Source organism: Scyliorhinus torazame, chromosome 4 (genome assembly GCF_047496885.1).
Source record: "Scyliorhinus torazame isolate Kashiwa2021f chromosome 4, sScyTor2.1, whole genome shotgun sequence".
Lineage (NCBI taxonomy): Eukaryota > Metazoa > Chordata > Chondrichthyes > Carcharhiniformes > Scyliorhinidae > Scyliorhinus > Scyliorhinus torazame.
This window is the reverse complement of record NC_092710.1, coordinates 59,942,897-60,064,792: the sequence shown is the minus strand read 5'-3', so window position 1 is coordinate 60,064,792 and position 121,896 is coordinate 59,942,897. Positions and strand designations below refer to the sequence as shown.

The 121,896-nt window shown below is 52.1% G+C and overlaps 1 pseudogene; it reads right to left on the bottom strand.

Annotated features, from left to right (window-relative positions):
- Window positions 1-1,281: 1,281 nt before the first annotated feature.
- On the bottom strand, window positions 1,282-109,681 carry LOC140410252 (NACHT, LRR and PYD domains-containing protein 3-like; annotated as a pseudogene).
- Between the last annotated feature and the right edge of the window lie 12,215 nt (window positions 109,682-121,896).

Here is a 121,896-nt window from a genome sequence, read left to right as displayed (position 1 = left end):
TGCCAGAACTTAGGATCCCCGTACCTGCCTCATTCGCAACCACACCCTCCTGTCCCTGACCACTAGCCAAATTCAAGGCCTAGGGATGTGACTGCCTCCTCAAACACAGTATCCAGGTACCTCTCCTCCTCCCTGATGTATCGCGTCTGAAGTTCAGACTCTAGCTCATCAACTCTGAGCCAAGTTCCTCGAGCAACCAACACTTAACACAGGTGTGGTCACTAGGAACCACAATGGGGTTCACCAGCTCCCTCATTGTGCATGAACAATACATCGCATGACTCTCCATCTCTATTTTAATTAGTTTTTTATATCTTCCCTTTTACCTCAATCTGAACACAATTTATAACCAGTAATTTCAAATGGATTTTCAAATTTGCAGATTCCTTATTATCCAATCAAATCACAGCCTTCTTGTGATGGGTTCAATTTCCGTACCGGCTGAGAATTCTGAATTCTCCCTCTGTATACCCGAACAGGCGCCAGAATGTGGCGACTAGAGGCTTTTCACAGTAACTTCATTGCAGTGTTAATGTAAGCCTACTTGTGACAATAAAAGATGATTATTATTATGCCACATTTCAGTTTCTCCCCCCGTTAGAACACTCAGTCAGTGAAACCACTTACCATCCCAGGCTGCTGTTCAAAAATCTCTCGCTCAGCTCTGCTCCCAATGTTTCGGTTTCACCTTCTCCCAGTTTTAACTAATTCCCTGTTTTTCACCCAACTCCAAAGCACTCTTGCCCAGACAGGTAACACTGAGAGTATTGTCAGACAGGGTTTGTGTGTGAGAGAGGAAATATCAGACAGATCCTGGGTACTTTATCCCCAAACCCAGGAATACGGAGTGTAATTGTCACTGTCCCCTGAAATCTAGTGGAAGCTGGGTCCTTCCTGTCTGTACATTTCCCCAGTGCCCCATTGGAGAACATTCAGCCCCGGATCTCCTGCAGAAGCAGCGCTGTGGGGCCGGGAGGCGGAGTCTGGTGACCCTGTTGCTGGGCCTCTGACATCACAATGGGAGATGACACTCACTCAGCTCGAGGTGGGAACTGGGAATATATCGACCAGTTGTGGGACAGTCATTGAATAATGAAACTGTACATTACAAAGTGTGGAGATAGAATTCATAAATACTAAAACTGGAGGCCGTGCTTCTTGTATGTACCGTAGTTACACATGTTGTACCTGTAAAACCTCAGGTACTTTTGACCAGTTTACGTATTCAAAGGTTTTACCTCGGGTGTCTTTATTTACGAGGAAACAAACCACAAACACAAGTTCAAAGTTCAACAATATTTATTAACACAATTAACCCATAAAGTACCCACAAAATACGAGAGGTACCCAAGATCAGTGTATACTACCCGTAACGATGACTTGGTGGGCTATGGATCTAATTGCTGGAATTCTTTTGGCCCATCTTCACAAAGGTGATTCTCGCTGGAGGTCTCTTCTGGTCTGGTCAAGGTCACCTCGCGCAGATTCTTTGCTTCCGAGGGATCCCGAGTGCCTGTTTCTATCCTCCTTCCTTCACACCCGTTTGCCATTTCCTCTGGCCTTCTGCCAATGATGCCTCGGGAGGGGGGTCTGAGCAGCCAATGGTCCGGTTGATGACCGTTTGACAGGCCACCTGAGCCCACCCCAGGGGTCCCATCTCTGGTGGTGTGGGCTGCACATAACCTGTTCCCATATAAGGTAACAGTAGAAACTCTGGATGACGGAAAGTCTGGCTCGATCTGGGCTGACAATAGACGTGTGCATATCAATAGGGTGCAATGATCTCCTTGATGGGTGATTAACGGGGCAGGTCCAGACATATTCGGGCAGCTTGTGTGTTGGTTGTGTATTTGACTTTGGTCAAGTCTGAATCTGAACAGCGTGCCTGAGGTTTGACTGCAGTATGATTTTAAAATGCCCAATTATTTACTTTAGGATATGCAACTGAATCGGGCGAATTCTTTAATTTCAAATACCCAATTTTAATCGGGCCTAAATCTAGGCCTTGCTCGGTTACTACACACAGAAGTTGGGGTCACAGACAAGGCGGACGCTCCATTAGTCTGATCCGGAACCTGTCCTCAATCCAGTGAGACTGCAACAGGAGCGGAACCTGGTCATGTGATCCTGTATTACTACAAATGGGAGGAGCTTGCTCTGGCTGCTTTGTGATTGGTCGATGGCTCTTTTTGTGATGTCACCTGGAAACAAGTCTTGTCCTGATTACAATTAATTAATTTCAGTTACTATGGGCGGGAGCTGGGGTTACCAGCTGTGAGTGAGTTTGACCATATAAATAGGAAAGACGTGGAGAAAGGTACATTTTAATGTTAAAATAATTGAATCAGCATTTCTTTTTATTGTTATGCAGGTGCAGACTCTAGACTCTGAACCATCTGCCAGCAGTTGTAGGTCCAGGATCTATCAGCCTGAGAAGGTTCCCTACCTTGGCTGAGCACCTTAACATCGCAGCTTCCCCTTTGATCAGGGTGGGAGTGAACCCAACACTTGCCAGCGCACGGCATGGAGCAGATTACAGTTTGTGGTATTACAGCAATCTACAATTTAGCCACACCCCACAATGGAAATTTTGACCCCCCCACTGACAAGGATAGCATCTCCAACCAATCAGCAAAGAGGGACATCCTCCCCCACACCACCGAAGTGACCCCTTCCCCCACTATCCCTGTGACACGCACGCGTGAGAATGACCTGACCTCCTCCTCAGCCCCCGTCCCTTGGCATTGCCAACGGTACACTGCCCCCTGCAATGATCGGCAGCTTCAAAGTTTTCACTGTACACAGACAAGGATGATGATTTTGGTCAGAGAGCTGTCTGAAGTCAACATGCCAAGGTTTCCCAGGGTTCAAAGGGTCAGGCGAGACACGGGACCGCATCTCGGGGGAGAGTCTCCCAGCTCGTGCCCACCCAATCCTCAGGACCCTCCGTCTGCAGCCTGGCAGCGGCACATGGACAATGGAGTTACCTCCTTGGACCGCTCCCTCGGGGTCCATCGCGCCAGATCAGCGCTTGTCAAGACCTGTTCTGGCTGGGAAGCCTGTTTAGGTCAGTGGGGCCAGACTGGAGACTTGCGACGGGTCAGCTGCCTGGCGCCGATCCTGATTTTGGGCTGCCGCAGGAGTTACAGGGCATGGAGACTCCTGGCCATTGTTTTAACAACTGATTTCTTTCTTAGGGAAGGGAGAAAAACATTAATACTTGCAGTCCAATTCCCCAGTTACACAATTCGCTTAAATCTCCCCAACGGGATACCGTCGCTGGGTCACCCCATGCAGTGGGTGTTTTTCCCTATTGGATGGTGGGATCTATTCCAGTTGAACAGGCGTTGTGGCAATCCTGAACCTACACAGATTCACTTCCCAGCAGGGTCACGAGCATGGATACTGAGCAGGAATCCTGCGTACTATACCCCCAAACCCAAGAATCACTGCAGCCCAGACTGAGCTCCACCCTGGGTCCTTCCTGTCTGTACATTTCCCCAGTGCCCCATTGGGGAACATTCAGCCCCGGATCTCCTGCAGAAGCAGCACTGTGGGGCTGGGAGGCGGAGTCTCATGGGAGTCACAATGGGAGATGACACTCACTCAGCTCGAGTGGAAACGACCAATAGGATTTCAAGCTGGAGCCCGGCCGGTTAAAGAGGTGGGACAGGAAATCAGAGTGAGAGCAGGAATGTTTATCAATTGAAATATTCACGTTGTCACATTCACACGGGGTCCCCGCAGCAACTCCAACTGTCTCTTTCCATTTGGACTGAACTGATTGTCCCACAGCCTGAAACAGATTAAACCGGAAATAAACAGATTGAACAGCAGAGTAAAATACAGGGAGACTGGAATTTAATATTTCAAAAACATTTACAGACAAATAACAACCAGGGGCGAAATTCTCCGGTATCGGCGCAATGTCCGCCGACCGGCGCCAAAAACGGCGCAAATCAGTCCGGCATCGTGCCGCCCCAAAGGTGCGGAATCCTCCGCATCTTGGGGGGGCCGAGCCCTAACCTTGAGGGGCTAGGCGCGCGCCGGACTAATTTCTGCCCCGCCAGCTGGCGGAAAAGGCTTTTGGTGGCCTGCCAGCTGGCGCGGAAATTACATTGCCGGGCGGCGCATGTGCAGGAGCGTTAGCGGCCGCTCACGGCATCCCCGCGCATGCACTGTGGAGGGAGTCTCTTCCGCCTCCGCCGTGGTGGAGACCGTGGCGAAGGCGGAAGGAAAAGAGTGCCCCCACGGCACTGGCCCGCCCGCGGATCAGTGGGCCCCGATCGCGGGCCAGATCGCCCCGCGCCCCCCCCAGGACCCCGGAGCCCGCCCGCGCCGCCTTGTCCCGCCGGTAAGGTAGGTGGTTTATTCCACGCCGGCGGGACAGGCATCCCAGCAGCGGGACTTTGGCCCACCCGGGCCGGAGAATCGCGGGGGGGGGCGCCAACCGGCGCGGCGCGATTCCCGCCCCCGCAGAATCTCCGGTGCCGGAGAATTCGGCAACCGGCGTGGGCGGGATTCACGCCAGCCCCCTGCGATTCTCCGACCCGGCGGGGGGTCAGAGAATCTCGCCCCAGAACTGTGACTGAATCCCTTTCATATGAAATCAAAAAGTAACACAAACACTCACATGATCCGCTGCAAACTCCCGCAGTCCTCGATGAAGCGGCAGAGAGCGGGGACAGATTGGTCTGTGAGGGAGTTTGACTGCAGGTTCAGAAACATCAGTGAGTGGCTGGTACTGAGAGCGGAGGTGAAATCCTCAGTACAAGAATCTGTGAGGCCGTTCTTTCCAAGGCTGGAGACCCGAAATAATAATAATCAGATTAAATAACTCACAAGGGTAAATGCCCAGTGTTTATTAATAACGCTATTACTGATCCTACGAATATATAGTGCCAGACATCCAGCCATTATAAACACAGGGCATGATTTAAAGGCCACGCTGCGCTCGTAAAGCAGCTTGCGGCGCAGCATGGCTGATAAAAGCCGAGAGATCCCGGTCCTGGGATCTACCCAGTTTGCAACGCCGATCTCATGAGATGTTGCGATGTAAATCCCGCACATTGTGGGTGGGATTACTTTTTAGCAAATCTGCATATTAAAGCGGGACAGCTGGTCTCACTTTAATGTGCAGATTCCTGAGTTACCCGAGGCGTGGGATCAATCTCCCTCGCCTTGGAGACCTCGTGCTAGGGCCTTTCAGTACCGGTCTTCACAAATGAGAACCAGACGCAACAGAACTTGTGGGGGTCTATCAAGGGATCAGAGGCCCCCTCAGGTGCATACCCTTTAGGCAGGACTGTACCCTGGCATGGCTGGTGCCACCTGGACACACTGGCACTGCCACCTGGGCACTCTAGCAGTGCCACCTAGGTGCCAGAGGAGTACTGCCATGGTGCCAGGTTTGCATTTTTTTTGCACGTGTGCGATTGGGCCGTGAGATGCCCTGTGCGGGTGTTGGCTGGTTGCAGGGGGGCCAGGAACCCTCCCATAGTGGGTTGGGGCTTGGAAGGGGGGGGGAGGGCCTTGGAGATCTGCACACCATTTTAAAAACGGCATCCCAATCTCTCGCTATACTGAGGAGTTCCGACGAGTGGAGTACCTCAGTGTACAAAACAGGGCTTTGTGCAGTGTCGGCTGTGCGTTCCCTGTTGCGGCCCGTTATCAAACGCGAGTCACGTTTTATAGCTTTGTGTTTCTTGGCACTGCGAGCGCTGGTTATGGGACTTTGTTCCCATTTAGTTAAATCACACCCAAAATCTGACAAAGTCTGATACTTACTCCAGTTCCTGTATTTTACAGTCCAGATTCCTCAGAGCCACAGACAGTAGTTTCACTCCGGAATCTCCCAGTTCATTATGACCCAGGATCAGAGCCGTCAGTGACCGGTTTGTACTGAGAGCGGAGGTGAGATCTGCGATGCATGAATCTGTGATAGCATTATTAGCCAGCCTGGGAATTGGAGGGAAATAAGTACAGGGATCAGGGTAAATGCCCAGTGTTTTTAAGAACACTAAGAATGAAAATAAGAACGTGCAGTGTCAGACATTAATGTCCATAGAAAGCTAAAATACTATTGATGCCGCAAAAGATGCTGAACATTGTGCAATCGTCTGTGAACATTCCCACTTCAGAGTTATGATGGAAGTTAGGTCATTGATGAAGCAGATGAAGATGGTTGGCCCTACGACATTATCCTGAGGAACTCCTGCAGTGATGTCCCGGAGCCGAGATGATAGATATCCAACCATCACAACCATCATCCTCTGTGCCAGGTATGACTGCAACCAGTATAGGGTTTTTCCCTGATTCTCACTAACTCCAGTTTTGCTGGGCTTCTTGATGCCATACTTGTCAAATGCTACATTGATATCAAGGGTAGTCACCCTCACCTGGCATTCAGATTTTTTATTCATGATTGAACCAAGGTTGTAATGAGATCTGGAGCTGAGTGACCCTGGCGGAACCCAAACTGAGTATCCGTGCGCAGGATATCGCTGAATAAGTTCAGCTTGATAGCGCTGTTGATGACCCCTTCCATCACTTAGCTGATAATCAAGAGTAGACTGATTGGCCGTAATTGGCCGGGTTGGATTTGTCCTGTTTCTCATGTATGGGGCATGCCTGGGCAATTTTCCACTTTGCAGGTAGATGCCTTCCTGGAGGTGCTCCCCCAGGCTGCTTGGGTTTGGACGAAGGTCCTGCTCCTTTAGGATGGGAGGTGATCAGCCTCGTCAATCCAAGAGTGTGTAGACGGAGATTGTCGATGAGGTGAGCAGGCATGCGGTTCTGGCGCAGTGAATGTAGCGCACAATGTTACGTTCATTGTGAATAAGGATAGGAGTGAAATTGGTAGAAAGGGCAAATCCACCCAGCTACTGGCAATGTGCAGGAAGCAGTATTGGCTGTTAGAAGCATGTCAGTCTCTCTGTGGAGGACCCCGGTCAGTCAGAGTTGAGTCTAGTACTGCCATAGGAGGAGTGGCCACATGCAGGAGGCATCCTTGTTTGGCACCATGATGGACAGCCAGGCTGACACCAGCATAGACCAGCACCTGTCTTTGATGGGCAAATAACAATGGAAATGATCAAACTGGGTGGCAGTGTCTCGATCTCGCCATCCTTATACCAGGGGGCGTTGAAGCACTGGAGCTGGAAGACTCAGAGGCTGGGCTGACACTAACAATAACGTACAGTTTTTATTTATTATACAAACAACAGTGCTCAGAATGCATTGTTAAATGTACTGAAATTGTTAAATATTCTGTAATTATCAACACAATCTCACAGGGTTTGCTACTTACCCCAGTTTCTGTATTTTACAGTCTGGATTCATCAGGGCCACAGATAGGAGCTTCACTCCTGAAAATTCCAGTTTATTATAACCCAGGTCCAGACTGGTCAGTGACTGGTTTGTAGTGAGAGCAGAGGCGAGATCCTCAGCACAAGAACTTGTGAGAGCGTTGGCACACAGACTGGGAATTGGAGGGAAAAAACAGGAATCAAGGTAAATCCACAATGTTTTTAGGAATATGTAATGTCAATAATAACGTAATGCCAGGCATTCAAGGAACACAACGTCCATTTATCTGGAAACAAAATAATATTGATGCTGTAAATCTGAAATATAAATTGAAAATGCTGGAAATACTCAGCAGGTCAGGCAGTATCTGTGCAGAAAGAAACAGATTTAACATTTCACTTGGATGAGCTTACATTAGAGCTGAGCGGGACACACACACACCGAATTAACAGGTTTGAAGCAACAGTGAAATTGGGGCAGGGCAGAGGCAAGGAAAGAACAAAATGGATGTGCAAGAATAATAAAATGGCAAAGGGATGATGTGTAAAACAAAAGCACGGCATTCCCATGTCCTTTGGTGCAAGAGGGAGGGATTCAAATTCCTGGGACATTGGGACCGGTTCTGGGGGAGATGGGACCAGTACAAACCGGACGGTCTGCACCTGGGCAGCACTGGAACCGATGTCCTAGAGGTGTTTGCTAGAGCTGTTGGGGAGAGTTTAAACTAATGTGGCAGGGGGATGGGAACCGATGGAGGAAGTTGGAAGGTAGTAAAACAGGGACAGAAACAAACGGCAGTAAGGGGGAAAGTGTAAGGCAGAGAAGCCATAGTCAAAAATCAAAAAGGGCGACAGTACAAGGTACAGTGACTGAGGGTACTCAGTGAATAGGACCAGGAATACTAAAAGGAATAAAACGGGAAGTGAAAACATTAATGGTAAGCGACGCGGCAGGTTGTTACATGAAGATATGGGTTCAACGACAAGGAAAATTAGGAGAAAGGTTAAGAGGAAATATAACTTAGGAGAGGTTACTGATCGAGGTGTTAAGATTCAGAACAGAGGTAAAAAAGCCAACATAAGTGTATTTTACCTGAATGCTCGTAGTATTCGGAATAAGGTAAATGAGTTGATGGCGCAAATCATCGTGAATGACTATGATTTAGTGGCCATTACTGAAACATGGTTAAAGGATGGTCACGACTGGGAGTTAAATATCCGAGGGTATCAAACTATTCGGAAGGACAGAGTGGATGGTAAGGGAGGTGGTGTAGCTCTGTTATTTAAGGATGACATTCGGGCAACAGTAAGGGATGACATCGGTGCTATGGAGGAATCCATTTGGGTGGAAATCAGGAATAGTAAGGCGAAAAAGTCACGGATAGGAGTAGTCTATAGGCCACCAAATAGTAACATTGTGGTGGGGCAGGCAATAAACAAAGAAATAACTGATGCATGTAGAAATGGTACAGCGGTTATTATGGGGGATTTTAATCGACATGTCGATTGGTTTAACCAGGTCGGTCAAGGCAGCCTTGAGGAGGAGTTTATAGAATGTATCCGGAATAGTTTCCTAGAACAGTATGTAATGGAACCTACGAGGGAACAAGCGGTCCTAGATCTGGTCCTGTGAAATGAGACAGGATTGATTCAGGATCTCATAGTTAGGGATCCTCTCGGAAGGAGCGATCACAATATGGTGGAATTTAAAATACAGATGGAGGGTGAGAAGGTAAAATCAAGCACTCGTGTTTTGTGCTTACACAAAGGAGATTACAATGGGATGAGAGAAGAACTAGCTAAGGTAGTCTGGGAGCAAAGACTTTATGGTGAAACAGTTGAGGACCAGTGGAGAACCTTCCAAGTGATGTTTCACAGTGCTCAACAAAGGTTTATACCAACAAAAAGGAAGGACGGTAAAAAGAGGGAAAATCGACCGTGGATTTCTAATGAAATAAGGGAGAGTATCAAATTGAAGGAAAAAACATACAAAGTAGCAAAGATCAGTGGGAGACTAGAGGACTGGGAAATCTTTAGGGGGCAACAGAAAGCTACTAAAAAAGCTATAAAGTCTAAGATAGATTATGAGAGTAAACGTGCTCAGAATATAAAAACAGATAGTAAAAGTTTCTACTAATATATAAAACAAAAAAGAGTGGCTAAGTTAAATATTGGTCCTTTAGAGGATGAGAAGGGAAATTTAATAATGGGAGATGAGGAAATGGCTGAGGAACTGAACAGGTTTTTTGGGTCGGTCTTCACAGTGGAAGACACAAATAACATGCCAGTGACTGATGGAAATGAGGCTATGACAGGTGAGGACCTTGAGAGGATTGTTATCACCAAGGAGGTAGTGATGGGCAAGGTAATGGGGCTAAAGGTAGACAAGTCTCCTGGAACTGATGGAATGCATCCCAGAGTGCTAAAAGAGATGGCTAGGGAAATTGCAAATGCACTAGTGATAATTTACCAAAATTCACTAGACTCTGGGGTGGTCCCGGCGGATTGGAAATTAGCAAACGTGACACCACTGTTTAAAAAAGGAGGTAGGCAGAAAGTGGGTAATTATAGGCCAGTGAGCTTAACTTCGGTAGTAGGGAAGATGCTGGAATCTATCATCAAGGAAGAAATAGCGAGGCATCTGGATGGAAATTGTCCCATTGGGCAGACGCAGCATGGGTTCATAATGGGCAGGCTATGCCTAACTAATTTAGTGGAATTTTTTGAGGACATTAATAGTGCGGTAGATAACGGGGAGCCAATGGATGTAGTATATCTGGATTTCCAGAAAGCCTTTGACAAGGTGCCACACAAAAGGTTACTGCATAAGATAAAAATGCATGGCATTAAGGGGAAAGTAGTAGCATGAATAGAGGATTGGTTAATTAATAGAAAGCAAAGAGTGGGGATTAATGGGTGTTTCTCTGGTTGGCAATCAGTAGCTAGTGGTGTCCCTCAGGGATCAGTGTTGGGCCCACAGCTGTTCACAATTTACAGAGATGATTTGGAGTTGGGGACCAAGGGCAATGTGTCCAAGTTTGGAGACGACACTCAGATAAGTGGTGAAGCAAAAAGTGCAGAGGATACTGGAAGTCTGCAGAGGGATTTGGATAGGCTAAGTGAATGGGCTAGGGTCTGGCAGATGGAATACAATGTTGACAAATGTGAGGTTATCCATTTTGGTAGAATAACAGCAAAAGGGATTATTATTTAAATGATAAAATATTAAAACATGCTGCTGTGCAGAGAGACCTGTGTGTGCTAGTGCATGAGTCGCAAAAAGTTGGTTTACAGGTGCAACAGGTGATTAAGAAGGCAAATGGAATGTTGTCCTTCATTGCTAGAGGGGTGGAGTTTAAGACTAGGGAGGTTATGCTGCAATTGTATAAGGTGTTAGTGAGGTCACACCTGGAGTATTGTGTTCAGTTTTGATCTCCTGACTTGAGAAAAGATGTACTGTCACTGGAGGGTGTGCAGAGGAGATTCACTAGGTTAATCCCAGAGCTGAAGGGGTTGGATTACGAGGAGAGGTTGAGTAGACTGGGACTGTACTCGTTGGAATTTAGAAGGATGAGGGGGGATCTTATAGAAACATATAAGATTATGAAGGGAATAGATAGGATAGATGTGGGCAGGTTGTTTCCACTGGCGGGTGAAAGCAGAACTAGGGGGCATAGCCTCAAAATAAGGGGAAGTAAATTTAGGACTGAGTTTAGGAGGAACTTCTTCACCCAAAGGGTTGTGAATCTATGGAATTCCTTGCCCAGTGAAGCAGTAGAGGCTCCTTCATTAAATGTTTTTAAGATAAAGATAGATAGTTTTTTGAAGAATAAAGGCATTAAGGGTTATGGTGTTCGGGCCGGAAAGTGGAGCTGAGTCCACAAAAGATCAGCCATGATCTCATTGAATGGTGGAGCAGGCTCGAGGGGCCAGATGGCCTACTCCTGCTCCTAGTTCTTATGTTATGTTCTTTCTGAGTCACGAGGTAGTGGCAAGATTGGATACAGAACTGGCTAGGCCATAGAAGGCAGAGGGTAGCAATGGAGGGATGCTTTTCTAATTGGAGGGCTGTGACCAGTGGTGTTCCACAGGGATCAGTGCTGGGACCTTTGCTCTTTGTAGTATATATAAATGATTTGGAGGAAAATGTAACTGGTCTGATTAGTAAGTTTGCAGACGACACAAAGGTTGGTGGAATTGCGGATAGCGATGAGGACTGTCTGAGGATACAGCAGGATTTAGATTGTCTGGAGACTTGGGCGGAGAGATGGCAGATGGAGTTTAACCTGGACAAATGTGAGGTAATGCATTTTGGAAGGGCTAATGCAGGTAGGGAATATACAGTGAATGGTAGAACCCTCAAGAGTATTGAAAGTCAAAGAGATCTAGGAGTACAGGTCCACAGATCACTGAAAGGGGCTACACAGGTGGAGAAGGTAGTCAAGAAGGCATACGGCATGCTTGCCTTCATTGGCCGGGGCATTGAGTATAAGAATTGGCAAGTCATGTTGCAGCTGTATAGAACCTTAGTTAGGCCACACTTGGAGTATAGTGTTCAATTCTGGTCGCCACACTACCAGAAGGATGTGGAGGCTTTAGAGAGGGTGCAGAAGAGATTTACCAGAATGTTGCCTGGTATGGAGGGCATAAGCTATGAGGAGCGATTGAATAAACTCGGTTTGTTCTCACTGGAACGAAGGAGGTTGAGGGGCGACCTGATAGAGGTATACAAAATTATGAGGGGCATAGACAGAGTGGATAGTCAGAGGCTTTTCCCCAGGGTAGAGGGGTCAATTACTAGGGGGCATAGGTTTAAGGTGAGAGGGGCAAAGTTTAGAGTAGATGTACGAGGCAAGTTTTTTACGCAGAGGGTAGTGGGTGCCTGGAACTCACTACCGGAGGAGGTAGTGGAGGCAGGGACGATAGGGACATTTAAGGGGCATCTTGACAAATATATGAATAGGATGGGAATAGAAGGATACGGACCCAGGAAGTGTAGAAGATTGTAGTTTAGTCGGGCAGTATGGTCGGCACGGGCTTGGAGGGCCGAAGGGCCTGTTCCTGTGCTGTACATTTCTTTGTTCTTTGTTCTTTGTTCTTAAGATGTAGTCAGTGTATTTTATTGGAACTTTTCTTTCATTCATTCATGGGATGCAGGCATCGCTGGTTATGCCAGCATTTATTGCTCACCTCTATTTGCTGTTGAGAAGGTGGTGGTGAGCTGCCTTCTTGAACCACTACAGTCCATATGTTATAGGAACCCCCACAGTCCTGTCAGGGACTGAGATCACCAATTTTGACCCTGTGACAGTGCAGGAATGGAAATATAGTTCCAAGTTAGAATAGTGTGAGACTTGGGGGGTGTTATGTAACCAATGCATCTCTGCGTAGTGTGTACTTGGGAGATTTTCCCTCTCTTCCATCTTAAACCACGATGAAGCAACACCTATCTCAATGGACTCTGACTGGTTGGTTAAGCAACTCATGGTGTGCGACAACCTATTCTCTTGCTCTTTGCTGTCTACGATGTAAGGTACCCAAAAACATAACAGTAAAGAACAGCGCTGGCGACAAGGAGGTCTTTCAGAAGGATTGTAACAAGTCCAGTTTTATACAAAACTGGCGACGAAGGACATTCTCCAGAAGGAACATCTGTTTTTAAACAAAATTGGTGAGGAGGTGTCGTTTGCCAACAGAAAAGTCAGAAAAAAGAATTTATCTGGACTTCGAGTCAAGAGTAGATTCTCAGGGTGTTCGGATACCAGACCCAAACTTTTCTGAGGAAACTGGACGGTCTGTAAAACTATGAGGAAAGGATACTTCACCCCAGGGGTGATGACTCTGATCAATAGGCATCTTTTGTGTTAAAATAAATTTTAAACACAGAATTAACCACATTAACGTCAAAGAAATATCGTGACAATTAACAGGTTTTAAAAAATAATTTAGAGTACACGATGATTTTTTCCAATTAAGGGGCAATATAGCGTGACCAATCCACCTGCCCTGCACCTCTTTGGGGCGTGGGGGTGGGAGAACAGTGCCTTAGCACCATAGGCAGCAATGCTAACCACTGCACCACCATGCCACCCCTACAATTAGCAGTTAAACAGTTGTTAAAGAAAATAAAAAAACTAACCCACTATCTACACCTGCCACTATATAGATTCCAACAAAGAAACCCAGTACAGTTCAAAATGAACTCAAAAATAAAGTTAGCATCCCGGGTTATCTGCAGTTCTCCGTTGAAGAGAGACTCTTTCAGGAACAACTTGAAAATCCTTCTGTCTTGTCAGGATCAAATCCTTTAGCAAAACTGCTGCTCAACTTAAAACTCCTAGCAGACTGCCAAACCTATATCAAACTTCAAAACTATCGACAGACCAGGCTTCTCCCATTAATTACATCATCCGCATTCTATTAAGTTGTCCCATGACGTGCGCAACTAGGACTAAACACAATCCCTCAAATTATCTGCATCTCCAGCAATCAAAACAATGTTCCATTGTAGACAAGGAAAGAGTCTACAATGAGAATTGCAAAAAAAAATTGTAATAAAAAGTCTACGACACTTTAATTACAGCTTTAGTAGACACACTGCCTGTATGTATTTTAAACTAGGATTTCTAATAACAATGCCACAAATATGAAATGAGGTATATAACAATTTAATTCTTTCAGCACAAGAAGACCATCAAAAAGTGTGGTAAATTGAGCTGTGGTTTTTCGCATTTGCTGTGGTTGAATATTAACTTTCAAGCTGATAAAAGCACTCTGGATTATTCCCCTATTTCTTCTTTTAAATCAACACGACCTCGAGGCAGCTCAAAGAATCAGAGCACAGGAAAAGTAATTGGTTAAAATAGCGGCAATACTGCTTAATTTAAGGAATCAGTGAGTTGAAAATCCCTTAAAAAACGTATTTAAAACGGGAGTAAAACAAAAGAAAAATATATACTTTTACTTATTGAGTTGAAGAGTCTCCTCCAGCTGTGACTGAGTGAGACAATAGAAATGCAACAAAAGATAAATCAGGATTTAAATATTCTGATGTAAAGGAAGATTGGTACTTGCTATAAAAATATGTTTTATTTCTCCCCAAATCACAGTCCCAAAATAAGTTAAAGAAACAAAATAAATAACACAAATTACATTTAGAAGAGGAAAAGGAATAAGAATGGAGGAAGTGAAAGGAAGTACTTAATATCCAGGAATCAGTATGGTAATGACGGACAAAGGCGGCGCTGTAGGGGCGTTTGAAGAGAATATGGAAATATGGAATGCTTATGAAGAGAGATTTCAATGTTATCTGGCTCGCCAACAAGATACTGGATGAACTTTCCCAAGCGTAGCAGTGCGTAAGATCTTTACATTATGACGGTCTCTGTCTCCACCAACCTTTCAGGCAGTGAATTCCAGGCTCCCACTGATGTGTTAGGCAGGTTGGTTCGATGTGGACTGCACTCGATGCAGGGAAGCTAGAAACAGACGTCTAACACTGAGAAGATCCAACACTGTTTTATTGAACGATAGGTACTGATATACATATTCAGCTGTGGGTCGACACTATACTGAACTGACTGGAGACCTTGTAGTAGCCTGACCAGACTTACTAGCTACCGCATGGTGTTCGCACTTGTTAGCTAGTGGACTCTTGACTGTCTCAGTGGCTGGGTCCCGAGAGAGCGGGAAACCTAGTACCCTCTGGCTTTATAGTGGTAGTGTCCTGTCTGGTGATTGGCTGCACTATGTTGTGTGCTTACTGGTCATCCTGTGTGTCAATAACTGCCTGTCTGCATCTCATTATATACATGAGTGGAGATTATGACATCTCCCCCCCCCCCTTTTTTTTTAGATAAATAAATACTAAGGTGTGGGTGCGTGTATATATGCCTGACTATATACAAAAGGTGTCTAAATGAACGTATATACATAGGAAGGTGTCGATAGTGCAGATACATGGCAAACAAAACAATATTTACAGAGGTTAAATCGAAGTCACAAAATGTACAAAAGTTCAGTCTACAGATTCAGTCTTTGTGGTGGGCGACGAATTCTTGTCGATCGCTGCAGAGGTGGATCAGGAGCCGCCTGCACGTGGATAGGCGGGATCGCTGCCATCGTGGTGGTCGCATGGGCCGGCAGGATTGGTGGGCTCGTGGCAGGGTACGTCCGGAGGAAGCATCGTAGGCGGCGGGGCACTTCGGTCAGGTAGCGGGCGTGGAACCCTTCGCACTGCCTGTCTGTTGCGCCATAGCAGGGAGCCATCAGCCATGCGGACAAGGAACGATCTTGGGGCCACTTGTTTGATCACAACAGCTGAGGCTGACCAGCCGCCCTCAGGCAACTGGACACGAACATGATCAATTGGGGACAGCTCGGGTAGATCCATGGCATGAGCGTCGTATGTGGCCTTCTGTTGGGCCCTTGACTGCTGCATTTTCTGTAAGACCATGAGGTGGCAAGGTCTGGAACATGGATGGCTGGAACTGTGGTCCTCAGAGTGCAATTCATGAGCATCTGCGGTGGAGACAACCCAGTGGACAGTGGGGTTGCCCTGTATGCCAGCATCGCCAGGTTGAAGTCGGAGCCTGAGTCTGCAGCTTTGCATAGCAACCGCTTTACAATATGGACCCCTTTCTCGGCCTTCCCGTTTGACTGTGGGTAGTGGAGACTGGAGGTTACGTGACGGAGGTTGTAGGACTGTGCAAAATCAGACCATTCCTGGCTGTAAAAGCAAGGACCGTGGTCGCTCATTACCGTGAGCGGAATCCCATGCCTGGCGAACGTTTCTTTGCAGGCTTTGATTACCGCTTTCGACGTGAGGTTCGACAGTTTCACCACTTCTGGGTAACTGGAGAAGTAGTCGACCAGGAGTACGTAGTCACGCCCCTTGGCTTGGAAAAGGTCTACACCTACTTTGGACTACGGAGAGGTCACGATCTCGTGCTGTTGCAGCATTTCCTTGGGTTGAGCTGGTTGAAACTTCTGACAGGTAGGGCAGTTGAGGACTGTGTCGGCAATGTCCTGGCTGATGCCCGGCCAATAGACCGCCTCCCGAGCTCTGCGTCGGCATTTCTCTACCCCAAGGTGACCCTCAGGAGCTGGCCCAGCACCATAGCCCGCATGCTCTGAGGAATTACGGTCCTGTCGAGTTTCAGAAGGATTCCCTCCACCACTGTCAGGTCGTCTTTTACATTATAGAACTGGGGACATTGTCCCTTCTGCCAGCCATTGGTAAGGTGATGCATCACACGCTGCAGATCCTTGGCCGTCTCCTCACAAATTTGGACCACCCGTTCGTCAGAGGCCGGAAAGTTGGTGGCACACAACTGCACTTGCGCTTCTATGTGGCAGATGAAGTCACTTTGTTCACACGGTGTGGTAATGGACCTGGATAGGGCATCTGCAACGATCAGCTCTTTGCCTGGCGTGTAGACAAGTTCGAAGTCGTAGCGGCGTAGCTTAAGTAGAATTCGCTGTAACCGAGGTGTCATGTCATTTAAATCCTTCTGGATTATATGTACTAGAGGCCTGTGGTCCGTTTCTACCGTGAATTTTGGCAGGCCATAAACGTAGTTGTGAAACTTGACTATCCCTGTCAGGAGCCGCAGACACTCCTTCTCAATCTGAGCGTACCGTTGCTCAGTGGGCGTCATGGCACTGGAGGCATACGCCACTGGAGCCCAGGACGAGGAGTCATCTTGCTGAAGGAGCACCGCCCCAATGCCGTCCTGGCTTGCATCAGTCGATATCTTGATTTCCTTGGTTGGGTCGAAGAACGCTAGAACCGGGGCTGTGGTGCGCTTTGCTTTCAGCTCACACCATTCCTCTTCATGCGTGGGCAGCCACTGGAATTCCGTCGACTTCTTGACGAGATGGCGGAGGGCCGTGGTGTGGGATGCCATATTGGGTTTGAATTTCCCTAAGAAGTTGACCATCCCGAGGAAGCGGAGGACCGCCTTCTTGTCCTCCGGGGTCTTCACGGCGTTGATCGCCGAGACCTTGTCGGCGTCTGGTCGCACACCCTGCTGCGAGATGTGGTCACCCAGGAACTTAATATCCGATTGACCAAATGAGCACTTGGCCCTGTTGAGATGGAGATCATGTTCATGAATTCTCTGGAATACCTTCTTGAGGCGAGCGATGTGTACCTGGGGCTTTGTGGACCAGATAATTACATCGTCAATGTATACTCGCATCCCCTCCATCATCTGCTCCATGATGCGGTGAATTACTTCGGAGGCAGATATGATCCCAAAAGGCATCCGGTTGTAGCAGTAGCGACCGAACGGGGTGTTGAACAGCTTGCGACTGGACGCGTCCAGCTGTATTTGCCAAAAACCCTTGGAGGCGTCCAGCTTAATAAAGAATTTGGCACGAGCCATCTCACTGGTCAACTCTTCACGTTTTGATATCGGGTAATGCTCCCGCATGTTGCAGTTTAGATCCTTAGGGTAAAGGCAAATGCAAAGATCCCCTGACTGTTTCTTTGCACAGACCATGGAGCTGACCCAATCTGTTGGCTCTGTGACCTTCGATATGATGCCCTGGTCTTGGAGGTCCTGTTATTGCTTCTTCAGACGATCCTTGAGGGGTGCCGGCACCCGGTGTGGTGCATGAATTACAGGGGTGGCGTTCGGCTTGAGCAGGATTTTATATCGGTATGGGAGCATGCCCATTCCGTCAAACACGCTGTGGTACTGCATGATAATGTCATCTATGTCGGCTTGAAGTTTCCATCAGGCAAGGCCGTCGCTGGTAATGATGACATGGTGTGGACTCGCTGAACCAGGTTCAGGAACTTGCAGGCTTGTGCACCGAGCAGATACGCTCTGTCAGGCCTGACGATTTCAAACCGCAATGTTGCCTTGATCGCCTTGTTGGAGACCCCGAGTTGACAGGAGCCACTGGCAGCTATGGCATTACCATTGTAGTCAAGGAGCTGGCAGACCGGTGGAAGAATGCTTGGTCTGGCGCGGATGGTGTCGAGGCCGGATTTTGAGATGAGGTTCGCTGATGCGGCGGTGTCCAGTTTAAATCGGATGCGAGCCTGGTTAACTGTGAGGACAGCACAGCACTCATCATCTGGATCCACACTGAGGATCGAGAGGCGTTTCGCCATTGTGGTGGAAGGCAGCGCATGTGTAGTTATGATGCCCACCCGGTATGGGGACTTGAGGCACTCAGCATCAGGGTCTGTTGGGCTGTCGGGATCGGAATCTGGCATGCCTTTTTGTATTGAGCGGACACTTCTGTGCCGCAGCTGGGATCGCTGGCTGCTGAGCGGTGGAGCAGATCTGCAAAGGGCTGCGTAGTGGCCAAGCTTGCCACACTGTAGACACCGGCGTCCTTTTGCTGGACATTGCCGCTTTAAATGGGCGGAGCCACAATTCGGACAGCGCGTTCCGTGCGCCATCGCGCATGCGCAGTGCGGTCGGTCGACGTACGCACCTGCGCAGTCGAGTTGTCGGGATCGTCGTCCACTCGGTCGCGGCGTGCAAAATGGCCACTCTCCTCGGTGCTCAGGCCCTGCATTTGTGCAATGGCCTGCACACGTTCCGCCTCGTGGGAGGCCAGCTTTGCAGTTTCTGCCGCCCTGATGTGGGAGTAACGATTCTTAGCATGCTCATGGACAACGCACGTCTCGATACCGATAGAGAGGGTCAACTGTTTGACTTTCAGGAGCTGCTGCCGAAGGGAGTCGGAGTGGACCCCGAAAACGATCTGATCCCGGATCATGGAATTAGCCGTCGAGTCATAATTACATGACTGCGCTAGGATGCGGAGATGAGTCACAAAGGACTGAAAAAGTTCATCCTTACCCTGAAGCCTTTGCTGGAAAACGTACCGTTCAAAGCTCTCATTCACCTCAATGTCGCAGTGGCTGTCAAACTTCAGCAGGACTGTTTTGAATTTTGTTTTGTCTTCGCCGTCAGCGAACGTAAGGGAGTTGTAGATGTGGATGGCGTGGTCCCCCGCGGTGGAGAGAAATAGCGCGATCTTCCTGCCATCCGATGCTGCTTCGAGGTCGGAGGCCTTGATGTACAAGAGGAACTTTTGCTTGAAGATTTTCCAATTGGCGCTGAGGTTGCCGGAGATGCGGAGGAGGCTGGATGTTTTCCATTTCACCGGATGGCTGCTTGCTGGTCAATGCTGATTCACTCGAGGTAGGTCCGTCAAGATCAGTATTACCCTGATACCATGATGTGTTAGGCAGGTAGGTTCAATGTGGACTGCACTCGATGCAGGGAAGCTAGAAACACACGTCTAACACTGGAGACGATCCAACACTGTTTTATTCAAGTAGAACTGATATACATATTCAGCTGTGGGTCGACACTATACTGAACTGACTGGAGACCTTGTAGTAGCCTGACCAGACTTACTAGCTACCGCATGGTGTTTGCACTTGCTAGCTCGTGGACTCTGACTGTCTCAGTGGCTGGGTCCCGAGAGAGCGGGAAACCTAGTGCCCTCTGGCTTTATAGTGGTAGTGTCCTGTCTGGTGATTGGCTGCATTGTATTGTGTGTTTACTGGTCATCCTGTGTGTAAATCACTGCCTATCTGCATCTCATTATTATACATGAGTGGATATTATGACACCCACCACTCTCTGTGCGAAAGCGTTTTCCTCACACCCCCTCTAAACCCCTGCCTCTTACCTTAAATCTATGCTCCCTGGTCATTGATTTCACCCCCCCCCCCCCCACCCTTTCACCAAGGGGAAAAGATTCTTCCTGTCTATCTATGCTCTGCTCCAAGGAAAACAACCCCAGTCTATCCAATCTCTCTTCATAGATATGTGAAGAGAAAGAGATTGGTAAAGAGAAATGTAGGCTCCCTACAGACAGAAACAGGGGAATGCATAAAAGAAATGGCTGAGCAATTGAATACATACTTTGGTTCTGTCTTCACAAACAGGACACAAATCAGATACTAGAAATGTTGGAGAATGAAAGGTTTAGTGAGAGGGAAGAACTGAGGGAGATCAACATTAGTAGAGAAACGGTGTTGGGAAAATTGATGGGATTGAAGGCGGATAAATTCCCTGGGCCTGAGAATCTGCATCCCAGAGTGCTTAAGGAGGTGGCTCTGGAAATAGTGGATGCATTGATGGTCATCTTCCAGGATTCTATAGACTCTGGAACCGTCCCTGTAGATTGGAGGGTTACTCATGTCACTCCAATATTCAAAAAGGGAGGTTGGAGAGAAAGCAGGGAATTATAGACCAGTAAGCCTAACATCGGTAGTGGGGAAAATGCTTGAATCCACTATCAAGGACGTTACAGCGGAATATTTAGAAAGCAGTGGCAGGATCAGTCAGAGTCAGCATGGATTTATGAAAGATAATTTCCAGCATGGAAATCATGCTTAACAAATCTATTGGAATTCTTTGCAGATGTAACCTGTACAGTTGACAAGGGGGAGCCAATCGATGTGGTATATTTGGACTTTCAGAAGGCGTTTGACAAAGTCCCGCATAAGAGATTATTGTGCAAAATGAAAGTGCATGGAATTGGGGGAAATGTACTGAGGTGGATAGAAAACTGGTCGGCAGAGAGGAAACAAAGAGTAGGGATTAATGGGTCCTTTTCAAATTGGCAGGCAGTAACTAGCAGGGTACCACAGGGATCGGTGCTGGGACCCCAGTTAGTCACAATATATATTAATGATTTGGATGAGGGAATAAAAAATGTAACATCTCAAAGTTTGCAGATGATACCAAGTTAGGTGGGAGGGTGAAATGTAACGAGGATGCAGGGATCCTACAGCAAGTTCTGGACAGGTTGGGCGAGTTGGCAAATCAATGGCAAATGCAGTATTATTTGGATAAGTGTGAGGTTATTCACTTTGGAATCAAAAGCAGGAAAGCAGATTACTACCTGAATGTTTGTAAATTGGGAGAGGGGAGTGTGCAGTGGGACCTGGGTGTCCTTGTGCACCATTCGCTGAAGGTAAGAATGCAGGTACAGCAGGCGGTAAAGAAGGCCAATGGTATGTTGGCCTTCATTGCGAGAGGTTTCGAGTATAGAAGGAGGGATGTGTTGCTGCAATTATACAGGGCCTTGGTGAGGCCACACCTGGAGTACTGTGCGCAGTTTTGGTCTCCTTCTCTGAGGAAGGATGTTCTTGCTCTTGAGGGAGTGCAGCGAAGGATTACCAGACTGATTCCAGGGATGGCGGGACTGTCATATGAGGAGTGATTGACTAGGTTGGGATTGTTGTCGCTGGAGTTCAGAAGAATGAGGGGGGTCTCATAGAGACTTACAAAATTTTAACAGGACTAGACAGGGTAGATGCAAGTAAGATGCTACCAATGATGGATGTGTCCAGAACCAGGGGTCACAGTCTGAGGATTCGGGGTAAACCATTTCATAGAATTTACAGTGCAGAAGGAGGCCATTCGGCCCATCGAGTCTGCACCGGCTCTTGGAAAGAGCACCCTACCCAAGATCCACACCTCCACCCTATCCCCATAACCCAGTAACCCCACCCTACACAAAGGGCAATTTTGGACACTATGGGCAATTTAGCATGGCCAATCCACCTAATCCGCACATCTTTGGACTGTGGGAGGAAACCGGAGCACCCGGAGGAAACCCACGCACACACGGGGAGGATGTGCAGACTCCGCACAGACAGTGACCCAAGCCGGAATCAAACCTGGGACCCTGGAGCTGTGAAGCATTTATGCTATCCACAATGCTACCGTGCTGCCCCCTTCGACAGATTTCGGACAGATATAAGGAGACATTTCTTCACACAAAGAGTGGTGAGCCTGTGGAATTCATTACCATAGGAAATAGTTGATGCTAAAACATTAAATATATTCAAGAGGCGGCTAGATATAGTACTTGGGGAGAATGGGATCAAAGGGTATGGGGAGAAAGCAGGATTAGGCTATTGAGTTGGATGGTCAGCCATGATCGTGATGAATGGCGGAGCAGGCTCGAAGGGCCAAAAGGCCTCCTCCTGCTCCTATCTTCTATATATCTATGTAAGAAGTCTTACAACACCAGGTTGAAGTCCAACAGGTTTGTTTCAAATCACTAGCTTTCGGAGCACTGCTCCTTCCTCAGATGAATGCAGCTGAGGAAGGAGCAGTGCTCCAAAAGCTAGTGATTTGAAACAAACCTGTTGGACTTTAACCTGGTGTTGTAAGACTTCTTACTTTGCTCACCCCAGTCCAACACCGGCATCTCCACATCATGGCTATGTCTCTACGTACAACTAAACTCTCCAGGCCAGGCAACATCCTGAAAAATCTACTCTGCACATCCCTTCTATAATGTGGATTCCAGAATTGCACACTATCTCTTTTCTTGAATTCATCTTGTGGTCAACTGTTACAAAGCATTGTTACTCTCCTTGACCATATTAACAACATTGCTACTGACAGTAATGAGAATGTACAATGTTTACTTTATTTTAAAATTTAGTGTAGCAATTCATTTTTTTCCAATTAAGGGGCAATTTAGCGTGGCCAATCCACTTAGCCTGCACATCTTTGGGTTGTGGGGGCAAAACCCACGCAAACAGGGGCAGAATGTGCAAAATCCACACGGTCAGTGACCCAGAGCCGGGATCAACTTGGGACCTTGTACAGAGTTTATTAATGACATTATTACTGGTACTGATAATAACATACTGAATGGGCTTGTGGCGCAACGGTAACACATCTGTCTCCAGATCAGAAGGTTTAGTAGGCACGGAACAGAGGCACAGTGGTTTGCACTGCTTACTCACAGCTCCAGGGACCCGGGTTTAGTTCCGGCCTTGGGTGACTGTCTGTTTGGAGTTTGCCCTTTCTCCCAGCGTATGTGTGGGTTTCCTCCCACAGTCCAAAGATGTGCAGGTTAGATGGATTGGCCATGCTAAATTGCCTCATAGTGCCAAAAAGGATAGGTAGGGTTTCTGGGATAGGGTGGAGGCGTGGGCTCAAGTAGGGTGTTCGTTCCAGGGACCATGCAGACTCGATGGGCCGAATGACCTCCTTCTGCACTGTAGGGATTCTATGATTCGAAGAATCCCAATGATTATAAACATTGTCGTAGTCTGGTACTGACCTCAGTTTCTGTATTTTACAGTCTGGATTCTTCAGAGTCATAGACAGTAGTTTCACTCCTGAATCTCCCAGTTTATTATGGCCCAGATCCAGATTTTTCAGAGACTGGTTTTCCCTGAGAGTGAAGGCGAGATCTTCGATACAATTGTCTGTGAGAGCATTATTACCCAGCCTGGGGATCAGAGAGGGGAAACAACAATGGAAATCTGGAGAAAATCAGATCGGGATGGAATTGGACATGGATGGGGTTGCAGAATAGACATTACGGCATTGATCTCCTGGGATAATTAATCTACTTCAATAGACGTCAACATCAGTTGTTTCTAAAGCCAACATCAAATTTGATTTTGCCTGTTTTGCATCCATACCCATGTCCATTTTCACCCCCACTGTTTAATATCAATACATTACTGATCCTCGTAATAATATAGTGTTTATAAATGGCATGATTCCTGACACTAATAATTCACCTTGTAAGGCATCTAGTTATTATAAACAGAATCTGTTACTTACTTCAGCCTCTGTATTTTACAGTCCGGATTCCTCAGAGCCGCAGACAGTAGTTTCACTCCTGAATCTCCCAGATTATTAAGAATCAGTCTAAACATACAGAGCAAGAAACATTAAAATGGACTAAAGTTTCTAAGTGAGAAACAAGAGATAGGTTTATTTTCGAGACAGAAATCAATGGGAACCCGATTTGAGTTATGAATTTCAAACGGAGATATAATTCATTGGTATGGAGTCCAGTTTTCTGTTCACTTAGAACCAGTGGGGGTGGGAATGGAGGTATTAATTTGGCCTCACATGGCAGCCATCACCGAGGCTGCTGTTTGTCCTGAGGGAGAATCTGTGGTTTGTGTCAAAGCCTCCCTAACACCAGAGGGAACTGAGATGTCACAGGGAAGCCAGATGTCTGGCACTTGAAGCAGGGCATCCCTCACTTAATCTATGCATTCATATGATCATAAATAATCAAATGATTTCTACCGGGGAGGGTCCTCTAACCTGAGGGTGGCAGCTTAATGTGCAGCAGAGGTTCCAATTTGTTCGGCGGCATTAGTTACTGAAAATGATATTTATTAGGGATAATTCGATCTTTTGTGGATAATGTATGATAGGTAATATTGGATCATGCTCCCATACTACACCTGACCCCATTGTCTTTTCAATTGAATGGAAAAGAAATTAGTGAGCATTGTAAAAAAAACTTCACCATCATTAGTTTGACTCTACTGGTAAATACCACTCTCGCCCCTCTCAGTATTTATTAGATAGAGTTGTCTGTGTGCAGTCTGTAAACGTCTCTCTGTCCATTCTCATTCTGTGGGCGGCATGGTGACATCGTGGTTAGCACTACTGCCTCACAGCACTGAGGACCTGGGTTCGATCCCGACCCCGGGTCACTCTCTGTGTTTTGACAAAGCTGAATGACCCTGTTCTCCTAAATTATAGGGAATTTATTCTCCATTAAACAGGCTCTACATTTATTGCAAGTACGGCTATTGTTTAATTTCTGGGAGATTTTGACTTCCAGCGGATCTTCACATGAAGGTTGGATTACTGCAAAACGCTGTTCTATATCACTGAGTTTAAAAAAATTAAAAACATTTAGAGTTATTTTTTTCCAATTAAGGGGCAAATCCGCGTGGCCAATCCACCTACCTGCACACCCTCGGGTTGTGGGGGTGAAACCCACGCAGGCACGGGGAGAATGGGAAAACTCCACACAATGACCCAGGGCCGGGATCGAACCTGGGTCCTCAGTGGCGTGAGGCAGCTGTGCTAACCACTGTGCCGCCATATCACTGACAGTTTTACCAGAGAACCAGTCAATGATACAGATTCTTGGAAATTCCTCCCAGGTATTCAGCCATCTAGGGTATAAATGGCTAATGCGGGAATTTGAGCCTTAAACCTGCAGCAAGTTTCCTCATTTAATGAACGTAATTTGGGAGCAATTTTAAATAATTAGATCTGAAAAGGTTGTCTTACATAAAGTCTCAAAGATTTTTCACCTTGTCGGGAGAAACCATTTAATTATTTATTATCATATGTATGTCGAACTTATTTTTCCTCTGATCTGTGCAACTTACAGTTAATGGCCGGGATTCTCCCCTACCCGGCGGGCGGGGGTATCCGGCGTAATTGAGTGGCGGGAACCACTCCGGCGTCGGGCCGCCCCAAAGGTGCGGAATTCTCAATGTGAGGGCTTGGCCCGCGCCGGAGTGATTTCCCCCCCGCCAGCTGGCGGGAAAGGCCTTTGGCGCCACGCCAGCCGGCGCCGAAAGGACTTCGCCGGGCGACGCATGCGCGGGAGCGTCAGCGGACGCTCACGGCATCCCCGCTCATGCGCAGTGGAGGGGGTCTCTCCCGCCTCCGCCATAGTGGAGACCATGGCAAAGGCGGAAGAAAAAGAGTGCCCCCGCGGCACAGGCCCGCCCTCCGATCGGTGGGCCCCGATCACGGGCCAGGCCACCGTGGGGGCACCTCCCGGGGCCAGATCGCCCCGTGCCCCCCCCCAGGATCCCGGCCGCCCACGCCGTCTGCCCCCACCGGTAAGGTAGGTGGTTCAATCCACGCCGGCTGGCGAGGGTCGACAGCGGCGGGACTTCGGCCCATCGCGGGCCGGAGAATCGCCGGGGATGGGCCCGCCGACCGGCGCGATTCCCGCCCCCGCCGAATCTCTGGTGGCGGAGAATTCGGGACATGGCGGGGGCGGGATTCACGCCAGCTCCTGGCGATTCTCCGACCCGGTGGGGGGTCGGAGAATCGCGCCCAATATATTTAGTTATGAGCATTTTAATCTCATTTTGATCTGCACAGATTTTTTTTTAAATACTCATTTAAATATGTTCAGAATATCTATATTTTGTTCTTGCTTTCATCTTAATTCCATGGTCAAATTCTTCGAGTCAACAATAAGTAAACCAACAACATTTCAGCAACAAAATCATTCTTATTTTCCATCTTGGAAATTTATACTTGTCTGCTTATTTTGGGACGTTTTTCTGACTCTGCCTCTCTTTGCATGGACTGGAAGGTATTGTTTTCTTCTAGAACAGATTAAATGGTTAAATGGTTCCTCGACAATTACCATACCAGGTACAGGGCCAAACAAGCAGTTACCTCAACTTCTGGCATTTGTGTAGAACGGGTACCAGCCAGTGTAGTCCTTCACACTGAATGAAGCAGGCAAACAGATCGAGTTGTTTTACTGTATCACAGAGCCCAATGACATGAGACAGGACTGCACAGTCAATTGGGGTCAGACGCAATTCACTACATGCAACTGTTTCCACAGATCCCACTGTGCTCTGAGCCAGTGCTTTATTCTGAGACTCAAACAGGTAGTGGAATGTGTTCATGAGATCACTTTTACATGTTTCACTGCCTCTGTTGGTAATCTGTCCTTTAACCTTCTCCTTCACCCAGTCAATCACTCGACAGGTTGTTTGGTGAAGAAATGGACCCAGAAACTCCTCCAGGGGCTGAGCTGACTGTGGGGAGGAGAGACCAGCAACAAAACGGAGAAATATCTCAAATCGTCCATCTCCCTTGCTGTGGGCTTCACTGAGGAGTTTCCCAATATCCCCAGGATCTGGAGTCAGGAATTGTGCGAGTGCAGCTGCAAACTCCTGGATGGTGAGGTGTGGGAATGTGTAAACCACACTCTGGACAGAATCATCTCTCTCCAAAAGTTCCATCAGGAACCCAGACAGGAACTGGGAAGGTTGCAGATTGTACTTGATCAAATCTCCATTTCTAAACACAATCTTCTTCTCGGAGACTCCTGTGAAGGCCATCTCACCAAGCTTCAGTAACACATCGCGGGGGCTTTCAATCTCTCTCTGATGGTTTTTTAGAATGTTGTACATATAGTAGGAATATAGTTGGGTAATGGTCTTGGGAACTTGCTGCTGTTTCCTGTCTCTTTGTGTAAAGAAGGGACCCAGTGACAGACCGAGGATCCAGCAATAGGAAGGGTTGTAGCACATGGTGTGCAGGATCTCATTCTCCTCCACATGTTTGAAAACAGCTGCTGCCACCGTCTGATCTTCAAAAAACCTGTTGAAATATTCCTTCCGTTCATCACCAACAAATCCCAGGATTTCAGCCCAGACACTGATCTCAGCCTTTTCTAATAAATGTAATGCAGTGGGGCGGCTGGTCACTAGCACTGAACATCCTGGGAGCAGCTTGTGCTGTATTAAACTGTACACAATGTCAGACACTTCACACCAGCATTCCGGATCTGTGCACATGGACTGAGGTTCTGTATTTCTCCGAGTGTCAGCAAAATTAATACTGCCCTTGAATTCATCCAAACTATCAAATATAAACAGCAATCCCTCTGGGTTCTTCCAAAGCTTTGCTAAAACATTCCTAAAGTAAGGATACTGATCCAGTATCAGATTCCTCAGGTTTATTCTACAGTTAATAGTGTTCAAATCCCGGAATTTAAAACTGAAAACAAATTGAAAGTGTGGGTATATTTTCCCAGTGGCCCAGTCATAAACAATCTTTTGTACCATTGTTGTTTTTCCAATTCCCGGGACTCCACTCACTGCTGCTGAACTCCCAGATTTGGATTGGTGGAAAAATCTACTCATCTTGTGGAGTGAACTGTGCCTCTGGGAAAAACTGCTCGGGAACAATTGATCGGTTCAGATTTTCTCCAGTTCTCTCCGGAGATGTTTCTCTCTCCACTCTTCATGGTCTCGTCCTCTTGCCAGCAGTTCATGTTCTACAAGTGTCCGATCTCGGACATTGGAAATGATCGTTAGTTCGGCGTATCGATCAACCAGCTGGACAATCTTAACGTTCTCCTTGATCAGGATAGTGTTCACTCTCAGTGTTTCAGTTTGTACCCGGAGTGTCTCCTTGTGTTTCCGCTGAACATCTTCAATTAGAACAGACAAAGTGGTTCTCATTGTTAGTTGTATTGAATTAATAAGAAATTCTCAAGACCATTTCAATATTGAGAAATATGTTGCAAGATTTAATTCATAACTTTAACAAAAGTGTGTGTAAAATGTTAATCTTTATTGGAAACTTCATTTGCAAGTTAACAATAATGCAGACATCCGATCTGTTGGTTGTGGGATTGCCTAGATCTGTCTAAAGCACACAAATAGTCCCGTGTTGTAGTAGCTTCCCGTAACAGCCTCCCTGAACAGGCGCCGGAATGTGGCGACTAGGGGCTTTTCACAGTAACTTCATTGAAGCCTACTCGTGACAATAAGCGATTTTCATTTCATTTTCATTTCAGGTTGCCACCTCATTTTTATGTATTTCTGATTCTGCTCCTGGCAAGTCCTCCTGCACTCTTCCTTGAACCAGGGTTGATCCCCTGGTTTGATGATAATGGTAGAGTCAGGCCACGAGTTTCAAATTGTGGTCGAGTACAATTCTGTTGCCACTGTTGGCCACATAATGCCTCACTTTCCTCAGTTGAGTTGTGAGACCTTTTCAAAATCTATCTCATTTAGAACAATGGTAGTGCCACAAAGCACAATAGAAGGTATCCTCTGTGTGAAGACGTGACTTTGCCTGTACAAGGACTGTGCGGTGACCACGCGTACCTGTATTGTCATGGACAAATGTAGCCACAACAGGTAGACTGGTGAAGATGAGGACAAGTATGTTTTTTCCCCCTCTTGTTAGCTCCCTCACCACCTGACTCAGATACAGTCTAGTGGCTATGCCCTTTATGACGTGGCCAACTCTGTCAGTGGTGGTGCTTGTTTATCCAATCTGTGGACAGCTCCCTCGATTTTGATTCTGAGAGTGTGACCATATCAGGCGCTTGTTTATCCAGTCTGTGGGACAGCTCGAGCAATTTTGGCACAAACTCCCACATGTGAGTAAGGAGGACTTTGCAGGATTGACAGGGCTGGATGTTGTTTCTGGCACCTAGGTTGATGCCAGGTCCATCCAATTCCTTTCCGACTTTTCTGTCGTGGCTTAATGCAACAGAATTTATTGCACATTTTACATGGCAGCCAACAGTCAGAAATATGGTTGGTGGGGGCGGGAGGAAGGCTCGTCAAGGTAAGGATGGCAGATTTCTTTCCCTAAAGGACATTAGTGAATCAGATGGGCTTTTACGACAATCCACCATGGTTTCATGGTCAGCATTACTGAGACTACATTTGTTCAAAATTCTAGATTTATTGACATTCCATCAGCTGTCAGGCAGAATTTGAACATTGATTGGGCCATTGTATTTACAGAATTGCTACAATGCAGGGGTGGCACAGTGGTTAGCACTGCTGTCTCACAGCTCCAGGGACGCAGGTTCAATTCCAGCCTCGGGTGACTGTCTGCGTGGAGTTTGCACTTTCTCCCCGTGTCTGCGTGGGTTTTCTCCGGGTGCTCCGGTTTCTCCCACAGTCCAAAGATGTGCAGGTTAGATGGATTAGCCACACTAAATTGCTCCTTAGTGTCCAAAAAGGTTTGCTGGGGTTACTGGATTCCGGGGATAGGGTGAAGGCATGGCCTTAGGCAGGGTGCTCTTTCAACAGCCAGTGTGGACCCGATGGGTGGAATGGCCTCCTTCTGCACTGTAAATTCTATGATTCAATTCTATGATGCAGAAGGAAGCCATTCGGCCCATTGAGTCTGCAACGACCCCCTGAAAAAGCACCCGACCCAGGCCCACTACACTCCAACCCCACCTAACAGTTGGACACTAAGGGGCAATTTACCATGGCCCATCCACCTAACCTGCACATCTTTGGACAGTGGGAGGAAACCAGAGCACCCGGAGGAAACCCATGCAGACACAGGGAGAATGTGCAAACTCCACATAGACAGTCACCCAAGGTCGGAATCAAACCCAGGTCCCTGGCGCTATGAGGCAGCAGTCCTAACCACTATGCCGTCTTATAAAGTCTATTTACTTGCCATTACACCACTGCTTCCCCAACTGCAAGATTTGTGCAGGGTTTCACAGTGTATCAGGATCCTGAAAGGTCCTGCCAGGTGGGAATGGGCTTTCACATTACATGAGGTTTGACTAAGAGTGTAGAAGGCTTCACAAGTGATAGCTGGATTCAGTGAAATAATGCAACGTTCCAAATGACAGAAACGATGTTTAATCCTGTCCGGAGAGACTTTGAACTTCCAATTCACAGGGTCGGACAATCTCTAAATTGTAACATTCAAATCTGATTCGCACAAGTGAAATAAACATTTTGAAATCTCTGTATCATCTCTTACCTTTCAGGTGACTAGGTAATTTGGATGAACCTTGTGCAGTGCTCATATAAGCAAATGGATCAGATCCTGCTTAAAACAATTACATTTCACAAAATCAGAACATGTTGTATTAGTCAAGCGTTCGAATCTGAAATTGAATTCACTCTGATTTTAGCATACCGAATTCCTCTATTTCTTCCAGTATTTTGTCCAGCTTTGGCAGCCAACAGCGGACTTTCACAAAGGATTCCCACATCACCCTTCGGGCCCGAGAGTCTTTCTCCATCACCAGATTTAGGAGAAGTTTGGAACTCTCCGTCCGGTTTCCCTTCTCCACGAGCTCAGTGACTTTCTGTAAAGAATAATAATGAACATATTGAGGAGCAAAGTGAAACATAAACACTGAGAATGAGAAGGAAAGGATCTGCTCAGTGATGGTTTTCACAGTTGCTTTGAGCACAGAAAATAGTCACTGAGCCGATTCTAAACATTCTAAACATGGGTAAACATTTTGCAAACATCCTGGGTCTTTCATTAACAGCAAATAAATGTGAATGAACTCCATTTGAAATCACAATACAGTTAGGTTGAATAGAATCCCAATAGTGTAGGAGGCCATTTGGCCCACCAAATCTGCACCGTCCCTCTGAAAGAGCACCCTACCTAGACCCACACCCCTGCCCTATAGCCATAACCCCATCTAACGTGCTACACTTTCGACACTAAGGGGCAATTTTTTTTAGTCTGCCCAATTCATCTAACCTGCACATCTTTGGGCTGTGGGAGGAAACCGGAGCACCCGGAGGAAATCCACGCACACACGGGGAGGATGTGCAGACTCCGCACAGACAGTCCCTCAAGGCCATCATTGAACCCAGGTCTCTGGTTCTATGAGGCAGCAGTGCTGACTTCTGTGCTACCAAGCCGCCCAACGTGCGAAGAATGACTCATAATCATATAAGTGTAATTAGTTTCCTCTATCCTTCAGTGTCCAACATGACATCAGATTACTGACAGACAAGCCTGCTGTCACACTTGCCGATTTACTCAGAAATAAAATAGCAGTGAATCAGAACTCAGGTGACAGTGAAGGGACCTTTCTGAAGTGGGCAAGTAGCAAGAAAACGCAGAGAAATAACCACCGACTGATCAAAACAACATTGTTAATTTCGTGGTCGGTAGAATCGAACAAACAAAAAGTCAGAATTCAATCACATTTCCAATGGTTATTTGAAATATCTTCAGCCGGAGTGAACTCTCATTATCCGTGTTCAGCATTTGGGCTCAGGTTGTCAGTACTTCTTTCATGAACTTATGTTCATACAGATTTTACACTGTAGAAAAACCTCCCACAGCACTTCACAGAGGAGCAATCAGATAATGGACCCAATACAAAGCAGGATACATTAGTAGACATTACCAAATCAGAAATGGTATGTTCTAAGGAGGAGAGGAAGGTGGCGTGAATTTCAGAGAATGGATAATAAGACAACAAAACACTTGGTCATAAGTGGTGATGTAAAGAAGATAGGGTGCAAGTAATGAGAATCAAAGTTACAGGCAATTTCAGTGACATACGAGAGTTTAGAGCTGGAGGAAGTTACAGAGATAGGAAGGGTCAAGTCCTTAAAGAATATTTAAAGAAAAAGATGGAAATTTTAAACAGGGAATTGTCAAAGATCCGGAGTCATTATCCTTAAATAAATGCAAGTGTAATACCTGAACAGGACCCAAGGAATGTTGGGGGCAAAGCAATAAAGTTTTAGAGTTCCTCAAGCTTGAAGAAGATGGAGGTCTGGCCAGAAGAATAATGGAATAGTCGGGGTTGGAGCTACAGTGAGTGTTCATCACGGGAAGGACTGATACGGACCTGGAGATGGAAACTGTATTATGAATTGAAGCAATTGATTTTTATAAGTCAGTATGTGTGGTCGAGAGTTCAGTTCAAGTTTGCACAATGAAGTTGTGGACAGTCTGTTTCAACCTCTGGCACTGGTTAGGTGGGGGAATGAAATTAAATGGCATGGCGACAAGAGGCCAGAATTCTCCAGCCGGTGACATTTTCTGTTCCCGCTGGCAGCGCATCCATGCCAGCGGGCTTCGCAGCGTTATGGCGTGGTTATAAAGGGAATTCCGACTTCCGGGTGCGGCGATGACCAGCTAAGTCGCACGTTTCGGCAGCTCCCGGTGGAACGGACTTTTGGGCTCTTGATAGGAGCCCCAACGGCAATTTTAACGGCAAAAAACACTGTGCAGTAATCCAGAAGGGAATCCCCCCTGGACACGGATGGAAAAAAGAGAGGAAAGTGGCCGGATTGCGGTGGATCCTCTAGAGCAGCGGCCAGGAAGGCAGGCACAAAGCAAGATGGCGTCGGAAGGAGGCAGTTTAATATGGGGCCCTGACCAACAAGAGTTCCTGCGGCGTTGCGTGGAAGAACTCAAAAAGGAGATGAAGAAGGAGCTATTGGCCCCGATAGTACAAGCGATTGAGGGGCTAAAGGAGGAGCAAAAGACCCAGGAACAGGAGCTTCGGGTCGTGAAGGCAAAGGCTGCTGAAAATGAGGACGACATACAGGGCCTGGTGGTGAAAACGGAGATGCACGAGGCACAACACAAAAGGTGTGTGGAAAGGCTGGAGGTGCTGGAGAATAATGCGAGGAGGAAGAATTTAAGGATTCTTGGTCTTCCCGAAGGTGTAGAAGGGGCGGACGTCGGGGCATATGTGAGCACGATGCTGCACTCGTTAATGGGATCGGAGGCCCCGACGGGTCCGCTGGAGGTGGAGGGAGCCTATCGAGTTATGGCGCGAAGACCGAGGTCTGGAGAAATTCCTCGAGCCATAGTGGTGAGATTTCTCCGATATAAGGACAGAGAGATGGTCCTCAGATGGGCAAAGAAAACTCGGAGCAGTAGGTGGGAGAACGCGGTGATCCGCGTATATCAAGATTGGAGTGCGGAGGTGGCGAGAAGGAGGGCAAGCTTTAATCGGGCCAAGGCGGTGCTGCACAAACGTAGATTAAATTTGGAATGCTGCAACCGGCTAGACTGTGGGTCACACATCAAGGGAAACACCACTACTTCGAAACGGCAGGTGAGGCGTGGACATTTATTGTCGAGGAGAAACTGGAGTGAGCGGGCCAGAAAAAGAACGTTTGGGACAAAGTGGGGGGGTGAATATGTGGGATGAAGGGGGGGAAAAGAGGGAAGAGATGACTTCCCAAGTTGTTAATCCTGCGACCCTGTAACTTTTCTCTCTTCCCCATGTCGTGGGGGAGGGAGGATGAGGAGCTGAGGGCGCCGGCCATTGGGGGCGGGGCTAAAAGGGAAGCGCGGGCTTTGTTCCCGCGCTATGGTAATTGCGGCGGGAACAGGGAAGAAGGAAGGAGGGGGCCTCGCACAGTGTGAGCCGAGGTCACGGGGGGAAGCCGAGGTCGGCCAGAGTTTGCTGGCTTCTGGGAGCAACATGGGGGGGTGCAATTACGCTAGTTTGGGATCTAGCGGGGGGGGGGTTAACTGGGTTGCTGCTGCTGGGGAGAAGGGGGAGCTGGTATGGGGGGGGGCTGGGCGGGGCGGGGGGGCACCGCTTGGGGGAGATACGGCTACGTGGGAACCGGGTGAGGAGCTGGATTGAAAAAGGAGATGGCTAGTCGTCAAGGGGGGGGCGTAAAGAGCCCCCCAACCCAGTTGATCACGTGGAATGTGAGAGGGCTGAACGGGCCGATTAAGAGCGCACGGGTACTCGCACACCTAAAGAAACTTAAGGCAGAAGTGGTTATGCTTCAGGAGACGCATCTGAAGCTGATAGACCAGGTCAGACTACACAAAGGATGGGTGGGGCAGGTGTTTCATTCGGGGCTAGACGCAAAAAACAGGGGGGTGGCCATACTAGTGGGGAAGCGGGTAATGTTTGAGGCAAAGACTATAGTGGCGGATAGTGGGGGCAGATACGTGATGGTGAGTGGCAAATTGCAAGGGGAGGCGGTGGTATTAGTGAACGTGTATGCCCCGAACTGGGATGATGCCAACTTTATGAGGCGTATGTTAGGACGAATCCCGGACCTAGAAGTGGGGAAGTTGGTAATGGGTGGAGATTTTAATACAGTGCTGGACCCAGGGCTGGACAGATCGAGGTCCAGGACCGGAAGGAGGCCGGCTGCAGCTAGGGTGCTTAAGGACTTTATGGAGCAGATGGGAGGAGTAGACCCCTGGAGACTTAGTAGACCTAGGAGTAAGGAGTTTTCGTTTTTCTCCTGTGTCCACAAAGTTTATTCACAAATAGATTTTTTTGTTTTGGGAAGGGCACTGATCCCAAAGGTGACGGGGTGTGTTTAAGGGTGAGGGGGTGTATTGAAAGGTACTTGGAACGCAATGATAATGGGGAGGTACAGGTGGGAGTGGTCTGGGAGGCGTTGAAGGCAGTGGTTAGAGGGGAGCTGATATCTATTAGGGCACATAAAGGAAAGCAGGAGGGTAGGGAAAGGGAGCGGTTGTTGAAAGAACTTCTGAGGGTGGACAGACAATATGCGGAGGCACCGGAGGAGGGACTGTACAGGGAAAGGCAAAGGCTACATGTAGAATTTGACTTGTTGACTACGGGTAATGCAGAGGCACAATGGAGGAAGGCACAGGGTGTACAGTACGAATACGGGGAGAAGGCGAGCAGGTTGCTGGCCCACCAACTGAGGAAAAGGGGAGCAGCGAGGGAGATAGGGGGGGTGAGAGATGAGGAGGGAGAGATGGAGCGGGGAGCGGAGAGAGTGAATGGAGTGTTCAAGGCATTTTACGAAAGATTATATGAAGCTCAGCCCCCGGATGGGAAGGAGAGAATGATGTGCTTTCTGGATCAGCTGGAATTTCCTAAGGTGGAGGAGCAGGAGAGGGTGGGACTGGGAGCACAGATTGAGACGGAGGAAGTAGTGAAAGGGATTGGGAGCATGCAGGCGGGGAAGGCCCCGGGACCAGACGGATTCCCAGTTGAATTCTATAGGAAATATATGGACTTGCTGGCCCCGCTACTGATGAGAACCTTTAATGAGGCGAGGGAAAGGGGGCAGCTGCCCCCGACTATGTCAGAGGCAACGATATCGCTCCTCCTAAAGAAGGAAAAAGACCCGCTGCAATGCCGGTCCTACAGGCCCATTTCCCTCCTGAATGTGGACGCTAAGATTCTGGCCAAGGTAATGGCAATGAGGATAGAGGATTGTGTCCCGGGGGTGGTTCATGAGGACCAAACTGGGTTTGTGAAGAGGAGACAGCTGAATACAAATATACGGAGGCTGCTAGGGGTAATGATGATGCCCCCACCAGAGGGGGAAGCGGAGATAGTGGTGGCGATGGATGCCGAGAAAGCATTTGATAGAGTGGAGTGGGATTATTTGTGGGAGGTGCTGAGGAGATTTGGTTTTGGGGATGGGTATATCAGGTGGGTACAGTTGCTGTATAGGGCCCCGATGGCGAGCGTCGTCACGAATGGACGGGGGTCTGACTATTTTCGGCTCCATAGAGGGACGAGGCAGGGATGTCCTCTGTCCCCGTTATTGTTTGCACTGGCGATTGAACCCCTGGCCATAGCATTGAGGGGTTCCAGGAAGTGGAGGGGAGTACTCAGGGGGGGAGAAGAACACCGGGTATCTCTGTATGCGGATGATTTGCTGTTATATGTGGCGGACCCGGCGGAGGGGATGCCAGAGATTTAATGCGGATACTTGGGGAGTTTGGGGATTTTTCAGGGTATAAACTGAACATGGGGAAAAGTGAGTTGTTTGTGGTGCATCCAGGGGAGCAGAGCAGAGAGATAGAGGATTTACCGTTGAGGAAGGTAACAAGGAACTTCCGGTACTTGGGGATCCAGATAGCCAAGAATTGGGGTACATTACACAGGCTTAATTTAACGCGGTTGGTGGAACAGATGGAGGAGGACTTTAAGAGATGGGACATGGTGTCCCTGTCATTGGCAGGTAGGGTGCAGGCAGTTAAAATGGTGGTCCTCCCGAGATTCCTTTTTGTGTTTCAGTGCCTCCCGGTGGTGATCACGAAGGCTTTTTTCAAAAGAATCGAGAAGAGTATTATGGGTTTTGTGTGGGCTGGGAAGACCCCGAGAGTGAGGAGGGGATTCTTGCAGCGTAGTAGGGACAGGGGGGGCTGGCACTACCGAGCCTAAGTGAGTACTACTGGGCCGCCAATGTTTCAATGGTGTGTAAGTGGATGGGAGAAGGGGAGGGAGCGGCGTGGAAGAGATTGGAGAGGGCGTCCTGCAGGGGGACTAGCCTACAAGCCATGGTGACGGCGCCGTTGCCGTTCTCACTAAAGAAATACACCACAAGCCCGGTGGTGGTGGCTACATTGAAAATTTGGGGGCAGTGAAGACGGCATAGGGGAAGGACGGGAGCTTCGGTGCGGTCCCCGATAAGAAACAATCATAGGTTCGTTCCGGGGAGAATGGATGGGGGATTTGGAGCATGGCAAAGAGCTGGGGTAGTACAACTGAGAGATCTGTTTGTAGATGGGACGTTTGCGAGTCTGGGAGCGCTGACGGAAAAATATGGGTTGCCCCAAGGGAATGCATTTCGGTACATGCAATTGAGGGCTTTTGCGAGGCAACAGGTGAGGGAATTCCCGCAGCTCCCGACGCAGGAGGTGCAGGATAGAGTGATCTCAGAGACATGGGTGGGGGATGGTAAGATGTCGGACATATACAGGGAAATGAGGGACGAGGGGGAGATCATGGTAGATGAGCTGAAAGGGAAATGGGAAGAAGAACTGGGGGAGGAGATTGAGGAGGGGCTGTGGGCTGATGCCCTACGTAGGGTAAACTCATCGTCCTCGTGTACCAGGCTAAGCCTGATACAATTTAAGGTGTTACACAGGGCGCATATGACTGGAGCACAGCTTAGTAAATTTTTGGGGGTAGAGGAGAGGTGTGCGAGATGCTCGAGAGGCCCAGCGAATCACACCCACATGTTCTGGTCATGCCCGGCACTACAGGGGTTCTGGGTGGGGGTGGCAAAGGTGCTTTCGAAGGTGGTGGGGGTCCGGGTCGAACCAAGCTGGGGGTTGGCTATATTTGGGGTTGCAGAAGAGCCGTGAGTGCAGGAGGCGAGAGAGGCTGACGTGTTGGCCTTTGCGTCCCTAGTAGCCCGGCGCAGGATATTGTTAATGTGGAAGGAAGCCAAACCCCCGGGTATGGAGACCTGGATAAACGACATGGCAGGGTTTATAAAGTTAGAACGGATTAAGTTTGTGTTAAGGGGTTCGGCTCAGGGGTTCACCAGGCGGTGGCAACCGTTCGTCGATTACCTCACAGAAAGATAGAGGGAATGGAAAAGAAGTAGACAACAGCAGCGACCCGGGGGGGGGGGGGAGGAATCAGACGGACTCTCAGAGATGTTATTGTATATGTATAATATGTATAGGTATTTGTTATAGGTAATTTTATATTGGATTGTTGGATTGTATTTTTGGAGAGTATTTATTTTGGACAAGGCAGTTGCCATTCAGTTTTGTTTTTGTTTATATATTATTTATTTGTTTAAAACTGGCCACTGTTATTTATATTGCTTTATTGTTGTGTAAAAGAAACATAAACTGTTATGTTTGGCCAAAAATCTTGAATAAAATATATTTAAAAAAATAAAATAAAGGGAATTCCCATTGACAAGTGATGGGAAGAGAGAATCCCACCGCCAGCGAGCGGCATGAGCCGAGAAACACGCGGCTGGGGGAACCAGAGTATCCAGCTCAGAGGCTTAGTTGGAGTAGAAGATGACGGCTTCCATCTTCCTGATGTTTAGCCGGAGACAAATGCAAACAAAATGAACAGAATCAAAAGAAAGTGTATCTAAACAATGAAATAACAGAACAGAAATGTATCAACATGGATATTTTTCCCTCTGTCATTCTGCCCAGAGCCAAAATCGAATAATTTAAAAGAAAACTAGAGTCTATGTGCTCAAGATCCTGATGCCCCTTGGGGAGTGACATGCACACCAGGATCACAAGGTCAGAGGTTTTACCCAGTAATGTATCAATCTGGACATCCCATTATCGAAAAACAAAGCAATTAGATAGCTGTCCTGCCAATTCATCTGGGTGTTATTGGGGATGAATGAATTGAAATGAAATGAAAATCGCTTATTGTCACAAGTAGGCTTCAAATGAAGTTACTGTGAAAAGCCCCTAGTCGCCACATTCCGGCGCCTGTTCGGGGAGGCTGGTACGGGAATTGAACCATGCTGCTGGCCTGCCTTGGTCTGCTTTAAAAGCCAGCTCTTTAGCCCTGTGCTAAACCAGCCCCTTGCTAAACCAGTCCCTAATTGCTGTTATGATGGGGATTTAATAATTTAGAGCTCATCCCATGAGAGTTGAGAAGACAATATGACAATTTAATTGTAGTTTTATTTTAGTGTATACCAAAATAAATGCTGACAGATTGTTTCCACTGTTTAGTCATAGGCCATAGATTTACAGTTTTATGAGTTAGACCAGGTAAATCGATTTGTTTACAAATGAGATGGTTAAAATAAATTTGCTCCCATGAACCATTGCATCCCGGTAGTAAACAGGAGGTTGTAATGACACATGGAGGGGAAAATAAACTTTTGTACAGAAGAATGATCACGTTTTTCTGTCCCCATTGTTTATTTTCCCACTTTGTGACTCATGCATTTTCACCATTGAGCTCTATATTAAGGAATTATGGGATATTATCAGTGACAGGAACCCAGTGACATGGCTGACGGGCATTATATTTTATTAATTCAATTCCTAATTCAGGGTTATTTCCTTCTCCACCAGCATTTTCCTGGCATTGGGTGGTGTGGTGGTGCCTTGTGGAGAGATTGCCAGGTAAACATAGGTTGTTCAGGGATGGACGATATTCCTTTAGAGCTTCTCCATTCATGGTGGAACCAAGGCAGAAATAGCTTCCCCCATTGTCGCAATTCATCAGGTATCACACTGTACAGTGAAGCCACCAGATGGATTCACTGGGAAAGCCTCCTCTTTGGTTCATGGAGGAATCTGTCTCCCCCAATGACTGCCCCCATCAGTGCCGTCTGCCCTCGACGAAACATGCCCCCCACCCCAGTCTGTCCGACTGACCCTGGTGTCACCAACCCCTCTTACCTGACCGTGACAGCACAGCCCTCAATATGCCCACTTTCTCCAGATGCAGTCCCAGCTGCAGCCACCGGGTTGCTGTCTGTCTGAAACGGCTGCCAGCTTTATGGTACAGGTCACCATTAGGACATCCACATCGGCAAAATGCAACCTGGGGTCCCACTGCCTGCCGAAGCATGGCCACATCCGGCTCCTCTTACCGCTGATGGGATCCTACCACCTCCAAAAGGTTCCAGCTTCTGTATCTATGACTCCAAAAGCTCTGAACTTTTGATATTTTCCTGACCCTTGGTATGGGTCTGTTTTAGACATACCGATTGCTCTGATTAATGAACAATACTAGTTTCATTGCATCATGCGGCTGACAAAATGTTAGATGGTGAAGTTGAGAGACTGAGGTCTCTTATTCCATTGACCAATTTCTTTGTTACCAATCTAGTCATAATTTTACAGCACAGCAAGAGGTCCTGCAGCCCATTACGTCTGTGCCAGCCACCAAGAACCTATCTATTCTAATCCTATTTTCCAGCACGGTCCACAGCCTTGTATTCTGTCAGTCCCACACTTAGAATATAAGAAATTAATTTTACATCCCTTCCACTTACATGATATTCCTGTCCACTAAAATGGCCTTCATCTGTTAACATGAGTGCGAGTCCCTCCACCCCTTCCTCAATCGCCTGTTCTAGACTGTCCCGGTAGAACTTCGTCAACTGGAACAATTGATAATCGTTACACAAGAACTCAGTCATTTTGGAGTTTGGATCTGTGAACACAAGTGTAGAGTTTACATTTTTAGACTTTTTATCCAGAAAACTACATTTCCTCATGTCACAAAAACTGAAGTCCGTGACCCAGGTTATTAAACACCATCTGATAAGACATATATATTTAAGTGCTTACAGTCTATTGATTTGTAGCCAATTCTGAAATAAAAATTCAAATTGTCAAGGCTAGTCTATGTTACTTTATTGGTGTCATTTATCTCAACCATCTGCTGAATCTACAAATGTTCACTAATTCACTGTTTAAAAAAGGAAATAGGCAGAAAGCGGGTAATTATAGGCCAGTTAGCTTAACTTCGGTAGTAGGGAAGATGCAGGAATCTATCATCAAGGAAGAAATAGCGAGGCATCTGGATGGAAATTATCCCATTGGGCAGACGCAGCATGGGTTCATAAAGGGCAGGTCGTGCCTAACTAATTTAGTGGAATTTTTTGAGGACATTACCAGTGCGGTAGCTAACGGGGAGCCAATGGATGTGGTATATCTGGATTTCCAGAAAGCCTTTGACAAGGTGCCACACAAAAGGTTGCAGCATAAGATAAAGATGCATGGTATTAAGGGTAAAGTAATAGCATGGATCGAGGATTGTTAATTAATAGAAAGCAAAGAGTGGGGATTAATGGGTGTTTCTCTGGTTGGCAATCTGTAGCTAGTGATGTCCCTCAGGGATCAGTGTTGGGCCCACAGTTGTTCACAATTTATATAGATGATTTGGAGTTGGGGACCAAGTGCAATGTGTCCAAGTTTGCAGATGACACTAAGATGAGTGGTAAAGCAAAAAGTGCAGAGGATACCGGAAGTCTGCAGAGGGATTTGTATAGGTTAAGTGAATGGGCTAGGGTCTGGCAGATGGAATACAATGTTGACAAATGTGAGGTTATCCATTTTGGTAGGAATAACAGCAAAAGGGATTATTATTTAAATGATGAAATATTAAAACATGCTGCTGTGCAGAGAGACCTGGGTGTGCCAGTGCATGAGTTGCAAAAAGTTGGTTTACAGGTGCAACAAGTGATTAAGAAGGCAAATTGAATTTTGTCCTTCATTGCTAGAGGGATGGAGTTTAAGACTAGGGAGGTTATGCTGCAATTGTATACGGTGTTCGTGAGGCCACACCTGGAGTATTGTGTTCGGTTTTGGTCTCCTTACCTGAGAAAGGACGTACTGGCACTGGAGGGTGTGCAGAGAAGATTCACTAGGTTAATCCCAGAGCTGAAGGGGTTGGATTACGGGGAGAGGTTGAGTAGACTGGGACTGTACTCGTTGGAATTTAGAAGGATGAGGGGGGATCTTATAGAAATATATAAAATTATGAAGGGAATAGACAGGATAGATGTGGGCAGGTTGTTTCCACTGGTGGGTGAAAGCAGAACTAGGGGGCATAGCCTCAAAATAAGGGGAAGTAGATTTAGGACTGAGCTTAGGAGGAACCTCTTCACCCAAAGGGTTGTGAATCTATGGAATTTCTTGCCCAGTGAAGCAGTTGAGGCTCCTTCATTAAATGTTTTTAAGATAAAGATAGATAGTTTTTTGAAGAATAAAGGGATTAAGGGTTATGGAGTTCGGGCGAGAAAGTGGAGCTGAGTCCACAAAAGATCAGCCATGACGTCACTGAATGGCGGAGCAGGCCCGAGGGGCCAGATGGCCTACTCTTGCTCCTAGTTCTTATGATCAATTTCAAAAAACAAGATTCTAAAGGTTTGCCCGCAATGCAGCCTCTCACTTAATCTCATTTTGAATATTCAACCTGCTAAAAGACGAATCAAGAAATGTGCTGTTTCCCTTCCTAGTCCCTAACTGTATACAAATAAATTATATTTAACATAACTCCCAAGAACACCTTTGTGTTATTAATTTCTTGTACTCTCTTCCAATACTTTATGAATACTGATCAGTGCTGGGACCTTAACTGTTTACAATTTTTACAAATGACTTGGATGATGGGACCACAGGTATGGTTGCAAAATTTGCTCACAATACAAAGATAGGAAAGGAAATTGTGAAGGTGACAAAAGGAGGCTACAAAAGGGCATTGGACAGGTTAAGTGAGTGTGTAAAGATCTGGCAAATGGGGCATAATGTGGGCAACAGTGAAATTTTTCATGTCAGCAGGAAGAATTAAAAAAAAGTTTATTATCTGAATGGTGAGAGCTTGTCGAGCTCCGAGATTCAGAGGGATCTGGGTGTCCTAGTCCATGAATCACAAAAGTGTGGTCTACACCTGGGGCTGTTTAGCACAGGGCTAAATCGCTGGCTTTGAAAGCAGACCAAGGCAGGCTAGCAGCACGGTTCCATTCCAGTAACAGCCTCCCTGAACAGGCGCCGGAATGTGGCGACTAGGGGCTTTTCACAGTAACTTCATTGAAGCCTACTTGTGACAATAAGCGATTTTCATTTCATTTCATATACAGCAATTAAGTAGGGAAGCTAATAGAAAGTTACTGTTATTGTGAGGCAAACTAATTACAAAGAATAGAGAGGTTCTCCTTCAGTTGTGAAGGAATTTACCAGAGTAAGAGGCGACTGATTGAAGTTTTTAAAACCCCGAGGAGTCTTGACAGGGTGGATGCGGAGAGGACATCTCCTCTTGTGTGGGAATCTAGAATTAGGGGTCACTGCTTAAAAAAGGAATCACTCAAAGGCAGAGATAACAACCAGAGCCTGAATATTTTTTAAGACAAAGCTAGACAGATTCTTGATTAACAAGGGGGCAAAGTGTGAGCATGGTAGACAGGAATGTGGGGGTGAAGTTACCATCAGTCACGATCTTACTGAATGACGAGCAGGCACAAAGGGCTGAGTAACCTACTCCTGCACCTAGTTTGTATGTTCGTATGATAACCACACATATACTTTTGCTCTGCTCAAAAATGTTAACAAGGTCTTTTTAATCCAAGTCCCCTATAAAATTAACACCTCAACAAGAGTTAACAGATCACACCATCCAGAAAGACGAATGGGGAAGCACCACCATTGCCAATTACCCCTCCAAGTGACAGCTTCCTCAAATGGACATACATCGCTGTTCTTTCAATGTTACAGGGTCAAAATCATGTGGTAACTTCCTATCCATCTGTTCCGTCTAAACCGTTTCAATTCCAACAGTGGTATTCTGCTTAGTCTCAAATCTGGATATTTACCACACATTAGCTGATAGACTTCACACTGCTCCATTCACAAATACTGTAAAACTCTTGTTGGTCGATTCAGGTCACAGACATTTTGCCTTTCTCCCTGAACTCATTTAAATACTCCAACATGTACCTTTCCCATCTGCACCAACTCTGTCACAGCTCACTGACCTGACTCATGTTTGCTCCCTTAAGCAAACCATCATAAATTAATCCAGAGGTCAACACCTTCCAACTGTGACTGCAATTGTCCCTCCAGATAATCACTCACTCCCGTTTTCCTACTCAAACCCTGTCCCAATCGACTTTCAGTGAAAGCTGCAAGTTATTCCTTGAGATCTGGATACTTGTCAGGACAGAAAATATATTTTGAAGAATTTTGTGAGCATACCAATGCAAATATCCAATCTTGTTAAAGATGTTGGATCTTATTTCATATTTGAATCTTCAGCCATGGAGGGGGACAGGCATTGGCGGATTCTGGAACTCTGCAATAAATAAAAAGGTCTGTATGACATTTCATCCAGACGTTTATTATGTCGGGGCCGTGAAAATAATCCTCTCCGAGTTAAACTCTCAAATCTCACTGTCTCCATCCTCCCCGGGTTACACACTGTCTGATCTCACTGGCTCCATCCTCCCCGGGTTACACACGGTCTGATCTCACTGACTCCATCCTACCCGGGTTACACACTGTTTGATCTCACTGGCTCCATCCTCCCCGGGTTACACACTGTCTGATCTCACTGGCTCCATCCTCCCCGGGTTACACACTGTCTGATCTCACTGACTCCATCCTCCCCGGGTTACACACTGTCTGATCTCACTGGCTCCATCCTCCCCGGGTTACACACTGTCTGATCTCACTGGCCCCATCCTCCCCGGGTTACACACTGTCTGATCTCACTGACTCCATCCTCCCCGGGTTACACACTGTCTGATCTCACTGGCTGATCCTCCCCGGGTTACACACTGTCTGATCTCACTGGCTCCATCCTCCCCGGGTTACACACTGTCTGATCTCACTGGCTCCATCCTCCCCGGGTTACACACTGTCTGATCTCACTGACTCCATCCTCCCCGGGTTACACACTGTCTGATCTCACTGGCTCCATCCTCCCCGGGTTACACACTGTCTGATCTCACTGGCTCCATCCTCCCCGGGTTACACACTGTCTGATCTCACAGGCTCCATCCTCCCCGGATTACACACTGTCTGATCTCACTGACTCCATCCTCCCCGGGTTACACACTGTCTGATCTCACTGGCTCCATCCTCCCCGGGTTACACACTGTCTGATCTCACTGACTCCATCCTCCCCGGGTTACACACTGTCTGATCTCACTGGCTCCATCCTCCCCGGGTTACACACTGTCTGATCTCACTGGCTCCATCCTCCCCGGGTTACACACTGTCTGATCTCACTGGCTCCATCCTCCCCGGGTTACACACTGTCTGATCTCACTGACTCCATCCTCCCCGGGTTACACACTGTCTGATCTCACTGGCTCCATCCTCCCCGGGTTACACACTGTCTGATCTCACTGGCTCCATTCTCCCCGGGTTACACACTGTCTGATCTCACTGACTCCATCCTCCCCGGGTTACACACTGTCTGATCTCACTGACTCCATCCTCCCCGGGTTATACACTGTCTGATCTCACTGGCTCCATCCTCCCCGGGTTACACACTGTCTGATCTCACTGGCTCCATCCTCCCCGGGTTACACACTGTCTGATCTCACTGACTCCATCCTCACCGGGTTACACACTGTCTGATCTCACTGGCTCCATCCTCCCCGGGTTACACACGGTCTCATCTCACTGGCTCCATCCTCCCCGGGTTACACACTGTCTGATCTCACTGGCTCCATCCTCCCGGGTTACACACTGTCTGATCTCACTGGCTCCATCCTCCCCGGGTTACACACTGTCTGATCTCACTGACTCCATCCTCCCCGGGTTACACACTGTCTGATCTCACTGGCTCCATCCTCCCCGGGTTACACACTGTCTGATCTCACTGGCTCCATCCTCCCCGGGTTACTCACTGCCTGATCTCAGTGACTCCATCCTCCCCGGGTTACACACTGTCTGATCTCACTGACTCCATCCTCCCCGGGTTACACACTGTCTGATCTCACTGACTCCATCCTCCCCGGGTTACACACTGTCTGATCTCACTGGCTCCATCCTCCCCGGGTTACACACTCTGATCTCACTGACTCCATCCTCCCCGGGTTACACACTGTCTGATCTCACTGACTCCATCCTCCCCGGGTTGCACACTGTCTGATCTCACTGGCTCCATCCTCCCCGGGTTACACACTGTCTGATCTCACTGACTCCATCCTCCCCGGGTTACACACTGTCTGATCTCACTGACTCCATTCTCCCCGGGTTACACACTGTCTGATCTCACTGGCTCCATCCTCCCCGGGTTACACACTCTGATCTCACTGACTCCATCCTCCCCGGGTTACACACTGTCTGATCTCACTGACCCAATCCTCCCCGGGTTACACACTGTTTGATCTCACTGACTCCATCCTCCCCGGGTTACACACTGTCTGATCTCACTGGCTCCATCCTCCCCGGGTTATACACTGTCTGATCTTACTGGCTCCATCCTCCCCGGGTTACACACTGTCTGATCTCACTGGCTCCATCCTCCCCGGGTTACACACTGTCTGATCTCACTGACTCCATCCTCCCCGGGTTACGCACCGTCTGATCTCACTGGCTCCATCCTCCCCGGGTTACACACTGTCTGATCTCACTGACTCCATCCTCCCCGGGTTACGCACCGTCTGATCTCACTGACCCCATCCTCCCTGGGTTACACACTGTCTGATCTCACTGACTCCATCCTCCCCGGGTTACACACTGTCTGATCTCACTGACTCCATCCTCCCTGGGTTACACACCGTCTGATCTCACTGACTCCATCCTCCCTGGGTTACACACTGTCTGATCTCACTGACTCCATCCTCCCCGGGTTACACACTGTCTGATCTCACTGACTCCATCCTCCCCGGGTTACACACTGTCTGATCTCACTGACTCCATCCTCCCCGGGTTACGCACCGTCTGATCTCACTGGCTCCATCCTCCCCGGGTTACACACTGTCTGATCTCACTGACTCCATCCTTCCCGGGTTACACACTGTCTGATCTCACTGGCTCCATCCTCCCCAGGTTACACACTGTCTGATCTCACTGGCTCCATCCACCCCAGGTTACACACTGTCTGATCTCACTGACTCCATCCTCCCCGGGTTACACACTGTCTGATCTCACTGACTCCATCCTCCCCGGGTTACACACTGTCTGATCTCACTGGCTCCATCCTCCCCGGGTTACACACTGCCTGATCTCACTGACTCCATCCTCCCCGGGTTACACACTGTTTAATCTCACTGGCTCCATCCTCCCCAGGTTACACACTGTCTGATCTCACTGGCTCCATCCACCCCAGGTTACACACTGTCTGATCTCACTGACTCCATCCTCCCCGGGTTACACACTGTCTGATCTCACTGGCTCCATCCTCCCCGGGTTATACACTGTCGGATCTCACTGGCTCCATCCTCCCCGGGTTACACACTGTCTGATCTCACTGGCTCCATCCTCCCCGGGTAACACACTGTCTGATCTCACTGACTCCATCCTCCCCGGGTTACAGACTGTCTGATCTCACTGGCTCCATCCTCCCCGGGTTACACACGGTCTGATCTCACTGGCTCCATCCTCCCCGGGTTACACACGGTCTGATCTCACTGACTCCATCCTCCCCGGGTTATACACTGTCTGATCTCACTGGCTCCATCCTCCCCGGGTTACACACTGTCTGATCTCACTGGCTCCATCCTCCCCGGGTTACACACTGTCTGATCTCACTGACTCCATCCTCCCCGGGTTACACACTGTCTGATCTCACTGGCTCCATCCTCCCCGGGTTACACACGGTCTGATCTCACTGGCTTCATCCTCCCCGGGTTACACACGGTCTGATCTCACTGGCTCCATCCTCCCCTGGGTTACACACTGTCTGATCTCACTGGCTCCATCCTCCCCGGGTTACACACTGTCTGATCTCACTGGCTCCATCCTCCCCGGGTTACACGCTGTCTGATCTCACTGGCTCCATCCACCCCGGGGTACACACTGTCTGATCTCACTGGCTCCATCCTCCCCGGGTTACACACTGTCTGATCTCACTGACTCCATCCTCCCCGGGTTACACACTGTCTGATCTCACTGGCTCCATCCTCCCCAGGTTACACACTGTCTGATCTCACTGGCTCCATCCACCCCAGGTTACACACTGTCTGATCTCACTGACTCCATCCTCCCCGGGTTACACACTGTCTGATCTCACTGACTCCATCCTCCCCGGGTTATACACTGTCTGATCTCACTGGCTCCATCCTCCCCGGGTTACACAGTCTGATCTCACTGGCTCCATCCTCCCCGGGTAACACACTGTCTGATCTCACTGACTCCATCCTCCCCGGGTTACACACTGTCTGATCTCACTGGCTCCATCCTCCCCTGGGTTACACACTGTCTGATCTCACTGGCTCCATCCTCCCCGGGTTACACACTGTCTGATCTCACTGGCTCCATCCTCCCCGGGTTACACACTGTCTGATGTCACTGGCTCCATCCACCCCGGGTTACACACTGTCTGATCTCACTGGCTCCATCCTCCCCGGGTTACACACTGTCTGATCTCACTGGCTCCATCCTCCCCGGGTTACACACTGTCTGATCTCACTGGCTCCATCCTCCCGGGTAACACATTGTCTAATCTCACTGGCTCCATCCTCCCCGGGTTACACACTGTCTGGTCTCACTGGCTCCATCCTCCCGGGTTACACACTGTCTGATCTCACTGGCTCCATCCTCCCCGGGTTACACACGGTCTGATCTCACTGACTCCTTCCTCCCCAGGTTGCACACTGTCTGATCTCACTGGCTCCATCCTCCCCGGGTTACACACTGTCTGATCTCACTGGCTCTATCCTCCCCGGGTTACACACTGTCTGATCTCACTGGCTCCATCCTCCCCGGGTTACACACTGTCTGATCTCACTGACTCCATCCTCCCCGGGTTACACACTGTCTGATCTCACTGGCTCCATCCTCCCCGGGTTACACACTGTCTGATTTCACTGGCTCCATCCTCCCCGGGTTACACACTGTCTGATCTCACTGACTCCATCCTCCCCGGGTTACACACTGTCTGATCTCACTGTCTTCATCCTCCCCGGGTTACACACTGTGTGATCTCACTGGCTCCATCCTCCCCGGGTTACACACGGTCTGATCTCACTGAATCCATCCTCCCCGGGTTCCACACTGTCTGATCTCACTGACTCCATCCTCCACGGGTTACAAACTGTCTGATCTCACTGGCTCCATCCTCCCCGGGTTACACACTGTCTGATCTCACTGGCTCCATCCTCCCCGGGTTACACACTGTCTGATCTCACTGTCTCCATTCTCCCCGGGTTATACACTGTCTGATCTCACTGGCTCCATCCTCCCCGGGTTACACACTGTCTGATCTCACTGGCTCCATCCTCCCCGGGTTACACACTGTCTGATCTCACTGGCTCCATCCTCCCCGGGTTATACACTGTCAGATCTCATTGGCTCCATCCTCCCCGGGTTACACACTGTCTGATCTCACTGGCTCCATCCTCCCCGGGTTACACACTGTCTGATCTCACTGGCTCCATCCTCCCCGGATTACACACTGTCTCATCTCACTGGCTCCATCCTCCCCGGGTTACACACTGTCTGATCTCACTGGCTCCATCCTCCCCGGGTTACACACTGTCTGATCTAACTGTCTCCATCCTCCCCGGGTTATACACTGTCTGATCTCACTGGCTCCATCCTCCCCGGGTTACACACTGTCTGATCTCACTGGCTCCATCCTCCCCGGGTTACACACTGTCTGATCTCACTGTCTCCATCCTCCCCGGGTTATACACTGTCTGATCTCACTGGCTCCATCCTCCCCGGGTTACACACTGTCTGATCTCACTGGCTCCATCCTCCCCGGGATACACACTGTCTGGTCTCACTGACTCCATCCTCCCCGGGTTACACACGGTCTGATCTCACTGGCTCCATCCTCCCCGGGTTACACACGGTCTGATCTCACTGACTCCATCCTCCCCGGGTTACACACTGTCTGATCTCACTGACTCCATCCTCCCCGGGTTACACACTGTCTGATCTCACTGGCTCCATCCTCCCCGGGTTACACACTATCTGATCTCACTGGCTCCATCCTCCCCGGGTTACACACTGTCTGATCTCACTGGCTCCATCCTCCCCAGGTTACACACTGTCTGATCTCACTGGCTCCATCCTCCCCGGGTTACACACTGTCTGATCTCACTGGCTCCATCATCCCCGGGTTACTCACTGTCTGATCTCACTGACTCCATCCTCCCCGGGTTACACACTGTCTGATCTCACTGGCTCCATCCTCCCCGGGTTACACACTGTCTGACCTCACTGGCTCCATCCTCCCCGGGTTACACACTGTCTGAGCTCACTGGCTCCATCCTCCCCGGGTTACACACTGTCTGATCTCACTGACTCCATCCTCCCCGGGTTACACACTGTCTGATCTCACTGACTCCATCCTCCCCGGGTAACACACTGTCTGATCTCACTGACTCCATCCTCCCCGGGTTACACACTGTCTGATCTCACTGACTCCATCCTCCCCGGGTAACACACTGTCTGATCTCACTGACTCCATCCTGCCCGGGTTACACACTGTCTGATCTCACTGGCTCCATCCTCCCCGGGTTACACACTGTCTGATCTCACTGGCTCCATCCTCCCTGGGTTATACACTGTCTGATCTCACTGACTCCATCCTCCCCGGGTTATACACTGTCTGATCTCACGGGCTCCATCCTCCCCGGGTTACACACTGTCTGATCTCACTGACTCCATCCTCCCCGGGTTACACACTGTCTGATCTCACTGGCTCCATCCTCCCCGGGTTACACACTGTCTGATCTCACTGGCTCCATCCTCCCCGGGTTACACACGGTCTGATCTCACTGGCTCCATCCTCCCCGGGTTACACACTGTCTGATCTCACTGGCTCCATCCTCCCCGGGTAACACACTGTCTGATCTCACTGGCTCCATCCTCCCCGGGTTACACACGGTCTGATCTCACTGGCTACATCCTCCCCTGGGTTACACACTGTCTGATCTCACTGGCTCCATCCTCCCCGGGTTACACACCATCTGATCTCACTGACTCCATCCGACCCGGGTTACACACTGTCTGATCTCACTGACTCCATCCTCCCCGGGTTACACACTGTCTGATCTCACTGGCTCCATCCTCCCCGGGTTACACACTGTCTGATCTCACTGGCTCCATCCTCCCCGGGTTACACACTGTCTGATCTCACTGGCTCCATCCTCCCCGGGTTACACACTGTCTGATCTCACTGGCTCCATCCTCCCGGGTAACACATTGTGTGATCTCACTGGCTCCATCCTCCCCGGGTTACACACTGTCTGATCTCACTGGCTCCATCCTCCCGGGTTACACACTGTCTTATCTCACTGGCTCCATCCTCCCCGGGTTACACACGGTCTGATCTCACTGACTCCATCCTCCCCGGGTTACACAGTCTGATCTCACTGGCTCCATCCTCCCCGGGTTACACACTGTCTGATCTCACTGGCTCCATCCTCCCCGGGTTACACACTGTCTGATCTCACTGGCTCCATCCTCCCCGGGTTACACACTGTCTGGTCTCACTGGCTCCATCCACCCCGGGTTACACACTGTCTGATCTCACTGGCTCCATCCTCCCCGCGTTACACACTGTCTGATCTCACTGGCTCCATCCTCCCCGGGTTACACACTGTCTGATCTCACTGGCTCCATCCTCCCGGGTTACACACTGTCTGATCTCACTGGCTCCATCCTCCCCGGGTTACACACGGTCTGATCTCACTGACTCCTTCCTCCCCAGGTTGCACACTGTCTGATCTCACTGGCTCCATCCTCCCCTGGTTACACACTGTCTGATCTCACTGGCTCCATCCTCCCCGGGTTACACACTGTCTGATCTCACTGGCTCCATCCTCCCCGGGTTACACACTGTCTGATTTCACTGGCTCCATCCTCCCCGGGTTACACACTGTCTGTTCTCACTGACTCCATCCTCCCAGAGTTACACACTGTCTGATCTCATTGGCTCCATCCTCCCCGGGTTACACACGGTCTGATCTCACTGACTCCATCCTCCCCGGGTTCCACACTGTCTGATCTCACTGACTCCATCCTCCCCGGGTTACAAACTGTCTGATCTCACTGGCTCCATCCTCCCCGGGTTACACACTGTCTGATCTCACTGGCTCCATCCTCCCCGGGTTACACACTGTCTGATCTCACTGTCTCCATCCTCCCCGGGTTATACACTGTCTGATCTCACTGGCTCCATCCTCCCCGGGTTACACACTGTCTGATCTAACTGGCCACATCCTCCCCGGGTTACACACTGTCTGATCTCACTGTCTCCATCCTCCCCGGGTTACACACTGTCTGATCTCACTGGCTCCATCCTCCCCGGGTTACACACTGTCTGATCTCACTGGCTCCATCCTCCCCGGGTTACACACTGTCTGATCTGACTGACTCCATCCTCCCCGGGTTACACACTGTCTGATCTCACTGGCTCCATCCTCCCCGGGTTACACACTGTCTGATTTCACTGGCTCCATTCTCCCCGGGTTACACACTGTCTGATCTCACTGACTCCATCCTCCACGGGTTACACACTGTCTGATCTCACTGTCTCCATCCTCCCCGGGTTACACACTGTCTGATCTCACTGGCTCCATCCTCCCCGGGTTACACACGGTCTGATCTCACTGACTCCATCCTCCCCGGGTTCCACACTGTCTGATCTCACTGACTCCATCCTCCCCGGGTTACAAACTGTCTGATCTCACTGGCTCCATCCTCCCCGGGTTACACACTGTCTGATCTCACTGGCTCCATCCTCCCCGGGTTACACACTGTCTGATCTCACTGTCTCCATCCTCCCCGGGTTATACACTGTCTGATCTCACTGGCTCCATCCTCCCCGGGTTACACACTGTCTGATCTCACTGGCTCCATCCTCCCCGGGTTTCACACTGTCTGATCTCACTGGCTCCATCCTCCCTGGGTTATACACTGTCAGATCTCACTGGCTCCATCCTCCCCGGGTTACACACTGTCTGATCTCACTGGCTCCATCCTCCCCGGGTTACACACTGTCTGATCTCACTGGCTCCATCCTCCCCGGATTACACACTGTCTCATCTCACTGGCTCCATCCTCCCCGGCTTACACACTGTCTGATCTCACTGGCTCCATCCTCCCCGGGTTACACACTGTCTGATCTCACTGTCTCCATCCTCCCAGGGTTATACACTGTCTGATCTCACTGGCTCCATCCTCCCCGGGTTACACACTGTCTGATCTCACTGGCTCCATCCTCCCCGGGTTACACACTGTCTGATCTCACTGTCTCCATCCTCCCCGGGTTATACACTGTCTGATCTCACTGGCTCCATCCTCCCCGGGTTACACACTGTCTGATCTCACTGGCTCCATCCTCCCCGGGTTACACACTGTCTGGTCTCACTGACTCCATCCTCCCCGGGTTACAGACTGTCTGATCTCACTGGCTCCATCCTCCCCGGGTTACACACTGTCTGATCTCACTGGCTCCATCCACCCCGGGTTACACACTCTGATCTCACTGGCTCCATCCTCCCCGGGTTACACACTGTCTGATCTCACTGACTCCATCCTCCCCGGGTTGCACACTGTCTGATCTCACTGGCTCAATCCTCCCCGGGTAACACACTGTCTGATCTCACTGACTCCATCCTCCCCGGGTTGCACACTGTCTGATCTCACTGGCTCCATCCTCCCCGGGTTACACACTGTCTGATCTCACTGACTCCATCCTCCCCGGGTTACACACTGTCTGATCTCACGGACTCCATCCTCCCCGGGTTACACACTGTCTGATCTCACTGCCTCCATCCTCCCAGGTTACACACTGTCTGATCTCACTGGCTCCATCCTCCCCGGGTTATACACTGTCTGATCTTACTGCCTCCATCCTCCCCGGGTTACACACTGTCTGATCTCACTGGCTCCATCCTCCCCGGGTTACACACTGTCTGATCTCACTGGCTCCATCCTCCCCGGGTTACACACTGTCTGATCTCACTGACTCCATCCTCCCCGGGTTACACACTGTCTGATCTCACTGACCCCATCCTCCCCGGGTTACACACTGTCTGATCTCACTGAATCCATCCTCCCCGGGTTACACACTGTCTGATCTCACTGGCTCCATCCACCCCTGGTTACATACTGTCTGATCTCACTGACTCCATCCTCCCCGGGTTACACACTGTCTGATCTCACTGGCTCCATCCTCCCCGGGTTACACACTGTCTGATCTCACTGACTCCATCCTCCCCGGGTTACACACTGTCTGATCTCACTGACTCCATCCTCCCCGGGTTACAAACTGTCTGATCTCACTGGCTCCATCCTCCCCGGGTTATACACTGTCTGATCTTACTGCCTCCATCCTCCCCGGGTTACACACTGTCTGATCTCACTGGCTCCATCCTCCCCGGGTTACACACTGTCTGATCTCACTGACTCCATCCACCCCTGGTTACACACTGTCTGATCTCACTGACTCCATCCTCCCCGGGTTACACACTGTCTGATCTCACTGGCTCCATCCTCCCCGGGTTACACACTGTCCGATCTCACTGGCTCCATCCTCCCCGGGTTACACACTGTCTGATCTCACTGACTCCATCCTCCCCGGGTTACGCACCGTCTGATCTCACTGACTCCATCCTCCCAGGGTTACACACTGACTGATCTCACTGGCTCCATCCTCCCCCGGGTTACACACTGTCTGATCTCACTGGCTCGATCCTCCTCGGGTTACACACTGTCTGATCTCACTGGCTCCATCCTCCCCGGGTTACACACTGTCCGATCTCACTGGCTCCATCCTCCCTGGGTTACACACTGTCTGATCTCACTGGCTCCATCCTCCCCGGGTTACACACTGTCTGATCTCACTGGCTCCATCCTCCCCGGGTTACACACTGTCTGATCTCACTGACTCCATCCTCCCCGGGTTACACACTGTCTGATCTCACTGGCTCCATCCTCCCCGATTACACACTGTCTGATCTCACTGGCTCCATCCACCCCAGGTTACACACTGTCTGATCTCACTGACTCCATCCTCCCCGGGTTACACACTGTCTGATCTCACAGACTCCATCCTCCCCGGGTTATACACTGTCTGATCTCACTGGCTCCATCCTCCCCGGGTTACACACTGTCTGATCTCACTGGCTCCATCCTCCCCGGGTTACACACGGTCTGATCTCACTGTCTCCATCCTCCCCGGGTAATACACTGTCTGATCTCACTGGCTCCATCCTCGCCGGGTTACACACTGTCTGATCTCACTGGCTCCATCCTCCCCGGGTTACACACTGTCTGATCTCACTGGCTCCATCCTCCCCGGGTTATACACTGTCAGATCTCACTGGCTCCATCCTCCCCGGGTTACACACTGTCTGATCTCACTGGCTCCATCCTCCCCGGGTTACACACTGTCTGATCTCACTGGCTCCATCCTCCCCGGATTACACACTGTCTCATCTCACTGGCTCCATCCTCCCCGGGTTACACACTGTCTGATCTCACTGGCTCCATCCTCCCCGGGTTACACACTGTCTGATCTCACTGTCTCCATCCTCCCCGGGTTATATACTGTCTGATCTCACTGGCTCCATCCTCCCCGGGTTACACACTGTCTGATCTCACTGGCTCCATCCTCCCCGGGTTACACACTGTCTCATCTCACTGTCTCCATCCTCCCCGGGTTATACACTGTCTGATCTCACTGGCTCCATCCTCCCCGGGTTACACACTGTCTGATCTCACTAGCTCCATCCTCCCCGGGTTACACACTGTCTGGTCTCACTGACTCCATCCTCCCCGGGTTACAGACTGTCTGATCTCACTGGCTCCATCCTCCCCGGGTTACACACTGTCTGATCTCACTGGCTCCATCCTCCCCGGGTTACACACTCTGATCTCACTGGCTCCATCCTCCCCGGGTTACACACTGTCTGATCTCACTGACTCCATCCTCCCCGGGTTGCACACTGTCTGATCTCACTGGCTCAATCCTCCCCGGGTAACACACTGTCTGATCTCACTGACTCCATCCTCCCCGGGTTGCACACTGTCTGATCTCACTGGCTCCATCCTCCCCGGGTTACACACTGTCTGATCTCACTGACTCCATCCTCCCCGGGTTACACACTGTCTGATCTCACGGACTCCATCCTCCCCGGGTTACACACTGTCTGATCTCACTGGCTCCATCCTCCCAGGTTTCACACTGTCTGATCTCACTGGCTCCATCCTCCCCGGGTTATACACTGTCTGATCTTCCTGCCTCCATCCTCCCCGGGTTACACACTGTCTGATCTCACTGGCTCCATCCTCCCCGGGTTACACACTGTCTGATCTCACTGGCTCCATCCTCCCCGGGTTACACACTGTCTGATCTCACTGACTCCATCCTCCCCGGGTTACACACTGTCTGATCTCACTGACCCCATCCTCCCCGGGTTACACACTGTCTGATCTCACTGAATCCATCCTCCCCGGGTTACACACTGTCTGATCTCACTGGCTCCATCCACCCCTGGTTACATACTGTCTGATCTCACTGACTCCATCCTCCCCGGGTTACACACTGTCTGATCTCACTGGCTCCATCCTCCCCGGGTTACACACTGTCTGATCTCACTGACTCCATCCTCCCCGGGTTACACACTGTCTGATCTCACTGACTCCATCCACCCCTGGTTACACACTGTCTGATCTCACTGACTCCATCCTCCCAGGGTTACACACTGTCTGATCTCACTGGCTCCATCCTCCCCGGGTTACACACTGTCCGATCTCACTGGCTCCATCCTCCCCGGGTTACACACTGTCTGATCTCACTGGCTCCATCCTCCCCGGGTTACACACTGTCTGATCTCACTGGCTCCATCCTCCCCGGGTTACACACTGTCTGATCTCACTGACTCCATCCTCCCCGGGTTACACACTGTCTGATCTCACTGGCTCCATCCTCCCCGGGTTACACACTGTCTGATCTCACTGGCTCCATCCACCCCAGGTTACACACTGTCTGATCTCACTGACTCCATCCTCCCCGGGTTACACACTGTCTGATCTCACAGACTCCATCCTCCCCGGGTTATACACTGTCTGATCTCACTGGCTCCATCCTCCCCGGGTTACACACTGTCTGATCTCACTGGCTCCATCCTCCCCGGGTTACACACGGTCTGATCTCACTGGCTCCATCCTCCCCGGGTTACACACTGTCTGATCTCACTGGCTCCATCCTCCCCGGTTACACACTATCTGATCTCACTGACTCCATCCTCCCCGGGTTACACACTGTCTGATCTCACTGGCTCCATCCTCCCCGGGTTATACACTGTCTAATCTCACTGGCTCCATCCTCCCCGGGTTACACACTGTCTGACCTCACTGGCTCCATCCTCCCCGGGTTACACACTGTCTGATCTCACTGGCTCCATCCTCCCCGGGTTACACACTGTCTGATCTCACTGGCTCCATCCTCCCCGGGTTACACACTGTCTGATCTCACTGGCTCCATCCACCCCGGGTTACACACTGTCTGATCTCACTGGCTCCATCCTCCCCGGGTTACACACTGTCTGATCTCACTGGCTCCATCCTCCCCGGGTTACACACTGTCTGATCTCACTGGCTCCATCCACCCCGTTTACACACTGTCTGATCTCACTGGCTCCATCCTCCCCGGGTTACACACTGTCTGATCTCACTGGCTCCATCCTCCCGGGTAACACATTGTCTGATCTCACTGGCTCCATCCTCCCCGGGTTACACACTGTCTGATCTCACTGGCTCCATCCTCCCGGGTTACACACTGTCTGATCTCACTGGCTCCATCCTCCCCGGGTTACACACGGTCTGATCTCACTGGCTCCATCCTCCCCGGGTTACACACGGTCTGATCTCACTGACTCCTTCCTCCCCAGGTTGCACACTGTCTGATCTCACTGGCTCCATCCTCCCCGGGTTACACACTGTCTGATCTCACTGGCTCCATCCTCCCCGGGTTACAGACTGTCTGATCTCACTGACTCCATCCTCCCCGGGTTACACACTGTCTGATCTCACTGACTCCATCCTCCCCGGGTTACACACTGTCTGATCTCACTGGCTCCATCCTCCCCGGGTTACACACTGTCTGATCTCACTGACTCCATCCTCCCCGGGTTACACACTGTCTGATTTCACTGGCTCCATCCTCCCCGGGTTACACACTGTCTGATCTCACTGACTCCATCCTCCGCGGGTTACACACTGTCTGATCTCACTGTCTCCATCCTCCCCGGGTTACACACTGTCTGATCTCACTGGCTCCATCCTCCCCGGATTACACACGGTCTGATCTCACTGACTCCATCCTCCCCGGGTTCCACACAGTCTGATCTCACTGACTCCATCCTCCCCGGGTTACAAACTGTCTGATCTCACTGGCTCCATCCTCCCCGGGTTACACACTGTCTGATCTCACTGGCTCCATCCTCCCCGGGTTACACACTGTCTGATCTCACTGTCTCCATCCTCCCCGGGTTATACACTGTCTGATCTCACTGGCTCCATCCTCCCCGGGTTACACACTGTCTGATCTCACTGCCTCCATCCTCCCCGGGTTACACACTGTCTGATCTCACTGGCTCCATCCTCCCCGGGTTACACACTGTCTGATCTCACTGACTCCATCCTCCCCGGGTTACGCACCGTCTGATCTCACTGGCTCCATCCTCGCCGGGTTACACACTGTCTGATCTCACTGGCTCCATCCACCCCTGGTTACACACTGTCTGATCTCACTGACTCCATCCTCCCCGGGTTACACACTGTCTGATCTCACTGGCTCCATCCTCCCCGGGTTACACACTGTCTGATCTCACTGACTCCATCCTCCCCGGGTTACACACTGTCTGATCTCACTGACTCCATCCTCCCCGGGTTACACAGTGTCTGATCTCACTGGCTCCATCCTCCCCGGGTTATACATGTCTGATCTTACTGCCTCCATCCTCCCCGGGTTACACACTGTCTGATCTCACTGGCTCCATCCTCCCCGGGTTACACACTGTCTGATCTCACTCCATCCTCCCCGGGTTACGCACTGTCTGATCTCACTGACTCCATCCTCCCCGGGTTACACACTGTCTGATCTCACTGGCTCCATCCTCCCCGGGTTACACACTGTCTGATCTCACTGGCTCCATCCTCCCCGGGTTACACACTGTCCGATCTCACTGGCTCCATCCTCCCCGGGTTACACACTGTCTGATCTCACTGGCTCCATCCTCCCCGGGTTACACACTGTCCGATCTCACTGACTCCATCCTCCCCGGGTTACGCACCGTCTGATCTCACTGGCTACATCCTCCCCGGGTTACACACTGTCTGATCTCACTGGCTACATCCTCCCCGGGTTACACACTGTCTGATCTCACTGGCTCCATCCTCCCCGGGTTACACACTGTCTGATCTCACTGGCTCCATCCTCCCCGGGTTACACACTGTCTGATCTCACTGGCTCCATCCTCCCCGGGTTACAGACTGTCTGATCTCACTGGCTCCATCCTCCCCGGGTTACACACTGTCTGATCTCACTGACTCCATCCTCCCCGGGTTACACACGGTCTGATCTCACTGGCTCCATCCTCCCCGGGTTACAGACTGTCTGATCTCACTGGCTCCATCCTCCCCGGGTTACACACTGTCTGATCTCACTGGCTCCATCCACCCCGGGTTACACACTGTCTGATCTCACTGGCTCCATCCTCCCCGGGTTACACACAGTCTGATCTCACTGGCTGCATCCTCCCCGGGTTACAGACTGTCTGATCTCACTGGCTCCATCCTCCCCGGGTTACACACTGTCTGATCTCACTGGCTCCATCCACCCCGGGTTACACACTGTCTGTTCGCACTGGCTCCATCCTCCCCGGGTTACACACAGTCTGATCTCACTGGCTCCATCCTCCCCGGGTTACAGACTGTCTGATCTCACTGGCTCCATCCTCCCCGGGTTACACACTGTCTGATCTCACTGGCTCCATCCTCCCCGGGTTACACACTGTCTGACCTCACTGACTCCATCCTCCCCGGGTTACACACTGTCTGATCTCACTGGCTCCATCCACCCTGGGTTACACACTGTCTGATCTCACTGACTCCATCCTCCCCGGGTTACACACTGTCTGATCTCACTGGCTCCATCCTCCCCGGGTTACACACTGTCTGATCTCACTGACTCCATTCTCCCCGGGTTACACACTGTCTGATCTCACTGGCTCCATCCTCCCGGGTTACACACTGTCTGATCTCACTGGCTCCATCCTCCCCGGGTTACACACTGTCTAATCTCACTGGCTCCATCCTCCCCGGGTTACACACTGTCTGATCACACTGACTCCATCCTCCCCGGGTTACACACTGTCTGATCTCACTGGCTCCATCCTCCCCGGGTTACACACTGTCTGATCTCACTGACTCCATCCTCCCCGGGTTACACACTGTCTGATCTCACTGGCTCCATCCGCCCCGGGTTACACACTGTCTGATCTCACTGGCTCCATCCTCCCCCGGTTACACACTGTCTGATCTCACTGACTCCATTCTCCCCGGGTTACACACTGTCTGATCTCACTGACTCCATCCTCCCCGGGTTACACACTGTCTGATCTCACTGGCTCCATCCCCCCCGGGTTACACACTGTCTGATCTCACTGACTCCATCCTCCCCGGGTTACACACTGTCTGATCTCACTGGCTCCATCCACCCCAGGTTACACACTGTCTGATCTCACTGACTCCATCCTCCCCGGGTTACACACTGTCTGATCTCGCAGACTCCATCCTCCCCGGGTTATACACTGTCTGATCTCACTGGCTCCATCCTCCCCGGGTTACACACTGTCTGATCTCACTGGCTCCATCCTCCCCGGGTTACACACGGTCTGATCTCACTGTCTCCATCCTCCCCGGGTTATACACTGTCTGATCTCACTGGCTCCATCCTCGCCGGGTTACACACTGTCAGATCTCACTGGCTCCATCCTCCCCGGGTTACACACTGTCTGATCTCACTGGCTCCATCCTCCCCGGGTTACACACTGTCTGATCTCACTGGCTCCATCCTCCCCGGATTACACACTGTCTGATCTCACTGTCTCCATCCTCCCCGGGTTATACACTGTCTGATCTCACTGGCTCCATCCTCCCCGGGTTACACACTGTCTGATCTCACTGGCTCCATCCTCCCCGGGTTACACACTGTCTGGTCTCACTGACTCCATCCTCCCCGGGTTACACACTGTCTGATCTCACTGGCTCCATCCTCCCCGGGTTACACACTGTCTGATCTCACTGGCTCCATCCTCCCCGGGTTACACACTCTGATCTCACTGGCTCCATTCTCCCCGGGTTACACACTGTCTGATCTCACTGACTCCATCCTCCCCGGGTTGCACACTGTCTGATCTCACTGGCTCAATCCTCCCCGGGTAACACACTGTCTGATCTCACTGACTCCATCCTCCCCGGGTTGCACACTGTCTGATCTCACTGGCTCCATCCTCCCCGGGTTACACACTGTCTGATCTCACTGACTCCATCCTCCCCGGGTTACACACTGTCTGATCTCACGGACTCCATCCTCCCCGGGTTACACACTGTCTGATCTCACTGGCTCCATCCTCCCAGGTTTCACACTGTCTTATCTCACTGGCTCCATCCTCCCCGGGTTATACACTGTCTGATCTTACTGCCTCCATCCTCCCCGGGTTACACACTGTCTGATCTCACTGGCTCCATCCTCCCCGGGTTACACACTGTCTGATCTCACTGGCTCCATCCTCCCCGGGTTACACACTGTCTGATCTCACTGACTCCATCCTCCCCGGGTTACACACTGTCTGATCTCACTGACTCCATCCTCCCCGGGTTACACACTGTCTGATCTCACTGAATCCATCCTCCCCGGGTTACACACTGTCTGATCTCACTGGCTCCATCCACCCCTGGTTACATACTGTCTGATCTCACTGACTCCATCCTCCCCAGGTTACACACTGTCTGATCTCACTGGCTCCATCCTCCCCGGGTTACACACTGTCTGATCTCACTGACTCCATCCTCCCCGGGTTACACACTGTCTGATCTCACTGACTCCATCCTCCCCGGGTTACACACTGTCTGATCTCACTGGCTCCATCCTCCCCGGGTTATACACTGTCTGATCTTACTGCCTCCATCCTCCCCGGGTTACACACTGTCTGATCTCACTGGCTCCATCCTCCCCGGGTTACACACTGTCTGATCTCACTGACTCCATCCACCCCTGGTTACACACTGTCTGATCTCACTGACTCCATCCTCCCAGGGTTACACACTGTCTGATCTCACTGGCTCCATCCTCCCCGGGTTACACACTGTCCGATCTCACTGGCTCCATCCTCCCCGGGTTACACACTGTCTGATCTCACTGGCTCCATCCTCCCCGGGTTACACACTGTCTGATCTCACTGGCTCCATCCACCCCGTTTACACACTGTCTGATCTCACTGGCTCCATCCTCCCCGGGTTACACACTGTCTGATCTCACTGGCTCCATCCTCCCGGGTAACACATTGTCTGATCTCACTGGCTCCATCCTCCCCGGGTTACACACTGTCTGATCTCACTGGCTCCATCCTCCCGGGTTACACACTGTCTGATCTCACTGGCTCCATCCTCCCCGGGTTACACACGGTCTGATCTCACTGGCTCCATCCTCCCCGGGTTACACACGGTCTGATCTCACTGACTCCTTCCTCCCCAGGTTGCACACTGTCTGATCTCACTGGCTCCATCCTCCCCGGGTTACACACTGTCTGATCTCACTGGCTCCATCCTCCCCGGGTTACACACTGTCTGATCTCACTGACTCCATCCTCCCCGGGTTACACACTGTCTGATCTCACTGACTCCATCCTCCCCGGGTTACACACTGTCTGATCTCACTGGCTCCATCCTCCCCGGGTTACACACTGTCTGATCTCACTGACTCCATCCTCCCCGGGTTACACACTGTCTGATTTCACTGGCTCCATCCTCCCCGGGTTACACACTGTCTGATCTCACTGACTCCATCCTCCCCGGGTTACACACTGTCTGATCTCACTGTCTCCATCCTCCCCGGGTTACACACTGTCTGATCTCACTGGCTCCATCCTCCCCGGATTACACACGGTCTGATCTCACTGACTCCATCCTCCCCGGGTTCCACACTGTCTGATCTCACTGACTCCATCCTCCCCGGGTTACAAACTGTCTGATCTCACTGGCTCCATCCTCCCCGGGTTACACACTGTCTGATCTCACTGGCTCCATCCTCCCCGGGTTACACACTGTCTGATCTCACTGTCTCCATCCTCCCCGGGTTATACACTGTCTGATCTCACTGGCTCCATCCTCCCCGGGTTACACACTGTCTGATCTCACTGCCTCCATCCTCCCCGGGTTACACACTGTCTGATCTCACTGGCTCCATCCTCCCCGGGTTACACACTGTCTGATCTCACTGACTCCATCCTCCCCGGGTTACGCACCGTCTGATCTCACTGGCTCCATCCTCGCCGGGTTACACACTGTCTGATCTCACTGGCTCCATCCACCCCTGGTTACACACTGTCTGATCTCACTGACTCCATCCTCCCCGGGTTACACACTGTCTGATCTCACTGGCTCCATCCTCCCCGGGTTACACACTGTCTGATCTCACTGGCTCCATCCTCCCCGGGTTATACATGTCTGATCTTACTGCCTCCATCCTCCCCGGGTTACACACTGTCTGATCTCACTGGCTCCATCCTCCCCGGGTTACACACTGTCTGATCTCACTCCATCCTCCCCGGGTTACGCACTGTCTGATCTCACTGACTCCATCCTCCTCGGGTTACACACTGTCTGATCTCACTGGCTCCATCCTCCCCGGGTTACACACTGTCTGATCTCACTGGCTCCATCCTCCCCGGGTTACACACTGTCCGATCTCACTGGCTCCATCCTCCCCGGGTTACACACTGTCTGATCTCACTGGCTCCATCCTCCCCGGGTTACACACTGTCCGATCTCACTGACTCCATCCTCCCCGGGTTACGCACCGTCTGATCTCACTGGCTACATCCTCCCCGGGTTACACACTGTCTGATCTCACTGGCTCCATCCTCCCCGGGTTACACACTGTCTGATCTCACTGGCTCCATCCTCCCCGGGTTACACACTGTCTGATCTCACTGGCTCCATCCTCCCCGGGTTACACACTGTCTGATCTCACTGGCTCCATCCTCCCCGGGTTACAGACTGTCTGATCTCACTGGCTCCATCCTCCCCGGGTTACACACTGTCTGATCTCACTGACTCCATCCTCCCCGGGTTACACACGGTCTGATCTCACTGGCTCCATCCTCCCCGGGTTACAGACTGTCTGATCTCACTGGCTCCATCCTCCCCGGGTTACACACTGTCTGATCTCACTGGCTCCATCCACCCCGGGTTACACACTGTCTGATCTCACTGGCTCCATCCTCCCCGGGTTACACACAGTCTGATCTCACTGGCTGCATCCTCCCCGGGTTACAGACTGTCTGATCTCACTGGCTCCATCCTCCCCGGGTTACACACTGTCTGATCTCACTGGCTCCATCCACCCCGGGTTACACACTGTCTGTTCGCACTGGCTCCATCCTCCCCGGGTTACACACAGTCTGATCTCACTGGCTCCATCCTCCCCGGGTTACAGACTGTCTGATCTCACTGGCTCCATCCTCCCCGGGTTACACACTGTCTGATCTCACTGGCTCCATCCTCCCCGGGTTACACACTGTCTGACCTCACTGACTCCATCCTCCCCGGGTTACACACTGTCTGATCTCACTGGCTCCATCCACCCTGGGTTACACACTGTCTGATCTCACTGACTCCATCCTCCCCGGGTTACACACTGTCTGATCTCACTGGCTCCATCCTCCCCGGGTTACACACTGTCTGATCTCACTGACTCCATTCTCCCCGGGTTACACACTGTCTGATCTCACTGGCTCCATCCTCCCGGGTTACACACTGTCTGATCTCACTGGCTCCATCCTCCCCGGGTTACACACTGTCTAATCTCACTGGCTCCATCCTCCCCGGGTTACACACTGTCTGATCACACTGACTCCATCCTCCCCGGGTTACACACTGTCTGATCTCACTGGCTCCATCCTCCCCGGGTTACACACTGTCTGATCTCACTGACTCCATCCTCCCCGGGTTACACACTGTCTGATCTCACTGGCTCCATCCGCCCCGGGTTACACACTGTCTGATCTCACTGGCTCCATCCTCCCCGGGTTACACACTGTCTGATCTCACTGGCTCCATCCTCCCCGGGTTACACACGGTCTGATCTCACTGTCTCCATCCTCCCCGGGTTATACACTGTCTGATCTCACTGGCTCCATCCTCGCCGGGTTACACACTGTCAGATCTCACTGGCTCCATCCTCCCCGGGTTACACACTGTCTGATCTCACTGGCTCCATCCTCCCCGGGTTACACACTGTCTGATCTCACTGGCTCCATCCTCCCCGGATTACACACTGTCTCATCTCACTGGCTCCATCCTCCCCGGGTTACACACTGTCTGATCTCACTGGCTCCATCCTCCCCGGGTTACACACTGTCTGATCTCACTGTCTCCATCCTCCCCGGGTTGTACACTGTCTGATCTCACTGGCTCCATCCTCCCCGGGTTACACACTGTCTGATCTCACTGGCTCCATCCTCCCCGGGTTACACACTGTCTGATCTCACTGTCTCCATCCTCCCCGGGTTATACACTGTCTGATCTCACTGGCTCCATCCTCCCCGGGTTACACACTGTCTGATCTCACTGGCTCCATCCTCCCCGGGTTACACACTGTCTGGTCTCACTGACTCCATCCTCCCCGGGTTACACACTGTCTGATCTCACTGGCTCCATCCTCCCCGGGTTACACACTGTCTGATCTCACTGGCTCCATCCTCCCCGGGTTACACACTCTGATCTCACTGGCTCCATTCTCCCCGGGTTACACACTGTCTGATCTCACTGACTCCATCCTCCCCGGGTTGCACACTGTCTGATCTCACTGTCTCAATCCTCCCCGGGTAACACACTGCCTGATCTCACTGACTCCATCCTCCCCGGGTTGCACACTGTCTGATCTCCATGGCTCCATCCTCCCCGGGTTACACACTGTCTGATCTCACTGACTCCATCCTCCCCGGGTTACACACTGTCTGATCTCACGGACTCCATCCTCCCCGGGTTACACACTGTCTGATCTCACTGGCTCCATCCTCCCAGGTTTCACACTGTCTTATCTCACTGGCTCCATCCTCCCCGGGTTATACACTGTCTGATCTTACTGCCTCCATCCTCCCCGGGTTACACACTGTCTGATCTCACTGGCTCCATCCTCCCCGGGTTACACACTGTCTGATCTCACTGGCTCCATCCTCCCCGGGTTACACACTGTCTGATCTCACTGACTCCATCCTCCCCGGGTTACACACTGTCTGATCTCACTGACTCCATCCTCCCCGGGTTACACACTGTCTGATCTCACTGAATCCATCCTCCCCGGGTTACACACTGTCTGATCTCACTGGCTCCATCCACCCCTGGTTACATACTGTCTGATCTCACTGACTCCATCCTCCCCGGGTTACACACTGTCTGATCTCACTGACTCCATCCTCCCCGGGTTACACACTGTCTGATCTCACTGGCTCCATCCTCCCCGGGTTATACACTGTCTGATCTTACTGCCTCCATCCTCCCCGGGTTACACACTGTCTGATCTCACTGGCTCCATCCTCCCCGGGTTACACACTGTCTGATCTCACTGACTCCATCCACCCCTGGTTACACACTGTCTGATCTCACTGACTCCATCCTCCCAGGGTTACACACTGTCTGATCTCACTGGCTCCATCCTCCCCGGGTTACACACTGTCCGATCTCACTGGCTCCATCCTCCCCGGGTTACACACTGTCTGATCTCACTGGCTCCATCCTCCCCGGGTTACACACTGTCTGATCTCACTGGCTCCATCCTCCCCGGGTTACACACTGTCTGATCTCACTGACTCCATCCTCCCCGGGTTACACACTGTCTGATCTCACTGGCTCCATCCTCCCCGGGTTACACACTGTCTGATCTCACTGGCTCCATCCACCCCAGGTTACACACTGTCTGATCTCACTGACTCCATCCTCCCCGGGTTACACACTGTCTGATCTCACAGACTCCATCCTCCCCGGGTTATACACTGTCTGATCTCACTGGCTCCATCCTCCCCGGGTTACACACTGTCTGATCTCACTGGCTCCATCCTCCCCGGGTTACACACGGTCTGATCTCACTGGCTCCATCCTCCCCGGGTTACACACTGTCTGATCTCACTGGCTCCATCCTCCCCGGTTACACACTGTCTGATCTCACTGGCTCCATCCTCCCCGGGTTACACACTGTCTGACCTCACTGGCTCCATCCTCCCCGGGTTACACACTGTCTGATCTCACTGGCTCCATCCTCCCCGGGTTACACACGGTCTGATCTCACTGACACCATCCTCCCCGGGTTATACACTGTCTGATCTCACTGGCTCCATCCTCCCCGGGTTACACACTGTCTTATCTCACTGGCTCCAACCTCCCCGGGTTACACACTGTCTGATCTCACTGACTCCATCCTCCCCGGGTTACACACTGTCTGATCTCACTGGCTCCATCCTCCCCGGGTTACACACGGTCTGATCTCACTGGCTACTTCATCCCCGGGTTACACACGGTCTGATCTCACTGGCTCCATCCTCCCCTGGGTTACACACTGTCTGATCTCACTGGCTCCATCCTCCCCGGGTTACACACTGTCTGATCTCACTGGCTCCATCCTCCCCGGGTTACACACTGTCTGATCTCACTGGCTCCATCCACCCCGGGTTACACACTGTCTGATCTCACTGGCTCCATCCTCCCCGGGTTACACACTGTCTGATCTCACTGGCTCCATCCTCCCCGGGTTACACACTGTCTGATCTCACTGGCTCCATCCACCCCGTTTACACACTGTCTGATCTCACTGGCTCCATCCTCCCCGGGTTACACACTGTCTGATCTCACTGGCTCCATCCTCCCGGGTAACACATTGTCTGATCTCACTGGCTCCATCCTCCCCGGGTTACACACTGTCTGATCTCACTGGCTCCATCCTCCCGGGTTACACACTGTCTGATCTCACTGGCTCCATCCTCCCCGGGTTACACACGGTCTGATCTCACTGGCTCCATCCTCCCCGGGTTACACACGGTCTGATCTCACTGACTCCTTCCTCCCCAGGTTGCACACTGTCTGATCTCACTGGCTCCATCCTCCCCGGGTTACACACTGTCTGATCTCACTGGCTCCATCCTCCCCGGGTTACACACTGTCTGATCTCACTGACTCCATCCTCCCCGGGTTACACACTGTCTGATCTCACTGACTCCATCCTCCCCGGGTTACACACTGTCTGATCTCACTGGCTCCATCCTCCCCGGGTTACACACTGTCTGATCTCACTGACTCCATCCTCCCCGGGTTACACACTGTCTGATTTCACTGGCTCCATCCTCCCCGGGTTACACACTGTCTGATCTCACTGACTCCATCCTCCCCGGGTTACACACTGTCTGATCTCACTGTCTCCATCCTCCCCGGGTTACACACTGTCTGATCTCACTGGCTCCATCCTCCCCGGATTACACACGGTCTGATCTCACTGACTCCATCCTCCCCGGGTTCCACACTGTCTGATCTCACTGACTCCATCCTCCCCGGGTTACAAACTGTCTGATCTCACTGGCTCCATCCTCCCCGGGTTACACAGTGTCTGATCTCACTGGCTCCATCCTCCCCGGGTTACACACTGTCTGATCTCACTGTCTCCATCCTCCCCGGGTTATACACTGTCTGATCTCACTGGCTCCATCCTCCCCGGGTTACACACTGTCTGATCTCACTGCCTCCATCCTCCCCGATTTACACACTGTCTGATCTCACTGGCTCCATCCTCCCCGGGTTACACACTGTCTGATCTCACTGACTCCATCCTCCCCGGGTTACGCACCGTCTGATCTCACTGGCTCCATCCTCGCCGGGTTACACACTGTCTGATCTCACTGGCTCCATCCACCCCTGGTTACACACTGTCTGATCTCACTGACTCCATCCTCCCCGGGTTACACACTGTCTGATCTCACTGGATCCATCCTCCCCGGGTTACACACTGTCTGATCTCACTGACTCCATCCTCCCCGGGTTACACACTGTCTGATCTCACTGACTCCATCCTCCCCGGGTTACACACTGTCTGATCTCACTGGCTCCATCCTCCCCGGGTTATACATGTCTGATCTTACTGCCTCCATCCTCCCCGGGTTACACACTGTCTGATCTCACTGGCTCCATCCTCCCCGGGTTACACACTGTCTGATCTCACTCCATCCTCCCCGGGTTACGCACTGTCTGATCTCACTGACTCCATCCTCCCCGGGTTACACACTGTCTGATCTCACTGGCTCCATCCACCCCTGGTTACACACTGTCTGATCTCACTGACTCCATCCTCCCCGGGTTACACACTGTCTGATCTCACTGGCTCCATCCTCCCCGGGTTACACACTGTCCGATCTCACTGGCTCCATCCTCCCCGGGTTACACACTGTCTGATCTCACTGGCTCCATCCTCCCCGGGTTACACACTGTCCGATCTCACTGACTCCATCCTCCCCGGGTTACGCACCGTCTGATCTCACTGGCTACATCCTCCCCGGGTTACACACTGTCTGATCTCATTGACTCCATCCTCCCCGGGTTACGCACCGTCTGATCTCACTGGCTCCATCCTCCCCGGGTTACACACTGTCTGATCTCACTGGCTCCATCCTCCCCGGGTTACACGTTGTCTCATCTCACTGGCTCCATCCTCCCCAGGTTACACACTGTCTGATCTCACTGGCTCCATCCTCCCCGGGTTACACACTGTCCGATGTCACTGACTCCATCCTCCCCGGGTTACACACTGTCTGATCTCACTGGCTCCATCCTCCCCGGGTTACACACTGTCTGATCTCACTGGCTCCATGCTCCCCGGGTTACACACTGTCTGATCTCACTGGCTCCATCCTCCCCGGGTTACACACTGTCTGATCTCACTGGCTCCATCCTCCCCGGGTTACACACTGTCTGATCTCACTGGCTCCATCCTCCCCGGGTTACACACTGTCTGATCTCACTGGCTCCATCCTCCCCGGGTTACACACTGTCTGATCTCACTGGCTCCATCCTCCCCGGGTTACACACTGTCTGATCTCACTGGCTCCATCCACCCCGTTTACACACTGTCTGATCTCACTGGCTCCATCCTCCCCGGGTTACACACTGTCTGATCTCACTGGCTCCATCCTCCCGGGTAACACATTGTCTGATCTCACTGGCTCCATCCTCCCCGGGTTACACACTGTCTGATCTCACTGGCTCCATCCTCCCGGGTTACACACTGTCTGATCTCACTGGCTCCATCCTCCCCGGGTTACACACGGTCTGATCTCACTGGCTCCATCCTCCCCGGGTTACACACAGTCTGATCTCACTGACTCCTTCCTCCCCAGGTTGCACACTGTCTGATCTCACTGGCTCCATCCTCCCCGGGTTACACACTGTCTGATCTCACTGGCTCCATCCTCCCCGGGTTACACACTGTCTGATCTCACTGACTCCATCCTCCCCGGGTTACACACTGTCTGATCTCACTGACTCCATCCTCCCCGGGTTACACACTGTCTGATCTCACTGGCTCCATCCTCCCCGGGTTACACACTGTCTGATCTCACTGACTCCATCCTCCCCGGGTTACACACTGTCTGATTTCACTGGCTCCATCCTCCCCGGGTTACACACTGTCTGATCTCACTGACTCCATCCTCCCCGGGTTACACACTGTCTGATCTCACTGTCTCCATCCTCCCCGGGTTACACACTGTCTGATCTCACTGGCTCCATCCTCCCCGGATTACACACGGTCTGATCTCACTGACTCCATCCTCCCCGGGTTCCACACTGTCTGATCTCACTGACTCCATCCTCCCCGGGTTACAAACTGTCTGATCTCACTGGCTCCATCCTCCCCGGGTTACACAGTGTCTGATCTCACTGGCTCCATCCTCCCCGGGTTACACACTGTCTGATCTCACTGTCTCCATCCTCCCCGGGTTATACACTGTCTGATCTCACTGGCTCCATCCTCCCCGGGTTACACACTGTCTGATCTCACTGCCTCCATCCTCCCCGGGTTACACACTGTCTGATCTCACTGGCTCCATCCTCCCCGGGTTACACACTGTCTGATCTCACTGACTCCATCCTCCCCGGGTTACGCACCGTCTGATCTCACTGGCTCCATCCTCGCCGGGTTACACACTGTCTGATCTCACTGGCTCCATCCACCCCTGGTTACACACTGTCTGATCTCACTGACTCCATCCTCCCCGGGTTACACACTGTCTGATCTCACTGGCTCCATCCTCCCCGGGTTACACACTGTCTGATCTCACTGACTCCATCCTCCCCGGGTTACACACTGTCTGATCTCACTGACTCCATCCTCCCCGGGTTACACACTGTCTGATCTCACTGGCTCCATCCTCCCCGGGTTATACATGTCTGATCTTACTGCCTCCATCCTCCCCGGGTTACACACTGTCTGATCTCACTGGCTCCATCCTCCCCGGGTTACACACTGTCTGATCTCACTCCATCCTCCCCGGGTTACGCACTGTCTGATCTCACTGACTCCATCCTCCCCGGGTTACACACTGTCTGATCTCACTGGCTCCATCCTCCCCGGGTTACACACTGTCTGATCTCACTGGCTCCATCCACCCCTGGTTACACACTGTCTGATCTCACTGACTCCATCCTCCCCGGGTTACACACTGTCTGATCTCACTGGCTCCATCCTCCCCGGGTTACACACTGTCCGATCTCACTGGCTCCATCCTCCCCGGGTTACACACTGTCTGATCTCACTGGCTCCATCCTCCCCGGGTTACACACTGTCCGATCTCACTGACTCCATCCTCCCCGGGTTACGCACCGTCTGATCTCACTGGCTACATCCTCCCCGGGTTACACACTGTCTGATCTCACTGACTCCATCCTCCCCGGGTTACGCACCGTCTGATCTCACTGGCTCCATCCTCCCCGGGTTACACACTGTCTGATCTCACTGGCTCCATCCTCCCCGGGTTACACGTTGTCTCATCTCACTGGCTCCATCCTCCCCAGGTTACACACTGTCTGATCTCACTGGCTCCATCCTCCCCGGGTTACACACTGTCCGATGTCACTGACTCCATCCTCCCCGGGTTACACACTGTCTGATCTCACTGGCTCCATCCTCCCCGGGTTACACACTGTCTGATCTCACTGGCTCCATCCTCCCCGGGTTACACACTGTCTGATCTCACTGGCTCCATCCTCCCCGGGTTACACACTGTCTGATCTCACTGGCTCCATCCTCCCCGGGTTACACACTGTCTGATCTCACTGGCTCCATCCTCCCCGGGTTACACACTGTCTGATCTCACTGGCTCCATCCTCCCCGGGTTACAGACTGTCTGATCTCACTGGCTCCATCCTCCCCGGGTTACACACTGTCTGATCTCACTGACTCCATCCTCCCCGGGTTACACACGGTCTGATCTCACTGGCTCCATCCTCCCCGGGTTACAGACTGTCTGATCTCACTGGCTCCATCCTCCCCGGGTTACACACTGTCTGATCTCACTGGCTCCATCCACCCCGGGTTACACACTGTCTGATCTCACTGGCTCCATCCTCCCCGGGTTACACACAGTCTGATCTCACTGGCTGCATCCTCCCCGGGTTACAGACTGTCTGATCTCACTGGCTCCATCCTCCCCGGGTTACACACTGTCTGATCTCACTGGCTCCATCCACCCCGGGTTACACACTGTCTGGTCGCACTGGCTCCATCCTCCCCGGGTTACACACAGTCTGATCTCACTGGCTCCATCCTCCCCGGGTTACAGACTGTCTGATCTCACTGGCTCCATCCTCCCCGGGTTACACACTGTCTGATCTCACTGGCTCCATCCTCCCCGGGTTACACACTGTCTGATCTCACTGGCTCCACCCACCCCGGGTTACACACTGTCTGATCTCACTGGCTCCATCCTCCCTGGGTTACACACTGTCTGATCTCACTGACTCCATCCTCCCCGGGTTACACACTGTCTGATCTCACTGACTCCATCCTCCCCGGGTTACACACTGTCTGATCTCACTGAATCCATCCTCCCCGGGTTACACACTGTCTGATCTCACTGGCTCCATCCACCCCTGGTTACATACTGTCTGATCTCACTGGCTCCATCCTCCCCGGGTTACACACTGTCTGATCTCACTGACTCCATCCTCCCCGGGTTACACACTGTCTGATCTCACTGACTCCATCCTCCCCGGGTTACACACTGTCTGATCTCACTGGCTCCATCCTCCCCGGGTTATACACTGTCTGATCTTACTGCCTCCATCCTCCCCGGGTTACACACTGTCTGATCTCACTGGCTCCATCCTCCCCGGGTTACACACTGTCTGATCTCACTGACTCCATCCACCCCTGGTTACACACTGTCTGATCTCACTGACTCCATCCTCCCAGGGTTACACACTGTCTGATCTCACTGGCTCCATCCTCCCCGGGTTACACACTGTCCGATCTCACTGGCTCCATCCTCCCCGGGTTACACACTGTCTGATCTCACTGGCTCCATCCTCCCCGGGTTACACACTGTCTGATCTCACTGGCTCCATCCTCCCCGGGTTACACACTGTCTGATCTCACTGACTCCATCCTCCCCGGGTTACACACTGTCTGATCTCACTGGCTCCATCCTCCCCGGGTTACACACTGTCTGATCTCACTGGCTCCATCCACCCCAGGTTACACACTGTCTGATCTCACTGACTCCATCCTCCCCGGGTTACACACTGTCTGATCTCACAGACTCCATCCTCCCCGGGTTATACACTGTCTGATCTCACTGGCTCCATCCTCCCCGGGTTACACACTGTCTGATCTCACTGGCTCCATCCTCCCCGGGTTACACACGGTCTGATCTCACTGGCTCCATCCTCCCCGGGTTACACACTGTCTGATCTCACTGGCTCCATCCTCCCCGGTTACACACTGTCTGATCTCACTGGCTCCATCCTCCCCGGGTTACACACTGTCTGACCTCACTGGCTCCATCCTCCCCGGGTTACACACTGTCTGATCTCACTGGCTCCATCCTCCCCGGGTTACACACTGTCTGATCTCACTGGCTCCATCCTCCCCGGGTTACACACGGTCTGATCTCACTGGCTCCATCCTCCCCGGGTTACACACTGTCTGATCTCACTGGCTCCATCCTCCCCGGTTACACACTGTCTGATCTCACTGGCTCCATCCTCCCCGGGTTACACACTGTCTGACCTCACTGGCTCCATCCTCCCCGGGTTACACACTGTCTGATCTCACTGGCTCCATCCTCCCCGGGTTACACACGGTCTGATCTCACTGACACCATCCTCCCCGGGTTATACACTGTCTGATCTCACTGGCTCCATCCTCCCCGGGTTACACACTGTCTTATCTCACTGGCTCCAACCTCCCCGGGTTACACACTGTCTGATCTCACTGGCTCCATCCTCCCCGGGTTACACACGGTCTGATCTCACTGGCTACTTCCTCCCCGGGTTACACACGGTCTGATCTCACTGGCTCCATCCTCCCCTGGGTTACACACTGTCTGATCTCACTGGCTCCATCCTCCCCGGGTTACACACTGTCTGATCTCACTGGCTCCATCCTCCCCGGGTTACACACTGTCTGATCTCACTGGCTCCATCCACCCCGGGTTACACACTGTCTGATCTCACTGGCTCCATCCTCCCCGGGTTACACACTGTCTGATCTCACTGGCTCCATCCTCCCCGGGTTACACACTGTCTGATCTCACTGGCTCCATCCACCCCGTTTACACACTGTCTGATCTCACTGGCTCCATCCTCCCCGGGTTACACACTGTCTGATCTCACTGGCTCCATCCTCCCGGGTAACACATTGTCTGATCTCACTGGCTCCATCCTCCCCGGGTTACACACTGTCTGATCTCACTGGCTCCATCCTCCCGGGTTACACACTGTCTGATCTCACTGGCTCCATCCTCCCCGGGTTACACACGGTCTGATCTCACTGGCTCCATCCTCCCCGGGTTACACACGGTCTGATCTCACTGACTCCTTCCTCCCCAGGTTGCACACTGTCTGATCTCACTGGCTCCATCCTCCCCGGGTTACACACTCTCTGATCTCACTGGCTCCATCCTCCCCGGGTTACACACTGTCTGATCTCACTGACTCCATCCTCCCCGGGTTACACACTGTCTGATCTCACTGACTCCATCCTCCCCGGGTTACACACTGTCTGATCTCACTGGCTCCATCCTCCCCGGGTTACACACTGTCTGATCTCACTGACTCCATCCTCCCCGGGTTACACACTGTCTGATTTCACTGGCTCCATCCTCCCCGGGTTACACACTGTCTGATCTCACTGACTCCATCCTCCCCGGGTTACACACTGTCTGATCTCACTGTCTCCATCCTCCCCGGGTTACACACTGTCTGATCTCACTGGCTCCATCCTCCCCGGATTACACACGGTCTGATCTCACTGACTCCATCCTCCCCGGGTTCCACACTGTCTGATCTCACTGACTCCATCCTCCCCGGGTTACAAACTGTCTGATCTCACTGGCTCCATCCTCCCCGGGTTACACAGTGTCTGATCTCACTGGCTCCATCCTCCCCGGGTTACACACTGTCTGATCTCACTGTCTCCATCCTCCCCGGGTTATACACTGTCTGATCTCACTGGCTCCATCCTCCCCGGGTTACACACTGTCTGATCTCACTGCCTCCATCCTCCCCGGGTTACACACTGTCTGATCTCACTGGCTCCATCCTCCCCGGGTTACACACTGTCTGATCTCACTGACTCCATCCTCCCCGGGTTACGCACCGTCTGATCTCACTGGCTCCATCCTCGCCGGGTTACACACTGTCTGATCTCACTGGCTCCATCCACCCCTGGTTACACACTGTCTGATCTCACTGACTCCATCCTCCCCGGGTTACACACTGTCTGATCTCACTGGCTCCATCCTCCCCGGGTTACACACTGTCTGATCTCACTGACTCCATCCTCCCCGGGTTACACACTGTCTGATCTCACTGACTCCATCCTCCCCGGGTTACACACTGTCTGATCTCACTGGCTCCATCCTCCCCGGGTTATACATGTCTGATCTTACTGCCTCCATCCTCCCCGGGTTACACACTGTCTGATCTCACTGGCTCCATCCTCCCCGGGTTACACACTGTCTGATCTCACTCCATCCTCCCCGGGTTACGCACTGTCTGATCTCACTGACTCCATCCTCCCCGGGTTACACACTGTCTGATCTCACTGGCTCCATCCTCCCCGGGTTACACACTGTCTGATCTCACTGGCTCCATCCACCCCTGGTTACACACTGTCTGATCTCACTGACTCCATCCTCCCCGGGTTACACACTGTCTGATCTCACTGGCTCCATCCTCCCCGGGTTACACACTGTCCGATCTCACTGGCTCCATCCTCCCCGGGTTACACACTGTCTGATCTCACTGGCTCCATCCTCCCCGGGTTACACACTGTCCGATCTCACTGACTCCATCCTCCCCGGGTTACGCACCGTCTGATCTCACTGGCTACATCCTCCCCGGGTTACACACTGTCTGATCTCACTGACTCCATCCTCCCCGGGTTACGCACCGTCTGATCTCACTGGCTCCATCCTCCCCGGGTTACACACTGTCTGATCTCACTGGCTCCATCCTCCCCGGGTTACACGTTGTCTCATCTCACTGGCTCCATCCTCCCCAGGTTACACACTGTCTGATCTCACTGGCTCCATCCTCCCCGGGTTACACACTGTCCGATGTCACTGACTCCATCCTCTCCGGGTTACACACTGTCTGATCTCACTGGCTCCATCCTCCCCGGGTTACACACTGTCTGATCTCACTGGCTCCATCCTCCCCGGGTTACACACTGTCTGATCTCACTGGCTCCATCCTCCCCGGGTTACACACTGTCTGATCTCACTGGCTCCATCCTCCCCGGGTTACACACTGTCTGATCTCACTGGCTCCATCCTCCCCGGGTTACACACTGTCTGATCTCACTGGCTCCATCCTCCCCGGGTTACAGACTGTCTGATCTCACTGGCTCCATCCTCCCCGGGTTACACACTGTCTGATCTCACTGACTCCATCCTCCCCGGGTTACACACGGTCTGATCTCACTGGCTCCATCCTCCCCGGGTTACAGACTGTCTGATCTCACTGGCTCCATCCTCCCCGGGTTACACACTGTCTGATCTCACTGGCTCCATCCACCCCGGGTTACACACTGTCTGATCTCACTGGCTCCATCCTCCCCGGGTTACACACAGTCTGATCTCACTGGCTGCATCCTCCCCGGGTTACAGACTGTCTGATCTCACTGGCTCCATCCTCCCCGGGTTACACACTGTCTGATCTCACTGGCTCCATCCACCCCGGGTTACACACTGTCTGGTCGCACTGGCTCCATCCTCCCCGGGTTACACACAGTCTGATCTCACTGGCTCCATCCTCCCCGGGTTACAGACTGTCTGATCTCACTGGCTCCATCCTCCCCGGGTTACACACTGTCTGATCTCACTGGCTCCATCCTCCCCGGGTTACACACTGGCTGATCTCACTGGCTCCATCCTCCCCGGGTTACACACTGTCTGATCTCACGGGCTCCACCCACCCCGGGTTACACACTGTCTGATCTCACTGGCTCCATCCTCCCCGGGTTACACACTGTCTGATCTCACTGGCTCCATCCTCCCCGGGTTACACACTGTCTGACCTCACTGACTCCATCCTCCCCGGGTTACACACTGTCTGATCTCACTGGCTCCATCCACCCTGGGTTACACACTGTCTGATCTCACTGACTCCATCCTCCCCGGGTTACACACTGTCTGATCTCACTGGCTCCATCCTCCCCGGGTTACACACTGTCTGATCTCACTGACTCCATTCTCCCCGGGTTACACACTGTCTGATCTCACTGGCTCCATCCTCCCGGGTTACACACTGTCTGATCTCACTGGCTCCATCCTCCCCGGGTTACACACTGTCTTATCTCACTGGCTCCATCCTCCCCGGGTTACACACTGTCTGATCACACTGACTCCATCCTCCCCGGGTTACACACTGTCTGATCTCACTGGCTCCATCCTCCCCGGGTTACACACTGTCTGATCTCACTGACTCCATCCTCCCCGGGTTACACACTGTCTGATCTCACTGGCTCCATCCGCCCCGGGTTACACACTGTCTGATCTCACTGGCTCCATCCTCCCCGGGTTACACACTGTCTGATCTCACTGACTCCATCCTCCCCGGGTTACACACTGTCTGATCTCACTGGCTCCATCCTCCCCGGGTTACACACTGTCTGATCTCACTGACTCCATTCTCCCCGGGTTACACACTGTCTGATCTCACTGACTCCATTCTCCCCGGGTTACACACTGTCTGATCTCACTGACTCCATCCTCCCCGGGTTACACACTGTCTGATCTCACTGGCTCCATCCCCCCCGGGTTACACACTGTCTGATCTCACTGACTCCATCCTCCCCGGGTTACACACTGTCTGATCTCACTGACTCCATCCTCCCCGAGTTACACACTGTCTGATCTCACTGACTCCATTCTCCCCGGGTTACACACTGTCTGATCTCACTGACTCCATCCTCCCCGGGTTACACACTGTCTGATCTCACTGACTCCATCCTCCCCGGGTTACACACTGTCTGATCTCACTGGCTCCATCCCCCCCGGGTTACACACTGTCTGATCTCACTGACTCCATCCTCCCCGGGTTACACACTGTCTGATCTCACTGACTCCATCCTCCCCGGGTTACACACTGTCTGATCTCACTGACTCCATCCTCCCCGGGTTACACACTGTCTGATCTCACTGGCTCCATCCTCCCCGGGTTACACACTGTCTGATCTCACTGACTCCATCCTCCCCGGGTTACACACTGTCTGATCTCACTGACTCCTTCCTCCCCGGGTTACACACTGTCTGCTCTCACTGACTCCATCCTCCCCGGGTTACACACTGTCTGATCACACTGGCTCCATCCTCCCCGGGTTACACACTGTCTGATCTCACTGACTCCATCCTCCCCGGGTTACACACTGTCTGATCTCACTGGCTCCATCCTCCCCGGGTTACACACTATCTGATCTCACTGACTCCATTCTCCCCGGGTTACACACTGTCTGATCTCACTGACTCCATTCTCCCCGGGTTACACACTGTCTGATCTCACTGACTCCATCCTCCCCGGGTTACACACTGTCTGATCTCACTGGCTCCATCCCCCCGGGTTACACACTGTCTGATGTCACTGACTCCATCCTCCCCGGGTTACACACTGTCTGATCTCACTGACTCCATCCTCCCCGAGTTACACTCTGTCTGATCTCACTGACTCCATTCTCCCCGGGTTACACACTGTCTGATCTCACTGACTCCATCCTCCCCGGGTTACACACTGTCTGATCTCACTGACTCCATCCTCCCCGGGTTACACACTGTCTGATCTCACTGACTCCATCCTCCCCGGGTTACACACTGTCTGATCTCACTGACTCCATCCTCCCCGGGTTACACACTGTCTGATCTCACTGGCTCCATCCTCCCCGGGTTATACATGTCTGATCTTACTGCCTCCATCCTCCCCGGGTTACACACTGTCTGATCTCACTGGCTCCATCCTCCCCGGGTTACACACTGTCTGATCTCACTCCATCCTCCCCGGGTTACGCACTGTCTGATCTCACTGACTCCATCCTCCCCGGGTTACACACTGTCTGATCTCACTGGCTCCATCCTCCCCGGGTTACACACTGTCTGATCTCACTGGCTCCATCCACCCCTGGTTACACACTGTCTGATCTCACTGACTCCATCCTCCCCGGGTTACACACTGTCTGATCTCACTGGCTCCATCCTCCCCGGGTTACACACTGTCCGATCTCACTGGCTCCATCCTCCCCGGGTTACACACTGTCTGATCTCACTGGCTCCATCCTCCCCGGGTGACACACTGTCCGATCTCACTGACTCCATCCTCCCCGGGTTACGCACCGTCTGATCTCACTGGCTACATCCTCCCCGGGTTACACACTGTCTGATCTCACTGACTCCATCCTCCCCGGGTTACGCACCGTCTGATCTCACTGGCTCCATCCTCCCCGGGTTACACACTGTCTGATCTCACTGGCTCCATCCTCCCCGGGTTACACGTTGTCTCATCTCACTGGCTCCATCCTCCCCAGGTTACACACTGTCTGATCTCACTGGCTCCATCCTCCCCGGGTTACACACTGTCCGATGTCACTGACTCCATCCTCTCCGGGTTACACACTGTCTGATCTCACTGGCTCCATCCTCCCCGGGTTACACACTGTCTGATCTCACTGGCTCCATCCTCCCCGGGTTACACACTGTCTGATATCACTGGCTCCATCCTCCCCGGGTTACACACTGTCTGATCTCACTGGCTCCATCCTCCCCGGGTTACACACTGTCTGATCTCACTGGCTCCATCCTCCCCGGGTTACACACTGTCTGATCTCACTGGCTCCATCCTCCCCGGGTTACAGACTGTCTGATCTCACTGGCTCCATCCTCCCCGGGTTACACACTGTCTGATCTCACTGACTCCATCCTCCCCGGGTTACACACGGTCTGATCTCACTGGCTCCATCCTCCCCGGGTTACAGACTGTCTGATCTCACTGGCTCCATCCTCCCCGGGTTACACACTGTCTGATCTCACTGGCTCCATCCACCCCGGGTTACACACTGTCTGATCTCACTGGCTCCATCCTCCCCGGGTTACACACAGTCTGATCTCACTGGCTGCATCCTCCCCGGGTTACAGACTGTCTGATCTCACTGGCTCCATCCTCCCCGGGTTACACACTGTCTGATCTCACTGGCTCCATCCACCCCGGGTTACACACTGTCTGGTCGCACTGGCTCCATCCTCCCCGGGTTACACACAGTCTGATCTCACTGGCTCCATCCTCCCCGGGTTACAGACTGTCTGATCTCACTGGCTCCATCCTCCCCGGGTTACACACTGTCTGATCTCACTGGCTCCATCCTCCCCGGGTTACACACTGTCTGATCTCACTGGCTCCACCCACCCCGGGTTACACACTGTCTGATCTCACTGGCTCCATCCTCCCCGGGTTACACACTGTCTGATCTCACTGGCTCCATCCTCCCCGGGTTACACACTGTCTGACCTCACTGACTCCATCCTCCCCGGGTTACACACTGTCTGATCTCACTGGCTCCATCCACCCTGGGTTACACACTGTCTGATCTCACTGACTCCATCCTCCCCGGGTTACACACTGTCTGATCTCACTGGCTCCATCCTCCCCGGGTTACACACTGTCTGATCTCACTGACTCCATTCTCCCCGGGTTACACACTGTCTGATCTCACTGGCTCCATCCTCCCGGGTTACACACTGTCTGATCTCACTGGCTCCATCCTCCCCGGGTTACACACTGTCTTATCTCACTGGCTCCATCCTCCCCGGGTTACACACTGTCTGATCACACTGACTCCATCCTCCCCGGGTTACACACTGTCTGATCTCACTGGCTCCATCCTCCCCGGGTTACACACTGTCTGATCTCACTGACTCCATCCTCCCCGGGTTACACACTGTCTGATCTCACTGGCTCCATCCGCCCCGGGTTACACACTGTCTGATCTCACTGGCTCCATCCTCCCCGGGTTACACACTGTCTGATCTCACTGATCTCACTGGCTCCATCCTCCCCGGGTTACACACTGTCTGATCTCACTGACTCCATTCTCCCCGGGTTACACACTGTCTGATCTCACTGACTCCATTCTCCCCGGGTTACACACTGTCTGATCTCACTGACTCCATCCTCCCCGGGTTACACACTGTCTGATCTCACTGGCTCCATCCCCCCGGGTTACACACTGTCTGATGTCACTGACTCCATCCTCCCCGGGTTACACACTGTCTGATCTCACTGACTCCATCCTCCCCGAGTTACACTCTGTCTGATCTCACTGACTCCATTCTCCCCGGGTTACACACTGTCTGATCTCACTGACTCCATCCTCCCCGGGTTACACACTGTCTGATCTCACTGACTCCATCCTCCCCGGGTTACACACTGTCTGATCTCACTGACTCCATCCTCCCCGGGTTACACACTGTCTGATCTCACTGACTCCATCCTCCCCGGGTTACACACTGTCTGATCTCACTGACTCCATCCTCCCCGGGTTACACACTGTCTGATCTCACTGACTCCATCCTCCCCGGGTTACACACTGTCTGATCTCACTGGCTCCATCCTCCCCGGGTTACACACTGTCTGATCTCACTGACTCCATCCTCCCCGGGTTACACACTGTCTGATCTCACTGACTCCATCCTCCCCGGGTTACACACTGTCTGATCTCACTGGCTCCATCCTCCCCGGGTTACACACTGTCTGATCTCACTGGCTCCATCCTCCCCAGGTTACACACTGTCTGATCTCACTGGCTCCATCCTCCCCGGGTTACACACTGTCTGATCTCACTGGCTCCATCCGCCCCGGGTTACACACTGTCTCATCTCACTGACTCCATCCTCCCTGGGTTACACACTGTCTGATCTCACTGACTCCATCCCCCCCGGGTTACACACTGTCTGATCTCACTGACTCCATCCTCCCCGGGTTACACAATGTCTGATCTCACTGACTCCATCCCCCCCGGGTTACACACTGTCTGATCTCACTGACGCCATCCTCCCCGGTTTACACACTGTCTGATCTCACTGACTCCATCCTCCCTGGGTTACACACTGTCTGATCTCACTGACTCCATCCTCCCGGGTTACACACTGTCTGATCTCACTGGCTCCATCCTCCCCGGGTTACACACTGTCTGATCACACTGGCTCTATCCTCCCTGGGTTCCACACTGTCTGATCTCACTGACTCCATCCTCCCGGGTTATACACTGTCTGATCACACTGGCTCTATCCTCCCTGGGTTACACACTGTCTGATCTCACTGACTCCATCCTCCCGGGTTACACACTGTCTGATCACACTGGCTCTATCCTCCCCGGGTTACACACTGTCTGATCTCACTGACTCCATCCTCCCCGGGTTACACACTGTCTGATCTCACTGACTCCATCCTCCCCGGGTTACATACTGCCTGATCTCACTGACTCCATCCTCCCCGGGTTACACACTGTCTGATCTCACTGACTCCATCCTCCCCGGGTTACACACTGTCTGATCTCACTGACTCCATCCTCCCCGGGTTACACACTGTCTGATCTCACTGGCTCCATCCTCCCCGGGTTACACACTGTCTGATCTCACTGACTCCATCCTCCCCGGGTTACACACTGTCTGATCTCACTGGCTCCATCCTCCCCGGGTTACACACTGTCTGATCTCACTGACTCCATCCTCCCCGGGTTACACACTGTCTGATCTCACTGACTCCATCCTCCCCGGGTTACACACTGTCTGATCTCACTGACTCCATCCTCCCCGGGTTACACACTGTCTGATCTCACTGACTCCATCCTCCCCGGGTTACACACTGTCTGATCTCACTGGCTCCATCCTCCCCGGGTTACACACTGTCTGATCTCACTGACTCCATCCTCCCCGGGTTATACACTGTCTGATCTCACTGGCTCCATCCTCCCCGGGTTACACACTGTCTGATCTCACTGGCTCCATCCTCCCCGGGTTACACACGGTCTGATCTCACTGGCTCCATCCTCCCCGGGTTACACACTGTCTGATCTCACTGGATCCATCCTCCCCGGGTTACACACTGTCTGATCTCACTGACTCCATCCTCCCCGGGTTACACACTGTCTGATCTCACTGACTCCATCCTCCCTGGGTTACACACTGTCTGATCTCACTGGCTCCATCCTCCCCGGGTTACACACTGTCTGATCTCACTGACTCCATCCTCCCCGGGTTACACACTGTCTGATCTCACTGGCTCCATCCTCCCCGGGTTACACACTGTCTGATCTCACTGGCTCCATCCTCCCCGGGTTACACACTGTCTGATCTCACTGGCTCCATCCTCCCCGGGTTACACACGGTCTGATCTCACTGGCTCCATCCTCCCCGGGTTACACACTGTCTGATCTCACTGGATCCATCCTCCCCGGGTTACACACTGTCTGATCTCACTGACTCCATCCTCCCCGGGTTACACACTGTCTGATCTCACTGACTCCATCCTCCCCGGGTTACACACTGTCTGATCTCACTGGCTCCATCCTCCCCGGGTTACACACTGTCTGATCTCACTGGCTCCATCCTCCCCAGGTTACACACTGTCTGATCTCACTGGCTCCATCCTCCCCGGGTTACACACTGTCTGATCTCACTGACTCCATCCTCCCCGGGTTACACACTGTCTGATCTCACTGGCTCCATCCTCCCCGGGTTACACACTGTCTGATCTCACTGGCTCCATTCTCCCCGGGTTACACACTGTCTGATCTCACTGACTCCATCCTCCCCGGGTTACACACTGTCTGATCTCACTGGCTCCATCCTCCCCGGGTTACACACTGTCTGATCTCACTGGCTCCATCCTCCCCGGGTTACACACTGTCTGATCTCACTGACTCCATCCTCCCCGGGTTACACACTGTCTGATCTCACTGGCTCCAGCCTCCCCGGGTTACACACTGCTTGATCTCACTGACTCCATCCTCCCCGGGTTACACACTGTCTGATCTCACTGGCTCCATCCTCCCCGGGTTACACACTGTCTGATCTCACTGGCTCCATCCTCCCCGGGTTACACACTGTCTGATCTCACTGACTCCATCCTCCCCGGGTTACACACTGTCTGATCTCACTGACTCCATCCTCCCCGGGTTACACACTGTCTGATCTCACTGACTCCATCCTCCCCGGGTTACACACTGTCTGATCTCACTGACTCCATCCTCCCCGGGTTACACACTGTCTGATCTCACTGACTCCATCCTCCCCGGGTTACACACTGTCTGATCTCACTGGCTCCATCCTCCCCGGGTTACACACTGTCTGATCTCACTGACTCCATCCTCCCCGGGTTACACACTGTCTGATCTCACTGACTCCATCCTCCCCGGGTTACACACTGTCTGATCTCACTGGCTCCATCCTCCCCGGGTTACACACTGTCTGATCTCACTGGCTCCATCCTCCCCAGGTTACACACTGTCTGATCTCACTGGCTCCATCCTCCCCGGGTTACACACTGTCTGATCTCACTGGCTCCATCCGCCCCGGGTTACACACTGTCTCATCTCACTGACTCCATCCTCCCTGGGTTACACACTGTCTGATCTCACTGACTCCATCCCCCCCGGGTTACACACTGTCTGATCTCACTGACTCCATCCTCCCCGGGTTACACAATGTCTGATCTCACTGACTCCATCCTCCCGGGTTACACACTGTCTGATCTCACTGGCTCCATCCTCCCCGGGTTACACACTGTCTGATCACACTGGCTCTATCCTCCCGGGTTACACACTGTCTGATCTCACTGACTCCATCCTCCCGGGTTACACACTGTCTGATCACACTGTCTCCATCCTCCCCGGGTTACACACTGTCTGATCTCACTGGCTCTATCCTCCCTGGTTACACACTGTCTGATCACACTGGCTCTATCCTCCCCGGGTTACACACTGTCTCATCACACTGGCTCTATCCTCCCTGGGTTACACACTGTCTGATCTCACTGACTCCATCCTCCCGGGTTACACACTGTCTGATCACACTGGCTCTATCCTCCCCGGGTTACACACTGTCTGATCTCACTGACTCCATCCTCCCCGGGTTACACACTGTCTGATCTCAATGACTCCATCCTCCCCGGGTTACATACTGCCTGATCTCACTGACTCCATCCTCCCCGGGTTACACACTGTCTGATCTCACTGACTCCATCCTCCCCGGGTTACACACTGTCTGATCTCACTGACTCCATCCTCCCCGGGTTACACACTGTCTGATCTCACTGGCTCCATCCTCCCCGGGTTACACACTGTCTGATCTCACTGACTCCATCCTCCCCGGGTTACACACTGTCTGATCTCACTGGCTCCATCTTCCCCAGGTTACACACTGTCTGATCTCACTGACTCCATCCTCCCCGGGTTACACACTGTCTGATCTCACTGACTCCATCCTCCCCGGGGTAAACACTGTCTGATCTCACTGACTCCATCCTCCCCGGGTTACACACTGTCTGATCTCACTGACTCCATCCTCCCCGGGTTACACACTGTCTGATCTCACTGGCTCCATCCTCCCCGGGTTACACACTGTCTGATCTCACTGACTCCATCCTCCCCGGGTTATACACTGTCTGATCTCACTGGCTCCATCCTCCCCGGGTTACACACTGTCTGATCTCACTGGCTCCATCCTCCCCGGGTTACACACTGTCTGATCTCACTGGCTCCATCTTCCCCAGGTTACACACTGTCTGATCTCACTGACTCCATCCTCCCCGGGTTACACACTGTCTGATCTCACTGACTCCATCCTCCCCGGGGTAAACACTGTCTGATCTCACTGACTCCATCCTCCCCGGGTTACACACTGTCTGATCTCACTGACTCCATCCTCCCCGGGTTACACACTGTCTGATCTCACTGGCTCCATCCTCCCCGGGTTACACACTGTCTGATCTCACTGACTCCATCCTCCCCGGGTTATACACTGTCTGATCTCACTGGCTCCATCCTCCCCGGGTTACACACTGTCTGATCTCACTGGCTCCATCCTCCCCGGGTTACGCACTGTCTGACCTCACTGACTCCATCCTCCCCGGGTTACACACTGTCTGATCACACTGACTCCATCCTCCCCGGGTTACACACTGTCTGATCTCACTGGATCCATCCTCCCCGGGTTACACACTGTCTGATCTCACTGACTCCATCCTCCCCGGGTTACACACTGTCTGATCTCACTGACTCCATCCTCCCTGGGTTACACACTGTCTGATCTCACTGGCTCCATCCTCCCCGGGTTACACACTGTCTGATCTCACTGACTCCATCCTCCCCGGGTTACACACTGTCTGATCTCACTGGCTCCATCCTCCCCGGGTTACACACTGTCTGATCTCACTCACTCCATCCTCCCTGGGTTACACACTGTCTGATCTCACTGGCTCCATCCTCCCCGGGTTACACACTGTCTGATCTCACTGACTCCATCCTCCCCGGGTTACACACTGTCTGATCTCACTGGCTCCATCCTCCCCGGGTTACACACTGTCTGATCTCACTGGCTCCATCCTCCCCGGGTTACACACTGTCTGATCTCACTGGCTCCATCCTCCCCGGGTTACACACGGTCTGATCTCACTGGCTCCATCCTCCCCGGGTTACACACTGTCTGATCTCACTGGATCCATCCTCCCCGGGTTACACACTGTCTGATCTCACTGACTCCATCCTCCCCGGGTTACACACTGTCTGATCTCACTGGCTCCATCCTCCCCGGGTTACACACTGTCTGATCTCACTGGCTCCATCCTCCCCGGGTTACACACTGTCTGATCTCACTGGCTCCATCCTCCCCGGGTTACACACTGTCTGATCTCACTGGCTCCATCCTCCCCGGGTTACACACTGTCTGATCTCACTGACTCCATCCTCCCCGGGTTACACACTATCTGATCTCACTGACTCCATTCTCCCCGGGTTACACACTGTCTAATCTCACTGACTCCATTCTCCCCGGGTTACACACTGTCTGATCTCACTGACTCCATCCTCCCCGGGTTACACACTGTCTGATCTCACTGGCTCCATCCCCCCCGGGTTACACACTGTCTGATCTCACTGACTCCATCCTACCCGGGTTACACACTGTCTGATCTCACTGACTCCATCCTCCCCGAGTTACACACTGTCTGATCTCACTGACTCCATTCTCCCCGGGTTACACACTGTCTGATCTCACTGACTCCATCCTCCCCGGGTTACACACTGTCTGATCTCACTGACTCCATCCTCCCCGGGTTACACACTGTCTGATCTCACTGGCTCCATCCCCCCCGGGTTACACACTGTCTGATCTCACTGACTCCATCCTCCCCGGGTTACACACTGTCTGATCTCACTGACTCCATCCTCCCCGGGTTACACACTGTCTGATCTCACTGACTCCATCCTCCCCGGGTTACACACTGTCTGATCTCACTGGCTCCATCCTCCTCGGGTTACACACTGTCTGATCTCACTGGCTCCATCCTCCCCGGGTTACACACTGTCTGATCACACTGACTCCATCCTCCCCGGGTTACACACTGTCTGATCTCACTGGATCCATCCTCCCCGGGTTACACACTGTCTGATCTCACTGACTCCATCCTCCCCGGGTTACACACTGTCTGATCTCACTGACTCCATCCTCCCTGGGTTACACACTGTCTGATCTCACTGGCTCCATCCTCCCCGGGTTACACACTGTCTGATCTCACTGACTCCATCCTCCCCGGGTTACACACTGTCTGATCTCACTGGCTCCATCCTCCCCGGGTTACACACTGTCTGATCTCACTCACTCCATCCTCCCTGGGTTACACACTGTCTGATCTCACTGGCTCCATCCTCCCCGGGTTACACACTGTCTGATCTCACTGACTCCATCCTCCCCGGGTTACACACTGTCTGATCTCACTGGCTCCATCCTCCCCGGGTTACACACTGTCTGATCTCACTGGCTCCATCCTCCCCGGGTTACACACTGTCTGATCTCACTGGCTCCATCCTCCCCGGGTTACACACGGTCTGATCTCACTGGCTCCATCCTCCCCGGGTTACACACTGTCTGATCTCACTGGATCCATCCTCCCCGGGTTACACACTGTCTGATCTCACTGACTCCATCCTCCCCGGGTTACACACTGTCTGATCTCACTGGCTCCATCCTCCCCGGGTTACACACTGTCTGATCTCACTGGCTCCATCCTCCCCGGGTTACACACTGTCTGATCTCACTGGCTCCATCCTCCCCGGGTTACACACTGTCTGATCTCACTGGCTCCATCCTCCCCGGGTTACACACTGTCTGATCTCACTGACTCCATCCTCCCCGGGTTACACACTATCTGATCTCACTGACTCCATTCTCCCCGGGTTACACACTGTCTAATCTCACTGACTCCATTCTCCCCGGGTTACACACTGTCTGATCTCACTGACTCCATCCTCCCCGGGTTACACACTGTCTGATCTCACTGGCTCCATCCCCCCCGGGTTACACACTGTCTGATCTCACTGACTCCATCCTACCCGGGTTACACACTGTCTGATCTCACTGACTCCATCCTCCCCGAGTTACACACTGTCTGATCTCACTGACTCCATTCTCCCCGGGTTACACACTGTCTGATCTCACTGACTCCATCCTCCCCGGGTTACACACTGTCTGATCTCACTGACTCCATCCTCCCCGGGTTACACACTGTCTGATCTCACTGGCTCCATCCCCCCCGGGTTACACACTGTCTGATCTCACTGACTCCATCCTCCCCGGGTTACACACTGTCTGATCTCACTGACTCCATCCTCCCCGGGTTACACACTGTCTGATCTCACTGACTCCATCCTCCCCGGGTTACACACTGTCTGATCTCACTGGCTCCATCCTCCTCGGGTTACACACTGTCTGATCTCACTGGCTCCATCCTCCCCGGGTTACACACTGTCTGATCTCACTGACTCCATTCTCCCCGGGTTACACAGTCTGATCTCACTGACTCCATCCTCCCCGGGTTACACACTGTCTGATCTCACTGACTCCATCCTCCCCGGGTTACACACTGTCTGATCTCACTGACTCCATCCTCCCCGGGTTACACACTGTCTGATCTCACTGACTCCATCCTCCCCGGGTTACACACTGTCAGATCTCACTGGCTCCATCCTCCCCGGGTTACACACTGTCTGATCTCACTGACTCCATCCTCCCCGGGTTACACACTGTCTGATCTCACTGACTCCATCCTCCCCGGGTTACACACTGTCTGATCTCACTGGCTCCATCCTCCCCGGGTTACACACTGTCTGATCTCACTGGCTCCATCCTCCCCAGGTTACACACTGTCTGATCTCACTGGCTCCATCCGCCCCGGGTTACACACTGTCTGATCTCACTGACTCCATCCTCCCTGGGTTACACACTGTCTGATCTCACTGACTCCATCCTCCCCGGGTTACACAATGTCTGATCTCACTGACTCCATCCTCCCCGGGTTACACACTGTCTGATCTCACTGACTCCATCCTCCCCGGGTTACACACTGTCTGATCTCACTGACTCCATCCTCCCTGGGTTACACACTGTCTGATCTCACTGACTCCATCCTCCCGGGTTACACACTGTCTGATCTCACTGGCTCCATCCTCCCCGGGTTACACACTGTCTGATCACACTGGCTCTATCCTCCCTGGGTTACACACTGTCTGATCTCACTGACTCCATCCTCCCGGGTTACACACTGTCTGATCACACTGGCTCTATCCTCCCTGGTTACACACTGTCTGATCACACTGGCTCTATCCTCCCCGGGTTACACACTGTCTGATCACACTGGCTCTATCCTCCCTGGGTTACACACTGTCTGATCTCACTGACTCCATCCTCCCGGGTTACACACTGTCTGATCTCACTGGCTCCATCCTCCCCAGGTTACACACTGTCTGATCTCACTGGCTCCATCCTCCCCGGGTTACACACTGTCTGATCTCACTGGCTCCATCCGCCCTGGGTTACACACTGTCTGATCTCACTGACTCCATCCTCCCTGGGTTACACACTGTCTGATCTCACTGACTCCATCCCCCCCGGGTTACACACTGTCTGATCTCACTGACTCCATCCTCCCCGGGTTACACAATGTCTGATCTCACTGACTCCATCCTCCCCGGGTTACACACTGTCTGATCTCACTGACTCCATCCTCCCCGGGTTACACACTGTCTGATCTCACTGACTCCATCCTCCCTGGGTTACACACTGTCTGATCTCACTGACTCCATCCCCCCCCGGGTTACACACTGTCTGATCTCACTGACTCCATCCTCCCCGGGTTACACAATGTCTGATCTCACTGACTCCATCCTCCCCGGGTTACACACTGTCTGATCTCACTGACTCCATCCTCCCCGGGTTACACACTGTCTGATCTCACTGACTCCATCCTCCCTGGGTTACACACTGTCTGATCACACAGGCTCTATCCTCCCTGGGTTACACACTGTCTGATCTCACTGACTCCATCCTCCCGGGTTACACCCTGTCTGATCACACTGGCTCTATCCTCCCTGGTTACACACTGTCTGATCACACTGGCTCTATCCTCCCCGGGTTACACACTGTCTGATCACACTGGCTCTATCCTCCCTGGGTTACACACTGTCTGATCTCACTGACTCCATCCTCCCGGGTTACACACTGTCTGATCACACTGGCTCTATCCTCCCTGGGTTACACACTGTCTGATCTCACTGACTCCATCCTCCCGGGTTACACACTGTCTGATCACACTGGCTCTATCCTCCCCGGGTTACACACTGTCTGATCTCACTGACTCCATCCTCCCCGGGTTACACACTGTCTGATCTCACTGACTCCATCCTCCCCGGGTTACATACTGCCTGATCTCACTGACTCCATCCTCCCCGGGTTACACACTGTCTGATCTCACTGACTCCATCCTCCCCGGGTTACACACTGTCTGATCTCACTGACTCCATCCTCCCCGGGTTACACACTGTCTGATCTCACTGGCTCCATCCTCCCGGGTTACACACTGTCTGATCTCACTGACTCCATCCTCCCCGGGTTACACACTGTCTGATCTCACTGGCTCCATCCTCCCCGGGTTACACACTGTCTGATCTCACTGACTCCATCCTCCCCGGGTTACACACTGTCTGATCTCACTGACTCCATCCTCCCCGGGTTACACACTGTCTGATCTCACTGACTCCATCCTCCCCGGGTTACACACTGTCTGATCTCACTAGCTCCATCCTCCCCGGGTTACACACTGTCTGATCTCACTGACTCCATCCTCCCCGGGGTACACACTGTCTGATCTCACTGACTCCATCCTCCCCGGGTTACACACTGTCTGATCTCACTGACTCCATCCTCCCCGGGTTACACACTGTCTGATCTCACTGGCTCCATCCTCCCCGGGTTACACACTGTCTGATCTCACTGACTCCATCCTCCCCGGGTTATACACTGTCTGATCTCACTGGCTCCATCCTCCCCGGGTTACACACTGTCTGATCTCACTGGCTCCATCCTCCCCGGGTTACACACTGTCTGATCTCACTGGCTCCATCCTCCCCGGGTTACACACTGTCTGATCTCACTGGCTCCATCCTCCCCGGGTTACACACTGTCTGATCTCACTGGCTCCATCCTCCCCGGGTTACACACGGTCTGATCTCACTGGCTCCATCCTCCCCGGGTTACACACTGTCTGATCTCACTGGATCCATCCTCCCCGGGTTACACACTGTCTGATCTCACTGACTCCATCCTCCCTGGGTTACACACTGTCTGATCTCACTGACTCCATCCTCCCCGGGTTACACAATGTCTGATCTCACTGACTCCATCCTCCCCGGGTTACACACTGTCTGATCTCACTGACTCCATCCTCCCCGGGTTACACACTGTCTGATCTCACTGACTCCATCCTCCCTGGGTTACACACTGTCTGATCTCACTGACTCCATCCTCCCGGGTTACACACTGTCTGATCTCACTGGCTCCATCCTCCCCGGGTTACACACTGTCTGATCACACTGGCTCTATCCTCCCTGGGTTACACACTGTCTGATCTCACTGACTCCATCCTCCCGGGTTACACACTGTCTGATCACACTGGCTCTATCCTCCCTGGTTACACACTGTCTGATCACACTGGCTCTATCCTCCCCGGGTTACACACTGTCTGATCACACTGGCTCTATCCTCCCTGGGTACACACTGTCTGATCTCACTGACTCCATCCTCCCGGGTTACACACTGTCTGATCTCACTGGCTCCATCCTCCCCAGGTTACACACTGTCTGATCTCACTGGCTCCATCCTCCCCGGGTTACACACTGTCTGATCTCACTGGCTCCATCCGCCCCGGGTTACACACTGTCTGATCTCACTGACTCCATCCTCCCTGGGTTACACACTGTCTGATCTCACTGACTCCATCCCCCCCGGGTTACACACTGTCTGATCTCACTGACTCCATCCTCCCGGGTTACACAATGTCTGATCTCACTGACTCCATCCTCCCCGGGTTACACACTGTCTGATCTCACTGACTCCATCCTCCCCGGGTTACACACTGTCTGATCTCACTGACTCCATCCTCCCTGGGTTACACACTGTCTGATCTCACTGACTCCATCCCCCCCGGGTTACACACTGTCTGATCTCACTGACTCCATCCTCCCCGGGTTACACAATGTCTGATCTCACTGACTCCATCCTCCCCGGGTTACACACTGTCTGATCTCACTGACTCCATCCTCCCCGGGTTACACACTGTCTGATCTCACTGACTCCATCCTCCCTGGGTTACACACTGTCTGATCACACAGGCTCTATCCTCCCTGGGTTACACACTGTCTGATCTCACTGACTCCATCCTCCCGGGTTACACACTGTCTGATCACACTGGCTCTATCCACCCTGGTTACACACTGTCTGATCACACTGGCTCTATCCTCCCCGGGTTACACACTGTCTGATCACACTGGCTCTATCCTCCCTGGGTTACACACTGTCTGATCTCACTGACTCCATCCTCCCGGGTTACACACTGTCTGATCACACTGGCTCTATCCTCCCTGGGTTACACACTGTCTGATCTCACTGACTCCATCCTCCCGGGTTACACACTGTCTGATCACACTGGCTCTATCATCCCCGGGTTACACACTGTCTGATCTCACTGACTCCATCCTCCCCGGGTTACACACTGTCTGATCTCACTGACTCCATCCTCCCCGGGTTACATACTGCCTGATCTCACTGACTCCATCCTCCCCGGGTTACACACTGTCTGATCTCACTGACTCCATCCTCCGCGGGTTACACACTGTCTGATCTCACTGACTCCATCCTCCCCGGGTTACACACTGTCTGATCTCACTGGCTCCATCCTCCCCGGGTTACACACTGTTTGATCTCACTGACTCCATCCTCCCCGGGTTACACACTGTCTGATCTCACTGGCTCCATCCTCCCCGGGTTACACACTGTCTGATCTCACTGACTCCATCCTCCCCGGGTTACACACTGTCTGATCTCACTGACTCCATCCTCCCCGGGTTACACACTGTCTGATCTCACTGACTCCATCCTCCCCGGGTTACACACTGTCTGATCTCACTAGCTCCATCCTCCCCGGGTTACACACTGTCTGATCTCACTGACTCCATCCTCCCCGGGGTACACACTGTCTGATCTCACTGACTCCATCCTCCCCGGGTTACACACTGTCTGATCTCACTGACTCCATCCTCCCCGGGTTACACACTGTCTGATCTCACTGGCTCCATCCTCCCCGGGTTACACACTGTCTGATCTCACTGACTCCATCCTCCCCGGGTTATACACTGTCTGATCTCACTGGCTCCATCCTCCCCGGGTTACACACTGTCTGATCTCACTGGCTCCATCCTCCCCGGGTTACACACGGTCTGATCTCACTGACTCCATCCTCCCCGGGTTACACACTGTCTGATCTCACTGGCTCCATCCTCCCCGGGTTACACACTGTCTGATCTCACTGGATCCATCCTCCCCGGGTTACACACTGTCTGATCTCACTGACTCCATCCTCCCCGGGTTACACACTGTCTGATCTCACTGGCTCCATCCTCCCCGGGTTACACACTGTCTGATCTCACTGGCTCCATCCTCCCCGGGTTACACACGGTCTGATCTCACTGGCTCCATCCTCCCCGGGTTACACACTGTCTGATCTCACTGGATCCATCCTCCCCGGGTTACACACTGTCTGATCTCACTGACTCCATCCTCCCCGGGTTACACACTGTCTGATCTCACTGACTCCATCCTCCCCGGGTTACACACTGTCTGATCTCACTGGCTCCATCCTCCCCGGGTTACACACTGTCTGATCTCACTGGCTCCATCCTCCCCGGGTTACACACTGTCTGATCTCACTGGCTCCATCCTCCCCGGGTTACACACTGTCTGATCTCACTGACTCCATCCTCCCCGGGTTACACACTGTCTGATCTCACTGGCTCCATCCTCCCCGGGTTACACACTGTCTGATCTCACTGGCTCCATCCTCCCCGGGTTACACACTGTCTGATCTCACTGACTCCATCCTCCCCGGGTTACACACTGTCTGATCTCACTGGCTCCATCCTCCCCGGGTTACACACTGTCTGATCTCACTGGCTCCATCCTCCCCGGGTTACACACTGTCTGATCTCACTGACTCCATCCTCCCCGGGTTACACACTGTCTGATCTCACTGGCTCCAGCCTCCCCGGGTTACACACTGCTTGTTCTCACTGACTCCATCCTCCCCGGGTTACACACTGTCTGATCTCACTGGCTCCATCCTCCCCGGGTTACACACGGTCTGATATCACTGGCTCCATCCTCCCCGGGTTACACACTGTCTGATCTCACTGACTCCATCCTCCCCGGGTTACACACTGTCTGATCTCACTGACTCCATCCTCCCCGGGTTACACACTGTCTGATCTCACTGGCTCCATCCTCCCCGGGTTACACACTGTCTGATCTCACTGGCTCCATCCTCCCCGGGTTACACACGGTCTGATCTCACTGACTCCATCCTCCCCGGGTTACACACTGTCTGATCTCACTGGCTCCATCCTCCCCGGGTTACACACTGTCTGATCTCACTGGATCCATCCTCCCCGGGTTACACACTGTCTGATCTCACTGACTCCATCCTCCCCGGGTTACACACTGTCTGATCTCACTGGCTCCATCCTCCCCGGGTTACACACTGTCTGATCTCACTGGCTCCATCCTCCTCGGGTTACACACGGTCTGATCTCACTGGCTCCATCCTCCCCGGGTTACACACTGTCTGATCTCACTGGATCCATCCTCCCCGGGTTACACACTGTCTGATCTCACTGACTCCATCCTCCCCGGGTTACACACTGTCTGATCTCACTGACTCCATCCTCCCCGGGTTACACACTGTCTGATCTCACTGGCTCCATCCTCCCCGGGTTACACACTGTCTGATCTCACTGGCTCCATCCTCCCCGGGTTACACACTGTCTGATCTCACTGGCTCCATCCTCCCCGGGTTACACACTGTCTGATCTCACTGACTCCATCCTCCCCGGGTTACACACTGTCTGATCTCACTGGCTCCATCCTCCCCGGGTTACACACTGTCTGATCTCACTGGCTCCATCCTCCCCGGGTTACACACTGTCTGATCTCACTGACTCCATCCTCCCCGGGTTACACACTGTCTGATCTCACTGGCTCCATCCTCCCCGGGTTACACACTGTCTGATCTCACTGGCTCCATCCTCCCCGGGTTACACACTGTCTGATCTCACTGACTCCATCCTCCCCGGGTTACACACTGTCTGATCTCACTGGCTCCAGCCTCCCCGGGTTACACACTGCTTGATCTCACTGACTCCATCCTCCCCGGGTTACACACTGTCTGATCTCACTGGCTCCATCCTCCCCGGGTTACACACGGTCTGATATCACTGGCTCCATCCTCCCCGGGTTACACACTGTCTGATCTCACTGACTCCATCCTCCCCGGGTTACACACTGTCTGATCTCACTGACTCCATCCTCCCCGGGTTACACACTGTCTGATCTCACTGGCTCCATCCTCCCCGGGTTACACACTGTCTGATCTCACTGGCTCCATCCTCCCCGGGTTACACACTGTCTGATCTCACTGGCTCCATCCTCCCCGGGTTACACACTGTCTGATCTCACTGGCTCCAGCCTCCCCGGGTTACACACTGTCTGATCTCACTGACTCCATCCTCCACGGGTTACACACTGTCTGATCTCACTGGCTCCAGCCTCCCCGGGTTACACACTGTCTGATCTCACTGGCTCCATCCTCCCCGGGTTACACACTGTCTGATCTCACTGGCTCCAGCCTCCCCGGGTTACACACTGTCTGATCTCACTGACTCCATCCTCCCCGGGTTACACACTGTCTGATCTCACTGGCTCCAGCCTCTCCGGGTTACACACTGTCTGATCTCACTGACTCCATCCTCCCCGGGTTACACACTGTCTGGTCTCACTGGCTCCATCCTCCCCGGGTTACACACTGTCTGATCTCACTGGCTCCATCCTCCCCGGGTTACACACTGTCCGATCTCACTGACTCCATCCTCCCCGGGTTACACACTGTCTGATCTCACTGGCTCCATCCTCCCCGGGTTACACACTGTCTGATCTCACTGGCTCCATCCTCCCCGGGTTACACACTGTCTGATCTCACTGGCTCCATCCTCCCCGGGTTACACACTGTCTGATCTCACTGGCTCCATCCTCCCCGGGTTACACACTGTCTGATCTCACTGTCTCCATCCTCCCCGGGTTACACACTGTCTGATCTCACTGACTCCATCCTCCCCGGGTTACACACTGTCTGATCTCACTGGCTCCATCCTCCCCGGGTTACACACTGTCTGATCTCACTGGCTCCATCCTCCCCGGGATAGACACTGTCTGATCTCACTGGCTCCATCCTCCCCGGGTTACACACTGTCTGATCTCACTGACTCCATCCTCCCCGGGTTACACACTGTCTGATCTCACTGACTCCATCCTCCCCGGGTTACACACTGTCTGATCTCACTGGCTCCATCCTCCCCGGGTTACACACTGTCTGATCTCACTGACTCCATCCTCCCCGGGTTACACACTGTCTGATCTCACTGACTCCATCCTCCCCGGGTTACACACTGTCTGATCTCACTGGCTCCATCCTCCCCGGGTTACACACTGTCTGATCTCACTGACTCCATCCTCCCCGGGTTATACACTGTCTGATCTCACTGGCTCCATCCTCCCCGGGTTACACACTGTCTGATCTCACTGGCTCCATCCTCCCCGGGTTACACACGGTCTGATCTCACTGACTCCATCCTCCCCGGGTTACACACTGTCTGATCTCACTGGCTCCATCCTCCCCGGGTTACACACTGTCTGATCTCACTGGATCCATCCTCCCCGGGTTACACACTGTCTGATCTCACTGACTCCATCCTCCCCGGGTTACACACTGTCTGATCTCACTGGCTCCATCCTCCCCGGGTTACACACTGTCTGATCTCACTGGCTCCATCCTCCCCGCGTTACACACGGTCTGATCTCACTGGCTCCATCCTCCCCGGGTTACACACTGTCTGATCTCACTGGATCCATCCTCCCCGGGTTACACACTGTCTGATCTCACTGACTCCATCCTCCCTGGGTTACACACTGTCTGATCTCACTGACTCCATCCCCCCCGGGTTACACACTGTCTGATCTCACTGACTCCATCCTCCCCGGGTTACACAATGTCTGATCTCACTGACTCCATCCTCCCCGGGTTACACACTGTCTGATCTCACTGACTCCATCCTCCCCGGGTTACACACTGTCTGATCTCACTGACTCCATCCTCCCTGGGTTACACACTGTCTGATCACACAGGCTCTATCCTCCCTGGGTTACACACTGTCTGATCTCACTGACTCCATCCTCCCGGGTTACACACTGTCTGATCACACTGGCTCTATCCACCCTGGTTACACACTGTCTGATCACACTGGCTCTATCCTCCCCGGGTTACACACTGTCTGATCACACTGGCTCTATCCTCCCTGGGTTACACACTGTCTGATCTCACTGACTCCATCCTCCCGGGTTACACACTGTCTGATCACACTGGCTCTATCCTCCCTGGGTTACACACTGTCTGATCTCACTGACTCCATCCTCCCGGGTTACACACTGTCTGATCACACTGGCTCTATCATCCCCGGGTTACACACTGTCTGATCTCACTGACTCCATCCTCCCCGGGTTACACACTGTCTGATCTCACTGACTCCATCCTCCCCGGGTTACATACTGCCTGATCTCACTGACTCCATCCTCCCCGGGTTACACACTGTCTGATCTCACTGACTCCATCCTCCGCGGGTTACACACTGTCTGATCTCACTGACTCCATCCTCCCCGGGTTACACACTGTCTGATCTCACTGGCTCCATCCTCCCCGGGTTACACACTGTTTGATCTCACTGACTCCATCCTCCCCGGGTTACACACTGTCTGATCTCACTGGCTCCATCCTCCCCGGGTTACACACTGTCTGATCTCACTGACTCCATCCTCCCCGGGTTACACACTGTCTGATCTCACTGACTCCATCCTCCCCGGGTTACACACTGTCTGATCTCACTGACTCCATCCTCCCCGGGTTACACACTGTCTGATCTCACTAGCTCCATCCTCCCCGGGTTACACACTGTCTGATCTCACTGACTCCATCCTCCCCGGGGTACACACTGTCTGATCTCACTGACTCCATCCTCCCCGGGTTACACACTGTCTGATCTCACTGACTCCATCCTCCCCGGGTTACACACTGTCTGATCTCACTGGCTCCATCCTCCCCGGGTTACACACTGTCTGATCTCACTGACTCCATCCTCCCCGGGTTATACACTGTCTGATCTCACTGGCTCCATCCTCCCCGGGTTACACACTGTCTGATCTCACTGGCTCCATCCTCCCCGGGTTACACACGGTCTGATCTCACTGACTCCATCCTCCCCGGGTTACACACTGTCTGATCTCACTGGCTCCATCCTCCCCGGGTTACACACTGTCTGATCTCACTGGATCCATCCTCCCCGGGTTACACACTGTCTGATCTCACTGACTCCATCCTCCCCGGGTTACACACTGTCTGATCTCACTGGCTCCATCCTCCCCGGGTTACACACTGTCTGATCTCACTGGCTCCATCCTCCCCGGGTTACACACGGTCTGATCTCACTGGCTCCATCCTCCCCGGGTTACACACTGTCTGATCTCACTGGATCCATCCTCCCCGGGTTACACACTGTCTGATCTCACTGACTCCATCCTCCCCGGGTTACACACTGTCTGATCTCACTGACTCCATCCTCCCCGGGTTACACACTGTCTGATCTCACTGGCTCCATCCTCCCCGGGTTACACACTGTCTGATCTCACTGGCTCCATCCTCCCCGGGTTACACACTGTCTGATCTCACTGGCTCCATCCTCCCCGGGTTACACACTGTCTGATCTCACTGACTCCATCCTCCCCGGGTTACACACTGTCTGATCTCACTGGCTCCATCCTCCCCGGGTTACACACTGTCTGATCTCACTGGCTCCATCCTCCCCGGGTTACACACTGTCTGATCTCACTGACTCCATCCTCCCCGGGTTACACACTGTCTGATCTCACTGGCTCCATCCTCCCCGGGTTACACACTGTCTGATCTCACTGGCTCCATCCTCCCCGGGTTACACACTGTCTGATCTCACTGACTCCATCCTCCCCGGGTTACACACTGTCTGATCTCACTGGCTCCAGCCTCCCCGGGTTACACACTGCTTGTTCTCACTGACTCCATCCTCCCCGGGTTACACACTGTCTGATCTCACTGGCTCCATCCTCCCCGGGTTACACACGGTCTGATATCACTGGCTCCATCCTCCCCGGGTTACACACTGTCTGATCTCACTGACTCCATCCTCCCCGGGTTACACACTGTCTGATCTCACTGACTCCATCCTCCCCGGGTTACACACTGTCTGATCTCACTGGCTCCATCCTCCCCGGGTTACACACTGTCTGATCTCACTGGCTCCATCCTCCCCGGGTTACACACGGTCTGATCTCACTGACTCCATCCTCCCCGGGTTACACACTGTCTGATCTCACTGGCTCCATCCTCCCCGGGTTACACACTGTCTGATCTCACTGGATCCATCCTCCCCGGGTTACACACTGTCTGATCTCACTGACTCCATCCTCCCCGGGTTACACACTGTCTGATCTCACTGGCTCCATCCTCCCCGGGTTACACACTGTCTGATCTCACTGGCTCCATCCTCCTCGGGTTACACACGGTCTGATCTCACTGGCTCCATCCTCCCCGGGTTACACACTGTCTGATCTCACTGGATCCATCCTCCCCGGGTTACACACTGTCTGATCTCACTGACTCCATCCTCCCCGGGTTACACACTGTCTGATCTCACTGACTCCATCCTCCCCGGGTTACACACTGTCTGATCTCACTGGCTCCATCCTCCCCGGGTTACACACTGTCTGATCTCACTGGCTCCATCCTCCCCGGGTTACACACTGTCTGATCTCACTGGCTCCATCCTCCCCGGGTTACACACTGTCTGATCTCACTGACTCCATCCTCCCCGGGTTACACACTGTCTGATCTCACTGGCTCCATCCTCCCCGGGTTACACACTGTCTGATCTCACTGGCTCCATCCTCCCCGGGTTACACACTGTCTGATCTCACTGACTCCATCCTCCCCGGGTTACACACTGTCTGATCTCACTGGCTCCATCCTCCCCGGGTTACACACTGTCTGATCTCACTGGCTCCATCCTCCCCGGGTTACACACTGTCTGATCTCACTGACTCCATCCTCCCCGGGTTACACACTGTCTGATCTCACTGGCTCCAGCCTCCCCGGGTTACACACTGCTTGATCTCACTGACTCCATCCTCCCCGGGTTACACACTGTCTGATCTCACTGGCTCCATCCTCCCCGGGTTACACACGGTCTGATATCACTGGCTCCATCCTCCCCGGGTTACACACTGTCTGATCTCACTGACTCCATCCTCCCCGGGTTACACACTGTCTGATCTCACTGACTCCATCCTCCCCGGGTTACACACTGTCTGATCTCACTGGCTCCATCCTCCCCGGGTTACACACTGTCTGATCTCACTGGCTCCATCCTCCCCGGGTTACACACTGTCTGATCTCACTGGCTCCATCCTCCCCGGGTTACACACTGTCTGATCTCACTGGCTCCAGCCTCCCCGGGTTACACACTGTCTGATCTCACTGACTCCATCCTCCACGGGTTACACACTGTCTGATCTCACTGGCTCCAGCCTCCCCGGGTTACACACTGTCTGATCTCACTGGCTCCATCCTCCCCGGGTTACACACTGTCTGATCTCACTGGCTCCAGCCTCCCCGGGTTACACACTGTCTGATCTCACTGACTCCATCCTCCCCGGGTTACACACTGTCTGATCTCACTGGCTCCAGCCTCTCCGGGTTACACACTGTCTGATCTCACTGACTCCATCCTCCCCGGGTTACACACTGTCTGGTCTCACTGGCTCCATCCTCCCCGGGTTACACACTGTCTGATCTCACTGGCTCCATCCTCCCCGGGTTACACACTGTCCGATCTCACTGACTCCATCCTCCCCGGGTTACACACTGTCTGATCTCACTGGCTCCATCCTCCCCGGGTTACACACTGTCTGATCTCACTGGCTCCATCCTCCCCGGGTTACACACTGTCTGATCTCACTGGCTCCATCCTCCCCGGGTTACACACTGTCTGATCTCACTGGCTCCATCCTCCCCGGGTTACACACTGTCTGATCTCACTGTCTCCATCCTCCCCGGGTTACACACTGTCTGATCTCACTGACTCCATCCTCCCCGGGTTACACACTGTCTGATCTCACTGGCTCCATCCTCCCCGGGTTACACACTGTCTGATCTCACTGGCTCCATCCTCCCCGGGATAGACACTGTCTGATCTCACTGGCTCCATCCTCCCCGGGTTACACACTGTCTGATCTCACTGACTCCATCCTCCCCGGGTTACACACTGTCTGATCTCACTGACTCCATCCTCCCCGGGTTACACACTGTCTGATCTCACTGGCTCCATCCTCCCCGGGTTACACACTGTCTGATCTCACTGACTCCATCCTCCCCGGGTTACACACTGTCTGATCTCACTGACTCCATCCTCCCCGGGTTACACACTGTCTGATCTCACTGGCTCCATCCTCCCCGGGTTACACACTGTCTGATCTCACTGACTCCATCCTCCCCGGGTTATACACTGTCTGATCTCACTGGCTCCATCCTCCCCGGGTTACACACTGTCTGATCTCACTGGCTCCATCCTCCCCGGGTTACACACGGTCTGATCTCACTGACTCCATCCTCCCCGGGTTACACACTGTCTGATCTCACTGGCTCCATCCTCCCCGGGTTACACACTGTCTGATCTCACTGGATCCATCCTCCCCGGGTTACACACTGTCTGATCTCACTGACTCCATCCTCCCCGGGTTACACACTGTCTGATCTCACTGGCTCCATCCTCCCCGGGTTACACACTGTCTGATCTCACTGGCTCCATCCTCCCCGCGTTACACACGGTCTGATCTCACTGGCTCCATCCTCCCCGGGTTACACACTGTCTGATCTCACTGGATCCATCCTCCCCGGGTTACACACTGTCTGATCTCACTGACTCCATCCTCCCCGGGTTACACACTGTCTGATCTCACTGACTCCATCCTCCCCGGGTTACACACTGTCTGATCTCACTGGCTCCATCCTCCCCGGGTTACACACTGTCTGATCTCACTGGCTCCATCCTCCCCGGGTTACACACTGTCTGATCTCACTGGCTCCATCCTCCCCGGGTTACACACTGTCTGATCTCACTGACTCCATCCTCCCCGGGTTACACACTGTCTGATCTCACTGGCTCCATCCTCCCCGGGTTACACACTGTCTGATCTCACTGGCTCCATCCTCCCCGGGTTACACACTGTCTGATCTCACTGACTCCATCCTCCCCGGGTTACACACTGTCTGATCTCACTGGCTCCATCCTCCCCGGGTTACACACTGTCTGATCTCACTGGCTCCATCCTCCCCGGGTTACACACTGTCTGATCTCACTGACTCCATCCTCCCCGGGTTACACACTGTCTGATCTCACTGGCTCCAGCCTCCCCGGGTTACACACTGCTTGATCTCACTGACTCCATCCTCCCCGGGTTACACACTGTCTGATCTCACTGGCTCCATCCTCCCCGGGTTACACACGGTCTGATATCACTGGCTCCATCCTCCCCGGGTTACACACTGTCTGATCTCACTGACTCCATCCTCCCCGGGTTACACACTGTCTGATCTCACTGACTCCATCCTCCCCGGGTTACACACTGTCTGATCTCACTGGCTCCATCCTCCCCGGGTTACACACTGTCTGATCTCACTGGCTCCATCCTCCCCGGGTTACACACTGTCTGATCTCACTGGCTCCATCCTCCCCGGGTTACACACTGTCTGATCTCACTGGCTCCAGCCTCCCCGGGTTACACACTGTCTAATCTCACTGACTCCATCCTCCCCGGGTTACACACTGTCTGATCTCACTGGCTCCAGCCTCCCCGGGTTACACACTGTCTGATCTCACTGGCTCCATCCTCCCCGGGTTACACACTGTCTGATCTCACTGGCTCCAGCCTCCCCGGGTTACACACTGTCTGATCTCACTGACTCCATCCTCCCCGGGTTACACACTGTCTGATCTCACTGGCTCCAGCCTCCCCGGGTTACACACTGTCCGATCTCACTGACTCCATCCTCCCCGGGTTACACACTGTCTGATCTCACTGGCTCCATCCTCCCCGGGTTACACACTGTCTGATCTCACTGGCTCCATCCTCCCCGGGTTACACACTGTCTGATCTCACTGGCTCCATCCTCCCCGGGTTACACACTGTCTGATCTCACTGGCTCCATCCTCCCCGGGTTACACACTGTCTGATCTCACTGTCTCCATCCTCCCCGGGTTACACACTGTCTGATCTCACTGACTCCATCCTCCCCGGGTTACACACTGTCTGATCTCACTGGCTCCATCCTCCCCGGGTTACACACTGTCTGATCTCACTGGCTCCATCCTCCCCGGGTTACACACTGTCTGATCTCACTGGCTCCATCCTCCCCGGGATAGACACTGTCTGATCTCACTGGCTCCATCCTCCCCGGGTTACACACTGTCTGATCTCACTGACTCCATCCTCCCCGGGTTACACACTGTCTGATCTCACTGACTCCATCCTTCCCGGGTTACACACTGTCTGATCTCACTGGCTCCATCCTCCCCGGGTTACACACTGTCTGATCTCACTGACTCCATCCTCCCCGGGTTACACACTGTCTGATCTCACTGACTCCATCCTCCCGGGTTACACACTGTCTGATCTCACTGACTCCATCCATCCCGGGTTACACACTGTCTGATCTCACTGGCTCCATCCTCCCCGGGTTACACACTGTCTGATCTCACTGACTCCATCCATCCCGGGTTACACACTGTCTGATCTCACTGGCTCCATCCTCCCCGGGTTACACACTGCCTGATCTCACTGGCTCCATCCTCCCCGGGTTACACACTGTCTGATCTCACTGGCTCCATCCTCCCCGGGTTACACACTGTCTGATCTCACTGGCTCCATCCTCCCCGGGTTACACACTGTCTGATCTCACTGGCTCCCACCTCCCCGGGTTACACATTGTCTGATCTCACTGGCTCCATCCCCCCCCCGGGTTACACACTGTCTGATCTCACTGGCTCCATCCTCCCCGGGTTACACACTGTCTGATCTCACTGGCTCCACCCTCCCCGGGTTACACACTGTCTGATCTCACTGGCTCCATCCTCCCCGGGATACACACTGTCTGATCTCACTGACTCCATCCATCCCGGGTTACACACTGTCTGATCTCACTGGCTCCATCCTCCCCGGGTTACACACTTTCTGATCTCACTGGCTCCATCCTCCCCGGGTTACACACTGCCTGATCTCACTGACTCCATCTTCCCGGGTTACACACTGTCTGATCTCACTGGCTCCATCCTCCCCGGGTTACACACTGTCTGATCTCACTGACTCCATCCTCCCCGGGTTACACACTGTCTGATCTCACTGGCTCCATCCTCCCCGGGTTACACACTGTCTGATCTCACTGGCTCCATACTCCCCGGGTTACACACTGTCTGATCTCACTGGCTCCACCCTCCCCGGGTTACACACTGTCTGATCTCACTGGCTCCATCCTCCCCGGGATACACACTGTCTGATCTCACTGACTCCATCCATCCCGGGTTGCACACTGTCTGATCTCACTGGCTCCATCCTCCCCGGGTTACACACTTTCTGATCTCACTGGCTCCATCCTCCCCGGGTTACACACTGCCTGATCTCACTGACTCCATCCTCCCGGGTTACACACTGTCTGATCTCACTGGCTCCATCCTCCCCGGGTTACACACTGTCTGATCTCACTGACTCCATCCTCCCCGGGTTACACACTGTCTGATCTCACTGGCTCCACCCTCCCCGGGTTACACACTGTCTGATCTCACTGGCTCCATCCTCCCCGGGATACACACTGTCTGATCTCACTGACTCCATCCATCCCGGGTTACACACTGTCTGATCTCACTGGCTCCATCCTCCCCGGGTTACACACTTTCTGATCTCACTGGCTCCATCCTCCCCGGGTTACACACTGCCTGATCTCACTGACTCCATCCTCCCGGGTTACACACTGTCTGATCTCACTGACTCCATCCTCCCCGGGTTACACACTGTCTGATCTCACTGGCTCCATCCTCCCCGGGTTACACACTGTCTGATCTCACTGGCTCCATCCTCCCCGGGTTACACACTGTCTGATCTCACTGGCTCCATCCTCCCCGGGTTACACACTGTCTGATCTCACTGACTCCATCCTCCCCGGGTTACACACTGTCTGATCTCACTGGCTCCATCCTCCCCGGGTTACACACTGTCTGATCTCACTGACTCCATCCTCCCCGGGTTACACACTGTCTGATCTCACTGGCTCCATCCTCCCCGGGTTACACACTGTCTGATCTCACTGACTCCATCCTCCCGGGTTACACACTGTCTGATCTCACTGGCTCCATCCTCCCCGGGTTACACACTGTCTGATCTCACTGGCTCCATCCTCCCCGGGATACACACTGTCTGATCTCACTGACTCCATCCATCCCGGGTTACACACTGTCTGATCTCACTGGCTCCATCCTCCCCGGGTTACACACTGTCTGATCTCACTGGCTCCATCCTCCCCGGGTTACACACTGTCTGATCTCACTGGCTCCATCCTCCCCGGGTTACACACTGTCTGATCTCACTGACTCCATCCTCCCGGGTTACACACTGTCTGATCTCACTGGCTCCATCCTCCCCGGGTTACACACTGTCTGATCTCACTGGCTCCATCCTCCCCGGGATACACACTGTCTGATCTCACTGACTCCATCCATCCCGGGTTACACACTGTCTGATCTCACTGGCTCCATCCTCCCCGGGTTACACACTGTCTGATCTCACTGGCTCCATCCTCCCCGGGTTACACACTGCCTGATCTCACTGACTCCATCCTCCCCGGGTTACACACTGTCTGATCTCACTGGCTCCATCCTCCCCGGGTTACACACTTTCTGATCTCACTGGGTCCATCCTCCCCGGGTTACACACTGTCTGATCTCACTGGCTCCATCCTCCCCGGGTTACACACTGTCTGATCTCACTGGCTCCATCCTCCCCGGGTTACACACTGCCTGATCTCACTGACTCCATCCTCCCCGGGTTACACACTGTCTGATCTCACTGGCTCCATCCTCCCCGGGTTACACACTTTCTGATCTCACTGGCTCCATCCTCCCCGGGTTACACACTGCCTGAACTCACTGACTCCATCCTCCCGGGTTACACACTGTCTGATCGCACTGTCTCCATCCTCCCCGGGTTACACACTGTCTGATCTCACTGACTCCATCCTCCCCGGGTTACACACTGCCTGATCTCACTGACTCCATCCTTCCCGGGTTACACACTGTCTGATCTCACTGACTCCATCCTCCCCGGGTTACACACTTTCTGATCTCACTGGCTCCATCCTCCCCGGGTTACACACTTTCTGATCTCACTGGCTCCATCCTCCCCGGGTTACACACTGTCTGATCTCACTGGCTCCATCCTCCCCGGGTTACACACTGCCTGATCTCACTGACTCCATCCTCCCCGGGTTACACACTGTCTGATCTCACTGGCTCCATCCTCCCCGGGTTACACAGTTTCTGATCTCACTGGCTCCATCCTCCCCGGGTTACACACTGCCTGATCTCACTGACTCCATCCTCCCGGGTTACACACTGTCTGATCGCACTGTCTCCATCCTCCCCGGGTTACACACTGTCTGATCTCACTGACTCCATCCTCCCCGGGTTACACACTGTCTGATCTCACTGACTCCATCCTCCCCGGGTTACACACTGTCTGATCTCACTGACTCCATCCTCCCCGGGTTACACACTGTCTGATCTCACTGACTCCATCCTCCCGGGTTACACACTGTCTGATCGCACTGTCTCCATCCTCCCCGGGTTACACACTGTCTGATCTCACTGACTCCATCCTCCCCGGGTTACACACTGTCTGATCTCACTGGCTCCATCCTCCCCGGGTTACACACTGTCTGATCTCACTGACTCCATCCTCCCCGGGTTACACACTGTCTGATCTCACTGGCTCCATCCTCCCCGGGTTACACACTGTCTGATCTCACTGACTCCATCCTCCCCGGGTTACACACTGTCTGATCTCACTGGCTCCATCCTCCCCGGGTTACACACTGTCTGATCTCACTGGCTCCATCCTCCCCGGGTTACACACTGTCTGATCTCACTGGCTCCATCCTCCCCGGGTTACACACTGTCTGATCTCACTGGCTCCATCCTCCCCGGGTTACACACTGTCTGATCTCACTGACTCCATCCTCCCCGGGTTACACACAGTCTGATCTCACTGACTCCATCCTCCCCGGGTTACACACTGTCTGATCTCACTGGCTCCATCCTCCCCGGGTTACACACTGTCTGATCTCACTGACTCCATCCTCCCCGGGTTACACACTGTCTGATCTCACTGACTCCATCCTCCCCGGGTGAAAGTGGAAATTCGCCACTTCATCTAAAATTGTAGTTTATGCTTTCCTGTTCATTAATAATATAACATCAATACCCTGTATTCACACTATATCTATTGTTCTGAATTCTGCATAGTAACTCTAATGCTGAATCTTGATGCTGTAACTTGTATAACATTTAATTTCTTACAGATGTTCACAATTCCCTCATCGCTGGCACCAGGAAATCATCTCAAGGTACAAAGTGCGCCTGCGCACAGTGTGAAGCGGAACGCTCGCCTGGGTTGAATGCGGCGCATGCGCACCCTGTGAGGCTGCTGCTCGTTGGCCGTCCCCCAATTGGCGAGACCGCGGACACGTGCTGCGGGCGGGCCGTGACGTCTGTCACCGCTTTCCGGCTCGGGCAGAGACGGTTTAACGGTCGTTCCACGTGACCGCGAACCGCCCAGTGGGGTGGGACCTAATCGTATCCTGGTTCCCGAATGGTGGATCCCGCTGTCAGTCATCTGCTGGCAGCTAATAGAAACGACCTCCCGCAGATTTATTCCCCCCCCCCCCCCCCCGCGCGCACAAAATGATGATGAGAACGGGCAGCTTTCGTGGAGAGAAGCAGAGTGGTCTGTTCAGGGAGGGGAGGTTTAATCAGAAATGTGAAAGTAAGAGATATGAGGGAGTTGAATGGAGAAAAGCTGCACCACAAAGTGTTTTAGGGGTACTTGTGTACCAAATATAGAAAGTTAGCACAAAGATGCGACAGGGGTTCAGGAAGGCGAGTGACATGTTGTCCTTATTTCAAGGGAGTTGGAGAAGAAGAGCAGGAAAGTCTTGCTCCAACTGCAGGTTCAGTTGGCTGGATCGCTGGTTCCTGATGCAGAGAGAGTGCGGGTTCAGTTCCTGGAGTAGCAGAGGTTATTCCTGAAGCCCACTTTTGTGAGGGCCACGAAGAATCCAGCACGAGTTTTAAGGATACAAAGTAATAACATTTATTTACTATAACATATATACATAACAGTAGCAGTAACTTCCCTTGCTACATACTCCTTTCTCCTGGTTCCTGAACTGGCCAGCTTATTTATACCAGGAGTTTACTAATGGTTTCTCCCCTCATTGGGGAAGCTCATACTCCCACAGGATTGTGGGATTGTCATTAGTCCCCAGCCAATCGTCAGTAGGCAGGTTATAACATCCCTCCCCTCAAAGTCCAAGGAATCCACCGAAGACCCTGGCGAAGGAGGGCGTCGGACTCGTTTGGCCGCAGGCCGGACGCCATTTGCACGCGGCGCTGGATCAGGCGGCGTGTAACGAGACGGAGACCGGCGCTTCCGTGATGAACGGCGCGGTTGTACATCCACGGCCCGTGGACCCGAGGATTCCCCCTCTGATGCATTATGTGTCTCCATCTCGGAGTCAGAGTCTGCTGCCTCCGTCATGTCAGCGTCTCTATCTCCATTCGGTGCCATAACGACCTGCGCAGGCTTCGAGTGAGGCACCAGTGGAAGATTGTGAGGACTACCTTCCCTTGTCTCTGGTCTCTGCGGCTGTTGAAATGAGCTCCGGGGGCGGGGAATCTTTTGAGGGGATGATCTTCTAGACCGGACGTGGTCTACATGTTTTCGCTGGAGACGACCCTGGGCTTGCACTTGGTAAGATATAGGGCCCGTTTGGCGAAAGATTACACCAGGAACCCATTGGGCACCACCAGCAAAATTCCGAACGAATACTGGGTCACCGGGCGCAAACTGCCGAATCGGACGATGCCGAGAAAATCCCTGTCCCTGCCGTTCTTGTGTGTGGCGTACTTTTGCGCCAATGTCCGGGAAAACCATACTAAGGCGGGTGCGAAGTCTCCGGCCCATTAGGAGTTCTGCGGGAGCTACCCCAGTCACTGCATGAGGGGTGGTCCTGTAAGTAAACAAAAAGCGAGCCAGTCTCGTGTCCAGTGATCCGGAAGACTGCTTCTTTAGGCCTCTTTTGAATGTCTGCACTGCGCGCTCTGCCAACCCATTTGAAGCCTGTTGGTAAGGGGCAGTGCGGATATGGCGGATGTCGTTCATCTTTGTGAACCTAGCAAACTCCTCACTCGTGAATGGAGTGCCATTATCCGTGACCAGCACCTCGGGGAGGCCATGTGTACTAAACGATAAACGCATCTTTTCAATTGTTGCGCAGGCCGTTGTCCCCTGCATCCTATGCACCTCTAGCCATTTGGACTGGGCGTCAATTAGTAGAAGGAACATGGATCCTTGAAAAGGGCCTGCGAAATCTGCATGCAAGCGTGCCCAAGGCCGCCCTGGCCATTCCCAGTGATGTAGGGGCGCGGCCGGCGGAAGCTTCTGATGCTCCTGGCAAATGGAGCAGTTTTGGGCCACCTTCTCAATGCCGGTGTCGAGGCCTGGACACCACACATAACTCCGGGCCAACATTTTCATTTTGGTCACGCCTGGATGCCCATTGTGCAAGTCTGATAGTATCAGCTCCTGGCCTTTTTCCAGGACAATCACACACGTCCCCCACAAGAGGATGCCGTCTTCCACGCTGAATTCTGACAGCTTGGAGGAAAATGCCCGCAACTCGCCTGGGAGCTGTCTGTGCTGCCCACCATACAGGACTATGTGCCGAACCTTTGACAGGACTGGCTCCGTCTGGGTCCACTCACGGATCTGTGATGCCGTGACAGGCAAGGTGTCCATAAAATTTAGGGTTGCAACCACCTCACCGGTCGTGGGGGTCGACATGGGGCCAGTCGATAAAGGCAATCGGCTCAGTGCATCGGCATTTGCTATCTGCGTACCTGGTTTGTGCTCCAGAGAATACTCGTATGCAGCAAGCAACAAAGCCCAGCGCTGGATCCGTGCAGAAGCAATGGGCGGTATTGGCTTATCCTCTCTGAAAAGTCCCAGCAGGGGCTTATGATCAGTCATGATAGTGAAATGGCGGCCGTACACGTACTGGTGGAAGCGTTTCACCGCAAAAACCACTGCCAGGCCCTCCTTCTCGATCTGCGTGTACTTTTTCTCTGCTGCAGTCAATGTGCGGGAGGCGAAAGCTATGGGTCGCTCGGCCCCGTTCTCCATCTTGTGGGACAGGACGGCCCCAATACCATACGGGGATGCATCACATGTGACGAGCAAAGGCTTTCCAGGATCATAGTGGGTTAGTAACCCAGACGACGACAATTGTTGCTTTACCCGCCGGAAAGCGGTTTCTTGCGGCTGACCCCAAACCCAGGTGTGATTTTTCTTTAGCAGAAGGTGCAAAGGGGCCAGTGTAGTTGCCAGATTGGGGAGGAACTTCCCGGAATAGTTTACGAGACCGAGAAAAGAACAAAGATGCGAAGTGTCAGTCGGGGCGGGGGCATGTTGAATTGCACGCACCTTTCTGCGACAGGGTGCAGACCTTCGCGGTCCACCCGATAACCTAGGTAGACTACTTCCTTTGCCTGAAATACGCACTTTGTGCAACGTAAACGGACTCCATTTAAGACTGAGATGAGGATTTTCTTCTCTCAGAGGGTTGTGAGTCTTTGGAATTGCTTGACACAGAGCTATGGACAGAGTCCTTGTGTGTAGATAGATGGATTCTTGATCAGTAAGGGAATCAAGTGGACATGCAGAATGTCGGAAGCCATGATCCTATTGAATAGGCTTGAGGGGGTGAAAGGCCTCTTCGTATTTGAAGAGCTTGTCATACGAGGAGCAGTTGAAGACTCTGGGTCTGTACTGTTTGGAGTTCAGAAGGATGAGGGGGGGATCTTAGTGAAACTTACAGGATACTGAGGCCTAGATAGAGTGGACCTGGAGAGGGTGTTTCCACTAGTTGGAAAAACTAGAACCTGAGAGCACATCCTCAGACTGAAAGGATGATCCTTTAAAACAGAGATGAGGAGGAATGTCTTCAGCCAGAGGGTGGTGAATCTGTGGAACTCTGCTGCAAAAGGCTGTGGATGCCAAATCACTGAGTGTCTTTAAAACAGAGATAGATAGGTTCTTCATTATTAAGGGGATCAGGGGCTACGGGGAGAAGGCAGGAGAATGGGGATGAGAAACATGTAAGCCATGATTGAATGGCGGAGCAGACTCAATGGGCCGAGTGACCTAATTCTGCTTCTATTATGTTCTTATTTCTTATGATCTTAAAGATAGTCCAGAAGCTGAGAAAGGGAAGAAGAAAATAGAACATAGAACATAGAAAATACAGCACAGAACAGGCCCTTCGGCCCACGATGTTGTGCCGAACCTTTGTCCTAGATTAATCATAGATTATCATTGAATTTACAGTGCAGAAGGAGGCCATTCGGCCCCTCGAGTCCGCACCAGCTCTAGGAAAGAGCACCCTACCCAAACTCAACACCTCCACCCAACACCAAGGGCAATTTGGACATTAAGGGCAATTTATCATTGGCCAATTCACCTAACCTGCACATCTTTGGACTGTGGGAGGAAACCGGAGCACCCGGAGGAAACCCACGCAGACACGGGGAGGACGTGCAGACTCCGCACAGACAATGACCCAAGCCGGAATCGAACCTGGGACCATGGATATGTGAAGCAATTGTGCTATCCACAATGCTACCGTGCTGCCCTTAAGAACAAATAAATCTACACTATATCATTTTCCCGTAATCCATGTACCTATCCAACAGCTGCTTGAAGGTCCCTAATGTTTCCGACTCAACTACTTCCACAGGCAGTGCATTCCATGCCCCCACTACTCTCTGGGTAAAGAACCTACCTCTGATATCCCTCCTATATCTTCCACCTTTCACCTTAAATTTATATTTATGTCCCCTTGTAATGGTGTGTTCCACCTGGGGAAAAAGTCTCTGACTGTCTACTCTATCTATTCCCCTGATCATCTTATAAACAAACGCCCCTCCTGGCGTCCATAGAGAACAGGGGTCATTGTAGTTCCTGCAATGTCCAGTGGTTCCCCCGTGTAGGTGGCCAACCTGGCTTGTGAGTCGGTTAATGTAAGGGTCTGTATACCCTGCTTGATGCGGTCGAATGTCCGCTGGGCGATCACGGAGACCGCTGCGCCAGTATCCAACTCCATCTCAAGCGGGTGGCCATTGACCCGTACTGTCACCTTAATGGGGGCCACACGGGAAGCTGCCACACAATGCAGATGCAGGCAGTCGTCCTCCGTCTCCACGTCCTCAGGAGTAGTCGCCGCAGGTTCATCCACATGGAAGGTACGGCCTCTGGGCTGGTCCCAGTTACAGTCGGAACGACGGCGCCTCTGGCGTCCCCAGGACCGCCGTCCGCGGTCTGCGCTCTCTCAGGACAAGACTATTTGAATGGCCTGTTGAAAAGTCAATGTTGGCTCCGCTAACAACTTTCTCTGGGTGGCTGCATTGTTAATACCGCAAACCAAACGGTCGCGTAACATTTCTGACAAGGTCTCACCATAGTCACAGTACTCCGCAATCCTGCGTAGCCTGGATAGACCCTGTGTCAGAAGGAGATTCTTTAGTTCAATGTAAAAATCACTGTTGTAAAATTAATCACCAGACAATAATTAGGAAAAATTAAAGATATCGTTTAATCAACTGGATATTTGAGAAATAATTTTACCTTTATAATCTTTCATGTATTTTTGATTTGTGGACAGTGATTTACTGCAAGAAAGCCAGTGTCAAGTCAGTGTCTCTCACATTAAATGTTAATTTATCTCATTGTAATAGATTTGGCGGATCAGGGTAAAATAGTGGTTATATTATTGGTCCAGACATCCAGCGACAGAAGAACATGAGTTTTTTATTCACTTGTACGGGATTTGAGCTTCGCTGGCTAGGCCAGCATTTATTGCCCATCCCTAATTTCTCTTCGATGTGGAGATGCCGGCGTTGGACTGGGGTGAGCACAGTACGAAGTCTTACAACACCAGGTTAAAGTCCAACAGGTTTGTTTCGATGTCACTAGCTTTCGGAGCGCTGCTCCTTCCTCAGGTGAATGAAGAGGTCTGTTCCAGAAACACATATATAGACAAATTCAAAGATGCCAAACAATGCTAGGAATGCGAGCATTAGCAGGTGATTAAATCTTTACAGATCCAGAGATGGGGTAACCCCAGGTTAAAGAGGTGTGAATTGTCTCAAGCCAGGACAGTTGGTAGGATTTTGCAGGCCAGATGGTGGGGGATGAATGTAATGTGACATGAATCCCAGGTCCCGGTTGAGGCCGCACTCATGTGTGCGGAACTTGGCTATAAGTTTCTGCTCGGCGATTCTGCGTTGTCGCGGGTCCTGAAGGCCGCCTTGGAGAACGCTTACCCGGAGATCAGAGGCTGAATGCCCTTGACTGGGCATTCAAGGGCATTCAGCCTCTGATCTCTGGGTAAGCGTTCTCCAAGGCGGCCTTCAGGACCCGCGACAACGCAGAATCGCCGAGCAGAAACTTATAGCCAAGTTCCGCACACATGAGTGCGGCCTCAACCGGGACCTGGGATTCATGTCACATTACATTCATCCCCCACCATCTGGCCTGCAAAATCCTACCAACTGTCCTGGCTTGAGACAATTCACACCTCTTTAACCTGGGGTTACCCCATCTCTGGATCTGTAAAGATTTAATCACCTGCTAATGCTCGCATTCCTAGAATTGTTTGGCATCTTTGAATTTGTCTATATATGTGTTTCTGGAACAGACCTCTTCATTCACCTGAGGAAGGAGCAGCGCTCCGAAAGCTAGTGACATCGAAACAAACCTGTTGGACTTTAACCTGGTGTTGTAAGACTTCGTACTAATTTCTCTTCAGAAGTGGTGGTGAGCTGCCGTTTACAACCGCTGCAGTTGGCGTGGTGTTGGTGCATGCACAGTGCAGTTAGGGAGTGAGTTCCAGGATTTTGACCCAGCGAAGGAAAGATGATGTATTTATAAGTCAGGATGGTGAGTGACTTGGATGGGAACTTCTGGGTGGTTCCCAGCTATCTGCTGCTCTTGTCCTTCAGAATGGTTGTGGATTTGGAAGGTGCTACCAAAGGCAGTTTGGTGCGTTCCTGCAGTGCATCTTGTAGATGGTACACACAGCTACTGTGAATCGGTAGTGGAGGGAATGAATGCTTGTGGAAGGGTTGCCAATCAAGTGGGCTGCTTTGTCCTGGATAGTATCAAGTTTCTTGAGTGTTGTTAGAGCTGCATGCATCCAGGCAAGTGGAGAGGATTCCAATATACTCCTGACTTGTGCCTGGTAGGTGATGGACAGGCTTTGGGGAGTCAGGGGGTGAGTTACTCTGCAGGATTCCTAGCCTCCGACCTGCTCTTTCAGCCTCTGTATTTGTATGGCTAGTCCAGTTCCGTTTCTGATCAATGAGAACCCCCAGGATTATGTTAGTGGGGGAATCCGTGATGGTAATGGCATTAAATGACCTGGGGCGATGGTTAGATCCTCTCTTATTGGAGATGGTCATTGCCTGGCACTTGTGTGAACATAAGAACATAAGAACTAGGAGCAGGAGTAGGCCATCTGGCCCCTTGAGCCTGCTCCACCATTCAATGAGATCATGGCTGATCTTTTGTGGACTCAGCTCCACTTTCCGGTCCGAACACCATAACCCTTAATCCCTTTATTCTTCAAAAAACTATCTATCTTTATCTTAAAAACATTTAATGAAGGAGCCTCTACTGCTTCACTGGGCAAGGAATTCCATAGATTCACAACCCTTTGGGTGAAGAAGTTCCTCCTAAACTCAGTCCTAAACCTACTTCCCCTTATTTTGAGGCTATGCCCCCTAGTTCTGCTTTCACCCGCCAGTGGAAACAACCTGCCCGCATCTATCCTGTCTATTCCCTTCATAATCTTATATGTTTCTATAAGGTCCCCCCTCATCCTTCTAAATTCCAACGAGTACAGTCCCAGTCTACTCAACCTCTCCTTGTAATCCAACCCCTTCAGCTCTGGGATTAACCTAGTGAATCTCCTCTGCACACCCTCCAGTGCCAGTACATCCTTTCTCAAGTAAGGAGACCAAAACTGAACACAATACTCCAGGTGTGGCCTCACTAACATCTTATACAATTGCAGCAGAACCTCCCTAGTCTTAAACTTCATCCCTCTAGCAATGAAGGACAAAACACCATTTGCCTTCTTAATCACCTGTTGCACCTGTAAACCAACTTTTTGCGACTCATGCACGAGCACACCCAGGTCTCTCTGCACAGCAGCATGTTTTAATATTTTATCATTTAAATAATAATCCCTTTTGCTGTTACTCCTACCAAAATGGATAACCTCACATTTGTCAACATTGTATTCCATCTGCCGGACCCTAGCCCATTCACTTAGCCTATCCAGATCCCTCTGCAGACTTCCGGTATCCTCTGCACTTTTTGCTTTACCACTTATCTTAGTGTCGTCTGCAAACTTGGACACATTGCCCTTGGTCCCCAACTCCAAATCATCTATGTAAATTGTGAACAGTTGTGGGACCAACACTGATCCCTGAGGGACACCACTAGCTACTGATTGCCAACCAGAGAAACACCCATTAATCCCCACTCTTTGCTTTCTATTAATTAACCAATCCTCTATACATGCTACTACATTCCCCTTAATGCCATGCATCTTTATCTTATGCAGCAACCTTTTGTGTGTCAAAGGCTTTCTGGAAATCCAGATATACCACATATACCCAACCATCTTCAGATGCTTCATCAGTGACCTCCCTTCCATCATAAGGTCAGATGTGGGAATGTTCACTGATGATTGCACAATTCACGACTCCCCAGACATGATTGCAGTCCACATGCAAATACAGCAAGACCTGGACAATATCAGGCTTGGGCTGTCAAGTGGCAAGTGACAATAATGCCACAGCTAGGCAGGAAGAAGAATGGCAGGGCTCTAGTGATAGGGGACTCAATTGTAAGGGGAATAGACAGGCGGTTCTGCGGATGCAATCGAGACTCCAGGATGGTATGTTGCCTCCCTGGTGCAAGGGTTAAGGATGTCTCGGAGCGGCTGCAGGACATTCTGGGGGGGGGGGGGGGGGGGCTGTGAACAGCCAGCTGTCGTGGTGCACATAGGCACCAACGATATAGGTAAAAAACGGGACGAGGTCCTACAAGCTGAATTTAAGGAGCTAGGTGTTAAACTAAAAAGTAGGACCTCAAAGGTAGTAATCTCAGGATTGCTACCAGTGCCACGAGCTAGTCAGAGTAGGAATGTCAGGATAGAGAGGATGAATGCGTGGCTCGAGAGATGGTGCAAGAGGGAGGGATTCAAATTCCTAGGACATTGGAACCGGTTCTGGGGGAGTTGGGACCAGTACAAACCGGACGGTCTGCACCTGGGCAGGACTGGAACCGATGTCCTAGGGGGGCTGTTTGCTAGAGCTGTTGGGGAGAGTATAAACTCATGTGGCAGGGTGATGGGAACCGATTCAGGAAGTTGGAAGGTAGTAAAACAGGGACAGAAATAAAAGGCAGTAAGGGGGAAAGTGTAAGGCAGAGAAGCCACAGTCAAAAATCAAAAAGGGCGACAGTACAAGGTACAGTGACTGAGGGGAGCTCAGTGAATAGGACCAGGAATACTAAAAGAAATAAAACGGGAAGTGAAAACATTAATGGTAAGCGACGCGGCAGGTTGTTACGTGAAGATATGGGTTCAACGACAAGGAAAATTAGGAGAAAGGTTAAGAGGAAATATAGGAAATATAACTTAGCAGAGGTTACTGATCGAGGTGTTAAGATTCAGAACAGAGGTAAAAAAGCCAACATAAGTGTACTTTACCTGAATGCTCATAGTATTCGGAATAAGGTAAATGAGTTGATGCCGCAAATCATCGTGAATGACTATGATTTAGTGGCCATTACTGAAACATGGTTCAAGGATGGTCACGACTGGGAGTTAAATATCCGAGGGTATCAAACTTTTCGGAAGGACAGAGTGGATGGTAAAGGAGGTGGTGTAGCTCTGTTATTTAAGGATGACATCCGGGCAACAGTAAGGGATGACATCGGTGCTATGGAGGTTAAGGTTGAATCCAATTGGGTGGAAATCATTGGGTGGAAATAGTAATGCGAAAAAGTCACTGATAGGAGTAATCTATAGGCCACCAAATAGTAACATTATGGTGGGGCAGGCAATTAACAAAGAAATAACTGATGCATGTAGAAATGGTACAGCAGTTATCATGGGGGATTTTAATCTACATGTCGATTGGTTTAACCAGGTCGGTCAAGGCAGCCTTGAGGCGCAGTTTATAGAATGTATCCGCGATAGTGTCCTAGAACAGTATGTAATGGAACCTACAAGGGAACAAGCGGTCCTAGATCTGGTCCTGTGTAATGAGACAGGATTGATTCAGGATCTCATAGTTAGGGATCCTCTTGGAAGGAGCGATCACAATATGGTGGAATTTAAAATACAGATGGAGGGTGAGAAGGTAAAATCAAGCACTAGTGTTTTGTGCTTAAACAAAGGAGATTACAATGGGATGAGAGAAGAACTAGCTAAAGTAGACTGGGAGCAAAGACTTTATGGTGAAACAGTTGAGGAACAGTGGAGAACCTTCCAAGTGATTTTTCACAGTGCTCAGCAAAGGTTTATATCAACAAAAAGGAAGGACGGTAAAAAGAGGGAAAATCGACCGTGGATCTCTCAGGAAATAAGGGGGAGTATCAAATTGAAGGAAAAAACATACAAAGTGGCAAAGATCAGTGGGAGACTAGAGGACTGGGAAATCTTTAGGGGGCAACAGAAAGCTACTAAAAAAGCTATAAAGAAGACTAAGATAGATTATGAGAGTAAATGTTTCTACAATTACATAAAACAAAAAAGAGTGGCTAAGGTAAATATTGGTCCTTTAGAGGATGAGAGGGGAGATTTAATAATGGGAGATGAGGAAATGGCTGAGGAACTGAACAGGTTTTTTGGGTCGGTCTTCACAGTGGAAGACACAAATAGCATGCCAGTGACTGATGGAAATGAGGCTATGACAGGTGAGGACCTTGAGAGGATTGTTATCACCAAGGAGGGAGTGATGGGCAAGCTAATGGGGCTAAAGGTAGACAAGTCTCCTGGACCTGATGGAATGCATCCCAGAGAGCTAAAAGAGATGGCTCGGGAAATTGCAAATGCACTAGTGATAATTTACCAAAATTCACTAGACTCTGGGGTGGTCCCGGCGGATTGGAAATTAGCAAACGTGACACCACTGTTTAAAAAAGGAGGTAGGCAGAAAGCGGGTAATTATAGGCCAGTGAGCTTAACTTCGGTAGTAGGAAGATGCTGGAATCTGTCATCAAGGAAGAAATAGCGAGGCATCTGGATGGAAATTGTCCCATTGGGCAGACGCAGCATGGGTTCATAAAGGGCAGGTCGTGCCTAACTAATTTCGTGGAATTTTTTGAGGACATTACCAGTGCGGTAGATAACGGCGAGCCAGTGGATGTGGTATTCTGGTTGCCTCATTTTAGGAAGGATGTGGAAGTTTTGGAAAAGGTGCAAAGGAGATTTACCATGATGTTGCCTGGAATGGAGAGTAGGTCTTACGAGGAAAGGTTGAGGGTGCTAGGCCTTTTCTCATTAGAACGGAGAAGGATGAGGGGCGACTTGATAGAGGTTCATAAGATGATCAGGGGAATAGATAGAGTAGACAGTCAGAGACTTTTTCCCCGGGTGGAACAAACCATTACAAGGGGACATAAATTTAAGGTGAATGGTGGAAGATATAGGGGGGATGTCAGAGGTAGGTTCTTTACCCAGAGAGTAGTGGGGCCATGCGGAAGTAGTTGAGTCGGAAACATTAGGGACCTTCAAGCAGCTATTGGATAGGTACGTGGATTACGGTAAAATGATATAGTGTAGATTTATTTGTTCTTAAGGGCAGCACGGTAGCATTGTGGATAGCACAATTGCTTCACAGCTCCAGGGTCCCAGGTTCGATTCCGGCTTGGGTCACTGTCTGTGCGGAGTCTGCACATTCTCCCCGTGTCTGCGTGGGTTTCCTCTGGGTGCTCCGGTTTCCTCCCACAGTCCAAAGATGTGCAGGTTAGGTGGATTGGCCATGATAAATTGCCCTTAGTGTTGGGTGGAGGTGTTGACTTTGGGTAGGGTGCTCTTTCCAAGAGCCGGTGCAGACTCAGTGGGCCGAATGGCCTCCTTCTGCACTGTAAATTCAATGATAATCTATGATTAATCTAGGACAAAGGTTCGGCACAACATCGTGGGCCGAAGGGCCTGTTCTGTGCTGTATTTGTCTATGTTCTATGTATATCTGGATTTCCAGAAAGCCTTTGACAAGGTGCCACACAAAAGGTTGCTGCATAACATAAATATGCATGGTATTAAGGGTAAAGTAATAGCATGGATAGAGGATTGGTTAATTAATAGAAAGCAAAGAGTGGGGATTAATGGGTGTTTCTCTGGTTGGCAATCAGTAGCTAGTGGTGTCCCTCAGGGATCAGTGTTGGGCCCACAATTGTTCACAATTTACATAGATGATTTGGAGCTGGGGACCAAGGGCAATGTGTCCAAGTTTA